The sequence below is a fragment of the Gracilinanus agilis genome, chromosome 2, assembly GCF_016433145.1.
Source record: "Gracilinanus agilis isolate LMUSP501 chromosome 2, AgileGrace, whole genome shotgun sequence".
Taxonomy (NCBI): Eukaryota; Metazoa; Chordata; class Mammalia; order Didelphimorphia; family Didelphidae; genus Gracilinanus; species Gracilinanus agilis.
Window position 1 is genome coordinate 523,540,479 of NC_058131.1, and position 116,283 is coordinate 523,656,761.

The window sequence follows — 116,283 nt, forward strand, 5'->3', positions numbered from 1 at the left end:
AGACAGGCATATACACACACTGTGGTCACCCCCTACCCCAGGTCAGAAACAGCACAAAGCCCTGGAGCATTTCCTTCCTTTCTTTCACAGTCGACCCCCCTTCTCTCTTTAACGCATCTCCCCCTCTTCCCCCGCCCCCCCACCAGGTAATGGTTCTGTCAGTGGGAGGAAAAAAAAGGTTAAGGTATGAATGAGGCTTCTCACTTTGGCGTTGAAGCGAGAACTGAAGCTTTGAACTGCCTGGGTGTAAAGAAAAGCATACTAGTAGTCAGGAAAAAGAGGGCATAATGTAGGGGACACCCTAACGTGGGGACCAGCTGTCCAAGCCTTATTCTGGGACCCTTGCCTGGTCAGCTGCACCCCCTGTGCCCTAGTCTTTGTCTCTTCCTCTGTGGCTTAGGGAAGTACCGAATCTTGGGACCTGTTGCCTAGCCAGGGCTAAGGATTTGTGTGCCCATTCCTTTCACCTTCTGTTGTGATTCTTCTCCTCACTCTGCCCACAGCTGAAGCAGAGGAAGTGAAGTAGATTTTCCTTTGATTCAGTCTGAGGGTTAAGGTGGGGTAGATACGGAGGGGTAAATATAGGGATCAAAGCCATGAAGAATCATTTCCTGGAAACCCAGGTATTGGGGTGGGGAGAAAAAGTGCAGGGCAAGAATGTTCCCTTTTTCCAAGGGCCCGGGCAGTCCTGTGCCTTGAACAGCAGCCAGCCCCTAGTTGAGAGCCCATCTCTTGCAAATAATTCCAGCCTGGCCCCTCCCAGTCAGAAAGTTAACTGCTGAGATTCAGCCTGGATTGTCCCAGTGTTCATTTCAGTTCCCCACAGCTCATTTTTCCCCCTGGTTAGCCCTCATTTTGTTCAAGATCCTCCCTAAAGCTTTCTCCTTTCACTTCAGGAGGGAATGTTTCATTATTTGAATTGAGAGCAAAGTTGCTGTCCAAAACTATCAGATCCCTGGGGTTGATGATTTCAGAGGAAATAAGTATGCTGGTTTAGCTTCTGGATGAGAAAGATTCCTCAAGGTTTGAACAGAAAGCTTTTTTCCCCCCTCCTCTTAGTTCCCACTATGGGGCATAGCTACACTTCCTAACCATTAGCTCTTGGAACCAAAAGGCCTGGGGTGCAGGGAGGCACTTCTAGGAGAATATTCTCCAGAATCTCTAGTAGTCTTTGTCTAATTTTCAAAGGTTTGCAGCTCTTAGATGGCATTCGATGGGTGCAGGTCTTTCCGAGGGGGTAGAGGGGAATGGTCTCCTTGTTCTGGCTGTGATCTGGACCATCTTCATTCTCAGAATATCAACTACCTTTTGCTCTTCACCTCACCCCATCTGCTTCTAGTACATGCCCTGTTTTCTGGCTCCTGTCCTTTCTCCTGCAGACAATTGGAACAACCAGATAGGACTGCCCAGTCTGTGGCATTGCTAGGCCTACCTCAGGGGCAGGGGTTCAGTCCAGTTCCTGGTAGCAGAGTAGATACAACCTTTTCTCTGAGGATTTCTTCCTTTGGCCTTCATCTGAAGGGGACTTGAGCAATGAGGCAGGAATGGGAAAGTGAGCAGAGAATTCCTGCACCCACTTTTAGTGTGTGTTGCATTGTTCTGTGTTTTATAAATGGTTCAGAAATTGAGAGAACTACAATTTTCAATCCCTTGTGTCAGTTTTGGAGTATAGGTCTAGAGACAGAAATAAGATCTGGCAGGTAATAACAATAATAGTTGGTGCTTATTATGACCATATTTTACAAAGAGATTTACATTCATTGTTTAATTTTTGTGAGATAAGCAGTGCAACTATTATTATCATGATTTAATAGGTGTGGAATATATGATTAGGTGATTTGCCCAAGGCCACACAACTAGTAAAGAGAGGAACTGGGACTTATTTCTGGCTTCAACTCCTGTGTTCTACTCCCTCTACTACAGTTGCCTAAAGAGTTCCTATCAGTCCCATTTGATCATTTCTCCTCTTCCTTAGGTGTGAGGAGTCGGACCAGGGACATTTCATCTCACTAGGATCCAGAAGTTAGAACCCAGATTTTGGTGGGGTTTTTGCTCTCTCTGTTTTGTTATTGTTTGGTACTTAGTAAAAGTATGTGTAGAAAAATCCTTAGACCCAAGATTCCAACTATATACCTCCTACCTTTCTGGGAGACCATCTCCCTTAATTTCTTTCAAGAGCTAAAATAGGAACAGCTGGGTTATTGAGTAGATAGAGAGCCAGGCCTGGAGTGGGGAGAATCTGGGTTCAAATCTGGCCTCCAATGCTAGCTGTGTAACCCTGAGCAAATTGCTTAATCTCCATTGCTTAGCCCTTATCATTATTTTGCCTTGGAGACAAAATTTAGTATTGATTCTAGGATAGAAGGTAGGGTTTTTTAAAAAAAAGTAAATAGAGCTAGGTTAAAGGGATCTAGAGACACTATCCCCCCAGTCAAAGAAAGAACTAACTGGAAGCTTTCTGAATCTTTCACCCCTCAGCCCAAGAATTTCATGTATCCTGGGGCCATTTTGAATGGAGGCTCCACTGGTGGCTTTCAGAAATAAGGTGATCTTAGGTAGACTGACTCTCTCAAGCCTATGCCATTATCTTTGCCTGGCCAATCTCAGAAAGGGGCTCTCCTGTGTGCTTGGCATCTTTCTGGGCCTTTCTTCTGCCTCCCTCTCTCAGTCCTGTAGGTTTCCTCCACCTGTTACTTTCTTGTTAGCTCCTAAAACAAGGTTGTGGCTATTATGCTATGATGGCTCAGGAGGCCTGGTTCTCTGCTTCTTGTGCCTGGAATTGTGGGGGCAGCTCAAGTCTCTCTCCTGCCTTTGCCTGAGTTGTGAGAATTAGAAATATTCCTTTGACCAGACTAAAAAGGTTAAGAGGGAATGTGTGTAGTGAGCATAGGGTCAGGACAGGACAGAGAGACCTATGTTCCTTAGAGCTCTTTCTCAGGCTGAGTTCTGTCCTTGGCTCTTGATAGAATCCCGAGATGTTTGGAAGGGCTGGCCCAAGGAATGCTTCCTGCTTGTGAGGCCCCGACAGCTTCAGGACCATCCATCTATAGCCCTTCTTCCTGTGAAAGAATATCACTCCCTGTAGCTGGCATGGAGAGACCATCCATCTGGGTGGGCTGGACTGGGCAGGTGGTAGTGCAGCAGGAGCTATTTATGTCATGGAAGCAAACGGGGCCCAACAATCTGGCCATGTGAAGGTGGGAGGCTGGGCACAGGTTTTGCCTCCAAGTTTGTCACTAACTCCAGAGCTAAGAAACCATTTCCTCCTCTTTCTTCCTCTTTACTCAGGCAATGAACAAGCATTTTGGCACTTCCTAGCTGTGTGACCCAGGGCAAGTCACTTAACCCCAATTGCCTAGCCCTAAGTGCTCTTCCCTCTTGGAACAGAAATTGATTGTAAGAAAGTAGGGTTAAAAGGAAAAATCACCAACCATTTATTAGGTGAACCAAGCCCTAGAGATTAAAGAAAGGGAAAAAGGCAAACCCTTAGTCCTATCCTCAAAAAAACTTACGTTCCAATAGAGGAGACAACACCTAAATGCAATGTGACTCTACTTAGTTACTCCATTTGGTTTCTTTCTTTTTTTTTTTTTTTTGGCAAAGACAGTGGAGTGTTTTGCCATTTCCTTTTCCAGCTCATTCAACAGATGAAGAAATGGAGGCAAACAGGGTTAAGTGACTTACCCAGGGTCACACAGCTAGTACGTGTCTGAGGCCAGATTTAAACTCAGGAACATGAATCTTCTAGACTCCAGACACAACACTATGCCACCTAGCTACCCAAATGTAACACATAGATAAATGCAAGATTTATACTGAGTAGATGAGGGTAATCTGAAAGGGGGAGGGGGGGAAGCATTAGTGGCTGAGGGTGGGAATGAAGTGGCCAGGAAAGGCTCCTACAGAATGTGGAATTTGAGTTATCTTGAAGGAAAGCAGGGAATGTAAGAGGCCTCAGAAGCCAGGGAATAGAACATTCCAGGCATGGAAATCATTCACCATTGCAAAGGAATGGAACCAGCGATAAAGTCTCCTGTGAGGAACAAGTGAGCCAGCAGAACTGGATTTTAGAGTATGTACAGGGTAAAAAGAGTAAGTTACAAAGAGCTTTAAATACCAAAAAGGACTTTATATTTATATATATTTATGTTTGATCCTGGAGGTAATAGGGAGCCATTGGAACACATTGAGCAGGGGAGGGACATGGACAGATCTATACATTAAAAAAAAATCAGCTTGGTCTCCACCAAGGCTGGATTGAAGTATGGAGAGGCAAACAGACAGGATACCTGTTGCAATGATCCAGGTGAAAAAGCTGAGATAGTCCAGATTTGTCTGGTAGAAATAACAAGATTTGGTAATGGATTGGATGTGTGTCATGAGTGAGAGTGGGTCAAGGATGACTCAGATTGTGAGCCTCAGACCTTATCCAGCAAGGCACCGGAACCAGACAAGATTCAGCAAAAAGGAGATAATGGATTATAGGGAGGTGGCGATGATTAGATAAAGTTTAGGAAGTCGACTCATCTTGGTGCAAGGGATAGTTAGAGAGTAAGAGCTGGGTGTAGGGAATAGAGCCACAGGACCAGGGATTTCATTGGAAAAGGCAATTGTTGGGTTAAGGGAGCACCCTCTGCCTTCGGTGGCTTTAGTTTCTGAGGGCACCGCCAGTATGTGGCAGTGCCAGGAAGGACTTGAAGCAGACTGGTCCTCTCTGTGACCTCATACTTTTTTAAAGTATAACAGCTGCAAACCTTTGAAAATTAGACAAAGACTACTAGAGATTCTGGAGAATATTCTCCTAGAAGTGCCTCCCTCCACCCCAGGCCTTTTGGTTCCAAGATACTAGGTATTCTCAGATACTGAGTGTAAGTGCACAGATATTAATCAGCAGGTTTTCAGGGACCCTGTGCTAGGCCCTAGGAGAACGGGAAATACATAAGCATAAGAAGAAGGTTCCTGCCCTCAAGAGGCATTTGGTCTAAAACCTTCCACCTTTTCCATTTGGCTTGGCCCCTCCCTTGTGAGAGCTACTCAGTAGCCCAGGTCTCTTCTCTAGACACAAACAGGAAGGGGTATTAGAGAAAGAGAAAAGTGTAAGAGGGCAGATAGGTAGCACAGTGGGTAGGGAGCCAGGCCTGGAGTTGGGAGAACCTGGGTTCAGTTCTAGAGTCAGGGGCAGCTAAGTGGCTCTGTAGATAGAGCATCAGACCTAGAATTGGAAGGTTCAAATCTGGCCTTCCTTCCTAGCTGTATGACCCATGGCGAGTCACTTGATCCTAGTTACTCCTCTTCTACCTTGGAACCAATATTTAAATATAGATTCTAAGACAGAAGGTAAAAAAAAAAATTTTTTTTCTGGGGTTGGGGAGGGTCTGGCCATAAATACTTCCTAGCTGTGTGACCCTGGGCAAGTCACTTAACCCCAACTGCTTAGCCCTTACTGCTCTTCTGTCTTGAAACCGATACTTAAATATAGATTCAAAGACAGGTGGAGGTTTAAAAAAAAATCTGACCATAGACACTTCCTAGCTGTGTGATGATGGGCAGGTCACAACCCCAGTTGCCTGGCCTTTGCTGCCCTTCTGTCTTAGAACTGATGCCAAGACAGAAAGTCAGGGTTTAAAAAAATAAAAAAAAAAAAATTTAAAAAAGAGGAAGAAATTTAGTTTAGAGGGAAGATTATGGGGCTGGGGTGTAAGAATAGGGGAGGCTTCCCAAGAAAAGCATTACTTTCTTGGGTCCATTCCTGTTGCCAGCTGGATATGCCTTGACCATCCAGCCCTGCTCCATCTCTCCATCTCTCCATCCCTTCCCCCCATTCTCATATACTCTAGAGGGCTGGAAGGAATCTGCTGCCAGGCTGCTGGCTAACTACACAATGACACCTCAACCCTGGAGTTATGCCAGCCAGGAGCCAGGAACAGCTGGGATATTGCAGGCTTTGTTGTGGTTGGGAAGGGGCTAGATGAGCTGAGACAGCTTGGTCCAGGGACAGTCTTTAAGGGATACCACCTCCCTCCCAACATTAGCAGCTTTAGCAAAGCAACAGTGACAAATAGGTCCTCACCCTACAAGGTTATATGCCATAGTAGATAGGGGGCTAGACTTGAGTCAGGAAGATTTGAGATCAAATTCTTCCCCTGCTACTAACATTGGGCAAATCATATAACCTACCTAAGACTCAAGTTTTTTTGTCTTTAAGACAGGGGGATGGGTGAAGCTAGGTAACACAGCGGATAGAACACCAATACTGGAGAGGGGAAGTCCTCTGTTCAAAACTGACTTCAAATATTCCTAGCAATGTGACCTTGGACAAGTCACTTAACCCCAGTCGCCTAGCACTTACCATTGTTCTGCCTCGGAACTGATACTTTATGTCCATTCTAAGACAAGGTAAGAGTTTAAAAAAAAAAAATAGAGGGATGGATTCAATGGCTTCTCAGCTTCCTTCTGGTTCTAAATCTTAAGATTCTGTAGACACTGAGCCAATGCTCCCCAACCCTACTCACCAGTCTCCCTCTGGCTAGAGTCTAAAGGAGCTTGAAATTTAATTGTAACACTACCAATTCCTTCAGGTATTGGTAGGCTCCCGGATAAAGCAAATTCCACATCTGGGATAGTATGTATGCCTGGAATGTCTTTAGAACTCTGGAAAAGCAGACTATCCCCATTTTACAGATGAAGAAACTGAGGTTTAAAGAGATTGAGGCACTTTTCTCCATGGAAAGTTAGGTGGTGTAGTAGAGTGCCAGACACTGACTAGTTATATGACCCTGGGCATATCACCTCACCTTGGTTTGCCTTAGTTTCCTCATCTATAAAATGAACTGGAGAAGGAAATGACAAATCACTTCAGTATCTTTGCCAAGAAAACCCCAAATGGGTTTTTGAAGAGTCTGACACGACTGAACGACGCCACATTTTTCTGCCAGGAGTGTGAATGAAGTGGGAAATGGCAGCCCATAGAATTTAGGAGCTCAGTCCCAACACACATCGTATCATTTGTCCTTCTCCTCCCCCTCTCCACACATATACTCTTAATTAGCTGATCCCCACAATTACTGAGGGAAATAAGTAAAGATCCCTATTTTACTGTTGTGTTGACCGAGCCTAGAATGGTTAAGTGATCCTGGGCAAATCACTCCAGAAAGTATAATCAAAGGCATCCGAGGCGATCCATTTTTTCCTGTCTAGTTCTAAGCTCTGATTCTATGATCTCTGCCTTTCAGCTCACCTTGGGTTCCTGCCCCACAGAGTCATGAATGATGAAGAACTGCCTCCAAACCCCAACTAAGCAGCAAATGACCACAAAATCACGAGTGGGACTCTATTGGTCTTGCTCACCTAGACAGTGTGATGAGTTCTTAGAGCTGAAATGGACCACAGAGGCCACTGAGTCTGACTGCTCATTTTACAGATAAGAAAACTGAGAAAATTTTTAAAAATTTATATCTTTTTATATTAAAAAACCTTTTATATCTAGTTGTTCAGTTGTTTTTCAGTCATTCAGCTCTTCATAACTCCTTTTGGGTTTTTCTTAACAAAGATTCTAGAGTGGTTTGCCATTTCCTTCCCCAACTCATTTTACAGATAAGGAAACTGAGGCAAACAAGAGTGAATGACTTGCCCAAGGTCACATAGTTGGAGTCTGAGCTTGGACTTTAAATCAGAGCTCCTTGATTCCAGGGCTGGGACTCTGTCCATTGTGCCACCTACCCACCCTATTCTTTACCTAAGGGTGACTAAAAGAATCAGATGGAATTACTAAAAGGCAGCAGTACCCAGGACTAGTGAGATGACTACAGTAATGTTGTTATAATTTGTCCTGCCAACATCAAAGCAGGAGCAGTTTTGTTAGGAATACATGGAATGGGTTAAGTAGATCAATTTCCCAAGAATAAAATGGCTGAATAGAAGTTTGACTGAAAAAATTGCAGGTTAGTGGCCCCCAAACTCACTGTGAGTCTGGAAGGTAACATGGCAACTCAAAAAACTTTTGAGATTCTTGGCTGCTTTGAGAAGGGCAGAGTATCAAGTTTAGGAAGGCAGAGGCACAGTGCCTGGCACATAGTAGACGCTTAATAAATATTGTTTGGTTGAGAGGAACTTCTATACATTGCCTTGGTAGGATTATACCGGTAATGTGGTTCAGTGTCCCAAAAGTCTCAGTGCAGTTTTAAGTGTTAATAGCTTAAGCTATTTCTGTTATGCTGGCATGGGTAGCCATTATAGCGAAAGTTATTAAGGCTTAAAAACTGCACTAAAACTTTTGGGGAAATTTGTCTTCAGTTTTAGGAGGGGCATTGATAAACTAACATTAAGATCTGAGGAAGGGTAATCTAGGTGGCTCAGTGGATTAAGAGCCAGACCTAAAGATGGGGGTGGGGGGAGGTCCTAGATTCAAATCTAGCCTCATATACTTCCTAGCTGTGTGACCTTGGGCAAGTCATTTTACTCCCGTTGCCTAGCCCTTTACCACTCTTTTGCCTTAGAAACAATTGATTCCAAGACTTAAGGTAAGGGTTTAAAAAAAAACAAAAATAGAGAAAAGCCATCTGGCTGGTAAGGAGACTCACATTCTGTGACTTTGAGTGGAAGGACTTGGAGAGGCAGCCTGACCCAGTGGATAAGGGCATTGGACTCTGAAGTCATAACTATCTGGATTCAAATCCAGTGCTTAGCACAGTGCCTGGCATTTCATAGTGCTTGTTGTATGTTGGTCAGTCATTTCAGACTCTTGGTGATTCCATTTCTTGGCAGAGATACTGGGATGGTTTGTCATTTTCTTCTCTAGCTTATTTTATAGATGAGAAAACTAAGGCAAATAGAGTTAAGTGACTTACCCAGGGTCACACAGCTAGGAAGTATCTGAGGCTAGATTTGAACTCAAGTCTTTCTGACTCCTATCCTGGCACTCTTAGCCAGTTCACTACCCAACTATCTTTAATAGAGCTTGGAGTAGGAACTTAAATGCTTGTTTCCCTCTTCCCTTATCTGTAAAAGGAGAGGTTAGGCTCCATGGCCTCTAAGCTCCCTTTTGGCTTTAGCTTTGTGATTTTAGGTTTACCTATGGAAGCAAATGCTTGGAGGTGGGGTGGGGGAACATTTTGATTGTCTTCAACTATTTGAAGAGTCCTAGAGAGATGAGGGCATTAAATTAAACCCTTAGTTGAGGAGGGTAATAAAGCCTTGTTCTACTTGGCCCTGGAGGATAGAAACAGGACTAATGACCAGCACTGAGGAGAGTGTAAGCAATGAGGAGGAAGATATCAGATTAATACCAGGATCAACTTCTTGACAGCTAAATCTGTCCCAAAATGGATGAGGCCTGATCAGTGGTAATGAGTTCCCAGTGACTATTGTCAAGGGAATTCATGCTTCACGTGTAAACTGGACTAGATAAAGTCTGTTATTCCTTTCCAACTCGGAGATTTTGTGATTCCGGGATCTGGGAAGAGGTTTTCATAGCCAAGTAAAGACAATGGATGTAGGAACCTAAAGAGAGGGTGGGGGCTGGCAGTTATGGTTTCTTCTGCCTCAGTTTTCAGCAGGAGGGCAGTAAGGAAACGAAGTCAATAGAGAGCTGGACTTAGCCTCAAGAAGATTGGATTTTGATTCCTGCCACAGACTTACTAGATGTGTGACCCTGAGGAAGCCACTTAATCTTTTTGAGCCTCGCTTTCCTCATCTATTAAGCTCAAGATAATAACAGTACTTACCCCAAAGGAGTAATTTGAGATGATTATTTGAGATAGCATACAAAGCAGTTTGCAAATCTTTTTTTTTAAATCTTTACTTTTTGTCTTAGAATCATATCAGATTCCAAGCCACCCCTACTTTGCAAATCTTAAAGCACTCTATAAATGCCATCTATTATTTTTATGGCCCGAAGGCTAGACAATTGAGGTTGAGTGACTTGTCTAGGGTCACATAGCTAAGAAGTGTCTGAGGCCAGATTTGAACCTAGGAACTACTTATGAAGGTGCCTGCTAGTCCCTGAGTAAAATTAAAACATGAAGAATTTTTTTTTAAAAAGAGCCTGGCGGTATTCACTGAGCCACCTAGCTGCCCTTACTTCGCAAATCTTAAAAGCATTGTATAAATGCCAGCCATTGTTATGGCAGGAGGCAGGGCATATTCAAGCTCCATGGGCAGAGATAGATGGAGGCACAGTGAGGGATAAGTATAGGGAAAGTCCCACAGGTAGGACAGGTCAGGTATGTATGCTATGCCAGCTTGGGCAGCAAACATTCCTTGCTCCTGCTGGTTCCTTCTCTATGGGCGGGATCTTGTGGAGTGTCCCAACCCAGGGATGGGGGCAGCAACTTCCAGAAGCAGGGTGTGGGAGCTGGGAACGGAACAGTAGAGTCATTGAGGTAGCCGCCACTCTGTCACCTGTGCTGCCTACAGGCACTGAGGTCTGGAGCTGAGGCTGTAGAAACCCACACTGCCACTCCGGGAGCGGTCGTGGCTGTGGGCACCAGCCCAGGATGGCATATAGGTAGGAGGAGAATAGAGTGCCAAGGCTTAGGAGCAGAAGTCCAGTGTTTCCCTTTCATCTAGAACCCCCAACAGTAGCAGAGCAAACAAGGGGTTGGCTGTGTGATGGATGGAAGGGAGGCTGTTGAAAGCATGATAATGTTTATTTTTTAAGTTAAATTAAAATTTTAATTAACAAGCACTTCTTTTCTCCCTCACGCAGCCCTTTCCGCTCCCCCCCCCCAGTTTAAAAAGAAACAAAATAAAACCTCTATAACAGATATACATAATTTAAGTAAAACAAACTGACATTGTTGATGCCCAATGATACAATTCTTATTCTGTATCTATCACCTCTCTCTGTCAGGAGATGGACAAGCCATAGTTCATCATGGTTCGTATGGAAAACCATGGTTAGAGATTGCTTTGATCAGAGTGCTTAAGTCTTTTAAAGTTGTTTGCTTTTACAGTGTTGTTATTATTGTATAAATTCTGCTCCTTAACTCTGCATCAGTTCAGACAAGTCTTCCCTGGTTTCTCTGAAACTGTTCTTTTCATCATTTCTTCTGCCTCAACTATATTCCATTACTTTCATATATCATAATTCATTTAGCTATACCCCAATTGGGAATCCCTTTGGTTTCCATTTCTTTGCTGATCATACAAGAGCTACTAGAAATATTTTTGTACATATAGATCCCTTTCCTCTTTGATCTCTTTGGGTCTAGTAGAAATATTAATGGGTCAGGAAGATGCAAAGTTGAGGAACATTTGAGCCATAGTTCAGGTTACTTTGCAGAATGGTTGTACACACCATAATGTTTAGGAAGAGGTATTAGAGACCCTAGAGGCAGTTAGATGGCTTAGTGGATAGAGTATTGGACCTGGAGTCAGGAAGATCTAAGTTTAAATCCAGCTATATGAATCTGGGCAAGTCACTTAACCTGTTTGCTTTAATCCACTGGAGAAGAATGTAATGACAAACCACCCTAGTATCTTTGCCAGGAAAACCCCACTTACAGGATGGTCCATGAGGTCATGAAGAGTTGAACACAACTGATCGATTCAACAATTGGGGAACCAACAGAGGGATTGAAATCTTATTCTAAGAATGGGGATTTTAGAACTGGAAAGAACTTTAAAAAATCATCCAGTACAGAGAGCATCTAGGTGGCTCAGCAAATTGAGAATTAGGCCTAGATATAGGAGGTCCTAGGTTCAAATCTGGCCTCAAGATACTTCCTACCCTTGGCAAGTTATTTAACCCCCATTGCTTAACTCTTACTGCTCTTTGCCTTGGAACGAAAAACAAAGTATTGATTCTAAAACAGAAGGTAAAGATTTTTCTAAAACATCATCCAGTATAGCCTTCATCTTAACAGATCAAGAAACTGAGGCCCAAGGAATGAGGTGACTTTCTCAAAGCACTCCTCCTATAAAATGGGACAGAGCCAAGATTTTGAGCCAGGTCTTTATAGACTCCAAAACTGGCATTTTTTTCACTATTCCACAGTTCTGCTTGGTCCCACTTCCAAACCCACTGAAAATTTAGAATAGGTTAAATGAGACTCCAGCTTTCAGAGTAACAATAATAACAACTTGTATAAAGCTTTAAGGTTTGCAAAGTTCTTTCTATAAACTATCTCATTTGAGTAAAGAAGAATTAAATTGCTCACATTCCATGTCTTATATACATTTGAAATTAGAAGTTCTCTTCAAGAGAGAAATCCCTGTCTGACACACTGGGATTCTCATTCATTCTCCCTTTTGCCTCCTCTTCCTCCTCTTCCTCCTCATCATCATCACACAACTGACATTTGTATACTTCATAATAATATGTGCCAGGCACTTCATAATTATTATCTTATTTGACCCTCATAACTCCACTGGGAAGTAGATGCTCTTATTCCCATTTTGCAGATGAGGAAACTGAGGCAAAGGGAGTTTTAAGTGACTTGCCTAGAGTAACACAACTAGTAAGCATCTGAAGTTGGATTCTTTTTGACCCCAGCATTGGACTTTCTACCACCCCACCTAGCAATCTATTAGTAGAAGACCCTCCTAAAGGACTTGCCTGGACTTTTGTAGCATTTTCCTAATGGGTTTTAATGCCTCTATTTTCTTTTTAACCCATTCAATCCCTCTTTCATGTACTTGCTGCTGCCAGACTTCTTGTGTTTTTGTTTTTGTTTTTTAGAAGGTTTTGTCTTCTGAACCATCGTCATTTTTCAGCCTCCAAATTTCTTTGGTTCCCTAATATTTACCAAGTAACGGTCCTACTCTGTCTGGCATTCAAGGCCCCTCACAATCTGGCTCCACCCTACCTTCACAGTCTTATTTCTTATTACACTCCTTTACATGTTTTATGCTTCTACCAAGCCAAATTGCTTTACTAAACCTATCCTGTACTTTCTCACGTCCCTAATCTTTGCTTGTGTGGTTCTCTATACCTGAAATGCTTTCTTTTCCCTTTTTTGCCTATTGGAATCCTAAACTCCTTTGAAGCCAAATGTAAATGTCATGAAGCTTTAAGCCCCAGTGCTAACTCCTCAGTCAGAAAACTTGGTAATGCGCTTTTCCACTATTCCCCAGACTTCATATAATTCTTTATCTATGTCTGCATCATAGTTATTTGTGTTTATATAATCTCTACCTAATTGACCATAAACTCAATGAGAGCAGGGATGATCCTATTTAAAAAAATATATATCTTTCCAAGGTTTAACTCTGAGCTCTTCACTATCAGCTCTTAATTAAAGGGCGAGGGATACAAATTAAGTTGGAATCCTGAATCATTTATTTGGTTATTGTTTGTTGAGTACCTACTACGTACAAAACACAATAGGACCAAAGCATCTCAGTGGTCCTTATGCTATTGAAAAATTATTTTTTATTGATTTCATTAAATATTTCCCAATTATGTGGAAAACCATTTAAACATTCAGTTAAAAATTTTTTTGAGTTCCAAATTATCTCCCTCCCTTACTCCTTAAGAAGCCAAGCAATAGGATATCAATAATACATGGGAAGGGGGGCAGGTGGGTGGTTTAGTGGATTGAGAGCCAGGCCTAGAGATGAGAGGTCCTGGGTTCAAATCTGGGCTCAGACACTTCCTAGCTGCGTGTCCCTGGGCAAGTCACTTAACCTCCTTGTCTAGCCCTTACTGCTCTTCTGCTTTAGAACCAATACACATTATTGATTCTAAGACAGAAGGTAAGGGTTTAAAAAAATAATAATACATGGAAAGTCCTTCAAAATATTTACATATTAGCCATGTTGCAATAGAAAACACACAAAAAAGGCAAGAAAAATAAAGACTCCCCGCCCCAACTCCAAAGTATGCTTCCACCAGGCTTTTCAGTTCTCTCTCTCCCTGGAGGTGGATAGCATTTTTCATTGTGAGTCCATTGGAATTGCCTTGGATCATTGCCTTGATCAGAGGACCTAAGGCTTTCACAGTTGATCATTCTTACAGTATTGTTGTTACTAGGTACTGTGTTCTCCTGGTATTGCTCTCATCGGCCCTTATCTTACTGACAATAGGGACTGTTTCCTGGGTAGGTAGGTGGCTTCTCCTGGAGGAGAAGAATGAGGAGGCATGACTCAGTCTGAGCTTGTAGGGGAAATTTGCCTTTATTATTAATTTCGTAAGCAAAGAGTAATTCAGTGCAGACAGAGATGAGAGGGAAATAAAGAAATGCAAGGGACTAAAATTGGTGTAAATGGAACAAAACAAGTTGTTGGGCTCATAGTGTCTGTGCTGGAAGGGGTCCTTAGCAGTTATCTCATTTAACCTCTCTATTTTTTTTAAACCCTTAATTTCTACCTTAGTAATAACTCTTGAGATGGAAAGGCAAAGGCTAGGCATTTGGGATTAAGTGACTTGCCCAGGGTCACACAGCTAGGAAGTGTATGAAATCAAATTCAAACCCAGGTCCTCCATACTCCAGGCCTGGCACTCTATTCATGGTGCCACCTGCCTGTTCCCCCAATATTGTACAGAGAAGGAAACTTAAGCCTAGAAAAGTAACTGATTTGCCAGAGTTCATATAGGTACTAAGTAACAAAGTCGGAATTTGAACCCAGCTCATTTGATTCTTAAATTTAGTTCTCTCTAGGAAACTGAAACAAGGAATTATGGCTACTGAACTGGCCTGTCTTGTGGCATAGAATGCTTCAGCACCGAAGGGAGCTTCATAAGGGAGGGTCATGGAAGTCTAGGAACCAAGAGGAGGTATCCAAATTAGAGAGAAATGTGCTTATTAAAATTGAGAGATTTTCTCCGTCTCTTGCCAGCTAAGGGCTCTTTGTGAGAGGCCAAGAGGAAAGAGAGCCACCCAAATCCCAGCTCCTATGCTCAGGTGTAATTTGAGTCACACCCAAAGCCTCTGACCCAGCTGGATCATGAAGCCCTGATCTGTCCAAGACACAAACCCACTGCTGGCCTTGGGCCTCAATTCTGGTGAAAAGTGAATGGAGCCGCTCACATTCCCTCAGGCCCCTCGAAGCTGCTTCCTGTCTTGCTTTGTTCCCCTCCCATCCCACTCCCCTCTTTCCCGTGTAGCTTGTTGGTATTGGCAGCCCCTGGGTGGGATGGGTGCTTTTGTCTACCTCCCACCGGCCCCCGGGAGCAGGGTTGGGTGCGACTGCTCCCTCGGCTTCTCCAGCCCTGTGCCCTGCTCTCAGAAAGGCTCCATTGTCCTCCAGACTGCACCCTGCTGCCCGCCTCTCCCTGGGGCTCCTGGGAGGAGAACATCAAGTATCTCCCAAGTTGGGTGATGGGGCCAGCAGGGATTTTAAAAGCACATTGTTGAGAAGTTCAAGAAAAGGTGGCATTGTGGGTCATGTTTGTAGGGGACAGAAAGGGATGATGTGGGCAAAGGACCTTGGGAGATTCAAGTCAGTAGAGAGGAAGGGAAAGAGGGGTGAGTGTAACAAGCTCGATTCTTCTTTTATCTATTATAACCTACCCCTAATCCTTACCTTCCCTGTACCTGGGGCCAATGCCCTCTGCTTCCAGAGCCAGGTCCCTTAGTTCATTATTTACTTGACTAATATTTGTTGAGCACTCAGAAGAGCCCTGGAACAACTTTCCACCAATGTACTCCAAACCCTGAACTAGAGTTTCTTCTTGCTTCAGTATCAATGCCAATGGGCAGCTGGATGGCACAGTAGATAGAGTGCCAAGGCTGGGTCAGGAAGACGTGAGTTCAAATGTGGCCTCAGATACTCACTCGCTGTGTGTGACCCTCTGGGCAAGTTACTTAACCCTATTGGCCTCAGTTTCCTCACCTGTAAAACAAGCTAGAAAAGGAAAAGCAAACTACTCTAGCATCTTTGCTAAGAAAATCCCAGAAGGGGTCACAAAGAGTCAGATATGACTGAGAACAACTGAACAATAATAAGAACCAATGCTAATAGGCTAAATCCCATCTCCCTTCTCCCTGTCCAAATACTGAGAAATATTGACTGGTACTTATTCTCAGGTCACTCAGTTAATTTTTCTTTCTTTCTTTCTTTTTTTTTAACTTCTACCAATTATGAAATTAAAGGACCCAAGGGTTCAGAGCTTAAGTTACTAAAGTTATTGTAAAGAATTTTACAAATTTCTGCCATTGAATACTGTCACCTTCTATCTTGTGTTCTTTGGCCAAACTCCCACTTTATCTTTTCTTCTGTCCTTCGGGAGTCCTTCCAACTTGGTAGTTGAGGCAAAGCTAGGCAAGTGACATCCACTCCATTTGTGAAGATAATCAGTGGATTCCAGCGTATGCTGGAGCCAGGTTGAAGTGGCTCTGAGCTGTTTGTTAAACTTCCAGTGTGAGCATTTATATTTTAGAAATTGGGAAATCCTGAAATGTATTGATCTGTTGATTATTCAGACCTAACAAAATATTGGAGAAAATGTTAATAATGCAGATTAAACTTGTGTGTCCTGGGAACATTTCGTTTTTCTTTGGAGAACCTATGGTTAAACATTTATCAGCACACTGTTTGGAGCTCTCATAAAGTGAAATAAACTGTTAGGCATTCAACATGTTAAAAAAATGTTTATTGAACACTTATTATGGGAGATACTAAGGCAAACTGGAAAGCAGTTCCTGTCCTCAAAGAGGTTACAGTCTACTTATATTTCTATACCTCTATCATTTTTTCCTGATTTCCTGACTTCTCAGGGTTTGGTTTTCTTAAACTCTTACCTTCAGTCTTAGAATTGATACTATCAGTTCTAAGGCAAAAGAGTGAAGGATTCTAGCTGGGAAATGTCTAAAGCCAGATTTGAACAAAGGACCTCCTGTCTCTAGGCCTGGCTTTATTCACTGAGCCACTGAGCTGCCCCTTCCTTAAGAGTTCTTATCCTTTTGTTGTGTCGTGGACCCCTGGCAGTCCTGGGAAGTCTGTGGATCCCTTCTCAGAACAATGTTATTAAATGTATAAAATAAAATACTTAGGATTACAAAGAAAAATAGTTGTACTGGAAAAAGTTATTAAAATATTTTTAAAACATTAATGAACTCTGGGTTTAAGAACCTCTGCTTTATTTTTTCCTCTTTTATATACAAAAACATTTTTAATTATTAAGTATTTATTCTTCCTTTTTACCTTGCCCCTAAAAAAAAAAGTACAACCCTTGTAAAAAGAAATATAGTCAAGCGAAATCAAGTTCCATGTTGGCCATGTCCAGAAAGGGATGGAGAGTATTCTTCATCAGTAGTCTTGAGGTTGATAACTGCATTTGATCAGAGGTTTTTTTTTTTAAACCCTTACCTTCCGTCTTGGAGTCAATACTGTGTGGTAAGGGTGGGCAATGGGGGTCAAGTGACATGCCCAGGGTCACACAGCTGGGAAGTGTCTAAGATTAGATTTGAACCTAGGACTGTCTCTAAGCCTGGCTCTCAATTCACTGAGTTACCCAGCTGCCCCCTTGATCAGAGTTCTTAAATCTTTTGAAAACTGCTAATTTTTTAAATTTTGCATTATGTTACATCCCAAAAATCTTAATTCAATAAAAAAAATACCTTACCTTTCTTAACAGTACTGAGTATTAATTTTAAGGCAGAAGAGTGGTAAGGGCTAGGCAATTGAGGTTAAGTGACTTGCCCAGAGTCACACAGCTAGAAAGTGTCAGGCCATATTTGAACCCAGGACCTCCTGTCTAGACCCAGGGTTCTATCCATTGTGCTACGTGGCCACCCTTTAGTGGAGTTTTTTTTTGTTTTGTTTTGTTTTGTTTTTTAACCCTTGTACTTCGGTGTATTGTCTCATAGGTGGAAGATTGGTAAGGGTGGACAATGGGGGTCAAGTGACTTGCCCAGGGTCACACAGCTGGGAAGTGGCTGAGGCCGGGTTTGAACCTAGGACCTCCTGTCTCTAGGCCTGACTCTCACTCCACTGAGCTACCCAGCTGCCCCCCTTAGTGGAGTTTTAAACTACTGAGTCTCCCACTTTAGGGAGAAAAAAGTGATTCTTTCTGGACCTTGATTTTCTAATCTATAAAATAGGAACAATCATATTTATCCCACTCATCTCACAGGGTTTTGTGAGGAAAGCCATCAGGCACCATGTGAATGCGAGAGAAGGTGGTATTGAAGGGAAATTTTTTTTTCTCTCAAAATTTACTTCCAGGGCCTTATCATGTTGTGGGGGATGACCTCAGACGTCCCAAGGCCTGCTATCAAAACATAAGAACCTACTACAGTAGAAAGGCTTTAAATACAGGCCCAGTGACAGCCTGGGGAGGCTCCTCCATAGCAGAAGGTTGGAGACCAAGTGATAGATGGATTTAGCTATAGCAGTTCCTGTAACAGTTTGCTAAGTAAGACATGGTCGGGGGAGCAGGGAGTGTGTGGGGAGCAATTAGAAGTACTGAAAGAGAAAATCCGTATCTTCCTCAGGGCCTAAGATACTGGTGGACTCTAGGACAAACATGGAACTCGTGGACAGTTCTTGGGAGTGAGTTTCTCAGTCATACACTCCCTTATTAAAGCAGCAGAGGGCAGAGCTTTGCCACTGGGGATTGGAGCAGAACTAAGGGCAAGGAAGCTACTCGATGGTATGTGTTGGGTCTTGGCCTCGGTGAGCCTTGGGCTCCTTTTGACAAGTGGTTACAAGCAGTCTTGCCTCTGCCTACACCCCATCGAGATCCAAAACCATTTCCTGGCCAGTTAGTTATGCCCTGGCTCTAGGCTTTGATGGAGTGGGGGAAACAGACAGGAACAATGACAGGAAAGACACTTGGCTCAGGCTACAGCATGGTATTATTCACCTACTGCCTGGGGGCCAAGAGCTTAATGAAAGAAAAGCATTTATTAAATGCTTCCCTGATAAATGCCAATTGCCCTGCTAAGCCATGGGGACAAACAAAAAAGACAGTCCCTGTTCTCAAGAAGCTCACATTCTTATTTGGGAAGGACAAGGCATATAGGAGCTGAAGGGCCATTGGAAAGTTCCCAAGGGTTCAGCTACAGGCCAGATGGCACTGAGGTTCCTAGCCCCATTGGAGTGGCCCACCACTATTTGGGAAAGCGGTGGAGGGAGTGGGAGTTTAATGGCACCATGGCCTTCATTTAATCCAGGTACAGAGACTACCTATAATTCTGAGGGTAGAGTAGGACCTGGAGCAGCTTCCCAGACTGGAGGGACCAATATCCTAAAAGTGTGGGTCTTTGTGGGGAGGAAACAAGAAGTTGGGATCGTAGATTTGGAACTGCAAGGGCTTGCAGAGGGCCTCAAGTCCCCCTTCTGGTTTTATAGATGAAACTGAAATCCAGAAAATTCTAGTAGTCAGTTCAAGGTCAGGCAGGATTTCCATTGACTCAGTGCTCCAGGGCTCTTTCTGCTCTACTGCAGTGCCTTAAAGATGTTTAGGTGGTTGTCTAAAGCAGGAGTTCTTGAGCTTTTTGGTGTCATGAACTCCTCTTGGCAGTCTTGTGAAGCCTGCGGACCCTTTCTCAGAATCGTGTTTTATGAAACATAATTTAAAGACAAGATCATGGACCTTAGGTTAAGAACCCTTGGTAAAGGGTCTGCATAGGCTCTCTTCAAGGCTGCTTTTATTCATCTCTTTATTCTCATTCTCCTTCCCTCCAATACCCTCCTTCCCCCCCTGCAGCTGGCAATCTTAGAAGACTATGCTGACCCTTTTGATGCTCAAGAAACAGGTGAGAGCCCAGTGGTGCCAGCGGGCCCGACAGAGAAGATGCCGGAGAATGATGGCTACATGGAGCCCTATGAGGCTCAGAAGATGATGGCTGGTGAGCATCCAGGGAAGGAAGAGCAGTACAAGTCAGGCAATAGATTAGAGAGACTGAGTTTTCCTAGTTCCTAACACTATGAGTCTGTACTTTTTCACTTGTCTCCTTTATTCCTGCATTATGCAGTACTAAAGAATCATAGCATCCAGAGCTAGAAGGAGCCTTCAAGATTACTTTGCCTCATGCCCTCCCACATTACAGATGAGAAAAATAAAGAACAAATATGCCAAGCGATTCACACAGTACTTAGTTCCTGTCATGTAGTAGGCACTTAATAAATATTTATTGATTCACTTGCCCACTTACACAGGTCATTAGTGGCAGTGCCTCCTTTTGAACCCAGGTGCTAGAATTATAAGGGATACAGAAGAAATGTAGGACATGATCATGGCCCTAAGCTTTTTTGAAGGGGAAACGTGATTTACACCATCAGAGATCATGCAAGATAGGCCATAACCAAGTGCTAGATGTGCATAGTACTGAGAAATATTGGTCTGGCCTTTGGGGATATTCATAGTTGCTCGGAGTGCAGAAGGAAGTAGGCAAAGACGATTAAAGAGATATCGAAAAAGCCATTAGAGAGTTAGAAGAATCAATACAAGTGGAGTTCTGAGGGCTGAAAAGCCAGGATGGTAGAATACATAGAGGACAGCTGACTTTGATGCCAGGAAGACCTGGGTTCAAATTCTGCCTATGACACATACTGGCTGTGTGACTCTGGACTGTGCCACTTAACCTCCTAGTGCTCTGGGTGACTCTAGGACTGTTGTCCTGAAGCAGTGTTTCAGTTGTGGCTTGTTCTTCAGGACTCCATTGGGGGTTTTCTCAGCAAAGATACTAGAAGGATTTGCCATTTCCTTCCCTAGTTCATTTTTACAGATGAGGAAATTGAGGCGAAACAGGCAAATAAGGGACTTGCCAAAGGTCACAGAGAGCTAGTCAGTGTCTGAAAGTACAGTTGAACTCAGGAAGATGTCTCCCTGACTCCAGGCCTGACACTATTCACTGCTCTACCTAGCTGTCCCTACTCTCTAAGACTAGAAGGTGCCAGCCAACCTGCACAAGGAGAGAGCTTCTCCTTAACTGGGAGTTCCCTTGGCCAGTGAAATCACAGGTCCAGTTCCTCGTCTCCCATCTTTGTAAAGACAAATCTTCATGAAGAGAGAGTGAGCACTAGTGCTAAATGCAACAAGAATGGGGTTCTCTGGTTGTGAGTGACAATGGTCCTACCTTACAACCCAGGAAAATGGGGATGGAGATGGAACTCTCACACAGGTCCTCATGCTGGACAATCCCAGGTCCTATCTCACTAGCCAGCCCTTTCTTCTCTAGGCTCCCCCTTCTTTGTATCTCCTGTTGTCCATGTGTGGGAAGTACATAGCTGTGGGGGTTCTATACCAACCCCAACTCCGTTTCCTTGCTGAGGAAGGCTCTGTTGGCTCCTTTGGCATAGTGGCTGGTCCCTTAAGACCCAGAAGCTGCTTCAGGTCCTACCTTATGCTCAGAAGTACAGATAGCCTCTGTACCTAAATTAAATGAATCAGGGTACCATTAAGCTCCCATTTCCTCATCCATCATCCTTTCCCAAATCATGGTGGATAGAGCCTGGAATCAGTATAGACATGAGTTCAAATTCAGATTTAGACACTTATTAGCAATATGATCCTAGACAAGTAACAACATCTGCCTCTGTTTCCTCACCTGTAAAATGGGAATAATAATAGCACCCTATCTCCCAAGGTTGTAAGGATTAAATGAGATAATTGCACAGTGCTTAGCATATAGTAAGTGCTATATAAGTGTTAGCCATTATTATTGTTGTAATTATTGCTTAGATTAACTGCCAGAGGGGAGGCTCTGAGCTGGCTAGGGCTTGAAGTTCCTTTCTTTTCCTCTTACTCTTTTCCTCTTACTCCTTACTTACTGCCTCATCCTGGCAGAGATCCGAGGCTCCAAGGAAGCAGCTGCCAAGCCCCTGCCCTTGTATGATACACCCTATGAACCAGCGGAGGAAGGGCTCAGCCCAGAGGGGGAGGGGGCTGGTCGGCCCCGGGAGTCCCGTCTACCTGAGGATGATGAGAGACCCCCAGAGGAGTATGACCAGCCCTGGGAGTGGAAGAAGGAGAGGATCTCCAAGGCCTTTGCTGGTGAGTCTCTGAGACAGGAAAGGGCTGGCCTGGGAGGGAAGCCTCGTGGGTGCTCTGCTAGAAAGGGGACCTCTGGAGCCTCAGTTACTACTTCACCCAAGGGTGGAGGTGCAGAGAGCAGGATGCCACCATATAGGGGGAGGCAGAACCATCTTCTATTACCCTGGGACCAGTGTTCCAGAGAGTGACTGTTGGGCACCTCTGGGCATTGGGAGGTCCTTTCATGCCACTTTGTTTTAGCATCTGGACTTTTTAAAAAATTGTTATATCAAAAGCACTCCTCAGTCCCTCGTGCACGTCAGGTGCACCACTTGAAGTGGGCAGGGTAGACTGAGTGGTATGGGAGTGGAGGGAGTCAGGAGGCCAAAGGCGCTGGGCTCTGGAGAGAGTAACAGGGAAAGCAAACAAAGTACATGTTTGTTGAATCCAGAGTGTGTGGAGTAATGGGCCGGAAGGGGTTGAGTGGGTGCAGGGTGGGGAGGAAATAAGCAGGTTATTAGGAGACGTGTGGTGGAATTTATTCTCAAGTTTTTCTGCAGACCCTTGCTTATCCATCTGGTATGAGGAAGATCACTGAGGGGAAAGCTGGTAGTTATGTTGACCCTATTCGGTTGAAAGTGTTTGGGTCCCAAAGGTGCCCTCCCTTCTGAGTGACCCTGGAGTCTATCTTAGAAAGGGGGAAGTGGGGAGGGAAGAGGTCCTGAGGAGGGAAAGGAATAGACAACACACTCTAACTCTTGAATTTAGGAACTAAATGCAAAGCTTTTAAGTTCTGTTAGCCGGCAGCCACCCTTTCTGCCTTCTTCCTCTCTGCCCCTCCCCAGGCCCAAAGGGAATGGGTTCAGCCCCCTTCTTTCTCCTTTCTCCTTCCCAGGGATGAGCCCTTGGCTAGACTGAGAAACCACAGGTTTCTCATTTGCTTCCTAGGAGCCCAAGTGTATGTACAGCTGAGGATGGGCCTGTTTATCTCCTGAAGTCTCCTTGGAGAATCAATACTGTTTGTATTGCTTAATGGGAAAATCTATGCTCGTCATTAGGAAACCTCGTTAGCAACCCCGTGGCCGCCAGTGGCATCACTCCTCTAATTGGCGATGCTCTGGATCTAGGGGGAAGTTAAATTTTAATAATGCATCTCTCCCCAAGTCTAGCTATTATTGACAGGCTGAAACTAGGCTACCCAACCCCATTCTTTGGAGTTAAGTGTGGCGGGGAGGGAGAACAGGGATTGCAAAGAGAGGAAGAGGGATTATAAAAGCCTTTGAGAGGGCAGGGGGACTACTTTCTCTCCTCATTCCTCTCACTTGTCCATGAATTTTTTTCTTTCTAAACAACTATCAGAATAGATAGCTCTTCCTCCAGACCTGACTTTCTCTACCCTCTCCTGATGCCGGTCCCTTCACAGCCCCAAGCAGTAGGGTAGGGAAGAGAGAGGGAAATGTAGGCTGGCAAAAAAGACCCCCATCTTGCCTCTTCCCTGACCCTCCAGCTGAACTGACCAGGTCAACCACTGAAGTCCAGAGGCTTGTACCAGTGCTGCTTCCCAGTCAACCAGCCTCCCTTTCTGTCAATGAGGCCATTCTGAGGATCCCCCTGTCTCTGTGCCCACATCCTCTGGTTCTTTCCCCCTCAGCCCTCTCTGTGCATTCTTTTCATCAGGCTCTCCTGTTCTCTGGGTTTCCATGTCTCAACCTCTATTTCTCTGTCTCTGTCTGCTTCTGTATTCCTACTTCTGCCTCTGCTCCAGTTGATATTAAGGTCATCAAAGACCTACCTTGGCCACCGCCTGTGGGACAGCTGGACAGCAGCCCTTCCCTCCCTGATGGGGATGGGGACATCTCTGCTCTGGTCTCACCCCTCCTCCCTGAACCCAGCCTGGAAGACAGCAGTGGTGGGTTGTGAGACTGGGGGAATACTGGGAAGGGTGGGCCTTCCATAGGCTGTCACAGGGTGACAGTATCCTCTCTTTTCTCTGGGCTCTGACACTCCTTCCTTCAGAAGAGCATATGGGATGGGGGAAGGGAGGAGGGAAGTATATAACAGAAGGGAACCATGTGTTGAAAAGAGGTATAGAGGATGAAGAGGGAATCTCCCTTCTTCCACACAGTTAGAAATGTTTTGGTTGAGAGGAAAGATCCTAAATTCTTCCCTCTTGGGTGGACGGGCAGGTCTCTATGTTGTGGCCCAGGGCCAGCTAGCAGGGCTTTGTAGTGCTCTGAGGGAACCCAAGGCACAAGCCCTCACTCCTTCTCCAAATATATCTAACTCCTTTTCCCCACCCAACTCATTTGTTTGGGCTACAGATTGTCCTCTACTTATAAATCTTCCTTTGAAATCCATACACTTCTTCTGGGAAACAGGAGGGGCTGATACATGAAGTCCCTACCAATTTGTGAATGAATTTATCCAGTTAAATTGTCAGGAAAGAATCTATCCAAGCCTTCCCTATAGTGACTGGAGGGACCCGTTGCAGGAATTCTTAGTCTGGGTCCTATGAACTTGCTTTTTAAATATTCGGATAACTATATTATATAATTGGTCTCCTTGGTAATCCTATGGCTTTTATGCATTTAAAACTATTATTCTGCAAAGGACTCTGTCCCTTGCCTGCCAAAGGGGACCCTGATACAGAAAATGTTACGGCCCCTTTCTCTAAACTAAGGACAGTGGCATTGGCGGCATTTGCTGAAAGGAGGCTAAAAAAAGGCCAAAGGGGAAATGGGAAATACCCTCGGCTGGTCTGGACACTCACTTAAGTGTCTACCTGCATGAACAGGACCACATCTTGTGAGAATACCTGCACATATTTCTGAGGGCTGAAGTACACGCCAGTGTGGCTCCGGCTACACAGCATACATACGTATGTGTACACTGGATAACCTCAGCCGTCAGGCTTGCCCCGATCTGGGACAAGAGAGAACAGACAGATAGCAGAGGCAGCTGGAGCCGCTTAGAGGGAGGCAGGAAGGAGGGCCCCCACCTCAAGACACTGAAGAAAGTGATTTCAGTCCGTTAGGGGAAAGGAGGGAGGGCAGGCAGGCAAACAGAGGCTCTGGGCAGGATTAGCCTGTCAGGATGGCACTGAAGGGAATCTAGTAATTGTTCCAAGATCGATAAGTCATTTCTGGAGAGTGGCTTGGCAGGGTGATGTGGGGAACGGTAATGAACTCTGAGAAGGGGAGAGAAACAATATTATCAGCACTGAAGTCACCCTTAGGGGGATGGAATAGAGAAGGCTGCCTGGACACCCTAGAGGGAAAAGCTTAAGTGGTTTCTTGTGTTCCTCTTCTCTCCTTTCCAATCTTCCCTTCCCCCTATCCACACCACTTCCTCCACCTGACATTGTCATTGGGGGCCCTGCATGGAAAAATACCATCAAATTCTGGAAGGGGGTTAAGCTACTTTCTCCATGTCACATCTAAACAAACTGAGGCAAGCAGGGAAGCAATTTCCTCAGGGGTTTTCAGTGAACTGGTAGAGAGACCATGGGGGCCCCCTGGCTTGCATGAGGTTCCTTGCATGTCCTTTGGTGTCCCTATACTGCCTGTGGGAGGGCTAAGGGATAGGAGATACTGCCCGTATCCATCCAGACCTGGGTATAGCCAACTCCTGTAATAGGCTTTCCATCTTCTCCACAGCCCAGTTTGAAGGGTCCGAGAACTGCTTGTCACCCAGCAGGGAAGAGAAGGGTCGGCCCCTTCCTCGGCTTCCTGGACCGAACTCCAAGACAGCGAAGCCCCTGAGCATCGAGCCCAGCAGCCCCCTGGGGGAGTGGACAGACCCAGCCCTGCCTCTGGAAAACCAGGTGTGAGTGTCTGTGTCCCATTGGGGCTCCCTCCCACCATCACCCTCACCTCCTGCTGAGGCCAGAGCCTCTTGGACTTCAGTACTTATCCCTCTTCCTATCCCCTGCAATGGGAGGCCTCCCCATGGTCCCGGAGAACAGGCCTACGCCTGCAGGGAATGGCCTGGGAGGGGGCATCCTGAGTGGGTGCTGCCCCCAGATTGCTACTGCCAGAAGGAGACAAGCAGAGATGCCCTCCTTCCTTCTCCCCCTCAGTTGGTACCATGGGGCCATCAGCCGAACGGATGCCGAGAACCTGCTGAGGCTATGCAAGGAAGCCAGCTATTTGGTGCGAAACAGTGAGACCAGCAAGAATGACTTCTCCCTCTCCCTCAAGTAAGTAAAGGTGGGTGGGAGCTGATTGGTAGGGTGATGGGAGGGGAGCCCAACATGTTTAAGGAAAGAGCAGCTCTGACATATTGAGGGCAGGAAAGGTCTCTAAATCCATACCCAGGCCAGGTTTGGGGTGTATCCTTCACCCCTATAAATCTAGAAGGTGAAGCACAAGGCAATGTCCTTGGGGCTAAAGAAGGGACCCTAATTCACTCAGGAAAAAGGAATAGTTGGGTGCCACTTAAAAACTAGGAGATAAAGCCTAGAAGAGGCCCAAGGTGAGCAACCCACCTTTTGGGGTTCCCTCATCATAATGAGGAGAGAAAAGACCTTAAGCTCTGATCTAGTCACTGAAGGGAGGCATCTAGGGCTGAGGAAGAGCAGGACCTCCAATAGCCTGGCAGAACCTTTACTCCAGGAGAGATTGCCAAACACTGTCAGAAAGGAAGATGGCACTCCCCATGTCACCATTATATAAGCATCACGTTAGGAAAAGCTGCCCAGGATGGATCACTTACCAGTCCTATCCATTGCCTTCCTTCACCCACTCCCCAACCCTGACTACTCCAGTAGACACCCCCTCCCCCCCACATATACGCTATCAGTAAATACAAGACACGAAAACTCCTATCTACAAAATATATGTGATCATTCGTTTTAGTGTTCACCCCAAGATTACACTGGTAGAATCACTGAAACCTGAGCTGGGAAGGATCATCATTGGTTCCCAGAGAGAGCATTGGAAGGGAAAGTCTTCTAGTCTAACCCCCTCATTGGACACTGGAGGAAACTGACCCAGAGAGATATGGGTTCGAGTGTGAATGCTGCCACTTCCTTATCAAGGCCCTGACAGATCTGGGCTGGCCACCCAACCCAGTGCGGCTGACACAACCGAGACGCTAAACTTAGGCAGATGTGGCTGCCCAGGGCTGTCCCTGCTGCTCTGTTGGCACTGGGAGGGGTGGGGGTAGAGAGAGGGCATTTCTGGGAGTTAAAGGCTGGAGGCAGGAGAGGGCTGGCTGGAGGCTACCTGCTGTTGGTAGTAGTGGGGCTGCTGATCTGACCCTTAGAGCATCTGTCCAACAGAGCTTCATTTGCATATAAATGGGCTTCTCTGAAATATAATTATGGTTTCCCTTCTCTCCATAATGGAAGGGCCTTTGCTGGTAATTAAACAGCTTCCTTCCAGAGCCATTCCCAGCCCCTGCCTAGGGGCCTAGTGGCGCCCTTGGCCTGGTTCCCTGAGGAGAAAGTAGACTGGGTAGGGCTAGGTCATTTATATGGTAATAGTCCCTTGAGGTTTTCTCCCTGGGGCTCCATCTACTTTCCCTTTTATTTGCTTTTCTACTCTGAGAAGGAGTCTTACTGTAGAGAGGAGAGAAACTGAGACCCAGGGGAAGTCCTGGGTCATTCACTACATCAGTAGGTGAGCCCAGATTCCTGGCTCTGTCCAGGGCACCAGCCACAAGACTGTGCTCTCTGGTCACTCCAGATGTTGAGGGAAGCTCAGATCAGGGGCACCCCAGTGGAATTAATCCAGGCCCTGGGAAAGGGGTGATTCTGCCTTGTAAAGCTATTGCCTATAGGTCACAGTATTTGGTCCTTGGGACAGAGGCAAGTGTTTAGTTCTGTCTCATTTCCAGTCTTTCATATACCTCGTCCTTCTACCCTCTCACTGGCCTCCTTCCTAATTCCTTATTTTCTTCTGGGTCTCCTCCTTTGGAGTCCGATCCCGGTCATTATGTTCTTCAAACCAGCAGATGAATGACCACCACCTACTTAGTCCAGAAGGCTCCCAGGGCAGCAGACAGACAGTGCACTTGACTTGCTGCCAGCAAAAGCTTCAGGCTACAGTAAAAGAAATGGGATTGGGGATTGCTCATCAAGGCTTGCAGGGAATTTGTTTTTTCCCTCCATCTTACTCTCCCTTTTCCTTAATCTCTCTTTCCCTCTCTCTCCAAAGAAGTTTAGTTGGGGCCTAAAGAGAAGCCACTCCACACTGAGTTTTGCATACAGGGGATGGAATAGGAAGGTGGCATTCTTCAGGCCAAGGAGGGGGTGAGGAAGCATGATTAGAATCAAGGCATTCAATAGGCCCTTGCACCCATGGGGCTTTAAGGAAAGGGAAGACCTTGAAGGAGTAGGAAACCTGAAGAATCCAGGGGGCAGAACTGTGGTGGGGAATTGGGGTGTGGATGAAATTACTTTTTCCCAATTCCATTCTCTAAATCCACTAAACCTACCAAGGAGGGTCTAGTGTGCATATTCATGGCAATGGGTGGAGTGAGATATCTTTACCCCTTCCCCTCTAACTAGCCCCCGCCATTATCTAGCACCTGAAATAAGGCTGTTTTGTGGGGCAGGCCAAATTCAAGTGGGAGTTGAAAACAAACTCCAGTGTGGGGTCTTAGACTTTAGCATCTTTGCTCTTCCTGGTGACTCATTTCAGGTCATTTGGGTCAGGAGTGCTCAGGCTGTCTAGACCTACAAGGGCTCTTCGAGGGGATTAGGGTAGGGGCCCCTTGGATTCTCCCTGCCTGTTTCCTAGACTGGGGCCAGGATTCTGGGGCAGCAACGGAGTATGTCTTCTATGCTGGGAGAAGTCGCTGCAGCCTTGAGAAGCGGCGGGACCACTCGAGTGAGGTGGGGGGGGGGGGGGGGAGGGAGGATGGCCAGAGGCTCTGGGGAGGTTCTCTGCCCTGCTTGGCCAGAGAGTGGGAGGGTGAGGGAGGAGCTATCTGAGGACATGGACAGGCCTGAGCAGCTGCGGAGGAGGGAGGGTTAGTATGCTCTAGAGGAGGTGGGGAGAGCAATAGTTGGGAGTACTATAAAGCTAGGGAAAGGAGGGGGAGGGTGCAGTGCAGCAACTCCCCCAAAGCTCAGGCTTTTCAGGGAGACCTAGCTATTTCTGACTTCCTCCCAGATATTAGGGTTTAGCTGTCTCATCTGATTGCAGCCCAAAAGAGGGTGCCAGCTCTTAAGAGACACAAATGAGCAGCTTAAGCATTCTCCCCGCCTGCCACCACTCCCAGCCAAAAACCATGTGTTTGTTTTTTTTTTTTTTCCTGTTCTCTCAAAGCTGTTGTAAGCACAGGTCAGGACAGAGGAAGTTTGGCTCTCTGATGGCCATGTTGGGGGACCCAGTCTTTGTTGCATGCAGTCACCCTACAACCACCCACCCTGCATATCCTGCTGTCCCACCACACACTTTCAAATAGTGATCACAGCTGGACTTCTTCCCGTTCATACTCTAGGCACTCCTCCTCCCCATCTTTCTTTGACCCCTGTGTATACAGCAGCTCACTCCATGACCAAAGGTCTCTTCCCCTCTTTTCCTTCTCCATGTTTCCCCCTTCCTCATTGTCCCCTGAGACAGGGGAGATGAGGACTAGCAGCTTCCTCTGATAGCTATGGGGCAGGAGGAAGGCCTGGCCAGTTACACTAGGGTTTACTGAGCTCTCCTCCCCTCTTCCCAGGAGCAGCCAGGGCTTCATGCACATGAAACTTTCTCGGACCAAGGAGCACAAGTACGTGCTGGGCCAGAACAGCCCGCCCTTCAGCAGCGTGCCGGAGATCGTACACCATTACGCCAGCCGGAAGCTGCCCATCAAGGGGGCTGAGCACATGTCTCTGCTCTACCCTGTGGCCATCCGGACTCTGTAAGGCTGGAGGATCAGCAGCCATCACTGTCCCAGGGCTGAAAAGTAGCCCCCACCTATGATCACTTCCAGTCCCTCTGGCTACCCCCTCCAACCAGCTGTTGAACTATGGCTTCTTCCAGGGAGAGAAGTATCAGCCAGAACCTATGTGGCCCCTAGGGACTCCTCTCTTCCCCTTGGTCCCCTCCCATTCCATTTTTCCCCAGAGGTGGAGAGGAAAGCTTCTTTAATTTATTCTAAAAGGGAAAGTCACTGGGTTTTGTGGGTAGGGGAGATGTCCCTGAGAGAAGAGTATATGCCTTGGGGCAATGAGCATTTGGGGATGGGGCATCCTTCCCTTTCTAAGGTCTTCTGGAGCCAGAAGCCCCTCCATCTCCTGGTGCCAGAATAATTTTGACCTGAGAGGTGGTGAGATCCCTCTGTGGCACCCTCCTAATGCTTCAGGAGGTCCAGGATGAACAACTCCACCACCTTTTCCAAGACTGGAACCTGAATGGCAAGGAGGGCCTGAGGCCTCAGCCCTGGTGTTTGGGGTCTTTTAAGGGTGAGCCCAGGGCAGGTTTCCAGACCAATAAGTGGCCATCTCCTTCATCTTCAACTCGACCTCCTCTCAACAATCATCTCCATCCTCAGACTAAGAAGGTTCCTTGTCGGGAGGGAAAGAGGGAAGCTAAAAGGAGGGACTTGGGGTCTGGTGATGCCAGTCCTTGGGAATTGGGGAGATAGGGAGAATTTGAGGGAACCAAGGGAGCTGGTTCTGCCAGTTGTCCAGTGGCTGAGCGCCAGTATCAATAACTGTCTCCCCCCCCCTCCATTGTCTGCCCCCCACTTTCCAGACAGATGACTCTGGGGGAGAAGAGACGTGGTGCTGGGGGGTGGGAGGGGATCCGCAAGCAGTGAAGCTCGAACAGATTCTGTTGATAAATCAGTTTCATAGCCGACACTGAACGGCTGTGAAAAGCACTTTCCTAAGCATCAAGTTCTTTTTCTTTGACTAGATGTCAAAACATTACCCTCTCGCAGCCCCCACCCCGCACTGGGGTCCGGGAGGCGTCTGGCAGCGGCAGCGGCGCCACGCGCCCGTCCCCCCTCCCCCTTCCCTGCTCTCCCCTCTCCGCTGCCTGCGCCTCCCAACGCTGCGCGTAAGAGCAAGACTCCCCTAGGAGCGCGTTCAATTTCCTGCCAGGAATCATTTGTTAAGGAGGAGGGGGAGCTGGGGAGAGAGACAAAGAGCCGGAGACAGACACGCAGCTCTGGAGAGGGAGGGAGGGAGGGAGGGAGAATGGGAGGGTGGGCACACGGGAGGGGAAAGGAAGGAGACCTTGACACGCGAAAAGCTGAGCACCAGGGGGAGGGGGAAATCCGGTCCCGGGCTGGGGAGCGGGGGTGGGGGCCGCCGGGACCGGACGGGGAGGTTGGTCTCCTTTGCTTTCCAGTGGGCGGCTGGGAAGCCTGGTTTGCTTCTCTTTCGCATTTCTGTCCTGGCTGCTCCTTGGGGATCAACCATATCATCGTGCAGTCGCAGGGAAGACGGAGTTGGGGGGCAGAAGCCAGTGCCCGAGTCAGCGGGCAAAGCCGGGTCTGGAGCTCTCCCCCTGGCCAACGGCCGCATCCTCAAGCGCGCAGATCCTGCCCGCCCAGCTTCGGGAAGAGGAGGCGGGGGGAGGGGTGTGCGCGGAAAGGAATGCTCCAGCGCGCCCTCCCTGCCCCCTGCTGGCGGCCGCCTCTAACTGCGAGTGCGAGAGGACTTTGGGTCCTGGTCAGAGATGGGTTCAGCCTCTTTTTTTCTTTGACTCAAGAGGACTTTTAAGAGCTAAGAGAGACCTCAGAGATTACCCACTCTAGGGGTTCTTGGGGTTGTGTATACATTTTAGCGGGGAAAGAATCACATCCTGATTTTCATAATCACTAACTGAAATTTAGCATTTTCAATTATTTAAAAATATTCCAAGGAGTCCTTAAGGCTTAATCCAACTGCCAAAGAGGTTGGGGACAGGAAAAGGTGAAAGACCCCTGATCTAGTCCAACTCTTTCATTTAGAGATGAAAGGAAGCCCAGAGGGAGAATTGGACATGCTCCCTGTCATAGTTATTAGCTCCTCGGATATTAGCCAGACCAGATCTCCCAGCCCACAACCTGGTATGAAGAAAGAAGTGAGACACATAACTGGCAGCAACTACAGAGTTGGCTGAGAAATAACCATTAGGTCACTGAGTGAGTGATACCTACCACCAAGTCTGCCCCAGCCCATCATAACACTACTCCCCCCCCCCCCAACAACCAGGAGAGTACCGATCACTCCAAGGACCAATGGCCAAGTAAGGCAGAAGTTCTCTGGTGGATCTTACAGGAGCTGTGGGTGCTCTACACCAGACTCTCCTCCAATTCTGAAAAGCCCACAGAAACCCTGGGAAATTCTCCATGAGACCTCTTGATCTAGTCTATCAGACCCGCTGCATCCTGAACCAACCTGCTGTTTGTTCTTAACTAGAGCAGCTTTGAGGTGGATGAAGGCTCTCCTTGTGTCTTCCAAGACAAAGCCCAAACATTTCTTTTTCTGTCTGTCTCATATAGGTCTCTCTCCCAAGGCCCCAAAGAACCCCTTGAATAAATGGCACCTAAGGAGACCTTAACTTTCTATTTTAAAATTCTTATCTTCAGGGGCAGCTGGGTGGCTCAGTGGATTGAGAGTCAGGCCTAGAAATAGGAAGGTCTTAGGTTCAAATCTGGCCATAGATACTTCCTAGTTGTGTGACCCTGGGCAAGTCACTTAACCCCCATTGCCTAGGCCTTACACTCTTCTGCCTTGGAGCCAATACACAGTATTTGATCCTAAGATGGAAAGTAAGGGTTTAAAAAAATTCTTACTTTCTGTCTTAGTATGAATTCTAAGAAGAATGGCAAGGGGTAGGCAATCAGAGTTAAAATTACTTGCCCAGAGTCACACAGCTAGAAAGGGTCTGAGACCAGATTTGAACCCAGGTTCTCCTGATGCTCTATCCACTATGCCAGTTAGCTGTCCTGAAGCCTTAACTTTTAATGGATTTGGGATAATTGTATTTCTTTTCTGATAGAGGTTTTGGGTCATCAGAGGTGATGTCTAGTAAATGCTGAAGAGGACCGGATAAGAAACTTCCTCATGGGAAAACCTTTATTCTTTTCCTTAGCTCTGTCCCAGGTGGGAATAGTGACAAATTGGGATTGGTGTTGGGCCCTGGGCTCCCTGGGCACAGCCTGGCTAAGATGTCAGCCCTGCCCAGTTTTGGAGGGTCCTGACGCAAGCATTGGCAGAGTCAGTGTTTTTAGGTTCAACTGGCAAGAGGGCAGAATTAAGAAACCCCAGAAATAAGGACAGGAAAAATTATTTATTTGCATACAACAGTAAATGGATGGAATGAGAATATTCCAGCTGGAACAAGGAGGCAGGTAACCACAATGAATGGAAGAGAGGATCAGGAAGCCCCCAGCCCAAGTTCTATGAAAGAATAAAACAGGGGCTATTTAAAAACTTAGGAAACGAGACTGTACAGTTGGACTAGGATCCTGAGGAAAGGCTAAGTGAGGTCAGAAGGGAGAGTGTGCAAATCCAAGGAAAGGTAAAAGGTTAAGTGGTCCCACTCTTGCCACCCTTCCCTACTCATCCATTGTTCCTCAGCCACACTGACCCAATAGCAGCGTCTGAGGGGGCTAATATCTAGCATCTCAATAGCATTTTAAGGTTCGTGAAGCAACTCACATATGCTTTATTGCTTACGTGGAGTGGGGGGAACTCAAAAGATGCCAGCATCTGTACCCTAGGAATGCTCCCACTCCCCACGACAGGGAATAGCACAGAAACAGGTTACAAAGGAGAGGATGACTTTTTCCTCCCTCTTCTCTTTTCCCAAAAAGTAGTAGTTTCCCTCCACCACAGCCCCTGGGGTTTGTGTGTTATTCGCCCCATACCCATCGTGGTGCCAGGCCAGGGGACTGGGGCATAACCTGGGTTCTCAGGTGTGACCAGAATCACTTGAGAGACTTCAGTGGGCAAAAGAGGAGCTTGGGCTGGGCGGAGGAAGGAGCAGTTGTCTGAGCTCCAGCTCAGCAGAGGTAGGCAGTGAGAGACCCTCTATCGAGCCTCAGAAATTCTCATAATGATGGGAGAAGTGAGTCCCGTCCTGTCGGTTGATGAGCTGACAGGCCTTCTCTACATTTTTGGTCATGCCAGGGGGACCGCAGCTGAATACCCCAATTTTCCGAACCTGAGGAGAGGAGGAAGGGGAAAGGCCAAAGGGAAAGGTTAAGGTTCTGGCCTGGCACAGCCTGAGCAGTGATGGGGGAGGGAGTTGGGAACCAAGTCTGGGATGGGGGAATCAGTGCCAAGATGGAAAAGAGCCTGGGAGAGGTCCCTAAAAGGCATCAAGGGGGAATATATAACCAGTGGCCAGTCAAGGAGTGACAGAGCTGGGGTTAGAATCCAAGGTCTTTTAGAATTCCATTTAAAAAAAATTTAATTTAATTTAGCAAGTATTGATTAAGCACTCAGGCCATAGGAATTCAAAGTCATAAATGAAAAGAGCTGGCCTGTTTGCCACTCTCCATACATAATATTCCATCTCCCTCCATTCATTTGCAATAGCCTGGCCCCGGGCCTGGAATGCACTTCCTCAGAATCCCCGTCTTCGATTAAGGCTTAGCACAGGTGTTGCCTCCTACAGGAAGCCTTTTCCCATTCTCCTATTGGTACTGTTCCCTAATTACTTTGTATTTCTTTTGTATCTGATTCATATTTGTGTGTCTATGTACATGTTGACCCCTTCCTCCAGTAGAATGTTGGCTTTTTCAGGAGAGGGATTATTTCAAATTATTTTAAAACCCTTTCTGTCTTAGAATCAATACTAAGTATCAGTTCCAAGAGAGAAGAAAACAAAGGGCTAGGCAATAGGGGTTAAGTGACTTGCCCAGGGTCACACACCTGAGGCCAAATTTGAATTCAGGTTTTCCTTGCTCTCAATCCACTAAGCCATCTAGCTGCCAGGTACCTCAAATGTTATTAACCCCTTTTTGCAAGAGGAGGAGGAGGAAGAAGGCACAGAAAATTAAAATGACTTCCCCGTGGTCCCTGACTAAATTCCGCCATTATGCTATGAAAGGCAGCTTGCTGAAGAGAGTAGAGAGCTGGCCTCAGAGCCAGGAAAACTGAGTTCAGATCCTGCTTAGGACACATGATGGCTGTGGGAGCCTGGGCAAGTCATTTAAAGGTGACCCTTGGACACTTTCCAAGTGTATCCTGAATTTGATTAAAATGTAATTGGGAAATATTTAACAAAATAAAATGCTAAAACAAAGGTAATGTTACATTTTAAAATGAAGTCAACATGTGGCTGTAAGGATTCTTATGTATTAGATTAAAGGCTCATTTCTGTTTGAGTCTGACACCACCACCCTGGGCAACTCTGAAAAATTAGAAGTTTCAGAAAAGGTACTAACCTGCCCTGGTAGCAGGGATTTCCTTACATGGGAGTTCCCCAATACCAATGAAATCACAGGTGTCATCCTTATCTACTACGCTCCCTGCAGGGCATCATAGCCTTCTACTCCATCTCCCAACGTGGTACCTAATGCTCTCCATTCTCTTCCCAAACTCCTGGATCCTAGGACCTCAGTGACAACTTATTTTATCTGTCAGAGACGTCAAGGGAACTTAGTGCAGGACTCCTAATGGGTCACAGGAGGAGGCTTAAGGGTTTGGGTACTTACCTGTGGGTGGACCTCCTGCAGGGAGCTGAAGAAGGGGCCAAAGGGTGGGCGGCCAAAGTGGGTGATGGAGCGCAGGCCAGTGAAGAGGCTCCGGTTCAGCACCTTCTGGAAGTGTCGCTCACAGATATACTAAGAGAAAGAAGGAAAAGAGGAAGGAAGGGAAAGGAAGGAAGGAAAGGAGGGGAGAGAAAGGAAGAAGGAAGGATTTATTAAGTGCCTATTATGTGCCAGGTACTAGTTCAAGTGCTTTTCAAATATTATCTCAGTTGATCCTCTCAACAACCCTGGGAGGTAGGTGCTATTATTATCCCCATTTTATAGTTGAGGAAACTGAGGCAAACAAAGGTTAAGTGACTTGCCCTGGGGTCACACAGCTCATAAGTGTCGCGGAGACCAGATTTGAACTCAAGTATTCCTGCCTCTAGGCCCAGAACAAGCTACCTGTAAAAATGGGGCCAGGGATGAAGTAGAGGCTAATAGGTAGATTACCCACTGGGAGAGGGGTGATGAATGGAACTAGGAAAGAGAGCAGGTCATGGCCAATCAAATATGACCTCCTCTCCCAGCTCCTGGCCAGTTCTTACCAACATAGTGGTCCTGAGATCAAACTTCTCAGCCAGCTGAGTGATGTAGATGTGCACAGACACCAGATCCTGCCGGTCATTCTCCTCCACCTCCCGGATGATGTCTGCCAGCCACTCAAACTGCTTTTGAGTCCTTGTTACCCAGATGAAATAGATCTAAGGACACGAGCTTACAGTCAGCACTCCTAAATCCACAGTCTTCACTCTCAAGGAACCTCAAAACCTGAAAGGTCCCCCCTCCCTCTGTACACTCCCTGCCCTCACAGACACCAGGGACACCTCTCTACCTCATCATATTGGTCCTTTCCATATTATCCAACAAGGATGGTGTCCCAGATTAGGGGAGCTTCTGGCCAAAGGACATGGCTGTGACCAGAAACTGGGGGCATAGGCAGGAAGAAGGAAGCTTGAGAAAGATCTTGGCCTCTGATGAGAAGTCCCAAGCCCCTTTCAGACAGACTGAGTGCATGGAGAAGTGGGACATAAGGCAGACTTTGTGGGGTATCTGAAATTGTTAACCCAGGAATGGAAGGATAAGGAGTCTTTGGAGTGGCTACTCCGGGGTGTGATGAGGGAATTCTGAGATATGGGGAATATCTGGTAAGAATTCTTTATATCTGATACTATTGGAGATTCTCTCTTTTTTTAAACACCTACCTTCCATCTTAGAATCAATACTGTGTATTGGTTCCAAAGCAGAAGAGTGGTAAGATCTAGGTAATTGGTTTAAATGACCTGCCCAGGGTCACACAGCTAGGAAATCTCTGAGTTCAGATTTGAACCCAGGACCTCCCGCCTCTAGGCCTGGCTCTCTATTCACTGAGCCACCTAGCTGCCCCAGCCCAGGGACTGTTAACCAGAAATATATGAAGCTTGGGTTTTTTAAAAGTATTTTAACAATATAGCAACATAATTGAATAGAAATATAACCATGTTAATAGAATTGGTTTTCTTTGGAATCCTATTCATATATTATATATTTTAAAATGTTATTCTGAGCAGGGATGCATAGGCTTTTCTAGACTGCCAAAGGGGTCCGTGGCACAAAAAAGAATAAATGTCTCTACTGAGAAAGGGATGAATCTAGGACCTTAGAGGCCTGCTCCCCCCCTTCTCTACTGTGGCAAGTTCAGGTCTATCTGCCTAGAGAGGCAGATTGCCTCCTCCGTGGAAAATGACTTAAGCATCCTTGAGAAAAGCTTGCGCCCTATAGCTGTAGAGGATAGGGATGGTTTAGGGCTGATCTCAAAGATGAGAGGGAGCAAAAGTGGGTTCAAATGCCCATACTAGGCTTAAGTGAGAGCTCTCCTATATACAGACCTTGCTCAATTCGCCACCCCCCCACCACACCCCCGCCAAGAGAGAATCAGCAGACACCCCACCACCTGACATTTCAATGCTCAACTAGGGGGAAATGCTGAGGATGGGGGTTATGGGGAACTAGGAGGGGAAGAAAAAGAAATGGCTTACTAGAGGAGGAGAATTCACAAAGCTAGTTCTCTGTCATCTGCAGATTGCTGTCTGGGTAATGGGCTGTGCCTCTGCCTGACACATTCCTACCCCAATGATTCACTCTACTGAGCCTAGGGAGGCAAGCAGGGGCCTGCCACTCAGGTGCTAGGCAGGGGCACAAGGGCAGCTGGGGCTCTTGTATCAATGGAGCCCATGTAGCCTAAACTGGCTACATGGACCAAGGACTGTGCCCTCCTTTGCCTCCCCAACCTCCCCAAAGAATTCTGCCCAGTCTCCCTGGATTTCCTGCCTCTACTCCTCCCCAATCGCCTCCAATTCCAAAAGAAAGAGTTTTGCTGTGCTCCATCTCTGCTTCTCCTCCCCCATGCCCAGGGCTGGGAGATGCTCCAGGGGACTGCTCTGTTAGGGGGATCCACCCTCCCCATCCAATCCAACCCCTGATGGGAGAGAATCTCAGAGACCTAAGAATGCAGGGGAAATCATAGAATCTCTCAACTAGAAGTGGCCAGTTTGTCCAACCAGCAAGTGGGTTGTTTCCAAGGAAGCCAGATCCTTATTGGGTCCACCCTAATTAGCAAGAAGATTTTCCTTATGTCAAGGCCAAATCCCTTACACTTCCTAGTTCTGCCTTCAGGAACCAAGGAAGGCAAGCGACCTTCCCCTTCCCAAAGACGGTCCTTCAAATATGTGAAAACAGCCATCATGTACTCCTTGGATTCTCTGCTCTGGGACAACTAATCCTCACATGACATTTTATTCAATTCTCTAACTCTCCTGGCTACCCTCTTCTGAATGGTAACGTCCAGTTGTTTCAGTCATGTCCAGTTCTCTGTGACTCTATTTGGAGTTTTCTTGACAGAGATCCTGGAGAGGTTTGCCATGCCCTTCTTCAACTCATTTTACAGAGGAAGAAACTGGCAGAGTTAAGGGACTTGGCTAGGGTCACATAGCTAGTTAAGTGTCTGAGGCCAGATTTGAACTTGGGAAGATGAGCTCTATCCACTGTGCCATCTAGCTGCCCTGATTCTTGTTTAGACCTTTTAGTTATGCCTTTGACTCTTTGGGACTCTGTGGACCATACCCAGCCATGGGATTTTCTTGGCAAGAATACTAGAGAGGTTTGTAATTTCCTTCTCTGGTGGATTTTTTTGTCAGGCAATCAGAGATTACGTGATTTATCCAGGACCACACAGCTAGTGTGTGTGTGTGTGTGTGTGTGTGTGTGTGTGTGTGTGTGTGTGTGTTCTCGAGGCNGTGTGTGTGTGTGTGTGTGTGTGTGTGTGTGTGTGTGTGTGTGTGTGTGTTTTCTCGAGGCTTCATTTAAACTTGGTTCTTTCTGGAGCCACCTAGCTGTCTTGTTTACTAGTAAATAAACATGTTTTGAGGGCCTGCTATGTGCCTGACTAAGCGCTGGGGATAGCAAGAAAGGCTGAAGTCATCCCCTGCTCTCAAGCAAAGTCTAATGAGAGAGACAATGAGCAAATCATTATGTACAAATAAAATGTCTAAAGAATCATTTGGAGAAAATCAACAGAAAGAAGGCATTAGCATTAAGGGGGATCAGGAAAGGCTTCTGGTGCAAAGGATTTGAAGGAAGCCAGGAAAGCCTGGAGGAGACATGAGAAGGGAGAGAATTCCATCTTTAAGGAATATAATAACCAGAGAAAAATGTCCAGAATCTAGAGATGGAAAAGCAAGGATAGAATTCACTCCAGAATTATCTTGAGTGCAGAGTATTCCATCCTACAACTTGTCTATATATTTTCTAAAATGTGGTGCCCAGAATTAAACTCAGTACTTCAGATGAACTAAACAGCTCAGTGGATGGAATGCTGGGTCTGAAGTTAGGAAGACCTTTGTGCAAATCCAGCCTCAGACACTTAGTAGTTGTGGGATCTAGGGCAAGTTGTTTAACCCCTGTCTCAGTTTCCTCATCTGTAAAATGGAAGTAATTATAGCATTTCTCTCACATGGTTATTGTGGGAATCAAATGGACAAACATGAACTTGGCAAATCTTAAAGAGCTTTATTTGTTGCTGTTGTTTAGTTGTTTTTCAATCATGTTCAACTCTTTGTGACTCCATTTAGGGTTTTCTTGGCAAAGATTTTATAGTGGTTTACCGTTTCCTTTTCCAGATCATTTTATAAGTGAGGAAACTGAGGCAGGCAATGTTAAATAATTTGTCCGGGACACAGAGATAGGACATGTTGGAGATCAGATTTGAATTTAGATCTTCCTGACTCCAGGCCCAGCACCCTATCCACGGAGCTGCCCCGCTGCCCAAAGAGCTAGATAAATGCTGGCTATTATTCCTGTGAGCTCCTTGAGAGTAGACTGTTTTTTGCTTCTTTGCCTCTGTAGCACTTAGCACGGTGCCTGACATATCAGAGAGGCTTAATAAATGCTTGTTGCCTTGACTTTATTGGGGCATTGTAGAATATGACGATTCCTCTTTTAGTCTGGACACCACGCTTCCCTGAGTGTTGGGCTTAGGGTCAGGAAGTTTCCTCCCCGGACACGCAATGGCTGTGTGACTTTGGCTGGGTACAGCAGCCCCCGGAGGGATTTGCTATGGTCACTGTTCTTTTTCCTCAGAGCTGGGGCCTGGGAGAGGAACTCTCACCTTTTTACAGGGCATTTGGCAGCTTACTGATGACTTGAAGACGAGGTCTTTGAGGATAGAGGCAAAGGGGGTAACCCCAATGCCTCCACCCACCAGCACAGACACCTCAAACTTGTGCCACTCTTGGTGACCTTCTCCAAATGGCCCATCTAGGTATAACTGTCATAAGGGAAGAAGAGAGAAAGTATTAGTCTGACCACTCAGCCTTGTACTGCGTCTGACACAAGGTAATGGGACAAGGAGATTATGGGTAGGGAATTACCAAGCCTTTCACCACTCTGAGTGCACAGTGTGTCAGGGGGATTCTTAGGGTTCCTAGAGTTATGGACCCTGCATCGAGGTTGGAGGGATCCTTTGGGGAATCTCTTTCGAGTCCAAAAAAGAGATTCTGGGGTATTTGCAAAGTACCTTAGGGTATTTGATGCTGCTGGTGCCTGGTGTAGGTGAATAGATCTCTCTGAGCCGGGTAGTCCAGGGTCCCACAGCCCTGATGTGCAGGCTGAGTGTGTCTTCGTGGGGTGCCGAGGTGAGTGTGAAGGGATGGTATTCTGTGGTCCCCAGAGCTAGGCAGGCTATACGGACCCACTGCCCTGACTTATACTCAAAGCCCTGGGGCCGCTGGAATCGAAGGTGAGTCACGCCTGGGGACAAAGGAGACAGCCAAGGCAGCCTCAGACATAATTACACCTACAGCTTCCAGGAAGCCTCCACCTGCAGTCCCAGCCCTGCTCTACCTGCTGGGACCACATTACACGCCTCCACTCGCCAAGTTCCATTCCCTCCCTAGGGATGGGAGTAAGGGAGGGGAATTGGATTAGACAACTCTAGGGTAGCCAGAAACCACAGTGTGGGAGACCCCAATGATGCCTCTGTCCAAGGAATGAACTGTGGCTAGGATTTCTCATTTCCCACTTCTTTATCATGATATGAGATGTTCTGGGGTTTGGGGGCAGAAAAGGACACAGGAAGGACTTTGTGTCACAATAAGGGCTTCCCCCCGGGCCATTCTTGCCTTGCTAAGGATGCCCTAAAAGATCGGATGCTAATTGTCCCAGCATTTCTGTCATGGTATTTAGGAGAGGTCAGATAATGGGTGCTTAGCAGATAGTGGGTGCATAATAAATGCTTCTTGACTGATTGGAGGTATCTTGAATAGAAATGTGTGGTAGTGAGATGTGAGTGGCTCACAGGGTCATATATTTAGAATTGGAAAGGGCCTTAGAAGCCCTTAATTTGATAGATGAGGAAATGGAGGCCCCAGAGAACTTACATATCTTGCCCAGGATCAGACAGCTACTAAATGTCTGAGGCCAGATTCAAACCTTGGGCTTCCTGACGCTGAGTCTAGCATTCTACATATCCCACCATGCTACTGTGAGAGGAGAGAAAATGGATGAAGCTAGGAAGAGGACATCTGTACAGCTGGGTCCTGGGTCTTTCCCCCTCATATTAACATTGTGGTGTATTGGAGGGCTGTCCATGATAGTTGAGGGGTTGAGGCTTGTGTTACTTCAGAACCCACCTGGAGAGAGAGAGCTAGGTGGAAAAGTGGATAGAGCACTGGGTTTGGAATCAGAAAGACTCATCTTCCTGAGTTCCAATCTGGCCCCGGATGCTTGGTAGCCATATGACCCAGGGCAAGTCATTTAACTTTGTTTGCTTCAGTTTCTTTATCTGTATGATAAGCTGGAGAAGGAAATGGCAAACCATTCCAGTATCTTTGCCAGGAAGAGTTGGACACAACGGAAAAAGTCCAGACAGAATTGTAGGAGCAAGTGAGGCTGTAGGAGTATGGGATCATAGATCCAAGAGCAAGGAAGGGCTAGTTCAGTCCTTTCATCTTATAGAGGAGAAACTGAGATCCAGGGGAGTTTAAATGACTTGGCTAAGGTTGCCCAGAGAGAAAGCAGCAGAATTAGCAATTAAATGGAAGGCCTCAGGACTAATGAGCTCTACACTCACTCTGGCTACATATGGTAAGCTCCAGCCTAGAGTTCCCTGTCTGAAAGGAGGAAGTTCAGCTTGCTCTTGACTTCTTGTCCCTAGAAAAGAATATCTAGGTAGCATAGGTCTGGAGTCAGGAGGACCTGGGTTCAAATTTGACCTTAGCTAATTCCTAGCTGTGTTACCCTAGGCAAGTCACTTCCAATTGCCTAGCTCTTACTGTTCTTCTGTCTTAGAACTGATACTAGACAGAAGGTAAGGGTTAAAAAAGCAAAAAAGGGGGAACTGGGAATGTAACACACTCCCTGTTGAGGGACTCAACTTGGAGTCTATGAATTTAGTGTAAAGTTTTCTTGATAACTGTATTTCGCTATGGTTGATTTCCTTTGTCTTTTATGCATACATTTAAAAATATTATCGTGAGAAAGGTTGCAAAGGTTTCCCCAGAATGCCAAAGGGATCCTTGATAGAGTTCAGAGCCCTGATCTGTTGGGAACGTATATACATGCCAGTTAGGAAAGGCTCATTGAGCCAGGGATCTTGGAATCATCCATGGCCTCTCTGAGGGTAACTCTCCCTTCTAGTTTTCTCCTATCCTACCCCTTTCCCCTAGACCCATGGCTGAGGCTTGGCAGAACATCCTAGGCATTTAGGGGGGGGCTTGTGGATTCTCAGTTCCTGAACATGACCAAGGAAGATGACCAGATAGCCCAGACACCTTAGCATCTGAGTCCAATCTGCTCTGACCTTGATGATAGGATTAATGTTCCCCATACCTGAGGGCAGCAGTTCAGCCTTCACCACACTGATTTCCACCTTCTTTCGGCTCAGGCTCACCAGTTTGTCCCCACCATAGATAAGAGCGGGGGCCAAGAAGAATAAATGGAATCGAGGCAACTGGATGAGGGCAAAACTGCCATGAATAATGAGCTGAAAAGACAGAGCTAGTTAGTACAGTGCACATCCAGGGATACCCTTCCCCATTCACCACAAAGGTCAAGGTTTGTTCTAAACCTTTGCCTCCCATAAACCTGGGTCCCAGATGTCCAACTCGAAAACTGAGCAGATGACATACTTCTCAGGGAATTGGAATAAATCACATTTAGTGATTACAGGACCCGGATGTCAGAAGTTAGCCTCTAAAGGCTGGATGACCATGTTAGCAAAGAGATTATAAGAGAAATCTCTGACTTCCTAAGCCAACTGAGATGGATGAAATAATTTTTTAACCCTTATCTTTCATCTTAGAATCAATATTGTGTATTGGTTTTAAGGCAGAAGAGTGGTAAGGGTTAGGCAATGGGGTTAAGTGACTTGCCCAGGATCACACAGCTAGGACGTGTATGAGGACAGATTTGAACCCAGGAGCTCCTGTCTCTAAGCCTGGATCTCTCCATCCACTGAGCTACCCAGATGCCCCCAGGATGAGATCCTTTTTAGAATGCAGTGAAGGAAGTTCCACAACCTCCTCTTTTAGAAAACTGAGAGCAACTCTTCACCACATTTCTATCTTTTTTTTTTTTTTGAACCCTTTCCTTCTGTCTTAGTAGCAATTCTAAGACGAGAAGTGCTAGGAAATTTGGGTTGTGACTTGCCCAGAGTTACACAGCTAGGAAGTGTCTGGGGCTAGATTTGAACCCAGGTCCTCCTGACTCTAGGCCTGGAGCTTTATCCAACTTAGCTGTCCCTTTTCACTATTTTCCATAAAACAACTTGGAATCTTAATAATGGAAGAAACTTTAGAAACCATTTGTCTACCCATCGTTCCTCCTCTTCCATTAAAGGAATCCCATCCACAAATTTCTTGTTACACTTGGTCATTCAGCCTCTGCTAACCTTTAAGCATCCATCAAGTGGTCCTGATATTGTTTCCTCTAGATTCTGTCCGATTCCCGCCATCTTTCTTTTCTTTTTTTTTTTTTAACTTAAAATTTTTTTTTCAATTGCATGTAGAAAAATTTTTTGACAATTGTTTTCTGACATTTTGTAATTCAGATTCTCTCCATCCCTCTCTCCCCACCTCCTCCAGGCGGTAAATAGTCTGCTACAAGCAATACCAGTGCTTTCATTAAATTAAATACATATTTCCATATTCCTCATGCTGTGACAGAAGGCATATATCACACATACAATAAAAAACTCATGAAAGAAATAAAGTGGAAGATAGTGTGTTTTGATCTGCAGTCAGACTTCTTTGGCTGTGGGTAGCATTTGTTATCATGAGTCTCTTGGTGTTATCTTGGGACCATGTCTTGCAAATAATAGTTTAGTTCCCATCGACTTTCATCATCGGGCTTTTCAAACCAATCATATCTACCACAAGCCTCTATTTCTCCATCATTCCTTTCTCTTACTATCCTCTTGTAGTCCAGCTTCAGTCCCTGCCCACTCTATTGAAACTGGTCTCTCAAAGGACATCAATGACTTTTCCTTTCCTTTCCTTTCCTTTCCTTTCCCTTCCCTTTCCTTTCCTTTCCTCTCCTTTCTTCTCCTCTTCTCTCCTCTCCTCTTTTCTTTTCTTTTCTGAAACTCTTACTTTCTGCCTTAGAATCAATACTGTGTATTGGTTCCAAGGCAGAAGAGCGTTAAGGGCTAAGCAATGGTGGTTAAGTGACTTACCCAGGGTCACAATGACCTTTTCTGGTGAGCATATACAAGGACCTTCCTCCCCACCCCAATCTTATCAATTTCGACCTTTCTATAGCAATTGGCCCTAGTTAATCCTTTAGACATTTTATATTTATATTTTATTATTATACACAACACATGTTTAATATTTTTTTTTTATCCTGGGACTCCATTCTAGGAGCATAGGGCCACAGCCAGTAGGCAATGGGTCGCTCAAGGTCACCCAGCTGGGAAGTGTCTGAGCCCGGATTTGAACCTAGGACCTTTCATCTCTAGGCCTGGCTCTCAATCCACTGAGCTACCCAGCTGCCCCTACTTTAGGTTGCAGTTTCTTTAGCAGATGTAGTTTTTACATCTGTAGTTTTTACATAATATAAACATACTATAATATTAAATGTGTTATATATTTATACTTTATAATAATTTATTTAAATTCTAAAACAAGAATTGCAAAAGATAGACATATTTTCATAGGGTAAAGGCTCTATTAAACCTTTTTTTGCCTAGAACTGTGCTAAGTGCTGAATTGAGTTAAGCACTCAAAAAATACCGGTTAAATTGAATTGAAAGGCTCTCTTCTACCACTGCCTTTTATTCTTCTTTTCTTCAGTTATTCCCAAATCTCTTAACCTTTCCTCACAAAACTAATTTAAAACCTCTCAAAAGCTCTGTGAATTCTCTCCATTTTCCCCATATACCTCCTTTATAAAGCATTCAACCAGCACTGAATAAAATGAGAGACCGACTTTATGCTTTCATTGATGCACTCAATCTTATGCTGACTTTTTTCTTTAAACCACAGGGCTTTATTGAAGATTCATTGTCACCATGACACCCAGATTGTTTACTGCTCTATTAACTCCCAGTCTTCTCTTGTCTCCTGACATTGAGGTTTTCTGGTCCACTCCTGGTCTCTTCCTCTGTACCCAAATCCTTTAATTGCCACCTTGACAATGCTACTGAAACACCCTATTTGCATCAAGGGATCTCCAAATCCAAGAGCTATATCTGAGCTTAGTGGGAGATTCTCTGGTCCTACGTAGCCCAAAGTGAAGAACAGAAGGGATTAGGAGGAAGATTTCAGAGCAGTTGAGCCTAGAGTGGTCTAGAAAAGTATCCTGGAATGTCACTGGTCTCCTGTCTCCTTGGACCAAGCAAAAGAAATGACTGATTCTCAGGGAAGCCCATAACTCAGAGGTAAATCAGAAGAGAAGGAAGGCTCTTGATCTCAGGGAGTTGGCTTTTTTCACACTAGGGTACTGGGTCAGGGAGCACCCATTATCTCACATTTTTCTGGGTGTCCCATACATATCACAGTTGCTGATCTATTCCAAAGAATTTAGAAAATCACTTCCCACTCCTTGCAGAGACATAGCTGGAAAGAGGCCAAGGTTCCACCCATTGCTGAGAAGGTAGAGATGAAGTTAGTAGACACAATTTCTTTTTAAAAAAAATTTAAAACCTTTACCTTCTGTCTTAGAATCAATACTAAATATCGATTCTAAGGAAGAAGAGCAATCCAGGACTGGTGCTCTATCCACTGTGCTACCTAATGGCCCCTAACTATTTCCATCCTTGGATAGATTTAATTAACGGGGAAAATGTCCAAAAATCAAGCATAAAACACCCTCTTTGGGATTTCCACTTAATGATTACATTTCTGACTTCTAGGGCCAAAAAAACCAAGTTTAATTCTTCTATAAGACAGCTTGCAGATAGCTCTACTTTTCTAATTCTCCTTAAAAACACACACATACACAAAACTCCTACCTTCTGTCTTGGAATCAATAGTAAGTATCGGTTCCAAGGCAGAAGGGCCGTCAAGGCTAGGAAATTGGAGTTAAGTGACTTGCCCAGGGTCACACAGCAAGGAAGTGTCCCAGGACTGTGCCATTTAGCTACCTCTCTGTTTCTCCTTTCCTCCAAGCTAAGTTCTTTAACTCCAAGCTCACTTCTCCCCAGGCCTTTCCACTGATCCTCAGAAGGGTCTTGAGGTCCTTCTCTATCTTGGTCGTTCTACTCTGGATACTCTCCAGCTTAGCAATGTCCTTCCTACAATATGGCTCCAGAATCCAACACAATACTCCATAGGGGCCTGAATAGGACAGAAAACAGCAGGACCTTTTCTTCCATATTTAGGGAAACTGTGCTTAATGTAGCTTAGAAGATCATAGTTGTAGAGAGGACAATAAGAGAGTCTAGAATTGTTGGATGCTAATAACCAGGTCTTAAAATGGGGTGGGATGAGAATTACAAGGGCTTAAAAACTTAAAATAGGGGCAACGAGAGATCCAGGCCTGGATCCAAGAAGTTCTGGCTTCAAATCTGGCCTCAGATATTTCCTAGCAGTGTGACCCTGGGCAAGTCCCTTAGCCTTGGCTGCCTAGCCTTTGTCTCTTCTATCTTAGAATCAATACTTAGTATTGATTCTAAGGCAGAAAGTAAGGGTTTAAAAAAAACAAAACAAGTCAACCACAAGGGACTAGTGATGAAAAGTGCTATTTACACTCATAGAAGGAACTGTCAGAGGATGAATGTAGATCAAACCATGCCACCATTTCTCATACTATTTCCTTCATGAGTTTTTTCTTACATGTGCGACACATATGTCTTCTTTCACAACATGAGGAATTGGGAAATTTGTATTCCACGACAACACTGAAATAAATAACACTGAAATAATATATTAGATTGTTTGCTGCCTGGTGATGGCAGAGGGGAGGGAAGGAGAGAATTTGGATTTCAAAAGGTCAGAAAGCAATTGTTCAAAAATTACTTCTACATGTTGTTGAAAAAATCATGAAAGGAATGAGTTGGTTTAAAAAAAGACAGAGTATAGTTTCTGATTGAGACTTATACTACAAGGAGTAATTTTTATGAAAATGGTAAAATAGATGGACTCACCCAGATCTGAGACCAAAAACATTGGAAAGAAACAATGAAAATCAGTTCAGAAACGAAATGGCTAACAACCTGACTCTTTCTTCTTCTTTGAGAAAAGAAGATGGGGGCAGCTAGGTAGCACAGTGGATAGAGCTCCAGGCCTGGAGTTGGGAGCACTTGGGTTCAAATCTGACCTCATTGTGTGACCCTGAGCAAGTCACTCAATTCCAATTGCCTAGCCCTAGCTTTTCTTATGCCTTAGAATTAATACTATTATAGAAGATAAGAGCTAAATTAAAAGAAAGAGAGAGAAAGCGAAAGGAGGTAAGAAGATATGAAAAGAATGAGGAAAGGGGGAGAATAAGGGAAAAGAAAATAAGAATAGAGGAGAGAAGAGAATGGAAAATAAGAATAGAGGAGAGAAGGGAAGAAGACAAATGAAAAAAGATGGAGGGAAGGAGAGGAGAGGAAAATGGAAGACAGGAGACAGGATGAGAAGAAACTGGAAGAAAGGAAAGGAGAATGAGAAAGAGGAAAAAGGAAAGGAGGGTGAGAGACAGGAAAGAGGAGAAGAGAATGCATAAGAACAAAGGAGAATGGGGGAAGAAGAAGAGGAAGAAGTAGGGCAGGGATGATAATGGAGAAGAAAATGGAAGGAAGGAAAATGGAGAGAAAGAAAAGGAAAATGGAGGGAAGGAAACGAGAATGGAAAATAGAAGAATGAATGAGAAGAGTGGTATAGGGACAAAGTTTCTGGGGAGAGGAGGAGGGACACATAGAAGAGGACAAGATGGGTGGAGTTATATAATATTTTTTATTGGCAATCTGTGCAATGGAATTCTAAGCAAGCTCATTAACTTTCCAAGTTCATAATACTTAGAGGGGTGGGGTTACTAACACCCTGAAAGTCAAAAACAGAAACAAGGTGACCTTGGCACATTTAAAAAAATATTAGTCCAAAAGAGGATAATGTTCCAATAAGGAAGAGATAGATGCAAGGTAGTCTACACAGAGAGACAAACCAAACCACTTAAGAAGAGGGAAGATTGAGATGGGAAAGAAAATTAAGCAGGGTATTGTAGGACCCCAAGTTGAACATGGATCTATAGTATAGAGCTGTTATTGACATTTCTAGTAGAACAGAAAAGTTCTTCTCATCAGAATCAGACTATGAGATAGTCAATTTTTGTTTTAAAAGGGATGTGGGAGGGGGCAGCTAGGTAGCACAGTAGATAGAGTTCCAGATCTGGAGTTGGGAAGACCTGGGTTCAAATTTGATCTCTGACACTTCCTAGCTGTGTGACCTTGGGCAGGTCATTTAACTCCAGGTCCCTAGCTCTTGCTGCTCTTCTCTCTTAGAACTTAGATACTAAGAGGACAAGGTTTAAAAAAGTGTTGGGTTTTTTTAAGGATGTGGGATGTCAGAATGAGTAGGCAACTGGACTATGAGTCTGGATAACCTAGGTTCAAGTCTTAGCCTTGACACATACTTGTTGTATGAACCTAGATAATTACAGATCTGTCATAAATGTCCAAAAATTTTTCTATAGCACCTCTTTTTGTAGCGGCAAAGGATTGGAAACTAAGTGGAAGCCCATTAATAGGGAGATGGATGAAAAATTATGGTATATGAATACAATGGAATACTCTTTTGCTATAAGAAATGAATAAAGGAATGAATTCAGAGAAATTTGAGAAGACTTGTATGAACTGATGCAGAGTGAAAAGAGCAGAACCATGAAAACAACTTATATAATAACTACATCATAAAGATAATCTGAAAGACTTAAGAATTCTAATCATTAGGAGGCATCTAGGTAGCTTAGTGGACTGTGAGCTAGGCCCAGAAATGGGAAGTCCTGGGTTCAAATGTGGTCTCAGATACTTCCTAGCTGTGTGACCCTGTGCAAGTCACTTAACTCCCACTGCCTAACACCTTACCACTCTTTTCTCTTAGAATCAATATTGATTCTAAGATGCAAGGTAAAGGTTTTAAAAAAAAAAGAATTCTAATTCTTGTAATGACCAGCCACAATTTTAGAGGACCAATGTGGAAGCCTCTATACATCTTCTGATAGAGAGGTAGTAGATGTAAAATAAGACATATAATTTTGGAACTGGTCAATGTGGGAATTTATTTTTCTTGACTATGTGTATTTGTTGTAAGGGTTTGTTTTTTCTTTTAACATTAGGAATAGAGTGGGAGGAGGAGAAAAATAAATATTTAGTAATTAAAAGTAAAATAAAATTTAAAATGCACAAACTTAGGTCTGGACAAAAACAAATCGAGAAACTATAGAACACTGAAGTGATCAATGAATCTCTTCCTTCTTTAATTCCTGGGGTTACTGCCCAGCTCCCAGCAACTATGAGCTGCCCTTACCAGGATGTAGAGCAAAATGTAGAGGTGGTGGGTCAGCCAGAAGCCTCGGAAGCTTCGCCGGCGGAAGTGGTGGGAAGCAAAGACATACATGATGGCCAGGACCATGAGCAGCATAACTCCTGTTAAGCCTAAAGAGCAGGAACAAGGGGGAAAGGAGCAGAGAAAATGAACTGGAGCAGGTGAGAAGAGCAAGGATGAGTTGAAAGCACAAACAGGGTCCCCTTCCCCGCTCCATACCCTGAGGCAACAGAAGCAGCCCAGAGTTTCTCTCCCAAGGTTCAGTTTTCCTCCTCATCTTCAGCAGAGCTCAAAGACCTTCTATCATCAACACCAGCACGTTTGACCTGGTTGCCACGACAACATCACTCTTCCTGCCACAGTTAATCCTTGTTTACTGCCACAGCTAACCATGTCATCGGCACTATCATTGTCCTTAGTTAATGGTCACCATCCCTGTAACTGTCACCGCCTTCCACCTGCCATCCTAACTTCTAAGTACCAGAGAGACTAGAGCACTATTTTTTTAAAGCCCTTATCTTCTGTCTCAGTATCAGTTCTAAGAAAGATGGGTGGCAAGGGCTAGGCAATGAGGGTTAAGTGACTTGCCCAGGGTCACACAGCTAGGAAGTGTTTGAGGTCAAATTTAAACCCAGGTCCTCCTAGCTCTGGCACTCTATCCATTGTGCTACCTGGCTGCTCCTAGAACTCTTTCCAATGTGAAAGACCCATCGTCTCGTATTGGGATGGCTTGGATCTGGGCTTTGGATCTTGGGCACTAGAATCTAGCATGTACGGACTCAGAGTCCAGAGCCCAGATTCTATAAACCCCAGATCATTTTGCAAAATGTAAAGCCCTATACAAATATAAGGTATTAAGAGACAATGTCCACTTTCCACTTTCTAGCTGTGTGGCTCAGCTCTGGGCAAGTCACTAACCATCATTTTGCCTAGCCTTTGACAAATGGATACTAAGACAGAAGATAAGGGTTGAGAAAGGGAGAGAGAGAAGGGGAGGGAGGAAGAGAGAAAGAGAGAGAAACAGACAGACAGACACAGAGACAGAGAGAAGGAGAGGGGGAGATAGAGACAGAGACAGACAGACAGAGAGGGAGAGACAGAGACAGAGAGAGGAAGAGGGGATGACAGAGAGGCAGAGACAGAGAGAGGGAGAGACAGAGACAGACAGAGGGAGAGGGAGAGGGAAAGACAGAGAGACAGAGACAGAGAGAGACAGAGAGAATATGATATAGGAGCTAAAGAGTTGATCTTTGAGACAAGAAAACTTAGGTTTGGGCCTGGCCTCTGATACAATCTGGCTATGAGATTTTGGGCAAGTCAGTCTGTGAGACTCTTCTTGTCCTTGGAAATTCTCTAAGACAGTAAGTTGCAGAGAAAGTCTATATTCATTGGTAAAAGGAGTTTCCTAACCAGCAACTCACTATACAAAAGAAATCACAAGTTTGGTCACTGTTCCCCACCCCGTACCCCCCAATAAGGTAACCTTATGATTAGCAGCAATACCTTTTCCTGTACCTCAATTACTTCAGGACATTCTAGTGACCATAACTCATGAAGAACATAAGAGAAGGAGGCAGCTAGGTAGCTCAGTGGATTAAGAGCCAGATCTAGAGATTAGAAGTCCTGGGTTCAAACCTGACCTCAGATACTTCCTAGCTGTGTGGCCCTGGGCAAGTCAATTGCCTAGCCTTTACTGCTGTTCTGTCTTGGAACCAATACGCAATACTGATTCTAAGACGGAGGGTAAGGGTTTATTTTAAAACAACGACAAACCTAACGGAGATAGAAAAGATTCAGGGGAAAGTACTTAAAATAAGTAGAAATAAAGGACAGACTGCAAAGAGAATGGAATGGCAAACTCAGAAGATTAAAGCCTAAAAACATCCTGATGACCTGGAGAAAGGGTCCATAGATTCATCCTCTAAGTCCCAGAACTGTGAAATTAGGATGTAGGATGGAAGTTCTTTGTGGGCAAGAATTGCTTTGCTTTGAATCTGTTCCCTGAGTGCATGGTGCCCAGCACACTTGGCCCAGAAGTGTGACACCATCAAAGTACAGGATCTCCCAGGGAAGCTTGTTGTTGCTCAGTCATTTTTCAGTCATGTCTAACCCTTTGTAGTGCCATTTGGGTTTTCTTGGCAAAGACACTGGAGTGATTTGCCATTTCCCTCTCCAGCTCATTTGACAGATGAGGAAACTTAGGCAAACTAAGTTAAGTGACTCTGACTTCATTGTTATAAGGAGATCCCAGGAAAGAATCTCCCTCAACCAGTGAGCAACTGTTTTAGAGTCTTAGAGAGTTGCCTGGGGACACAGAGAACTTAAGTGATTTGCCCAGTATCTCCCAGCCAATGTGATCATAGTGTCAATGGCAGGAATCCAGGTCTTTTGATTCCAAGTCTGGTATTATGCTGTATGGCATCAGTTTGCACACAGGAGATGCTCATGAGTAGTTGCTGAATTGAATTAAATTAAGAGGCACCCATTAGAGTTTGAAGAAACTAGTTTTAGGGGAGAAAATGAATGAATGAGAAAACATTTATTAAGTGTTTACTATGTGCCAGGAACTGTGCTAATTGTTAGGGATACAAAAACAAGAAAAAAAAGGGCACTATTACATGATGGGGTGGCAAATTTTTTAACCTGTCACCCCAAGAGATGATAGGCTAAAAATAAGAAAAAGTTCAAGAAGGTTTTAGGGAACCTAGGTGGCCCGATGAGTCAGGGAGATTCTTCTTCCTGAGTTCAAATCCAGCCTCAGACACTTACTAAGCTGTGTGACCCTGGGGAAGTCACTTGACTGTTTGCCTCAGTTTCATCATCTGTCAAATGAGCTGGAGAAGGAAATGGCAAAGCATTCTGGTATCTTGCCAAGAAAACCCCAAATGGAGTCACAAAGAGTTGGACCTAACTGAAACAACTGAACAACAACAAGAAAAAATTTTAGAAACATTGATGGATGATAGATTTGCAACAGGCAAAACATTGATGGATGATAGATTTGCAACAGGCAACCAATTCGATCAACAATGATTATAACAGGGTCTGTAAGGTAGCTCAGTGGATAGAGAGACAGTTCTGGAGACAGAAGATCTGGCTTCAAATCTGGCCTCAGACATCTCCTAATTAGCCACTTACCCCTAACTGCCTTGCTCTTACTGCTCTTCTGCCTTGGAACTGTTTTTTTTTTTTTTTTTTTTTTTTTTATCCTGGGACTCCATTCTAGGAGCATAGGGCCACAACCAGTAGGCAATGGGTCGCTCAGGGTCACCCAGCTGGGAACAACCAGTAGGCAATGGGTCGCTCAGGGTCACCCAGCTGGGAAGTGTCTGAGCCCAGATTTGAACCTAGGACCTTTCGTCTCTAGGCCTGGCTCTCAATCCACTGAGCTAGCCCAGCTGCCCCTACTTTAGGTTGCAGTTTCTTTAGCAGTTGTAGTTTTTACAGGGTGGGGTTGCTAGCCCCACGCCCAACCCTCCTCCTTTTTCATCCGGGCTAGGGACCATCCTTAGCCCAGGAGTGGTAAGGGTGGGCGATAGGGGTCAAGTGACTTGCCCAAGGTCACACAGCTGGAAGTGTCCGAGGCCGGACTTGAACCTAGGACCTCCAGTCTCTAGGCCTGGCTCTCAATCCACTGAGCCACCCAGCTGCCTTGGAACTGATACCTACTATCAATTCTAAGACAGAAGGCAAGGGTTTAAAAAGGGGGAGCAGCTGGGTGGCTCAGTGAATTGAGAGCCAGGCTCAGAAATGGGAGGTCCTGGGTTCAAATCTGGCCTCAGACACTTCCCTTGGGTCGCTCAGTCATAGACAGGATAGAGATGTAATATAAACCACTCTTTGGTTTATAGGGGCTTCAGCATTTCCACAACCCAGAAAAAGGACAGGGTTTCTGGAAGGTCCCTACTAAAAGAAAAAAGGATTTCCATTTCTCACAGTGGGAAAAATAAAGGCACAGTATGTATGGGACCTTGGTCAGTGTTTCACAAATACAAGATCACAACACAGACACTTCCAGGGTCCCCAGACAAACTACAACCAACTCTCTTCCTTCCTTCCATCCTTCCTCCCTTTTTCCCTTTCTCCCTTTTCTCTCCCTTTCNTATGTATGGGACCTTGGTCAGTGTTTCACAAATACAAGATCACAACACAGACACTTCCAGGGTCCCCAGACACACTACAACCAACTCTCTTCCTTCCTTCCATCCTTCCTCCCTTTTTCCCTTTCTCCCTTTTCTCTCCCTTTCTTTTCTTTTCCTCCCTCCCTCCCTTCCTTCCTCTCTTTTCTTCTTCCTTCCTTCCTTCCTTCCTTCCTTCCTTCCTTCCTTCCTTCCTTCCTTCCTCTCTTTTCTTCTTCCTTTCCAGTCTTCTTTCCTTCCTTTCTTCCCTTACCTTCTTAAAATACATACTAAGTAGCAGTTCCAAGGCAAAAGAGCAGAAAGGGCTAGGTAATCAGAGTTAAGTGACTTGCCCAGGATCACACAGCTAGGAAGTATCTATAGAACCTTTTCTAACACAATAGCAATGGGTACCAGAGCTCAGGACCCAAAACTTTAGCATGCAGCCTAGATCCAGAGTCTATATCTCAGATTATGAAGTCAATTAGTCCATATGCATTTTTTAAGCACCTGCTATGAATCAGGCACTGTGTTAAGTGCTAAGATTACAAAGAAAGGTAAAACATAGATCCTCCTCTCAAGAAGTTTAGAGTCTAATGGGGGGGAGACAACGTGTGTTGGAACTCAACATCCAGATCCTAGAGCTTAGAACCTCAGGTCCCTAGCCCAAATCCAGAGTTTATAATCTAGAGCCTGGAACCCATTATATAGGCACAGGATCTTGAACCTAGAACCCAAGATCCAGGCTCAACATCTCAAGGCAGCAGAACATAAAGTCCAGATTCTAGAGTCTAAAACCTAGAGCCCAGACCTATAACAATGGGTCTAATCATGTAAGGAAAGAAAAGTTCTCACCTGGGACTGTCTGGAAGAACCACCAATAGTATTTCTGAGGTAATTCAGACCTGTCAGGAAAGAAAGAGCTACTAGGGAGGCAAGAATTTATTAATCCTCCCAACCTCCAGTCTCCAAAGACCCCCATCTCTGCCCTCTTGCCCTGTTGTCCTCTCCTGTCTAGCCCCCAACAGCACCTGGGAGCAAAAAGGATCAGCAGAGCTGAGTCAGGTTCTACAAAACTATTATCCCTCCCCTAAATCAAAAGCCTCCCTGAGCCTTTCTATACCTTAGAGGCCCAATTGATACCTTAGTCTACCCCCATTTATGCCCAAGGGAGCCTATACTCACCCATCATCCTGGAAGAACCCAGGGAAGAGACAGGACAGGACACTGAGCGGGCTGACAGAGAACAAGTAGACATTGACCACGTGGCCCATACTATGTAGGACTGAGGAAGAGAGAAACAGCTAAGGTCATAGAACATCAAAACCAGTCCCTTCTCTAGCCCAAGGGGAAAGGAACCCAGCCCAAAGTGGGAGAGGGCTTGACTAAGAATCTTGGGGAGGGGAAGGTAGGTGGTATGGTGGATAAAGGCCTCAAGTTGGGAGGGCCTAGGTTCAAATTTGGCCTCAGATGCTTCCTAGCTGTGTGATCCTGGGTGAGTCACTCAACTCTGTTTGCCTAGCCCTGTTCCTTCTGTTTTAGAGTTGATACTAAGACAGAAAATAAGGGCTTAAAAAATCTTGGCGGCCCAGTCCTCTGACTCCTGATTAAGAGAGTCAAGGAGAGTCCTTCAATTCTATCTCTCCCACGTAGGGGTCCCAGAAATGGAAATTCCACCATTAGAGATATATTCCTTTGGGTTCATGATGCTGTTTTAAAGCTAAAATTCTGGGAGCCAATACACTAAACCCATTCGTACCAAACTTAGTGCCTTAGTAGAAGGCAAGGCTCCCCTCCTCATTGGCACTGGGTACTGGAAGGGACATTGAGTGAGGGTAGATGAACAAGGAATATAAAAGGAAGAGAAAGAATCTAATCCTGCTTTTATTTTCTTCACAATTTTTGTTGAATTTCTATCTGTCACTAAAGCCCAACTCTAATACCACCATCTCTTGGAGGAGGAGCTTCTGATCTCTCCAATCAGAAATGATTCCTTGAGGGCAGCTAGGTAGCTAGATACAGAGCCAGGCCTGGAGATGGGAAGATCTGGGTTCAAATCAGATACTTCCTAGCTGTGTGATCCTGGGCAAGTCCCCATGCCTCATCCTTATTGCTCTTCTGCCTCAGAATCAATACCTAGTATCAATTTTAAGACAGAAGGTAAGGATTAAAAAAAAAAAAGAAATGCTTCCTCTTTCCCTATACTCTATCCCACATGCCTCTTCGTTTGCACCTTACTAAGTACCTCAAAGATCAGCAACTGGGTGAGGAGGGCGGATTATCATCACTAAAGTAAAGCACAATCTTCAATAACTTCCAGAAAGAGTTTTCAAGAATGGCTATCACAGAGCCTTAGCTCTAGATCTGAGAAGGAACTCAGAAGCCAACTAATTCCAACCCTTTCATTTCATAGAGAAAGAAACGATGTCTTAGATAAGTGCATCTAGTTAGCCCACAGGAGAGAGAGCTTCATCCTGAGTTCAAATCTAGATTCAGATGCTTACTAGCAGTGGGATCCTGGGCAAGTCCCTTAACTGTGTTTGCCTTAGTTTCCTCATCTGCAAAATAAGCTGGAGAAGAAAATGGCAAACCACTCCAAGAAAACTCCAAATGGTAGGTATGGGATTTGGGGTTTTGGTTTTATAAGATTACTCACTTATAAAAATGAATAATATGGAAATAGGTTTTGAGTGATCACACATGTACAACCCAGTGGAATTGCTTGTCAACTCCCAGAAGGGAGAGGGAAGAGGGGAGGGAGACAACAGGAATCATGTAAGTTTGGAAAACTTGCGTGCAAATTTGTTACCGGAATAAAATACAGAAAAAAATTATTGGAAAAAAAAAGAAAGGAAGAAAATTCCAAACGGGATCGAGAAGAGTTGGACAGGACTGAAAAACAACTGAACAAGAAGTCCATGGGACTCCTTGTGCATCGCTTCATGGTCCCTATTTCTATTAAGAGTTTGACGAGAATGATCTACACTATGCCTTATCTTTTGTCTTAGAACTGATACTTCAAAGCAGAAGAGTGGTAGTGACTTTCCCAGGGTCATACTGCTAAGAAGTGTCTGAGATTGGATTTGAACCCAGGACCTCCCATCCTGAGACCTGACTCTCTATCTACTGAGCTACCTAGTTGTCCCAACATGGTAGGAATTTAATAAATGTTTTTTAAAATGGTTGCTCCAAACTGATCAGGCTAGCCCTGACCTCTGATCACCCCAAATGACCATGGCATAGAATTTAGAGCTAGATCTTAAATCATTTAGTCCAAGCCTCTCATTTTCCAGATGAGGAAATTGAGGCCCCAAGAGATGAAATAATTTGGTCAAGGTCATATCCGGTAGTAAGTGGCAGTACTGGGATTTGAACCCACATCTTTTAGTTCCAAATTTAGGCCTTTTTCTATTGTACCATACATCAAGTGAGGTCATAAATAAGCATTCACCAATTACCTACTATTTGTCAGAAAGTGTATCAAGCAAACAAGATTTAAATGGATATGAAGCTTGTACTCAATGCAGGTAGGAAAGAAGGAATGACAAACAGGAAAAAAGGAAGAGGGAGAGCAGATCCAGGTTAGTAAATATATCCCTGGCTCTGGTTTTGCCACTTATGACCTACATGACCCTAGACAAGTCATTTTCCCTCTGTAGGCTGACACAGTTTCCTCATTGTAAAATGAAATGACTGGATTAGATAGCCTCTTGGGTTCCTTCCAACTACTTCTATCCTCTTATAAAAGAGCAGATCTGGGGGATCTGGGGCTGAGTCAGTTTCATCCAAGGCAGACCGGAGGAGGGACCTCCCTGTCCAGGGCTGTCACTCCCAGCAGCCCCAGACCCCCCAGGCCAGGCCAGGCCAGGAGGTTGTCCCTTATTCCCTTTCTTGGTCAGGGTCTTGTGAGAGAATGGCTTTTAGGAAGTGAGACTGGAGGGGAAGGGAGGATAAGCAGGAGCTGTTCTCTTGGTTCTGTGGTCCTGGGACCTTCCAGAGACTGACCCGTGAGCACAATGGCTGTAGCAGCAATGATTCGGTGGAAGTCCACTGCAGCATCAAAGGGCACAAAGCGGTTGAGGAAGGTCTCCCGTAGGAAGGTGATGAGGTTTCGGCACATGGTGAGCAGGATGTAGGAGAACATGAAGGAGATGCTGGCTGCTGTTCCTCGGGACAGGATGATGCCCACCCGGGTGGTGTCTGTGATGCTCTTGTGGTGGGCCGCAAAGGCGTAGACTAAGGAGGTGAGAGTCGGGGGAGGTAGACTCATTAGAGCCAAGTTGTTGCAGGAAAAGCCCTAATTTGGCCTGTTTCAGCCCCAGGGTCTGTCACTTACAACACACCCACCTTCTTCACAGGTCACTCAGACAAGACCCCTCTGCCATGACTGTCAGAGGACAAGATTCAAAGTCAGAGCTACAACTAATGTGGGGCAGAAGATGCCTTGTCCCAGGGCAACACCATGGGGTGGTGGGGAGCTCTGCTTTGTCTCCAGGACCAGGGATTTCTTTACCAGCCCATAACTATCTCACAGAGCACTGGCACAACCAGTTCACACTCTCAGAGTCCCATCATCGTGGTGCCCTGCCTCAGGGGTCCACCATTCTCAACACCCACACAGGGGAAGGGCCAGACTCATCGGGGATGAATCACTCCATCTCCCCATGTACCCAAGGTTGGACTATGCTCTGAGCCACAGCAGCCTAGGTGGAGTCACTGTTAGTTGTGGCTCTACTCATTGAAGACCCCAACAGTTGTCACTCACAGTAGGCCCTCTCCAGAAAAAGTCCACCAGTGATGAAGTAGAAGACAGCGGCACAGCCGATGTGCCTACGGTAGTTCTCAATGAACCGTTTGAATTGCTGGACAGTCTGATGCCAACGACTTCGTTGCAGTTTCTCCCGGCGTGCTTCCGTGAAGGGACGGGGCTGGAACGATGTCAGCCTGTAGGACAAAGTGATTGAGTTCTTGACTCCCAGGTACCCTCAAGTCTAGTTGCACTGGTCATTTGGGGCACCCCAAAATGGATCCTGGGGAGCATCTCAGTGCTGGTGGGTACCAGGAAGGGGGCAGGAGAATAACAGCAGAAATGATTCTCATGTAAATGTATCAGAAGAGGACAAACAGATGTACACTCTAAGTACTGGTGAGCAACCTAAGAATGTTTTGCAAACTGGTCCTGGGAATAAAAAGTAAAGAGGATGGGTATTTGCAAAAGGTCAGCTTCTCCCTCCCCCCACCCCCACCAGATGGACAATAAAACATAGATTTAGGGCTGGAAGGGGTATTAGAAGCCATCAAGTGTGACCTACTCATTCTGTAGATTAGGAAACTGAGGAACAGAGAAGTTAAGTGATTCACCTAGAGTCACACAGCTAGTAAGTATCTGAGGCAGCGATCAAATCTGCATCTTTCTGACTCCAAGTTCAATGCTCCATCCACTGTACTATGCTGCCCCTTATGACAGGAAATCCCTTCTTTTCTCTTCATTCCTGCCCCAACCTTTAGGAGTACTCTGTCCTCACTCATTCCATCATTATGTGTACCCACCTCTGTAGGGCTAGAAGGAAGGAATGGGACATACTTTTTGCCAAACCTCTTTCGGACCTCCTGGGGTGGGTCTGTATCCTCCGGGCACTTGAATCTCTGCATTGTCGCCTCATCAGCTAGATCACTAGGGAGATATTCAAAGATTTGAAAAGGAAACAGGATTGGAGGAGACCCGCAAATAATGACCCAAATTTCAAGGGACCCTTCCCAACTGTTCAGGATTCTAAGTTCTAAGTGAAGGGGCAGAGGCAGGAGAATAATAGGGGTCCAAAACAAAGCCACCAGGACCCTTTTGATTCTCAGCTGTTCCTATGACTGAGCCATAGTCTTATGACATAGTCATATGACAGTCATAACTAGCAGGTCTACCAGACTTCTGCCCTATGGCACATTCAGTGGGCCTTTTTTTCTACTGGGGGTGGGTGGAAGCTTTCTTCCCATAATGATCACAGTGCTATACCTCATGGGCCTAAATTAGCCCACCAACTCCCAGAGAACCATGATTGTGGTGCCCATCTCTAAGGGACTACCCTTCTCTCACTTCCATCCCCTATGCATCTCTACCCAAGGTCATATTATCCTCTGCATTTTCACCTCTTCCTTCCTTCTCTCCCCTCTCCCATGTGGATTTTCTCTAGACACTAGAATTCTTAGTTATTGCTCTGTAGACTTCAGATCTAAGAATACAGGGTAAAGGGCTATACCCTCAGCTCCTGGGAAAAGGTAGATGTTTCCCCTAAACCAAGCTATAATCTCATCACAGAATTAGTAGTCCCTACCTTCTAGAGAAAAGCATTCGATGCCCCAAGTCCTTCTCTTTGCCCCCACCCCACAAACTACAGATATCATTCCTAGGCTATTCTTACCACATTTTATCCTGGCTGATGAAGGAGACTCGTCGGCATAGTTCTTTAACGACTTCAGGAACCTCAACACCTACAAATCCAGAAGAGAGCAAGTGAGCAGTGAAATATCTGACCTCCAACCCTGGAAGCAAGAAAGAAAACTGGCCCTGGGCCTCTTCTAGATACATGGAATTCTCCTTGGCTCTCTGAGGGAGCATGGATTCACCTACTTTCAATCCCTAGGTAGGTTCCACTTAAATCTATTATCCAAAGATCTTCCTCCAATGGTAGTCTTAGCAGGGAATAGTCAGTGCACTAACATACATCGAACTATCCCTTGCCTGCATCTTCCTGACTCCATGTTCCCAAACAGCCTGCAAAGACTATTTTTTTAAAACCCTTCCCTTCCCTCTTAGAATCAATACTCTGTATTGGTTCTAAGGCAGCAGAGTGGTAAGGGCTAGGCAATGGAGGTTAAGTGACTTGCCCAGAGTCACACAACTAAGAAGTGTCTTGAGGTCATATCTGAACCTAGGACCTCCCATCTCTAGGCCTGGTTCTCCATCCACTGAGCCACCCAGTTGCCCCCATCCTGCAAAGACTATTTTTCACACCCTGCCACTTCTCTGTATTCCTAGCTCTCCTTTCAGCACAATTTCTCTGCCCCATGAGGCAGAGGAAAAAGAAATGGTTCTAGAGTCAGAAAAATAGGGATCAAATCTCACCTCTAATAATTGCTATCAGAGTGACCTTGGACAAGTCACAACTCCCTGAGGCCTCAGTTTCCTCCATTTCCTGACTCCAAGCATTTTTACTGGCCATCTGTCACCCAACCCCTATGCCTAGAATGCTCTTCCTTCTCATCTCTGCCTTCTAACTTCTCTGGTTTCCTTCAAAGCCTTTCCCAATCCTTTTTAATCTCTGTGCCTTCCCTCTGAGACTATCCCTAATTTATCCTGTGTGTATATCTTGTTTGCATGTTGCCTCTCCCTTTAGACTGGGAGTTGTTTGAAAGGAGGGACTGTTTTTAGTTTTTATTCATATGTTCAGCACTTAGCACAATGCCTAGCATATAGCAGATGCTTCATAAACCCTAGCTGACTGACCAATAATCCCTGACATTTTTTTCTTTTTGTTTTGTTTTCTGTCTTAGTGACAACTCTAAGACAGAAGGGCAAGGGCTAGGTAATTAGGATTAAATAACTTGCCCAGAGTCACACAGCTAGGAAGTATCTGAATCCAGATTTGAACCCAGGTCCTGACCACAGTCTGGTACTCTATCCACTGTGCTAACTAGCTGTCTCCCCGACACTATTCTATGAATGAGCTTAATTGCTCAGCAATTAATAAATTCTCTTCCTGTAAGTGGAAACTGTTTATTATCATTCTGTGACTATAACATTTGTGATATTTCTAAGATAAGATTCTGCACACGTAGGCTTCCTGAAGGTAGGGATTCTCTCATTTTTGTCTGTCAGCTAGTACAGTATCAGACACTCCTGGGACACCCAGTATGAATGTGAGCTATTATTTTATTGTTAATTTCTGTCTGAGGACACTTGGTTAAGAGTAATCTATCTCAGTGTAGCATTAGAGATTCTCCCCAAGACTTCCTTTTGCCCTTGCAAATACCTCTGTACCCTTATCCTAGAGATCCCTATGGATCTCAATAAGTTGGCTAATTAATTGGAAGGCTGCTACTATTTGGTGGGCAGCTAATGATTAATGAGTCATACAAAGAGAGTATCAGAGGGGCAACTAGGTGGCTTAGTGGATAGGGCACCAGAGAAGTCTTGGGTGCAAATCTGGCCTTAGATACTTCCTAGTTGTGTGACCCTAGGCAAGTTACTGAACCCCAATTGCCTAGCCTTTACCACTTTTCTGCCTTGGAACTGATACTTAGTATGTATTCTAAGACAGAAGGTAAGGGTTTAGAAAAAAGTTTTACAAACCACTTTCCTCACAATCCTGGAAAGTAGATGGGTAATGTGAGCATCTGAATCGCCCTCATTTTATAGATGAGGAAACTGAGACACAAAGAGGCAAGGTGACTTATCCAAAGTCTCACCAGTACCATTCAAACCCAGCTCTCCTGATTCTAAGCCTAATGCTTGTGCCACTATATCACACAGGTAGTCTTCCCCTTTTAAACTGAGTGAGCTGAATTATTTATTAATTATTGGGTATATGAAATTATAGGCCAATGCCTTTATAGTTGTTTTATTGGTTTTTTTCTTAATGTCCTAATAAAGTTTCTTTGGGGAAAAGAATGTTTTAATTGAAGGGACCGGTCTACACCCAGCTCTAAAGAACTAGGGGAAGCTGAGAAGCTCTTCAAGTCAGCAACAGTAATAAATGTAGTTATGCTTTCTTTGGCAGCACATTACTGAAAACTGGAATGATACAGAGAAGATTAGCACGGCCTCAGGAGCAGGGAGGTGTGTGAGTTGCCTGAGTGTCAGACCCAGGGATGAGAAATCCTGAGTTCAAATGTGACCTCAGACACTTCCTAGCTGTGTGACCCTGGGCAAATCATTTAACTGCCATTGCCTATCCTTTACCGCTCTTCTGCCTTGGGACCAACACAGTATTGGTTCTAAGATGGAAGGTAAAGGTTTAAACAAAAAAAAAAGATTAGCATGGCCCCTGCACAATGATGACCTTCAAATTCATTAAGTGTTCCATGTTTTAAAATAATAATAATAATAAATGCAGCTCCTCTTAGATGAGGGGTTCTTAACCTGGGGTTCATACACTCCTTAGGGGTCTATTGATAGAGTTCATAGTGGGTGTGTGAACTTGGATGGGGAAAAATTACACCTATATTTTTACTAACTCTTAACTGAAATTTAGCACTTCCTTCAATCATTAATATAAGTAACAAATATTATTTTGAGAAAGGCTCTATAGCAGAGATGGTGAACCTTTTAGAGATGGACTGCTAGGCCCCGCCCCCCCAACTGAGTGCTGTGCCTCTCCCCACACTGCATGCTGGGTGTACCTTACCCCACCCACACAGGGGAGGGAGAAAGTGCTCCCATTGGGCTGCTGAGCAAAGGGGCAGGTGAAGTGAGGAATGTCCTCAGCCAGTGTAGAGATGGGGAGGGGAGGGACTGGAGTGCACTGCTCCCCTCCAGCTCTGCCACCTGTGAGCTGCCCGCCTTCTCCTTTGTGTGCTCCCATTGGGCTGCTGGGTAGAGGGGCAGAGGATGTGAAAAAATGTTGTCAGGCATGGTGGAGAGGGAGAGGGGAGCAGCTCTACCCGAGTCCCTCTGCCTTTCTAGTAACCAACTCTGGGGGGTAGGGGAGTGGACAGGGAGGGTAACTGAGTGCCCACAGAGAGCACTCTGTGTGCCACCTTTGGCACCCATGCCATAGGTTTGCCATCACTAGTCTATAGGTCTCACCAGACTGCCAAAAGGGACCATGACACACACACAAAAATTAAGAACCCCAACCCCAGATAGGTCTTGAGGGGCTGAGTCTAATTCCCAAGGTTCAGCAGTGATAGTGCTTCTCCTTTCTTCTGAAATATTCCCTCACATCTTCCTCAGCTATATTTATATTTTAAAGATCCTAAGGAAAGAGACTCAAAGGAATAAATCTCTAATAGGAGGTCAGGCACACTGGCTGGCATAAATCTAGGGAGCAGCATAGCCTAACTGATGTCCTTTAAATCCCACTGGCAGGCAACCATCTACTCACCTTACATGTTAAGGCCGACTCTACATTCCTATTCTGTATCTTATCCTTTCCCTCCTAAGCTCTCAAATCAGGCTTGAATAGGTTCTTATAAATTTCTGGACTTTAAACACTTAGATTCAAAACTAAAGACAATAATCTTTCTTATATCCAATCTGATCATGTCACTCTTCTGCTCAAACATCTTCAATGGCTCCTCTTTCCTCCAGAGAAAGTTCAAACTCTTTAGCCTGGAATTTGATGATTTTCACACCTGATACTACCATATGCTTTTAGGCATCTCAATCTACTCTATTCTATGCACTCTATGCTCTCTTCATACTGGATTATTCATCTCCTCTAAACACAAACGCAATTGTGCCATTCCTGTTATCTTTGCTTGAGATGCTTGAACCCTACACTTCAAACAACCTCTTTCCTCCTCTTATTTATCTGTGAATTTCTATCCTTCCTTTAAAACACCCTTTAAATGTTATTGCTTCCACGAAAGCCCCCTCTTGATAATGATCTTCACTCTTAGAATTTAGGTAGACATTTCTTCTCACCTCTCTAATGTATTTGTTATATTTATGTATGATTGTTAGACTCTAAGCTCCATGGAGGCAGAGACAATGCTTTAGATAAACTTTGTATCTCACCATATAGCACAGTGCTTTGCAACACAGTTTAGACTTCTTAGTGTTTATCATATTGTATTATATTGATCTCCATCCTAGAAGATGGTGAGTCAGGCAGCAAACTAAAGGACACATAGGAATGGATAACTGTTTCAGAGAGGGGGAGCGATACAGATTGGATGTAAGTCATAGGCTCATATGCATAGTGGTCTGGTCTGCTCCAATAGAGATAAACTTCTAGGATTGAGGACAGAACCAGGTATGGGAAAGAAGGGAAGAGGAGAGTTAGGGGCCAAATGGCATAGTGGATTGAGTGCCAGGCTTAGAGTCAGGAAGATTCCTTTCTCCTGAGTTCAAATCTGGCCTCAGATATTTACTAGCTGCATGATCCTGGGCAAGTCACATAACCCTGTTTGCCTCCATTTCCTCAGCTATAAAATGAAATTGACAAGGAAATGACAAACCACTCCAGTACCTTTGGCAAGAAAACCCCTAACCTAGACATGTATTAGCTGTGTGACCCTGGGCAAGTCACAAAACCCTGTTTGGCTCAGTTTCCTTATCTGTAAAATGAGCTGGAAATGGCAAACCATTCCAATATCTTTACCAAAAAGCCCCAAATGGAGTCACAAATTGTCAGATACAACTGAAAAACAGTTAAACAACTGCAGCATTGTATGATACATGCTCATAAACTTGGAGGAAAAAAAAAACCAAGCTAAGCCTAAAATACTAGTAAAGAAGGCTCCTCTGATTAAAAAATAAATAAATAAAACTGGCTTCTTCCCTTCTTACCTATACCTGGTTCTGCTTTTGGTCCCGGAAGTTGGTGCCTACTACAATAGACTCCTAAGTTTGGGCCTTTGACCTAGGTCCAATCTATTCTCTCATTCATTCCTAGGTATCCTTCAAACTGCTGCTTAACTCTCTGTCTTCCAGGATGGAGGTTAAAATCGCAATATCCGATACTTCCAGTGCTTAATCAGTCCCCCAAATTGCCAGAATCATAGGATTTAGAGCAGGAAAAGACCTCCGGTTTCATTAAATCCAATGCCCCCATTTTACAAAGAAACTGAGGGGCAGGAGGGTCCCATAGCGAATGAGTGACAACCCAGGATTCAAACTCAAGTCTTTTGATTGTAGGTCTAGAATATTTGCTTTCCATTGGGCCGGGTTTCCCAGATAATTCTGTTCTCACTCCACCAGTTGTCTGTGTCTCTGACTCTCCCGCCCCTTCCCTCCACCAGCATTATGGTATGGATTGTCCAAACACTCATAATTCTGGGAGAGGCTGGGTTTAGCCTCAACATGTTTCCAGCAGGACTCTGAGCCCAGAAGCCACCAAAATGTGACTAAGTCCAGACAAGCTCACAGATCTTCTCTCCATACGGACACCATCTAGCTGACCTCTACTCTTAGTGCTCCTTTCCAGAGTTCTGGCAGGTCTCTGTTGGGAGGAACAACAGAAATGTGGTTTCCCATCACAGCCTCCAACCTTAGGGCCCAAGCCGGAGGAGGTGATAGGATGGGGGTGGAACTTATACAGAGCACCTCCAAGTCTTCTCTGGCTTGGGGGGTGTGGTTGCAAAGAGAGAAGACGCTGTCCCCCATGTTCCCCACCCTTGCCCCAAGCCAGATGATGGACCTCGCATACAGAGTTGTATAAAACAGAATACTATTCTGTAGTTTAGGCCACTCCTCTCCCTTTCAGTCTGTCTCCTCCCATCCCAGAAATCCACCTTTAATGCAGAGTTGAGTGAAGCGGAGCTCGCTGTCGTGGTCCCTCAGCATGAAGTGGAAGTCCTCCCAGGTCAGCTCTTCCTTGTCTTGGAAGCCAGATTCTCGGAACATGGACTCCACCACCTCAGCCAGCTGGGCTTTGGATAGGCAGTTGTTGGAGATCTCAATGAAGGACCTGAACTCAGAACCAGAAATAGAGAATCAGGTCTAGGGCAGTGAGACCCTGGTAGGGAACAGGCAAAACTAAGGAGTCCTGAGTTCCAGGTCTCCTCCCACAAAGTCTCAGGACCCTGTTTGAGTGCCAACCTCTGCCAAAAACAATAGAGAAAGAGGGCAATAGTCTAACCTCCTCCCCCTTCACATTACCTGTATCCTCCCCAACTCTCAGAGTTGAGCCCCTCCACCCCTTTTTCTCCCCCCTCCCTCTTCCCTCTCTCTGTCACCCTTCCCTCCCTCTTGGCAGCTGTCACGGTGCTGACCTAAGCATCCTGATGAACTCCTCCTTGGAAATGAGCCCGTTGCCATCAAAGTCGTACATCCGGAACATGAGACGGGACTTCTCCTCGGGGGAGCCTGGGCAGAGGACAGTCCCCATGCTCCCGATCACTTTCCAGAGGAAAACCTCCCATGATCCCCTTACCTAGATAAGCTCATGAGCCATTCTGGAGGAATTTCAGCTTTAAAGAGATCTCACAGCAGCAGAGATCACAATCATGGCAAGAAACTGGGTTCTAGGTACGTCATTGTTAGAATAATGCCAGTAGCACCTATTTCTATAGTGCCTGAACATTCAGTGTTTCCTTCACAAGACTTCTTGGGTAAAGATGAAATTGTGCCTATTTTCAATGACTTTTCCACAGAAAGTAAATTTCAAAGCCAGAACAACTAACTGACTCTAAGTCCAAGGCTTTCTCTATTAAACATATCTCCTGGCACCATATTTCAACTCCCAGGCCCCTTAGTCCCTACTCTGCCATGGCTGGAGTCTCTCTCTCAGGTACTTCCCTGCTGTGATCCCATCTCCAACACCAAGCATCCCCTACCATCACCCTGCACAGCTCCCCTTCTAGCTCAAGTCCCCCAAAGTCACGTCCTCCCTAGTGAGCTTCGTCATTCCTTCTTCTACCAGCCTAGCCTAGATGGACAACATCCTCACTCTTCCCCTACCTTTCATGAAGACCACCAGGATGTCTAAGAACTCCCGGAAGGATAGGTAACCATTGCCATCTTTGTCGGCCAGAGAGAACATGGACTCTACAAACATGGCCTGAGGCTTGAGGCCAAGGGACTCTGCAAACTCTGCCCTGCTCAGCTCACAGGCCAGAGCCTCTCGCACTTTCTGAGATGAGTCCAAGGGCAGACTCCCTGCATCTGCCTGGTCAATGTCCAGCACCTGCAGTTGGATAATGAGAGACATAAGAAGTGGGTCAGGAAGCATATCTGGGTTGAAGACCTGAGAGTCTAGAAAAGAAATGGGCTTAAGAGATCTGGGGAATTCTAGTCACAGGCTCTCTTCAGCAATCCAAGAGCCAGGAGCCCTTGGAGGATAACAAAGGCAGATGGGGAAGACTAAAGTTATAGGAAGTAGGGGAGTTATTGGTTTCCCTTTAATAGCTAATCCTAGTCTCAAACTATCTTTCCAGCCTTACTCTATGTTACATTCCCTTCTGACGTTGTGAGATCCATCCAAACTAGCCTTCCACATGACATTACAAATCCCATCTCCCTGCCTTTTGCATCAGCTGTTCTCCATGCCTGGAATATACTTTCTTCATCTGCACCTCATATAATCCCTCTGTTCCCTTTAGGATACTTCTCCAGTACCTTCTTCTATATAAAAGTCTTTCCTGATCTTCCCTGCCCTCCCTCCCTCCATATTTAACAACTTCATATATATTCTCTTTATATTTAATCTGTTTAACATTTCTACTTGTTGTTTCCTCCCCTTAGGATGGAAACTTCTTGAGATTAGAGACTGTTTCATTCTTTATATTCATATCCCCAGTGTCCACTAGCACAGTTCCTGACCCAGGGTAGGTACTTACTAATGTTTGTTGGGGCAGCTAGGTAGCACTGTGGATAGAGCACCAGGCTTAGAGTTGGGAGGACTGGGGTTCAAATCTGGCCTCAGACATCTCCTGGCTGTGTGACCCTGGGTAAGTCATTTCACTCCAACTATCTAGCTTGCTGCTCCTCAGCCTTAGAATCAATACTTAGAACCTTAGTATTGATTCTAAGACAAGAAGGAAAGACTTAAAATAAAAATTAATGCTAGTTGGTTGACTGATTAAGCAAGTTACCTAAAATCACTGAGCCCCTGAAGGCAGCTAGGTCTTTCAGTGGATTGATAGCCAGGCATAGAGATGGAAGGTCTTGGGTTCAAATCTTGCCTAAGACACTTCCTAGCTTTGTGTCTTTGGGCAAGTCACTTAACCCCCATTGCCTAGTCCTTACCGCTCTTCAGCCTTGGAACCAACACTTAGTATTGATTCTAAGTTGGAAGATAAGGGTTTAAAAAAAAAAGATCAGCATCCCTATTCTTCATCTATAAAAAGAAGTGGTTGCACTAGATGGGCTATTAGATCCCTTCCACCTCTAAATCTAGGGTTCTATAATGAATTTAATTCAGTAAACATTTATTCAGTGCTTACTATGTGCTAGGGCAGCTAGGTAGCACAGTAAATAGAGTGCTAAGCCTAGAGTTAGGAAGAATCCTCTCCCTGAATTAAAAATCCAGCCTCAGACACTTACTATGTGACCCTGGGCAAGTCACTTAACCCCATTTGCTTCAGTTTCCTCATCAGTAAAATGAGCCAGAGAAGGAAATGGCAAACTACTACAGTACCTCTGCCAAGAAAACCCCAAATGGGGTCATGGAAAGTCAGACCCAACTGAAACAATTGAACAACAACAACACAGATATTAGAGAATATTAAACAATCCTTTACACAGTACAGGATATGCCACCACTAAAAGGCAATATCTGCTTTCCTGTTCATATGAAAGAGGGGAAAAAAGGGTGCCCCCAGGGTCTTTGATTACTACTCTCTTTTCTCCCATAAGCAAGGAGCACAGCAAAGGGGCAAAGAGCTTTTCATATCCTGACTCCATCTGAATTCCAGGGCAGCTGCAGAGATGGTGCCTGGGCCTCTAGGAGAGAGTTAGCCCAGCTGAGCTTTGCAAAATGAGAGGATCATGGGAACCCAAAGCCAGTGCCTAGAAGGTGATGAGACTAGTGTCAGAGAAGGACCACTGCAATTTTTTCTATATGAAGTTAGAAGAAAAAGTGACAAGAACTCATCTGAAATCTCAGAGGAATTTCCTTTGAAATATAACTTATGTCTGTTTAGAAGCAATATTCCCCTCGAATCCACCTAGCAATCTGTTTGGGTTTTTTTGTCACACTAATGCACTTATAACCTAATTACTCAGGGTGTCCCAAAGGTCTCAGTGCAATTTAAAGCTATTACAGTTCTTGGAATACTCTGTATATGTGTTAGCTTTCATAAATAGGAAAGTGCTTTGAAAGTAAAGAAATATATATATTATGAGGCTGCTAGGTGGTATAATGGACAGAGAACTGGACCTGAAGCCAGAAAGCCGTTTAGTTATTTCAATCTTGTCTGACTCTCTGTGACCCAATTTGGGGTTTTGTTGGTAAAAATACTGGTGTAGTTTGCTATTTCCTTCTCCAGCTCATTTTACAGATGAGGAAACTGAGGCAAATAGAGTAAAGTGACTGGGCAAAGATACTGAAGTGGTTCCCCATTTCCTTTTCCAGCTCATTTTACAGGTGAAAAAACCAAGGCAAACAGAGTAAAATGACTTGCCCAGGGTTACACAGTTAGTAAGTGTCTGAAGCCAGATCCAAATCTAATGAGTCTTCATCTACTGCACCACCCAACTGCCTCAAATTCAAATCTGACCTGAGACATTCACAGAGGAGACATGTCACCTATGACATGAGGATGGCAGTTACCTGAGTTATCTCCCTAGTTTTATCCACAAAGTCATCGCTGGGTGAAGGAAGTTCCCCCGAACTAAGGGAAACCTAATTCTTGGCATATTTGCATGTGGTTATTGTTAATATAAGACAACGTGCCAATTATGAGATCTCCAATTTGGCCCAAACCTCCCTGTTCAGCCTTATCTTCCACAGCTAGCCTAGATGAATCCTCTGCTCCGGGCAGACATCTGTTCCTTCATCCCCAGACATGCCCTGCCCCACCCTGCCTCTGCCACTTGGCTCACACTCTTTGCCTTTATCGAGGCTTCCTTCTCGGCTTCTCTCCTCCAAGTCACATCCTACCTGTCCTTGAAGGCCCAGATCATGCCCATCTTTTTCATGCTGTCTTCCTTAACAATAATAAAAATAATGATAGCTAGAATTTACATAGTGCAGTAAGGTTTACAAAGGTCTTTACAAGTATCTAATTTTATCCTCACCACAATTCTGGGAGATTAGGTGCTATGATTATCCTTTTTTTACAGATGAGGAACCTGAGAAATAGATTGGTTAAGTGACTTTCCTTGGACCACATAGCTAGGGAGAGTCCGAGACAGGATTCAAAGTCAGGTTCTCCTGATGCCAAGTCCTGTATTCCCAACATTATTCTACCTAGCTACTCAACAGCATACCCCAAAGTGATCTCTCCATCTAAATTCCCAAAGCTCCTTTAGCCCATCTAGTCACTAGGTCATTGGCTCACAAGACTTAGAGCTGTAGGGACCTTACAAATCACATGAATACTGCTTGTGGATAAGTTATCTTTTCATGTGTATATGTTGTTGTTCAGTTGTGTCTAACATTTTATGACCCATTTAGGGTTTTCTTGGCAAAGATACTAGTGTGGTTTGTCATTTCCTTCTCCAGCTCATTTTACAGATGAGGAAACTGAGGCAAACAGGGTTAAGTGACTTGTCCAGGGTCACACAGCTAGTAGACGTCTAAGGTTGCATCTGAACTCAAGGCTTCCCGATTACAGGCCCAGGGCTCTATCTACTACACCACTTAGCTGCCCCTGTATATACTGCTTCTCTGCAATTAGAATGTAAGTTAGTTGAGGGCAGGTACTGTATTTCTTATCCCTCATAGTACTGGGAGCTGGAGACACTGTGGGGTTGAGAAAGAGAGGGAGAAAGAGGAAGAGGGAGAGGGGAGAGGGAGACAGAGAGAGAGGTGGGGGAGAGGGAGAAAAGGAGAGAGAGGAAGAGACAGAGACAGAGAGAGACAGAGACAGAGAGAGGGAGAGACAGAGAGAAAAGGAGAGAGGGATAAAGAGAGAAGGAGAGAGAAAGAGAGAGGGGGGAGAGAAAGAGAGAGAGGAGGAGAGAAAGAGAGAATGAGGGAAAGGGAGAGAGAAGGGGAGAAAAAGGAGGAGGGAAGGAAGGGAGAGAAGGGAAGGGAAGAAGACAAAGAGGAGAAGGAAAGAGAAAGAGGGGGAAGACAGAAAGACACCTTAGAGCGAAGTCTTGAAGGAAGTCAATCAAAAAGGCAGGGAGGAAGATAACAAGAGAAGGAGAGAGAAAGACACAGACACAGACACACAGACACTGAGAGAGACAGACAGAAACAGAAGAATCAGAGACAGAGAGGGATAGAGAGGCAGAAACAAAGACAGACAGACAGACAAACACATACACACAGACAGGCAGAGAGGGAGAGAGGGGTCGTCCAAGGATGGGGTTGTGCATGAGGATAAGTTTGGAGATGTAAAGATTCTTGTGAATCCCCAGGCTTATTTCAGAACACCAGGAAATGGCTGCGACAGTTTTGGTTGAGTGGAAGTTTATAGACCAGGCTGAGAACAAGGATTGGTGATCAAGGAAGCATGGAAGGAAGGGTATGATTAGAGATTGAGCTTTATGTTTAGAGATTAAGTGAGAAGAAGTTGTTTCACTTGTATGTCAGTTTCAGGAGCTGGATGGAGAAGTGATTTCTGGGTAAGAGTGATTCAGAGGATAGATGGTGGAGAGTGCAAGTGTGAGTAAGCAGATGCGTGTTAGGGCAAGGGTAAAGCAGAAAACCCCAGATGTACATCAGTGCCAGAGTGAAAGAAAATCCATATGACCTTGGTCCTAGTGCCATCATCCCCACACGCAATCACACATCAGAAGCAGAACTTTGAAGAAAAGCACATATGTGAATCAAGAGATTTCTGAGATCTGTGGCAAGTAGTCAGTGGTGACAAGAATCAAGCCCTTCATCAAGATGGTAGCATATTGGAGGACAGAATGGAAACCAAACAACTAGGGAGAACAAAGGGAATCAGACAGCAAGAAGGAGGGCAGGTGGGTTAAAAAGAGATAAAACATAAATGGAGCCTATTCATAAGTTTATAGATCTAGAGACAGAAGGGAACTTAGAGGTCGTCTAGTCCAACCCTTTCATTTTACATATGAAGAAACTGGGAACCAAGTTGGATATAACTTGTCCAGGTCCAGGCAGATAATTTTAGAGGCACAAGATCCTCAAATTATGGAGTCAGTACTCCTTCTTCTGTACCATATTTTTTTCTCCTCCCAACTTGGACATCTAAGAAAAGTATTCACAAAGACTGAGGTGGGTAGTCAAAGAATGTAACTTGGAAAAGAAGTGCAAAGAAGGGGTTAACATTTTTCTTCAAAGAGGTTCTTTAACTTTTAATGTAAGGCAGAGCAAGAGATGACACAGATGATTCTCAGAAGAGCCTGGGCATAGCTTCAATAAAATAAATGGGACACTGACTCTGAATTTGTAGGAATTGCTCTAGGGCTCAGGGGAAGGAGCAACAAACTCCACCTGGGGTTGAGAAGTAAAGAACAAAGACTCATCATGGGCACTGGAGTTAGGCTGAGTTCATCTCTGGGAGGTGCCTGAAGTACATTTTTCAGCCAGTTTCTAACTAAGGGTGGGGTTTGGTCATTAAAATAATTAATGAAGTAACTATGAATCAAAGTTGGTCAGGTAACCTTCTTCGGGGTATGCCAACTCTGGACAAAATCCCTTGGAGTTTTTTCCTCTTTGGTAAAATGGGGATAATATGGGGATACTTATTTCCATAAATAATTCCATTTTGTTTCTATAAAATGAGAAAGATGTCTGGTAAACTTGAAAACGGTATATAAACATGAGACAGAATGCCAACTAGAGTGAAGAGAATGCTGGACTTGGAATCAGGAAGATCTGGGTTTGAAGCCCACCTAAGACCAGCTAACTGACCCTGGGAAAATCACTTCAATTCTCTGGGCCTCAGTTTTCCCATCTAGAGTCATAGAAACTACTTCACAGGTTTGCTGTGAGACTCAGATAAGGTAGACTATATATACTGCTTTCCAAATAATAGAAATGTCATTTTATTGTTATAACAAAAGATTTATAATTTAGTTTAATGTTATCTGAACACACAATGCATGTGTGAAGGTGAACATGTTATGTACTGAGAAAGATGGGGAAGGAGGGAACTCAGTCTGGTCTTAAAAGGATAGTAGAAGCCAGATTGGTCCTAAAGGGCATGGAGAAGGAGAAGGAAAAGAAAAGGAAGCTAGAGGGAAGAAGGGAAGGAATTGGCCCCTTCCTGGCCTCCAACAACCACACTTTCCTACACTGCCTGTCTTCACTCTAGTGCAAACCGGGGTAGATGGGAAGAGGTTGTGTGTGACTGAAGTAGACTTGGGCAGACCCTTTTGGAAAAAAATCAGCTCCATGCAGACATTTGGATAAGCCACTTAATCTTCAAAAGCCTCAGTTTTTTCATTTTTTGGACTACATAGCCTCTAAGGTCCTGTCACATTCTGGATCTATGATCCTATTACCATGGTGGTAGCAGTCTTTCATAACTGGCTAGAATTATCAGAGCATTCTCATACTCATTTTCCTCATTTAGCCCTTTCTGGGGCAGCCAAGTGGTACAGTAGATAGAGCACTAAGACCAGAGTCAGAAACACTTCCTGAGTTCAAATCTGACCTCAGATACTTACTAGCTATGTGACCCTGGCCAAGTCACTTAACCCTGTTTGCTTCCATTTTCTTATCTGTAAAATAAGCTGGAGAAAAAAATACATCTTTGCCGAGAAGACCCCAAATGGGACCATAAATGAGTCAGATACAATTGAATCTACTGAACAACAATGAACAAAGAGCCTTGTTTACAGGCTGGATACATGTTAGCATCCTCATTTTAATGATAAGGGACACAGAGAGGTTAGGTTAGGATCAAGATCCCGAGAAAAATCAATGATGAGCCTAGCCTAGAACTCAGATCTTTTAAATCTAATTCAGTCACCCTATGACCCCACTCACATCTATATCTATATCTATATCTATATCTATATCTATATCTATATCTATATCATCTATATCTATATCTATCTATCTATATGTGTGTGTGTATGTGTGTATATATATATATATATACACATATATGTATATATATATAAACCCTCACTCTACAATCAGACTGCCCCATACAACACCTGGGAGAAGAGATGTCTGAAGAAGGTCTCCAAGATGTGGCTTCGACGCTTTCTCGTCACAGCTGCCCTCATCATTTCTTGTTCTCGGAGCTCCCACTCCTGGAAACTCAGCCCACTGTTCTTCAGGGTCTCTTGAAGGCTCTGAACAAAAGCTTGCCGATTCTCCTCCAGGTTAAAAAGCAACAGCTAAGGGTAGGAAGAGGTCACAAAAAGGAGTCAGTGTGGTTCACTCAATTCCCACAATTAATCACGTGTTGTCCTAATCCCCTCAATTTCTCACAAGAATGGAGGACAAAGAGAGAAGAGTTTGAGGATAGTTGGATTTGCTGCTCTAAGCTTCTGACTCAGCCTCCCACCAAATAGTTCCAAACTCAATGGGATCTCAAATAATGTGGGGTTGGCTATCTGTGGGCAGGTCTTAGGACCTCCAGCTGAGGATCTCCTTAGAAAAAGAACACCCAGAAAAGAAACAATTGTCAGAAGGTATTGAATAAAATCATAAGGGAGACCTTCTGAGCCCTGAGGCTAGATAGAAGGCTTTGACCTAAATGGGGGTTGATGATGAAGGATTACTAACAATCCTGTGATTTAGTGATAATTAGAGTAACTTTGTGCAGGGTAACTCAATGAAGTGTGCTAGCCCTGGCCAAGTCACTTAACATTCCTTTATAGGGCACAAGATGAAAAGTGGGAATAGTGGTAAAAAAAGAGAAATGTACCAGGTCATACTCCTTGGGAATCTTAAGCAGAAGTGCTCGTCGGCCCCGGTTGTTGGACTGGATCAAGTTCATCTTCTGGGAGTCCCGGAACTGGATGACCCGGAGTAGTGAGAGTCGGCCACACAGGACTTGAAGCTGCCCAGGCTGGAGGTTCAGGAGCACAGGTCGGCAGGGCTCTTTCCTGCCCTGCCACTCAATGGCTGGCAGATGGACAGACACAGAGAGAAAGAGTCAGGCAGAAGAATCATTAGGGATATATGATGATTTCTTAGCTAAAGAGGAGCCTAATGGAAAGCTAGGGTCAAGGTCCAGAATCAAGGATTCTGCCAGTACAAGATTTGCTCCCTATTTTTCTCAGGTCCTTAGGAGATGCTCCTCCCCTCCCTACCAAACTCTGCTTTATAATTGGACATAGACTGACTATAATCACAAAGAGGATAGGAGTTCTAAGGCCAAGGGTCACAAAGAAAGGATTTCCAAGAGTTATGGGAGTCACATTTTTTCAGAGAAGAATAACTTAATAGCATTGTAGAGTCAGGGTGGGGATGGACTAAATGACCTTGATAGTTAATCATAATGACAATAACAATTTATATAGTGCTTACCACATGTTGGGCACTGTATTAAGGGTTTTACAAATATCATTTGTTCTTCACAACAACCTTGGGAGATAGATACTATTCTTATCTCCATTTTACATTTAAAGAAAAAGAAGGGAAAAAAAAGAAATAAAGGCAGACAGAGAGAAAGAAATTTGCCCAAAGTCACATAGATAGTAAGTCTCTGAGGTCACATTTGAACTCATAGCATCTCATTTGATCTTCGCAACAACCCTGGGAGATGGGTATTATTATTATTTCCATTTTGCAGTTGAGAAAATCAAGACAGAGGGAAACTGACTTACCCAAGGTCACAAAGTAAGGAGAGGGTAAGTTGGATTGAACTCTGGCCATCAAACTCCAAATCCAGCACTCCTACCTGATCACACTGTCTCTTTTCCCAATCCAGGTGGGGCCATATGATTTCTTGTTGTTGTTGTTGTTTGCTTGTGTCTAACTCTTTGTGACCCCATTTAGGGTTTTCTTGGGAAAGATCCTAGAGTGGTTTGCCATTTCCTTTTCCAGTTCATCTTATAGATGAGGAAAGTTGGGCAAACAGGGTTAGGTGACTTGCTCAGGGTCACACAGCTAATAAGTGTCTAAGGCCAGATTTGAACTCAGGAAGATGAGTCTTCTTGACTCTAGGTCAAGAGCTCTATCTACTGTCTATCTATCTACAGTCTCTCTTATCTATGGCCATCTAGCTGCCCAGGGATCACATGGTAGCCCTTAAATAAACCCTGGAGAGTTCTACTATTGCAGACCATTAGGAGGAGAGTTTTCAGGAGTGGGAGTTCTGAGAGGGTAGTTTGGGTGATATTCTGTGAGAGATTTAGCATCAAAATGTTTGTTTTCAGGCTGCCATTGTTCTCTTTGTACTCCCTCAGAAAAGGGGGACTACAACAATAGAGAATGTAAGCTCTTTGAAGGCAGGGACTTTTTTTTTTCCATTTTTGTCTTTGAATCCCCAGTGCCTAGTACAGTGGCTGATATATAGGAGGTGCTCAATAAACGCTTATTTAATTGAAATAAATACAGGGTGACAGGCAAATCACTTCTAAAAGGCCTGCTGGTTTTCTAACCCTGGTCTCCTTCATCTAGATAAGCAGAAGATGTTTGGGAACAAGAGATTGCCATCTCTTCTTCTGGGCAAGTCAGAAAGTAGCTGGTAGGATGGCATTGCAGCTCTGATTTTGAAGCACCCTGCTTTCTTTCCTTCTGAACCCTTTATCTTCCCTCACCTCCACCTCCACATACCAACCCCAGGCCTACCTTCCACACCCTCCACGAATTTCTCAGACATGATGCTGTGTCTCTCCTGAGCCTGAAGCCTCTTGAAATTCCTTCTCCGGAGTCGAGCAACAATCCAGGCACTCAGCAGGCTGACTGGAGGAAGATGCAAGGAAAGGAGGGAGCTCAGGTGTTGAGTAAAGGATGGAGGAAAAAGGAGTTAGTAGAAGGAAGTAATGAGGATTTTAGAGGAAAAGAATGAGCACAAGATATAGGAAAAGTCTCTGGAGGCAAGGATGGGAAGTGAGATCAGAGGACAGACTGTTTTTGTCTCATTCTTCAACTGCTCCCCTGTTCCTCTATCTCTTTAGGCCACGATTCAGCAGAAAGACTTCTTCAGTTCTACCTTAATATTTCAAGCCCTTGAAATCTGGCCCTCCTAGGGACTCCTCCTCCAACTTGGGCTGCTTGGACCCTCCCCACCCCACCCCCATTAGGGCTGATTTTGGACCAAACTCTGAAAAGGATCAAAGTAAGGATTTGCTTTTTGCAAAGCCCACTATCTCCCCAAGACCAGCTTGATCTGATTCCACACTCCCCTGGCTTTTAGGGCTGGGGCCATCAGAAGTATCCTCTATTGACCCAAGGCCAGGATTCCACAGAATTGTCCCCTGTAACCCATGGATGGCTGTTACACCAGACCAGCTCACTGGAGAAAGGAATGATAGTAAGGCTTCGACCATGGATGGCTATCTCCCAAGACAGTTCAAGGGAAAAGGAAGTAGGGAGGGGGATAATAATAATAATGACAATAATAATAATATAATAACAACATTTATTTGTTGTTGTTGTTTTTTAAGGTTAATGAAGTTTTTCACATTTGAAAGGAAGAACACAAGCATTTATTAAGTTCTTACTATGTGCCAGGCATTTTGCTAATCACTTTACAAATAGTCTATCATTTGATCCTTGACAACAATTCTGGGAGGTAGGTGCTACTACCCCCATTTTACATTTGAGGAAAAGGAGACAGACAAAGGTTAAATGACTAGTAAATCACATAGCTAATAAGTGTCAGAGGCTAGATTTAGATTTGAACTCAGGTATTCCTGACTCCAGGCTAAGTCTAACAACAACAACAACAACAATAATAAACTAAAATTTATAGAGTGCTTATAATGTGCCAGCCACTGTATTAAGCACTTTACAGTTATTATCTCATTTGATCCTTGCAATAATTCTGGAGGTAGGTGCTATTATTATCTCCACTTTACAGGTAGGGTAACTGAGACAGAAAGCGATTAAGTGATATGTCCAAGGTTACATATCAAATATGTGTCTGAGGTAGGATTCCAAGTCAGGTCTTCCTGAACCCAAGCCCAGAGCTAGAAACACTATAAGAGGCTGAATGCCTTGGGAAATGGTAGTAGTAGAGGAGGAGGGAAAGTCATGTCTCAGAAGAAGAGCAAAACCAGCTGGCCACGGGAGGGGGCAGGAGCTATCAGTGTTATATCTTGAGTGGCTGATTAATAATTAGAGCTTAGATGAAGAAATGCCAACAAAAATGTTTTCTCCCAGATCTAATAAGGCTGGGTGTGTAGGCGGGTGGGAAAGAGTTTGAATTTTAATGACTAGTTAAGTGAGGGAGGCCTTCATGTGTCACATCAAGGGTGAAACTAGAAACAAGGACAGCAAACGAGATTGATTCCCATTTTTGTTGAGCTCCAGAGGGCATTAATTATGACCCGTTGGGTGCCATAGTCTCCCTGGGTACTGAAACTGCCCCTAATTCTTAGGCACAGATGGGGAAGAATAGAATAAATTACAAAATGTTAAAAGTAAAAGGGAGTGGCAGCTAGGTGGCTCAGTGACTAGAGTGCCAGGTTTGGAGATGGAAGGGTGTGAGTTCAAATCTAGCCTCAGATACTTCCTACCTGGGTAAGTCACTTAATGCCCACTGCCCAGCCCTTACCATTCTTCTGCCCTGGAACTAATACTTAGTATTGATTCTAAGACAAAAGGTAAAGTTGTTGTTTTTTTTTTTAAGTGAAAGGGAGCTGAGAAATCATCTATTCTACCTTCTTCACTTTATAAATGCTAAATGAGACCCAGAAAGGTAACGTGTGTGTGTGTGTGTGTGTGTGTGTGTGTGTTTAAGATTAGAACTCAGGTCCCATACCTTCTGGTCTCATCCAGCCTCCTTCACTACTATGAGGTATAGTGAAAAGAGAAGAGGGCTGAATCAAAAACTGTTGGCTTCTGAAAAGCTCTGGTTTCCTTACTTACTTCCCTATTCACAGGTGAATGTGGAAAAATCATTTAGATTCTCTGAACCTCCATTTTCACATCCTTAAAATGGAGCCTGTGTCCCTGCCTGCTTACCTGGAGTGTCACGAGCACCCAATGAAATAGGATGGGTGAAAAATGCTTTATTTCCATTATTCCTTCCCACTGCTTACCTCGTTCCTCGGTCTCTGACCTGCCCAACCATGGGGAGACTGGAGAACATCCAGTACCCTAGCTACATTGTGGTTGAAGAACAGGAAAACCTATAACCCCAGGAATGTATCGCTGGACTTGTCTGGAGGAGCTAGGGGAACATCTTTCATGCCCCACCCCAAGCCTTGCCCTGTTTTGGGCTCGCTGACTATGGAGCTATGCCAGGTGAGAGTCTTTGGACTTAGGTAGTTCTTGGGGAGGGGGATATGCACGGCTTAGGACAGAATACCAGCCTTCAGTGGGTATAGGAAGACTCTATGGGCCATGTCTGCAGAGAGAGAATCAGACTAAACTCAAGAGTGATCTGGGGTTCCATGCCCACTTGCCAAGGTCCCTGGGGGGTAAACGCCAACCTCTGGGGATGGGGTTATATTTTGGAGGGAGCTGGTGTCCTGAGAAGGGGCACCCCTTCTGAGTATCAAATACTCTCTATTCCCTTTCTCCTTTTATCCTTCCATTTTCTGTCTTGTTGCTTTTCCCCAGAGGAAGGAAGGAAGTGTCCAGTGTGCATTCCGCACCAGCCTGAATTGCCTCTTATTCACAATAAATCCTCCCGAGTCCCCATCCAGACCCATGTTGCCCAGAGCAGGACCTCCTTACCCAATGGGAAGCAGCAGAGGGCCCCAATTGTGATACCGAATCCAAAGCCACTGCCTTTGAAATAATCCAGCACCACCAGGGGCACACAGCTGGGCAGCTCTTCAGCGGTGATCTGCCCAGGTTGTGGGCAGGGGTCTCCTAGTAGGACGGAGAGATGAGTGTCAGGAGCCAGCAGGCAAGATCATAGGATCATAGGTTTAGAGAAGAGGCCATTTAGTCCATTTCCTTTCATTTTCCAGATGGAGAAAAGGAGCTTGGGAGTGATTTGTCCCAAGGTCACACAAGTAAGGAGTGGCAGAGCTGTATTGGAGCAAGCTTGAATTGGCTCCGAAGAGCTGATTGTTAAATTTTGGGGGTGAGCATTTATATCTCCAAAATCACTAGTGCTCCAAATCAGGGATTAATTTGTTGTTTTGCAGATTGTCTAAACTTAATGAAAATAAAGGAGAAAAATTTAATAATGCAGATGACACTTTTTTTAAGACCCTTTACTTCTGTGTATTGGCTCCTAGGTGGAAGAGTGGTAAGGGTGGGCAATGGGGGTCAAGTGACTTGCCCAGGGTCACACAGCTGGGAAGTGTCTGAGGTCAGATTTGAACCTAGGACCTCCCGTCTCTAGGCCTGACTCTCAATCCACTGAGCTACCCAGCTGCCCCCACAGATGACACTTTAAAATGGGTCATGTAACTTTGGAAAACTTATGTGTAAATTTGTTATTAGAATAAAGTAAAGATAATAGTTTTAAAAATAAAACAAAACACATCAATAAAGCCTTAAAAAACCCTAAAATAAATAAATAAAATGGGTCATGGGACAGCTAGGTGGCTAGTACACAGGGTGCCAAGCCTGGAGAAAAGAAATCTTGGCTTCAAATGTGACCTTAGAGACTTCCTAGTTGTGTGATCCTGGGCAAGTCACTTAACCCCAATTGCCTAGCTCTTACCGAATTTCTGCCTTGGAACCAATACTTGGTTTTGATTCTAAGGATTCTAAGGAAGGTAAGGGTTATTTTTTTTTAATGTATTATGTATGTAGTTCCTCTCCATCACCTCTGGAGAGCTGGTTGTTAAACATTTACCAACACATCTTTAATGAGACCCCTCCCCACCCATATACCATCTGACTCCAAAGCCAATGCTCTTCCCACCATATCACACTTTGGCCTCTTCTTTGGGATTTCAGAGGTGGAAGTACCCTGTTCCTTGAGTTTTCTTTAAACTGTCCAGTCAATAGAGTTAGAAGATGTAAGGGGAGTCCCATGGAGCAAGAGTGGCTGCCCCTTTGAGAGCCTAGGAAGAGTAGGTTTGAGAGACCAGGAGCGTAAAGCAAACATGGTCCTGGAGGGCAGGGAGAGGTGCAGCAGAGGCTCTAACTTTAGGTGAGAGCCAAATTGATCCAGATATTTTCACACACACACACACACACACACACACACACACACACACACACACACACACACACCCCTCTACTGGCTATACTCATTTGGTTGGGTTCTCTCCCTGCTTTTGACATTCCTAAGTCCCATGTTGGCTTCTAGTTTTGGTCCCTCTGAATGTAGTCTTATCCTCTAGAGAAGTCATACTCCCTAGGTATTTCCTCTTTTCCCCAGGTGAGTTGGGAAAATCCTAGGATTACTGAGCTAAAGCTGGAAGGGACCTTAAAACCAATTAGTCCAACTTCATTATTTTGTAGAGAAGGGAACTGAGGTACAGGGAGGAAACTGAGATATCATGATTCCAAAAAAAATATCACCCAAATAGAAGGCAGCTGAGTGGCTCAGTGGATTGAGAGCCAGGCCTAGAGACGGAGGTCCTGGGTTCAAATCTGACCTCAGACACTTCCTAGCTATGTGACCCTGGGCAAGTCACTTAATCCCCATTGCCTAGCCCTTACTCTTATGCTTTGGAACCAATACACAGTATTGATTCTAAGACAAAAGGTAAGGGTTTTTTTAAAAATCACATAAGTAAAAAGTATAAAAGTCAGGATTTGAACTCTCATCTTTTGGATCCAATGCCCTTTAGACCATACCACAGAACTGGTTGCTGCCAAGGGCAGGACCAATGTCTCTCCTATATCCATATTTCACTTTCAAGTTTCACTGAGCCAAATCCACTGGGAGAGGGAAACAAGGGAAGAGGGACAGAATTTCATGCTGGCTTATCTCGTTGGCCATTCTCCACAAGCCCCTTACCCTCTCCCCACAGTCACTTACCCTCTTTCCAGACAAAGACTTCGGGTTGCAGGGCACTCAGGCCCACGTTGGTGACATCAACCAACACATCACGGAAGGAGGTCTTTCGGATGTTGGCCACCTCTTCCTTGGAGAACAAACTGGGAGATGAATGGGGAGAGAAATGTTGAATCGGGATTGAATGAGAAGAAGGCAGCCTGATGATACCTTTAAAACCCAAGAGCAAAAGTGGAAAGGAGGTAGGACAGTAGATGGGAGAATGGAAAAAGCAGGAGAAAGGAAGGGAATGCAATAAGGCTGATGCCCAGGGTTCAAGGTGAGGGGTTCATGGGGAAGAGCCTCTGGGATTCACAGTAGACATGAGGCTCTGCTGGTGAGTGGGGTCTGAGGCCCAGTTCTAAAGGTAAGTGTCAGAAGAAACTAGAGCTAGAGCCCATAGTCAAGACCAAGATTGGGGATTGGCGTTCCAGGCCAAGTCTCACCCATTCTTTGTGTTTTCAAACCAGTATCGGTCTCCATCTCGAAGTCGCATAAACTGATCAAGGATGATGGCAGTGAAGAGAGGTCCAGGATCCCCTCGACACTCCAGGAGCCCCCCAGGAAGCAGTTCCAGACGAGACAAGTCATGGTGGTACATGGATTCTGTTGCTTCCAGGACCTGGGGCCATATTGGAGATAAGAATGAATAGTGGATCAGGATATTGGCCCCATGTGGAAATAGGTGAACCCCCAAACTCCACACCCAACCATTCTCCCAGGGCCCTAGAGCAAGGAAGAGGGAATTCACCTTATCTGGAGAAATAGGCCCTTGTATGACATCAGGAACCCTGACATACAGGGCAGAGCACCCTGCCTGCCTGGGAACCCTCTGTATGGTGTTGAAAAAGAAATCGCTGGAGCTGCTTACTCCTAGTGTCTGCTCCACTCACTGGGTCTCCCAAGCCCTCCCTTGGTTTTCCCACTCCCCTTTTCTCCTCCCCAGTCTCCACCTCATTCTCACAATGTCATTCCTTTGAGCAAGTTCAGGGTTGATATCTTGCCACCGGTCGACTGGGGCTAAGCCCATGGCCACCCTAGCCTGGTTGTAAGAAGGCAGACCCAGGTCCCGTCCTCGTTGTAGCCAGCTTGCCGAGTAGTCGGTACGAGAGAACTTCAGTGGCCCCGGCCAGAAATCTGGAAATGAGATAGTTCCTGGATCAAACCCCAACTAGGTTCTAGCCCCAGTCCATGCCCCAGATTCTAAACTCCCCAGTTCTCAAACCTGCTAATTAACTCCAACAGAGCTCTCTCTACTCTTAGACTCAGTTTCCGGCCCTCAGGTCTCTCTCTTTAGTCCCAATTCATGATTCCCCTACCAGAAGAGATGACGATGGCCACAGGAACATTCATTAGTTCGATTTTGTTGGGAAAACCAGGGAGAATAGGGACTTTGCCTCAGTAGTACCTTTCTGAGGCTGGGTTACCACCCCAAGGCAATCTAGGCCTGAGATTCTTGGGGGGAAAGGAAAAGGGGTGAAGGGATGGCACCCAGGGAAATCAGCTTACCTCGAAGGTCCTCCACTACCACATGATCCTCCCTCTCAGCAATCTGGGACGTCATGCCCAAAAGCAGCGCGTCCACACCTCTGGCACTATGCAGGTTTGGATTCTTGGAAGAAGAGAGGGGAAAAAAAGGGAATTAGATGATGGGGCTGGAGCCTGGATAACCATATTCTATCTGACTACCTTGGCCCTGCTGTTCCATGCCTCAGGAAGAGAAGACTCCCCCTGCTCCTGATGGGTTCTTTGGAGAAAGGAGGCCCTGCTCCACCCCAGGCATCAGTTTTCCCATACAGCCAAGCCTTCTCTCAGAGGTTTCCTTTGAACTCCTGTTGTTCCAAACGGGCAGGCCAGCCCTCCCCTGCAAGCTCTTTTCACAGCCAAGATTTGTAACAGCTGGCCAAAAGCCAGGGCTATTGAGTATCAGGTAGAGATAGCAAGAAGGGAATGTTCCTACGATGAATGTCCTTTACAGCTTTGTTCTTGGGAGGCAGCACAGTGTAGCAGCAAGGGCCACAGGCCAGGAGGCTACCTTTTTGTTTTTTAAACCCTTATCTTCCATCTTACTATCAATACTATGAATTGGCTCTAAAGCAGAAGAGTGGTAAGGGCTAGGCAATGGGGGTTAAGTGCCTTGCTCAGGGTCACACACTTAGGAAGTGTCTGAGTCTGGATTTGAACACAGGACACTGCCTCCCCCTTTCCCTCCTCCCCCCCCCCCCCCCCTCTCCAGGCCTGGTCTTCAGTCCATTGATTCACCTAGCTGCCTGAGAGACTAAGGTCTAACACTAACTGTAAGGCCAAAGATCAGAAGACCAAGGTTCTGATTCTGGGTTTGTCGTTAACTGTGTGATCTTGGACAAGTCTCTTAACCTCTTTTGGCCTCAGTTTCCTCTTCTAACAACAGAACTTCTAAAACTTGCTGAGCAAACCTCACTAGGAAACTGGGATGAGGAACAAATGGAATGATATATACAAAAATTGTAGCTTTTTTTTTAAGCCTCTGCCTTCCATCTAATGATATTATAGTATCATTATATATATGTATATGTGTATGTATATAAAATGATATTAAGTATTAGTTCCAAGGCAGAAGAATGGTAAAGGCCAGGCAATTGGGGTTGAACGACTGGTCCAGAGTCATACAGGTAGGAAGCGTCTGAAGCCATATTTGAACCCAGGACCTGGTCTCCAGACCTGACTCTCTATCCACTGAGCCATTGTACTGCCCCAGAAAATTATATCTTTTCAAAGTATGGACATGGTGGGGGGGGCAGAAGGTCACTCTGGGTCACCTAAAGAATGAGTATCAGGAGCTTCTGCAGCCAGAAGCCACACTGTCTATGTGAACTTGGGCAAGGCTTCAAATAATATATACTAATTTAATACAACAGACAAACAAAATGTTGACAAAAATTTCCTCAGCTGTAGAATGAAGAGATTGGTTACTTCTAGCACCAAGTCCAAGTCTATGATCCTATGATCCTTCTCTTCTTTGGGCACAATTGGGCAGAAAAACAAGGAAACATTGAGGCATAGAATGGAAAAGAGAATAGGGAAGAGTCAGAAGAGGAACACTGGGCTTAGAATGCAGACCAGAGTCTTACTAAGTGGTGAGAGGAGAGGCAGTTTGGGGTCGTTGATAGAGAACTGGCCTTGGAACCTTGGAGTCAAGAAGAACTCAATACAAATACTGTGAGACGTTAGCTGTGTGACTCTAGATAAGTCATTTTACCTTCTTACTGTCCAAGGCAACCCTCCAAGACCCTAAGCTACGGAGAAGATGCTGTCTTGTATTGATAAAAAGAACACAATGGGAACTCACCACAGCAATGAAATCACAGGTCTAGTCAGTTAAAAAAGGTTGTGTGAATGGTCAAGAATAAGGATGCTGAAGAGAGGTCATGGGACTCTCCAGGAATCTCTCAAGGAGCATTGAGAATTAGGGAATGGCTAATCCCACTTCTCAGTGGAATGGAGTTGGGTTGGGATCATTCTAGACTGCCTCCCCTTTTCTAAACATGACGTATTAGCCACTCATTCTCAATCATCCAGCCTCTTCATTTTCCAATAGCAGACCCCAATGCTGCCTCTCCCAATGATACCTTGCCCTCAGCACACACTCATCTCCCCAGCCATAATAATATTCCTTTACCTCTCGATTCCAGTAGCTGTTGCAGACCCTGAGAGCTGGGAAGACTCCTGACTTCCCATTGGTGATCTCCTGGAAATGGCAGCTGGAATTTCTAAAATACGGGTAGGAGGAGGAATGCTTTTACCACAGAGGTCTTCCAAGCTGATGGTCCCCTGCTCTTACCTCTCAGGAGAAGAGAGAAGATAACTCTTTTTTTTTAAACCCTTAACTTCTGTGTATTGGCTACTAGGTGGAAGAGAGGTAAGGGTGGGCAATGGGGGTCAAGTGACTTGCCCAGGGTCACACAGCTAAGAAGTGTCTGAGGCTAGATTTGAACCTAGGACCTCCCGTCTCTAGGCCTGACTCTCAATCCACTGAGCTATCCAGCTGCCCCCGAGAAGATAACTCTTATCCTGAAGAGACTGCCCCTAGGAAGCATCCCACAACTGCTACCCTCAAACTTCAATCTCTTGTCATTGTTGCTTAGAAGAAGTAGAGGGACCAGGAGTTGATAATTGGGAAGCTGAGGCCTCCATGTAAATGCTACTTTCCATCTTCCATTTCCACCCTTCTCTCTGTTTTCCTCTCACTCTGCCCTTTCTCTGCCTTTTTTACCTCTTTCTTTGTATTACGAGTGCTTAGAACATAAAAGAAAACTTTTTTAAGCCTTTACTTTCTGTCTTAGAATCAGTACTAAATACTGGTTCCAAGGCAGAGGAGAGGTAAGGGCGAGGCAATCGAGGTTAAGGGACTTGCCCAGGGTCACACAGCTAGGAAGTGTCTGAGGCCACATTCAAACCCAGGACCTCCCATCTCCAGGCCTGGCTCTCTATCGATTGAGCCACCTAGCTATCCCTCATCGTAAGCATTTAATAACTGCTTGTTAACTGACTGAATATCTCTCTTCATTATATGCCTCTCCCATCCCAGCCTTTCCCTTCACCTCATGTAGACACCAGGAGGCACCATAGTGGAGAAGAATTGTTTGGAGGCTGCCAGGAATTCAGGGGAGATGCTGGGATCCAGGAATGACCGATAGCCTGAAAAGGGGAGTAGGAGGCAATATGACACTGGGCTCATGATTCCCTCCAGGTATTGTCCGTCCCCAACTAGCTTCAGCCTCAGTCCATGCTCCCTCCTTCAAGCTTACTGGTTGTTAACTCTCCCCTGCTTTATCTCACCTCCATACTCCGGGGTCTTTTTCTGTAGGAAACTGGGCAGCCACTCATACAGAACGATGTTCTAAAAGAAGGAGAAAGATGAAAGGGATTTATGGGAAATGGAGGGAGGGAAGTGTAAAAGTGGTTTTCATTTCTTTGCTCTGCATTCCCAGTACCTAGAACAATGTTTTGTATATAGTAAATGTGTAGATGACTTATTTTAAATTAAGTGATTTACTTAGTAAATGCTTTTTTAAATTGCATCAAGTATTTTGGATTTTTAAAATAAAATTTATTTTTAATGAATGAAAATGGATTTTTCTCTCCCATTTCCCAAAAAAATCTTATAACAACTATTCATAAGCAAGCAAAACAATTTTTTATGATGGCTATGCCAAAAAAAAAGTCTCAATATGCATCCTTAGCCTACTGCCTCTTTGGCAGAAGGTGGAGGTGAGGACCAGAGAGGAGAAAGGAGATAGCAAAGGGGCAAAGAAAGGAGTGGGACATTATCCGAGGGAAACTTTTGAGAAAGCCTTGCTGGTAAAGTAGAGGAGTCCTTGGCAAAGGACTCCTACCTTTGTTTATAATCTGTTCTCTATGAGTTTAGACAATATCTTATATTCATATAGGATTTCCCATTTTATATAGTTCAAAATATTAAACTAGTCTACCATAAGAAACTGTGAAAGGGATGGTTTCAGAGAAATCTAGGAAAATTTGTATGAACTGATTCATTCTGGGGAGGTATGGCCAGTGTAGAAAGTTGTTTTGTTGGCTTATGTATAATTAATACAAAAGTGTTTTTTTTAATTGAGGGATATGGAAGGGAGAAAGAAATCTATTTTTTTTATTAAAAAATTTTATTTAAAAAATAAAACAACCCTAAGTATTCAATTCAACCTAATAAGCATTTACTAAGCAACTTCTATTTACATGAGGTACTGTTTTAGACACTGGGAATGCAGAGCTAAAAAATGAAAACAAGCCTCTGCACTTGAGAAACTTATAGCTTATTAGCAAAGGAAAGACAAAGGCATTTATGGGGCAATTAGGTGGCACAGGGTATAGCGTGCCACGGCTGGAGTCAGAAGGATCTGGGTTCCAATCTGACCCCAGAGTCTTCATAGCTATGTGCCCCTGGGCAAGTCACTTAACCCCAACTGGCTAGCCTTTGCTCTTCTGTCTTAGAATTTACTAAGACAGAAAGTAATTTTTTTAATTTTTAAAATTATTTTTAAAGCCATTTATTGAGTACCTACTATGTGCCAAGCACTTTATAAATATTATATCATTTGATCCTTACAAGAAGACTGGAAGGCAAATGCTATTATTATACTCATTTCACAGTTAAGGAAACCTGGGTCAGTCAGAGATTTCTTAATCTTAATCTCTGACTTGCACAGGTCCCACAACTAGTAAATATCTGAGGAAAAATTTGAATTCAGGTCTTCCTGACTCCAAGTCCAGCAGTCTATCCATTGTGTTACCTACCTACCTCTGGAGAATACACTATGCAAACAGATAAGTAAATGTAACACAGTTTGAGAAAACATTAAAAACATTAAATAGGAGAAAACATTAAAAACAAGGAGAGGGGAAAGAAAGAAATTAGCATTTAAAAGGCTGCCTATTATGTAGCAGTCCCTTTATAAAAATCTCATTTCATGTTCATAACAGAGGTAAATACTATTTCTATTTTATAGTTACAGAAGTTGAATGACTTGCCCAGGGTCACATAGTAAGTATCTGAGGCCAAGGTCTATCCTAACTCCAGGCTGAGCAATCTATTTATTGTCCTACCTAGCAGCCTCTGGGAAGTCAGGAAAGACTTTTCATAGAAAATTGCTCCTGAGCTAAGCCTTAAAGGAAACAAAGGATTCTTTTTTCTCTTTTTTTTTAAAATTCAAAGATATTTTATTTTCCCAATCACATGTGATAATACTTTTCAACATATTTTCCAAAATTATAAGACCCAATCTGTCTCCCTCCCATCCCTTCCCCAGCTTGGAAATTTGTAAGCAATTTGATCTGGGTCATGCATGTAGTATCATGAAGCAAAGGGTTCTAAAAGGCAGAGATGAGAAAGGAGTGAGATGAGAAGCCTACATGGGAGGTAGCCTTTGTAAAGGTAAAGAAGTGGAAGAGGGGATGCTGAGTTTGGGGAAGGGCAAATAGGTCCATTTGTCTGGCAGAGAAGGAAGTAAGAAAGAAATCTGTCTGCAAGGGCTAGAGCCAACTTGTTTCGGGCTTTGAATGAAAAACTAATAAATCTGAATTTTATCCTAGAGAAAAAAAATGAGGAAGTCACGATTCTTGAGCAAGGGGGGTAACAAGGGCAGATCTGCACTTTATAAAGGTTACTTTTGGCAGTTGTGTGGAGAATGAATTGGCAAAAGGAGAGCATGGAAACATGGAGACTGTTGAGGAGGCTACTGCAAAAAATATAAGCAAGAGGTAGTAAAGACACAAACTAGTTCGCTTGTCACATGAATGGAGAGTAGCTAGAATGGACAAGACTTTGCAACTGATTGAGAATGAAGGATTCAAGAGAAATGAGAGTCAAAGATGACTATGAATTTGTGAACCAGGTACCTAAAAGGATGGGGCTGTTCACCATAGAAATAGGGAAGTACAGCAGAGTGCCAGTTTGAGTGGGGAATATAATGGATATTTTCATATACATTCAGAGAAGGATGTGGTTCAAGACGCTTTCTTGCAATGGTAAATGTTGGAGGGGATATAGGAAAATTGGGACACTAATGCACTATTGGTGGAGTTGTGAACCGATTCAACTATTCTGATTTTGGAACTATGCACAAGTATCTAAAAAAACTGCATATTCTTTGATCCAGCAATATCACTACTAGGTTTGCATTCCAAAGGAAAAAAAGAGGAAAAGATCCATTTGTACAAAAATATCTATAGCAGCTTTTTTTTTTTTAAACCTTTACCTTCCGTCTTGGAGTCAATACTGTGTACTGGCTCCAAGGCAGAAGAGTGCTAAGGGTAGGCAATGGGGGTCAAGTGACTTGCCCAGGGTCACACAGCTGGGAAATGTCTGAGATCAGATTTGAACCGTCTCTAGACCTGGCTCTCAATCCACTGAGCTACCCAGCTGCCCCCAGCTCTTTCTGAAGTAGCAAAGAATTGAAAAATTTTTCCAATTTTTCATAGAAGGTAGCTCCTGAGCTAAGCCTTAAAGGAAGCAAAGGATTCTTTTTTCTTTTTCTTTCTTTTTAAATTCAAAGACATTTTATTTTCCCAATCACATGTTATAATACTTTTCAACATATTTTCCAAAATTATAAGATCCAATCTGACTTAAAGTCCATCAATTGGGAAATGGCTGAAGAAGATATGGTATATGATTATAATGAAATATTATTGTACTATAAGAAATAATGAACAGGAGGATTTCAGAAAAAAAACCTGGAAAATCTTACATGAACTGATGCAGAGTGAAATGAGCAGAACCGTGCACATTGTACACAGTAACAGTATTGATTGATGTTATTGATGATGAACAACTATGAAGGACTTAGCTATTCTTAGAAATACAGTGACCTGAGATAATCCTAAAGGACTCATGATGAAAACTACTATCTGCCTCCAGAAAAAGAATTGACGGAATCTGAATACAGATAGAAGCATATGATATTTTATTTTCTTTCTTCATTTTTTTGTTCGAGTAGTCTCTTACACAAAATGACTAATATAGGAAGATGCTTTACATGACTGCACATGTAAAATCTATTACAGATTGAATACTGTCTCAGGGAGGGGAGAAGAGAGAGAGGGAAGGCTAGAATTTGGAACTGAAAAATTATTTAATGAATGTTAAAAATTGTTTTCACAAATAATTAGTGAAAAATAAAATATTATTTTAAAAATATTTTTTTTAAAAAAGATTCTCCTGCATTCAGAGGAAGAACTGCAGGAGAGGAAACATAGAAGATAAACAATTGCTTGAACGCATGGGTTGGGGTGGACATGATTGGGGATGTGGACTCGAAACTACCACACCAATCCAACTATCAACAATTTGGAAATAGGTCTTGATTGATGACACGTGTTACAACCAGTGGAAATGCACGTCGGCCATGGGTGGGGGGAGAGTGGGGGGTGAAGGGGAAAGTAGGGGCATGAAGCATGTAAACATGTTAAAAATGAATATTAAAAAATGTTTAAAAGAAAAAAAAGAAAAAAAAGACTCTCCTGGTAGGACCTGACCTAAGATGGGACTGGAAGTGTCTCTACTCTAAAAAGTAAGGCCACAAGTGGGTTTCTGGATCCCAGAATCTTAGAGATGCATGGGAAATTAATGCCCATTTTAACTTTCCCCCTCACTTTATGAATGGGGAAATTTAGATCAGAAGAAAAACTTGTTGAAGTTATATGACCAGTTGGGAGAGTGTAAGGGCTCCATTCTTAGAATGTCAGTTCTTAAAATTCCCAAACCAGTGTTCTTTCCAATTCATCTACCACAATTACACAGAAGGATATGGCCCCTGGGCTGACCTGGTAGGTAGCGATGACCCTCTTTCGGGCATGCTGGAACAGCTCCTCATCTCCCCAGGTTGGGTGCTTCTGGGCCAGCCTCTTAGCCCACAGATTGTGGTATCGGAACCAAAGGAGGCCCAGAGCCTGTAGAAATGGGTTTTGGTTCCCCCTCTCAGCCCCAAAGGCTGCAACCAACAGGAAGGAAAGAAGATATTAATTGAGGTACTGATCTCCAATTCTCATTTGACTCCCTCCAACCATCATTAACTTCAAGATTCAAATGAACTCATAGTCTCTTACTAACCTACCCTTCCCTTAAACCTTTTCTTAAACATTTTCTATCTTACCCCTCCAGATACCTGGAGACCTCACCATATAGCCCTCGGGGGCCACGTTGCCCAGTGGAAGGATCTGGTGCTGTCCACATGAGGAAAGGTCCTTGAGTATCCCTGGGGAAAGCAGGATCTGGCCCTGATGCCAATTCACCACCAGAGAAGCTTCTCAGGGCATCACTCCAGGAGTGAGAAGAGCCATAGATGGCACTGCCATCCAGCCAGCCAGTTACCTCATTCGTCTAGGAATCAAGTGACAGTTATAAGAGAAAGCAAAGTATTGGCTGGCAATAGCCAAGTTCATAGATCAAGTACTCACCTGGGGACACCACAGTCATCCTCCCTGCCTCACTCTTGCCCAACGGGAGACCTCCAGTGATAACCCCCTGCCTTTTCACCCCTCCCCATCACTATTATAGTAGCCTGATGAGCTTTGGAGACTGACTAGATGGCCATCAGGGAAAAAAGAGGGTATTAGTGATAGCTACTCCAACCCCCCTCCTCCTAGTTCTAAATTGGTCCCCACTTCTCATCTCACCTGGCCTCGGGGGTTGCTAGGACTCTGTCCAGTTTCTGGGTCCCATTGGCTTCTCTGGAATGGGAGGACCACATCTCCCTTATCACTGGGGTCAAACACTGGGTCCCCAGCTGGGATACGGATATTCAGGAACTCAGTAGGACAGCCTGCCCGCTCCACACTCACCACCTCTGAGAGTACATGGTACCCTGGAGACAGGGAAGATGGTCAGTGGAGGAAGAAGAATAAAGGCTTTACTGGTTGATACTCTATACACTTGGGCCCCATTCAGAGGCACCTTCCTGTAGTGGATAGAGCACTGTACTTAAAGCCTGAAAGATGTAGGTTCAATTCCCATCCCAAATATTTACTTTGTGATGATTTAATTTCTCTGAGCCTCGATTTGCTCATCTATAAAATGGCAGCATCTACCGTACAAGTTTGTTTGGAGGATCAGATGAGATGATATATTTGAAGTGCTTTGCAGACTTTAAATTATTATCCTACCCAACTCTCTCTTGGAACTTCTGAAAACTCACCTCCCTAAGACAGACAGTCTTCAGCCCAGGCCCCCACCTCCTTTGCCCTGCAGCCCAATCTCTGCTGTGTCCATACTGTTGTCATTTCCAGTTTGGCCTTCTCCTTGGCAACCAGGGAGGTACCCAGTGAGTTTGCCCAGACAGGTGGGTTGGCAACACCCGTTCCAACATGCCAGCTGAGAGCCTGCCCAGGAAGGGCCTGCCCAACCTCAGCAGCAAATGCAGTTGGGTGAAGAGAGAAGGGCATCCTTGCTTGTGGGCATGTGAGCAAAAGAATAGCTTGGTTGGGTTGAGCCCAAGAAGGGCACCAGAGTGGGTGCTTTGTCTTCTTACAGATCAAGGCTGATAATCTGTACTTCAGTTTCTTCTTTTTAAAAATGAGGTCGTTGATTTATATCCCCCATATTTGAGACAAAGTCTTGCACATAGTTGGTGGTTGATTAATGTTGAAATGAATTAAATTGAATCTGTTAGGTCATAGAATCATAGATTCAAACAAAGGATCTAGTCACAGGATTATAGATTTAGACTTGGAAGGAATCTTAGAGGCCAAGTCCAACTTCTTCATTTTACAGATAAGGAAACTGAGGCTGAGAAAAAAGATGCAGCTTGATTGGGGTCATAGATCTACAATAAGTGTTTGAAGCAGGATTCAAACTTAGGTCTTCTTGACTTCAGCTCCAGATCTCTGCCCACTGGATCACCTGGCTGCTTCTCAACTCTAACTCCTTCATTTTACAGATAAGGGAACTGATGCCCAGAAAGGTACAATCAGTAGATCTAATAATAATTTATTAAGTCCCATTCTTTCCTTAGGTTCTTCCCTCAGCTTCCTTAGATGGCCATAATCCCCGACCTGGACCTAAAGAGCGACAGGGACCCAGATTCATGCTGATTTTTAGTTGCTGAATGAAACTCTTTCCTTTCCCAGAATTTTAGCCAAATTATATGGGAAAGTCTCTCCTTTGGCTCCCACCTACATCCACAAGAATCTACAATTCCCAGGCAGGCTGAAGAGCTGATGATCTGATTCCTTTTTTTGTCTTTTCCCCCATCCCACATCTATCCCCCAGCTAGCAGAACTCAGCTGCTCTCCCTTCTTATCTCCTTCCACTTACTATATCTCCTTAGGTCTTCAATCTTCTTCTATTCTCCTCCCCCAATAGCCTTCTTTCCTTTCAACTTTACACCAGTTCCTTTTTACACCCCCATCCCACTTGAGTCTCACCAAAGAAGACTGCGAGTACTGTTCGGTTTCGAAAAGAGGGCTTTCCTGATGGACCCTGCATGGCAGCATTGCTGAGATTTCGAGGATTGGGCAGATGTGGCTCCTCCAAAGGCTGGAACACACCATCTGCGTAAGTGGCAGGAACCAGCCGACGTAGCCGGGAGCCTGGAAGGATAAAAAGAATTCGGTCAATCGAATGCCCAAGTTTGCCCTTTACCATGACTCCTTCCAAGGGACTCCCATACAGATTCTAAGATTGTAGACATATAGCTGAAAGGTGCCCCAGAAGCCAACAAATCTAACTCTCTTATTTTACAGATGAGAAAACTGAGGCAAAGGAAGGTAAGTAACTTGTCCAGGATCAGAGCTAGTTAGTGTCTGTTGGGATTTGAACCCAGGTCTTCCTAACTCCACTTTCTTATCCACTATCCCAAACTGCCTCTTAAGGAAAGACCCCCCCTCCACCTTCAAGCCCCCCTCCCAATCTCTGTCTTTTCTTCCCCACCTTCGTCCATCTTCAGTCCTTTTTGCTCCTTTCTTACTCCCTCCCAATTCCTACTATTCATTCCACTTTTCCCTCCAGTCCCCATAAACCCCTCTATTCTGATCAGGGTTGGCCCCGGGGATTCTGTCTCAGACTACTTCCCACCTACCTTTGCTGCCCCATCTGTGCTCTGCAAGATTGTTGTACCAGCCATCGAATCGCTGTACCTCCCAGGAAATGGAGCTTTGAGCACCTGCAAAAAGACAGGCATGTAGTGGGGGGAGTCTGCTTAGGAAAGGATAACAATGGCAAGTAGAAGCTGGACACTAATCCAAGCAGGGAACCTCAAGTTGTCAAATAAATGGAAAGTACGTAAAAAAGAGAAAGCCTATGCTGGGGATTCTTAACCTTTTTTGGGTCCTGAACCCTTCTGACAGTCTGGAGGGGTCAATGGATTCCTTCTGAGAATAACAACGACTATTAATTCAGATTCTTCACTGGAAGGACAAATACTGAAGCTGAAGCTTAAACACTTTGGCCACATTATGAGGAGGCAAGAGTCATCGGAGAAAAAACCCCCTGCTGTTGGGAAAGACTGAAGCCAACAGAGAAGGATGAGATGGATAGATAGTGTCATGGAAACAATGAACACAGACTTGGATAGATTTTGAGAGATAGTGGAAGGTAGAAGGGTCTGGTGTGCTATGGTCCATGGGGTTCTAAAGAGTTGGACAAACAACTGAACAACAATAAATATAGTTCATTAAAGTTTACAGAGAACTTAAAAAATATTATCTCATTTTATTCTCCTAGCAGTCCTGAAAGGTATTATTATTCCCATTTTACAAATGAGAAAACTGAGGTACACAGAGAGTAAGGCACTTGGTCAGGGTCAGAACTAGTAAGTTTCTAAAGCCAGAATTGAGCTCAGGGTCTTCCTTGAGAATCTTGGACTTTAGCCTGTGCCCCACCTAGATGCCTTTATATTTTTAAATGCATAAAATAAAATACACTGAATTTCAAAGACAAACTATATTGAAAGTCATCAATTTTTTAAATTCAAAGACCCCAGGTTAAGAACCCTGGGCCTACAGGGATACCCAAATCAATACCTCTGTTTAGAGTCTGCTGGGTGCCTAGGGCAAGGAACAGAGAGTCCTGGCAAGGAATCCCTAAAAGTCAGAGAGGAATTGTTAACCAAAAAGGGAAAATCAGGATACCAAGAAGTCTGCTGAGGGCAGCAGAGATGGAAGGAAAAGGGGAGGAAAAGGCTAGAGAAAAGAATACAGAGAAAGAGGATATATATAGAGAGAAATATAAGGACTGAGGAGCAGAGAAGGGAGACTGAAAGAAATTCAACACATAACAATTCAAGTCTTAACAGTACCAGAATCACTTAATGCACCTCCCTCCCCAAATAATATCAGAAAGCTACAGGTTGAACTGATTTTAAACTTAAAAAGAGAAGCAGGTTGCCCATAATAAAGACCTACAGTTTCAAGTAGAACTTCTGTTTTACAATGTATATAGAAGTGCTCAATTTATGTTTCCATTCAGAATAAAAATAAAAAACCACTAAGAAAAAAAAGGGAGGAATATTAGGAAGAAGATCCCAGCTCCACCCCAAAGGGGAGAGAGGAAATGTCACCTCCTTATAACCTCAAACCTCCTCATAGGGGTGTCATCGGGTGGGGTCAGGGTTGGTTCTCACAGATTTGGCCTGGGGCAGGGATGGGAGTCAGAGAGACCATGGCATTCGTAGCCTCTTCTTACCCTGACTCTCCTCCCAGCTCCTGGGGGGGATTGGGGGAATCTGAACTGATGATACTGATGACTTCACCCTCAAAATCCTCACCTAGCACCCCACTTCCCCTAAAATTCTTAACAACCCTCCCCAGGAACTTGTATCTCCCGGGTCCCACAAAACTGCTCTCTAAAACCTGGTAGAAGGGAGAGAGGAGAGTAAGAGGCAAAAGGGTTAGCTTCTTGGCTAGTAGGAGATGAGTTTAAAAGCCTAGGACAAAGAATGGGAATGCCAAACAGAAGGTAGAATTGGCCTTTGCCCAGACTCCTCACCCCAAATCATGAGACCATAGAAATGGAATTCAGCAGCTCATCTACCTGGAAACGGGAGAGGAATGAGCCTTTATGAGCAGGTGCCTCCTTTTTGACTCTTGGCAACAATTTCCCTCCTCTCTGCCTCACCCCCCAGCCCATTCATCTCTGCCACACGCTCACCAAGCATAAGTATGGGGTGCATTAGGGCAACATGGGACATGACTCACTCTCTGGAGTCTGAATAAAATTCTGAGCCATCGATTTAGGAATTAAGAGATGCAGATCAGGGTGGTGACAGAGCAAGACCAAGGAAGAGGGGAAGAGAAAAAAAAAGCATGGGAAAGAAAGAGCAAAAAAATCAAGATCAAAAAGAGGGATAGAGGGGGTTAAGATGGCTGCAGAGTAGAAGCAGAGTGCTTTTACTCTCCTCACTACCGACCACCAGGATACCTCCAAAGGACAAAACAACCAAATCTAGATGAAAGAAGGGACCCCACAATAGGGTGCAGTATTGAAGTACCAGAGTCAGAGTGAGTGGAGGTGCAAAATCTAGCTTCTTGGCAGCTAACTGGCACCACTGGGAGCTTGTCCCTGAGAGCAGCAAGACTTGAGCCCCCAGGAGGCTGGAGAGCTCAGACCTTGGGTGTGGGAGTGGGGCTGAGAGAGGCAGCAGACAGTGGAAGCAGCTCAGCTCGCTGAGACTCAGGTGAAAACCTCAGGTGGAGGAGCAAGCGTGGGCCAATTTCCGGGCTCTGGGCAGCCAACTAGGACCATGTGGACTTGACCTGAAAACAGCTAGACCAGAGACCTCAGGAGGCTGGGGAGCGCAGACCTTGGGCACAGGAGTGAGGCTGAGAGGGGCCAAGGACAGCAGAGGCCTAGCAGACAGTGGAAGCCAAGAGACTCTCAAAGTAGCCTCAGGCAAAAACTGCTCCTTAGCTCTATACAGAGAGTTGGTTTGCCTTACTCAGACTTCTGGCTGAGAAAGCATAATGATGCCAAGCAAGGCCCAAGAAATAAACGCCAAAAAGACCAAGAAAAAAGCTCTGACACTTGATAACTTCTGCACAGAAAAAACCCCCAGAAAACAGAGGAGGACAAACAAAGACATCTAAACCTTCCTAAAAAAATGAAAATTGGTCACAAGCTCTTGAAGAGTTCAAATCTGAGATCATGAGGAAAGATGGAAGAGATCTGGCAAGAAAAGTGGGAAATAGTTCGAAAAGAAAATAACAGTTTAAAAGGCAGAATTTCACAATTAGAAATTGACTCCAAGAGGGAAAGTAAGGGTTTAAAAAAAAAGAGGGATAGAGGCAGTGATGATCCTAGGAGTCTGTGAGTCCCCAAGCATTTACTAATTAAGGACTTACTCTGAGGCTTACACACTTACTATGTGTGTTTGTATTTTGTCATTTTTCAGTCATGTTTGACTCTTTATAACTCCCATTTGGGGTTTTCTTGGCAAAGATACTGGAGTGGTTTGCCATTTCCTTCTCCAGCTCAATTATAGATGAAGAAACTGAGGCAAACAGAGTTAAGTGACTTGCTCAGGGTTATATAACTAATGAGTATCTGAGGTCAAACTTGAACTCATATCTTCCTGATTCTGGGTCCAGCACTGTGCCACCTAGCTGTTAATATTTTTAATAATAATTAATATTAGCAATGTTTTTTATAATATTAGTTATATATTTATCATTAATGGTTATTATCATTAATATTTTGATGTATCATATTATTGGCATATTTAATATAACTAAATTATGTTAAATGTCTACATATATAGAGAAACTTTATATTTGATCCTAGAGGTATTAGGATTGAGTCATTAGAGCTTATTCAGTAGTTGAGTGAACACAGATAGACCTACAACTTAGAAGAATCACCTTGGCAACTGAATGAAGGCTAAAGGGGAGTAAAGGAAGATGAAGCTGAGAGGCTTTAAAACAGTCCAAATGGGAAGGGATGAGAGCCTGAACTAACATATAAAGCCCAAACTGGCTACGTAAGTAGAGAGAAGGGGACATATTGGAGAGATGCCGTGAAGGAAGAAACAACATGATTCTGGAGTGGGTGGGTTATGTGAAGTGAGTTAGAGTGGAGATTTAAGGATGATGCCAAAGTTGAAAGCCTAGATGGCAGGGAGGGTGGTGGTGCCCTCTTTAATGATAGAAAAATTAGGAGAAGAGAGGGCTTCAGGGAGAAGATAATGAGTTCTGTTTTTTGGCACTCTGAGTTTCACATACCTGTATAATATCTAATTCAAGATGTCCAAAAGGCAGTTGGTGATATAAGACTGGAGCTCAGGAGAGAGATTAAGGCTGGGTATCCAGATCTGGACATGAAAAGGGTTGTTGAGCTCATGGAAATTGATGAGATTAGCAAGTAAGATAATATAGAAGAAAAAGAGAAATGGTCCCAGGACAGAGTCTTATGGGGAGCACCTACAGCTAATGGTCTTGTAATCAATGAAGATCCAGTAAAGAAAACTGTAAAGGAGCAGTCAAACAAGGAGGAGAAAAGTCAGGAGAGAGTGGTGAGGACCTAGGCAGGAAATATCCAAGGATACTGGAGGAGGTGATCAATGTTGTCAAATGCTACTCTTTTGCTCTTGTGTCATTTCAGTTGGGTCTGACTCTTCATGACCCCATTTTGGGGTTTTCTTGGTACAGATGCTGGAGTGGTTTGAAATTTCTTTCTCTGGCTCATTTTATAGAAAAGGAACTGAGGCAAACAGGGTTAAGCAACTTGCCCAGGGTCCCAGATTTGAACTCATTAAGATGAGTCAAATGCTACAGAAAGGTGAAAAAGGATAAGAACTGAGAAAAAGCCATTGCATTTTGGCAATCAATAGCATTAGTTTCCTTATTAGTTACTTTAGAGAGGGCAGTTGCAGCTGGATGATGAGACAGATGCTAGATGGCAGAGAATTTATTTTTTTTATTTTTTTTTTAACCCTTACCTTCCCTCTTGGAGTCAATACTGTGTATTGACTCCAAGGCAGAAGAGTGGTAAGGGTAGGCAATGGGGGTCAAGTGACTTGCCCAGGGTCATGCAGCTGGGAAGTGTCTGAGGTCAGATTTGAACCATCTCTAGACCTGGCTCTCAATCCACTGAGCTACCCAGCTCCCCCCCTCCCCCCCCCACACACACAATGGCAGAGAATTTAGAAGAGAGAAGAGAGGAAGTAGAAGCACCTGGTAGAGATGGCCTTATGGCCTTCTCAAGGAAGTTAGCTGAAAAAGTGAGGAGAGACATAGGACAATAGCTTAAAGGTATAGTAGGATGGAGTGAAGCTTTTTTAAAGGATGGGGAGATGTGGGCAGGTTCTTCATTAGTAGAGAAGATGCCAATAGAGAGGGAGAGACTGAAGATTAGGGAGATTGGGAATTAGAATAGGCATAATCTAGCAGGGAAGACAGGAGTCAATAGGCTCAAGAGTGCATGTAGAGGGATTGGCCTTAGCAAGTAAAGCCTCTTCTTCATGTGTGACAGGAATGAGAGAGGAGGTGATATAGGAAGACATGAGACTGACGTGAGAGGAGGAGGAGAGAAGAGGGAGCTACCAAAAAATACTCTCAATGTTTGTTTCGATATAGTATGTGTGGCAAAATCCTATCCCTCTACCACTGATGAAAAAAAAAACCACAAAAATCTTTTATTCTTAAACACTTCCCTGCGTATATCCAATAAACTTCCTTCCATTCCAATTTTTCCTGCCCTTTTAAGTCAGAAATTCCTTTCTTGTGTCTAACCTAATCCCTTTTTGTAGCCGCTTATGTCCACTGCCTCTCATTCTGTCTATAGAGATAGAAATTACCCATTTACCGTCTTCAGTTTAATAACACTCCAAAGATTTGAAGACAACTATTCAGCCTTTCTTCAGATGTTTATCTTCTAGGCTAAACAATTCTAGTTCCTCTAAGTTTACTTCCATTTTTTTTTCTGTGTGTGTGTGTGGCCTGTTTTTTATATATAGCTGCCTCCCCTCTGTTCTCCATATTTCAGAAAGTGGGTAAGACTAGTAAAGAGTTTAACAAGGTTAGAGTGTAGCACTCTGATGTCCCAATAAATTAAACTTCTGTCAATCATTTTTTAACACCGATTTGCCTTCAGTTTTTAGGTCACTCTGGCCCTTTCCTTCCTTGACCTACTAGTGCTAGTCATTCTAGTCCTATCAGAAGTCAGAATCAGATTCTAGAAGCAAAGGAAAGATGAAAGGAAGAAGAACATAAAGTTTTCAGGGTGAAGGTGGAATAGATTGGGAAGGATGAAGGAGACAAAATGGGCAAAGCTATTGGAGCATCCTCAGGCTGGAAAAAAGGGGTGAGAACCTGGGATTCCAGAATACTCTCAACTCGGAGGTCCTGGATTATATCCCTATTAGGATTTGTATGAATTTATAAGAACAAGAGTTATTCCTCTAACGGAGAAGGATATGAACAGACAGTTATTGAAAAGAAATACAAGCTATTGTAATCATATGAAAAATGTTCCCAATAAAAATAATGAGAAATGCAAATAAAAACAATTCTGAGGTTTCACCGTGTAGCCAGCAGATTGGCAAAGATGACTAAAGAGTAAATGTGAGAGTAGCTAGGTATTTCAGTGGACAGAGAGCCAGGCCTGGAGATGGGAGGTCCTGGGTTCAAATCTGGTCTCAGACACTTCCCAGCTGTGTGACCCTGGGCAAGTCACTTGACCCCCATTGCCTACCCTTACCACTCTTCTTACACAGTATTGACTCCAAGAGGGAAGGTAAGGATTTAAAAAAAATACCTAGGAATATACCAACCAAAAAAAAACATGGCAACTATAAGAACACAACTACAAAACACTTTTCACACAAATAAGGTCAGACCTAAACAACTAGAAAAACATTAATTGGTCATGAAAAGGCTGAGGCAATATAATAAAAATGACAATCCTACCTTAATTAATTTGCTTATTCAGTGCCAGACCAATCAAATTCTCCGAAATTATTTCATTGAGTAAGAAAAAATAATAACAAAATTCATCTGGAGGAATAAAAGGCCAGGAATATCAATGGAATTAATGAAAAAAATGTGAAGGAAGGATGACTACTCATACCAGATCTCAAACAATACTATGAAGCGGTAGTCATCAAAGCAGTCTGGTACTTGCAAAGAAATGGAGTAGTGGTAAAGAGGTGACAGACAACAGATTGAAAATAAGGCATATACTTTCAGACATGACCAATTTGTTAGTTTGGCTTGTTTGACTGTATTTGTCAAAATAATGAGTTCTGGCAGGGAAGAGGAGAAAGCTATTGAAAAGTGATAGTGATGTTAAAAAATGAAAAGACATTTTTCTATCTGTGACTCAGTTTGTTCTTCTCTCAAATGGAGTTGATAATCATGTCTACCCTATCAGCTTCACAAGAGAGCTGTGAGAATCAAATAATAATGAGTAGGAAATAATTTTTAAATATTAAAAATATATTAAAAAAGGAAACATCTTAAACATTTTCGGTTCCCTGCTCCTCTCCAACTTAGTATGCTACTCACCTTCACAACCCCATAGGGCAGCCAGGAGTGTCCATGCCAGTGCTAACTTCCAGCTCATGATGCAGATTATAGCAGGGTCAAGATCCTGGGAGACCCCACACTGGGGACCTTTGAAAGAGAAAGAGCAGAAAAGATCGAAGGACATAGACAATTCCAGGGCTTTCCAGACACAAGTAACTCCAAGGGAGCTAGGGATAAAGCCACCCTGATCATCAGGAAAAAACTGACTGAAGGGATCTCATTTATGGTTGGGATTAATTGGAAAATCCTGCACTTGGTCTGTTCTCTTCATAATAAACTCTTGTGAAGTCAGTGAGTCAATAAACTTTTATTAAGTGCACTGTGCTAAGGCTGAGGATATGAAGAAAGGCAAAAGGCAGTCCCTTCACTTGAGATGCTCACAATCTAATTGGGGTGACAATATGCAAACAACTGTGTACAAACTACATACGGTTTAAATAGGAAATAACTAACAGAGAGAAGACACTAGGATTGAGAGAAAGAAAGAAAAGAGTAGAAATCAAGGAACTTGGGTTCTAGTCCTAGCTTTTACTATTAATGGTGTGTGACAGTTTTCTATTTGTGTCTCGGTATATCCAGCCTATTGACTTTACAAGGGTGCTCAATAATAATGAGTGATAAATTGCTTTTTAAAAAATCTTTGCCTTCTGTCTTAAAAGAGGTATTCCATTCCAAGAAGAGTGGTAAAGGCTAGGCAACAGGGATTAAGTGACTTGCCCAGGGTCACACAGCTAGGAAGTGTCTGAGGCCACCTTTGAACCCAGGACCTCCTACCGCCAGGCCTGGCTCTCTATCCACAGAGTCACTTTGCTGCTCCAAGTTCAAAGTCATTTTGAAAAGTTAAATACAAGTTTAAGGGATGACAACTACAATGATAATGATGATAAATGACATTTTCGTTTGGATGTCCCTTAGACATCTCAAACAGTATGTCCAAAATAAAAACTCACTTCCCCCCAAACCAATCCCTTCTCCAAACTTCTGTATTTCTGTTCAATGGAGTTAATTCTATCAGGTTGATCACAGAAGTTTATAAATTCAGTCACTTTTTTCTCTAGATGTTAATTATATCTCTAGATATCCATATTTAATCAGTTGCCAAAGAGCATCCTTCATATGGGTCCCCTTCCCTCAACTCATAATGGTTCTACCCTACTTCAGTTCCTCACCACCTCTTCCCTGGACTATTGCAATAATTTATTTATTGGTCTCCAGGTTGCCCATTTCTCTGCTCTCTAATTTATCTTCCATAGAGATGTCAAATTGTTAATACTAAATCACAGCATTGACCATGATACTCTCCTACTCAACAAACATCCATACATCCCATTCTTCATGATTAATAATTCCAATATTGTTAATTTTTTATTATTATTATTCCAATTGCTTCTAGGATAATCCTCAACCTGGCGCACATCCTCCATAATCTGCACTCAAGATAAGGGTGACCTATGAAGGATTATATACTAGACAATAGTATAGGACAGTGGGGACATGCTAAGTTTCCCACAGAGATACTATTTTCCAAGATATTATGTCTCTTCAAGATCCCTGCTTCCTGTACTCAAAAGGAAGCCCTCTCCATCCCAAGGTACTCAGTACCTCAAGATACTGTGATGGGGGGTGGGGGCAGCTAGGTGGTTCAGTAGATAGAGTACCAGGCCTGGAGAAGGGAGGTCCAGGGTTCAAATGTGGCCTCAGATACTTCCTAGCTGTGTGACCCTGGATAGGTCACTTAATCTCAACTGCCTAGCCTTCCAGCTCTTTTGCCTTGGAACCAGTGTCCATTCTAAGAGTTATTATTATTATTACTTTTTTTAAAAAAGGACGTTTGTGGGCTGGATCTTCACTAAGATTGAAGTAGAATATAAGCACCTTCTCTACAGTCTACAAAATTAAAAGAAAAATTGAAGTCTGTGCTAAGATGGTCTGTCAAAGTCTAAGGATTCCAGGATGTTCTGATGGGAGTGGCCCTGAGTTTGAGGTAGCCCCAACTCTGAACCTTGGATCTATTAGTGCTGTCCCTACTGAACAAAGCTACCAAGACCCAAGCCCACACCTGGTATCTCCAGCATCCCCTATGCCCCCAAATACTTAGGGGTGGAAAGGAAAGAGAATAATGAAGGGATCTTTTCTGACTGAGAGGAGAGGGCCCTGTAGAATTGGAAATGGAGAAAGGAGAAGGTCTATGGGTCCCGTTTTTTAAGCCTGGGAGACCTAGAATGAGAGTGAAATCCCTGAGCCAGGGTCTGAAGCTGGAAATCCACCATTGCCCTCCAGAAACGTAACTGAAGAGGGGTTACTCATCACTCAAGGGGCCCCAGAGAGCCCCCCACCCCCACCCCGGAGTCAGGCCCCCTTCACCGTGCTAAGAACACCCCGGGAGAAATCCTTCCCCTCATCTGACCTGAGAGCTACTCTCTTCCCCGGCCTCCAGAGTGCAGCGTGGCTCCAGCTGGCCGTCCAGTCCCAGATTCTACTCCCCGCTCGGTTTCTGAGCCCGGGCAGGGCGGAGTTGAGGGGAATAAGAGTGGAAGGCGCGGCCCAGACTCCAGGGCGCGGTGGGGCGGGCTCTAGGAGCTGAACCCCACTGGGAGGAGCAGAAAGGACTGGAGAGGAGCGGAGGGGTGCATAGAGGAAGAGGTGAGACGTCTCTGGGTCCGGGCTAGTATCCACGCCGCGGGAAAAGCTGGGGCTGAGGTCACATCAGGTTTGGGGTGAAGGAATGAGGCGGGTGGCAGAGTACCCACTTCCTTTGGGGCACCTTGAATAAGGGACGGAGGAATCTGCTCTTTGGCGGCTTCTCAGTGGCGAAAGGGTAGGGGGACCTGAGGGCAAGGATCCGGATGAAAAGGGATTCCATCCCCACCCCCATTTCCCACTAGTCTCTAGACAGTAGTCCCCAGACCATACCCAGCTAGATCAATCCATGCCTTAAAATAGGGGGAAATAAGAAAAGCTGCCACCACCACCTTCTTCCCTGCACCAAGTAGGACGTAGCTAAAGTAGAACTTCTTAAAATCTAGAAGTCATTTGTGCCATTCTTTGAGTACTAGTCTCTCCCACACTCCACTGCGAGGTTCTGTGTGATCTCCCCAAGAGGTCCCTATGATATCTCTGGAGATCAACATTCTCACCACCGGTGCGACTGGACTGTATTCAATCTAAGGTTAGAGGGAGTGGGGGAACCGCGCTGGGAGGTGGTGAGATGAAGGAGACAGTTCCAGGAAAGGGCATGAGAGGAAGAGGGTCTCAGAGACTGGCCACTGAACTTGAGAACACTAGATGTGACCACAGCTGTAGTCTGGGGCCAAACGGAGAGGCATGAGAGAGAAGTTGAGGGCTGCTGTTTCTGCCTGGACTCCCACCCTCCAGCCCACTAGACTCCAGTGCAGCCCATCAGGTGGGCTGGAATGGAAAGAGCCTCACATTGTGGGAAGGGCTCAGGACCTCAGGCTCTTTCAACCCAGCCCTAGTTTTGGTGAGTCTGGAGAATGGGGAAGAGGGAAGGTTCTGAACCCTGGTTCTTGCTTCTAAGTGTGAGAGAGAGGAGAGGATGAGACAAGAGGAGGAGAGAGGATCAGCAAGGACCCGAATGATGATAGTTAGGGAATCTAGACGGCAGACACACTCAGGGGTGTCTGGTACAGCTACTTAATGCAGAATTTAGTGTTACTGGGAAATCAGAAAGTTAGGGGACACACAATTCTAAGTAAATGGATAAGAACTTTCAAGTAGATGTGAAGAAGACCTCAGAAAGGAACAATGACCCCCAAATTCCCCAATGTGATACCTAATCTAATAGTCAGGCTTATGACGGCTTTTTAGAAAAATATTTGACCCAAGCAGTGGATTCTGAAAAAGAAAATGTGGAAATTTAAATCTTTTATTTACTTAAAAGAAATTGGTGCTAACTGATGGAAGCTACTGTCTCTGGTGGAAATTTTTTTTGGTAAGGGAGCTGACCTGCTAGTCTGGTTTGAGAATGGGTGGAGCTCAAGCTATCTGGAAAGGCAAGGGGATAGATGGGGGGGGGGCCGAAGTGGAGAAGGAGGGGAAGAGAACAGTCTGGAGACTTGTCAAGAGATAACCTACATTGGAAGAGGCTCCTACATCCTTAGTTCTCTTGGTTCTATTCCTTTTGGCTACCCACTGTCTCTGCTCCAGTTCTGTGAATCTCCCAGGGTTTGGTGGGTCATATAGTGGATGTCACACTTGCCACTGTAACTGCCCAGTAGGGTCCTCCCTGATACTGATTTAATTACACAACCATGTATTAAACCCATACAATATGGAAGGCATTATGCTCTAGGAGTCCAGGACAATTGCCTTCCAAGCTTTTTTGGTTCTGTACCTCTATCAGTTTAGAAAAATAAAAATAAAAACTTTTGGACATACCTCCACAATATACATTATTCTGGAAGTCTAGTGCAATTTTACACTACAAAAAGCTTCAGATTTCACTGAGACCTTAGGAACATCCTGTATGTATATTTAAGTACATATAGACATGTATTATTGTATGATTTACATTGTACAGCCCTAATACAAAAGGGGTGGGGGTCCTTTTACTTCCCGTGTAACTACAAAGCCCACTCTTAAGAGTAAGCTTACCAAAGGCACAAGATGATCTAAGGGACACAGGGTGGGTATGTCAGAAAGGGTGGAGAAGGGAATATTCGTAATGGCATGTGTGCAGCTTCTGCTATAGGTGCCCCAATAATTGTTTAAAGTATAACTGCCCCAAGGGGAAATAGGGGAGAGGTTGAGAACTTGCACAAAAAAAGGGGGGTGAAGAAGAGGGAAGTAGACAATGTTAAGGAATAACGTGTGAAAGGAGGAATGGTTAGGGTGGAAATAAGGGTGGTGGAGTTCAGTTCACCTACCCAATCTTCAGTTGATTAATAAAAAAAAATGCCTCTTTGGGCCATTCTAGGACTTCCTCTTTAGAAACCTCTGCTCTAGCTCACGCTGTTGGGTTTTGGTTCCTTCTAGGAAGCATCTTGGTATAGTGTAAAGAGCACCACAGGAGGACCTGGGTTTAAATCTGGCCTCAGATACTTCCCAGCTGTATGACTCTGGGCAGGTCACTTAATCCCAATTGTCTAGCCCTTGCTGCTCTTCTGACTTAGAATCAATACTTAATATTGATTCTAAGACAGAAGGTAAAGGTTACCAAAAAAAAGAAAGAATACAGGCCTTGAAATACAGGACCTAGGTTTACATCCCATCCCTCAAAATTCCTACTTTTGTAACATTGGGCAATTGTGTCATTTCAACTCTTTGGACCTCAGTTTCCATATCTGTAAAATGATGGGGTGGGGCTCTGAGAGATTTCTTAGATCCAGGATAGGGAATGGACTGTTGATTTAATTTATATAGGGAACTCCCAGGCAAGGAAACTCCCTCTATCAGTAGAGGATTGGATCTTCTCTGCAATTTTCTGTCTTAGACTTACACACTATCATGCAGCCAGTACATGCAGCACACACTATAACATGCTTTCTTTCGTATGTGTGTGTGTGTGTGTGTTTATTTGTATTTTGGTGTAGAAGAGGAATAACAAAATAATTTCGTATTTTTTTCTTCATATAGTTTATTCTCTGAAAAATTCCTAAGATAAAATTGAGCAGGTTAAGGGTAATTGTTGCAAAAGTAAAATTTTATGAAAAATGAGGCATAACTTCAGGCCTGAATCTTTTTTCTTTTTTAACATTAAAAAAGATTTTGAGCTCCAAATTCTTTCTCTCTCTCTGTCTCTGTCTCTGTCTCTCTCCCTTCCTCACTCACAGATTTTACTCTGATAGAGATTTTACATGTGTAATCAAATTTCCTACTACTTAAGAGATTTTCAGAAATAACTATCTTTTAAGGAAAAACAAAGTCGAGTATTCAAACCAGTACAGCAAAAGTTTATTAAGGGTAGGCAATAAGGAATAAAAGATGAACCACATTCTCTATCCTCTGGAAATTGACCTTCTAGTGGGTACACAGAGCACACCAGCACTGCTTTCTGATCCAAACCTAACAGAAGTCTGGCCAAGTTTGGTTTGACAGACATAGCTTAATTCTGTTCCTTCTCTCCGTCCTCATCTCCTTAACTCTTTCCCCCCAAATTTTTAAAAACAAACAAAAAAACTCACTTTCTATCTTAGAATCTATACCAGGGGTCGGCAACGTATGACTCTTTTGAGGGCCAGATATGGCTCTTTCTGCAGGAGCCATAAAGTCAATTTTTTTTTCAGGTGCTGTTACAGGAGTGCGCACTGTAAGCACTGTACGGCTCTCATGAAATTACATTTTAAAAAATGTGGCATTTATGGCTCTCATGGCCAAAAAGATTTCTGACCTCTGATCTATACAAAGTATTGGTTCGAAGGCAGAATGACAGTAAGGGCTAAGCAAATTGGAGTCAACTGCCTTGCCCAGGATCACACAGCTAGGAAGTATCTAAGACCAGATTTGAACCCAAGTCCTCCAGTCTCCCAGCCTCACTATCAAGCCCCTGAGCCACTTAGCTGCTCTCAAAACCCTTTTTAATCTAGGTTCACTTTCAATCTCCTTTGTTCCCTTCCCTCTAGGGAAGGGCCTGAAGTAGAGCTAGGTCTCTAAACAGGAAGAAAAGGGAATAAATATTAAGAACCTACTATGTGCTAGATGGAATGCTAAGCACTTTGTAAAATCTCATTTTATCTTTTTTTTTTTTTTTAAGCCCTTACCTTCTATTGATTTGTGTGCCACTCTTCATCTGAGGAACAAACTACCTCTTTACCTACACATTCAGAGCAACCCCCCAAAGAAACTTTGAATAGTTGCAGAATGTTAGACTGGAGAGGACCTTAGAGATCAATTCACATCTTAGTCTCTGAATTTATAGATGAAAAGACTGAGAAAGGGATGAAGTGGTTTCTCCAGGGTCATACAGCTAGTCATGAGTTCAAATCCAGCCTCAGACACTTAATAACTGTGACTCTAGACAAGTCATTTAATCTTATTCGCCTCAGTTTCCTCATCTGTCAAATGAGCTAGAAAAGGCAATGATAAACCACTCCAGTATCTTTGCCAAGAAAAAAAAAATTCTAAATGGGGTCAGGAAGAGTCAGACAAGACTGACACAACCCAGCAACAACTATATGAGGAAAAAGGTGGGATGGATGAGATGGGCACTAAGTTTCCATATAGGTCTAAGATTCCAAGACCCAGAAACCTACTCCTTTCTCACAAAGCACAAGAACACTTTGTAGAGGAGGGGCATTTCCAATCCTGTCTGAAATGACTGAGTAACAATTGAATCTCACTCATATTTACACGTGAACTGGTCTGACGTTCTCTAGAGTCTAAACCATAACCATCCCCTTCCCTGAACCATTCTCCATTTGTAGAAACTGCAATAGATACTAATTGTACACTTAACTGTGTGCTGGGCTACCGAATTGGAAGAAGATGCCTAGGCATTTGTGTAACCCTTTGTGTGAGAAGCTTAGCATTTGGGGAGAAGAGAGGCCCCCTGGCGGTCTTGTAGTCAGTGACAACATTAAGGAAGACCCAAGAATTCCAAAAGACATTGGAGTTTCCAAACTGGCTTGGTTAGTCCTCTAATCAATCCCTGTTTAGTCAGAGTCTCTGTGTCACGCTGTTTCTATATGTGCCCGTATTTTATGTGAACATGGACGGCTTCTATATTTGCATATTTTATCTCTGTTTTCTGTCTGATTTTATACACATAACTGTTTAAGGTTGTGTTTTTCCTTCTATTAATATCTATTTTTAAAATTATTTTATTTTTTCAACTAGCAAGCATTTGTTTTCTCTCCCTCCCACCAACCCTTTCCAACTGAAAAGAAGGAAAAAGAAAATGCTTATAACAAATATTCATAGAGAAGCAAAATAAATTGCTACATTATCCATGTCCAGAAATGTTTGCCTCATTCTACATCTTCAATCTATCACTTATCTACTAAGAGGCGCTTAGCAAAGAGCATCAAGTCCTTTGCAATTGGGGCGGGCCATTACATTGATTAGGAACTTAAGTCTTGAATGTCTGTTATTGGATGTGCCTAATTGAACAATGTTCAATTATTGTTTCAGTCATGTCCAATACTTTATAACTCTATTTTGGGGTTTTCTTGGCAAAGATACTAGAGTAATTTGTCACTTCTTCAGCTCATTTTATTTTATTCTTTAAATTTCATTTATTTATTTGGTTTTTACATTAAAATTCTTAGATATCTCTTACTGTCCCTCTCATCCCTGCACTAGAGAAGGCATCATTTATCAAAAAGATGTATGTATATATATAAAAATTATAGATGAGGCACTGAGGCAAACAGGGTTAAGCACCTTGGCCAGGATCACACAGTGTCTGAGGCCAGATTTGAACTCATGAAGAGGAGTCTTCTTAATTCTAAGCCTAGTGCTCTCTCAGCTATGCCACCTATCTCCACATATGTCTTTAAGAATGTGTTTGTGTATTTTTCCAAATCCTTGTGGCAAGTCCAGGGAGACGGTGGATAAATTGAATAGAGATTGGTCCATCTGGGATTAAGGAGAATAGTGGCCCCATTTTCTGTGAAACCAGAAAGAGAAGCCAAGAGTAGACAGAGAGAAGAAAGGGTAGGGTCTAAAAAAGATGATCAAGAATAGGAGAAGTGGCCAGTGAGACAAAAAGAAGGGAAGATTCCGGGCAGATGGGGAAAATGAAGACAGAAAATAGGAGAATCAATTTAGAGCCAGAAAAAATCTCAGAAGGCATGGAGTCTAGGGCCATGGTAGTGAACCCAAGCCCTAGCATAGTTTGCCAGAGTTCATTACTAGAAAACCAGAGGGATGTGGGCCTTTCCCCTCTTCACATATTACCTGCCCCTCTAAGAGGTTCACTGTCACTGGTCTAGGGGCAGCCAGCTGGCTTAGCAGACAGAGTACTAGGATTGGAGACAGGAGATCTTGAGTTCAAATCTGGCCTCAGATACCTTCTAGGTGTTAGACCCTGGGCAAATCACTTAACCTCAGTTGTCTAGCCTATAATGCTCTTCTACCTTAGAATTAATACTTAGTATGGATTCTAAGACAGAAGGTAAGGGTTTTTTTAATTAAAAAAGTAAAGAAAGCTTTGAGTCTAACCTCATTTCAAAGATGAGGAAAATGAGGGCTAAAGGAGTTGGTGATTTGCCAAAGATTATACATCTAGTTAGTTGCAAAGCTAAAACTAGAACTCAAGCTTCTTGATTCCTGTTCAAAACTTTCTCCTCCCCCCTTTAAACCCTTACTTTTTGTCTTAGGGACAACTCTAAGACAGAAGGGCAAGGGCTAGGTTAAGAAGGTTAAATGACTTGCCCAGGGTCACATAGTGTTATGGTTTGAATATAACAATAGCTAGGAAGTGTCTGAGGTCAGATTTGAAACCAGGTCCTCCTAGCTCCATATCTGGCACTCTATACACTGAATCACTTCTCTTCCCCTTGATACTCTAAAAATAGGTGACAGTATTTCAGTAAAAAGAATGCTGGAGGGGCAGCTGGGTGGCTCAGTGGATTGAGAGTCAGGCCTAGAGACAAGAGGTCCTGGGTTCAAATCCGGCCTCAGACACTTCCCAGTTGTGTGACCCTGGGCAAGTCACTTGATCCCCATTGCCCACCCTTACCACTCTTCCACCTAGGAGCCAATACACAGAAGTTAAGGGTTTAAAAAAAAAGAATTCTGGTTTAGAATCGATAGAAGATGGATTCATATCTCAGCTCTGCAACTACCTGTATGATGTTGGACAAGTCATTTGACTTCTCTGGGCCTCAATTTCCCCTTTTGTATAGTAAGAAAGTTGTACTGTACTTGATGACTTTTCAGGTCCAATCTTGGGCTAACCATGATGCCATGACAGGAGATATCATGCAGTAGGCATTCATTCCTTATGCTCAGCATTAGAAACTTAAAATAAAACAAAAAATTGCCTCTGCCCTTAAGGAACCTTTAGGCCAGTGGTTCCCAAACTTTTTTGGCCTACTGCCTCCTTTCCAGAAAAAATATTACTTAGCCCCCTGGAAATTAATTTTAAAAAATTTTAATAGCAATTAATAGGAAAGATAAATGCACCTGTGGCCATCACCACCTCCCTGGATCACTGCAGCACCCACCGGGGGGTGGTGGCGCCCACTTTGGGAATCACTGCTTTAGACGGATGTGCAAGGACATTTGAGAGGAGGAAAAAGGGAGAACAGGAAAGTCTGCCAGTAGGAAATGGCACCTAAATTGAATCTTGAAGGAACCTAAGAACCTAATATGTGGAGCTGAGAAGGGATTGTGCTGCAGGCATAGGGGATTGTCTGTACAAAGACACAGAGGAAACAAATGAAATGATGAGTGTGAGGAAGAGTTATTAATCCAGATTGTTTGGAGAGTAGAGTTCATACAAGGGAGTAGTATGGAATAAGGCTGGGAATGTAAGAAGGAGCTCATATATATTACTATATTAGAGGGCTTTATTCCTTCCCCTTTCCCCCCACCAATAACATATAAAAACAATTTATAGCATTCTTTTTTTGATTTCCAAATTCCCTTCCTTCCCCCTAACCACCTATCCTCGCCATCCTCCTCCAGGTGGTAAACAATCTGATATAGATCTTACTTGTGGAATCATGTAAAACATTTTCCCATGTTAATCATCTTATGGAAGAAAACTCAAACAACAAAATGAAGGAAGTGAAATATTGTATGTTTTGATCTGCATTCAGAAGCCATCACTTCTTTCTCTAGAGGCAGATGGCATTTTTTTATCTTGCGTCTCTTGGGATTGTCTCAAGTCACTGTATTGCTGAGAATAGCTAAGACATTCATGATTGATCATTTTACGATATTCCTGTTACTGATGCAGAGGGCTTTAAACAATAGCCTATGGAGTTTGTATTTTATCCCACCGGCAGTTGGCAACCCCTCAAGGCTTTGGAGCCAATGGTCAGCCACTTGGAGCCATGTTCTTCCTTGTGCCTTAAAGAGAGTACTTTGGCAGCTGCGTTGAAGTTATGTTGGAGAAGAGAGAGACTAGACTCACAGGAAATCAGTTAGGAGATTGTTATAGGAATCTAATTGAGGAATGATGAGAGTCTGAACTCAGGTGGTGATTGAATAGAGAAGAGAGAGAACAGATGCAAGAGGGATTGAATTGGAAGTTTTTGGCAGCTGAAAGTGATGGGAGTGGTGGTTGCTATTGACCCCATTTGAGTTTTTCTTGGCAAAGATACTGGAGTGGTTTGCCATGCCCTTCTCCAACTCATTTTACAAATGAGGAAACTGAGGCAAACAGCGTTAAAGTATCTTGCCTGGGATCACACAACTAGGAAGTATCTTAAGCCAGATTTGAATGATGAGTTTTCCCAATTTGAAAGATGAATCTTCCTTGACTTCAGGCCTGGCACTCAGAGGTACCCATATTTCAATTAGGAGTTGCCCATATTTCAGCCTCAATGTTACTTGTAATAGAAAGCACCTTCATAGTAAATATTGTTTTTTCCATCAACTTTTTGCCTGTGTAATTGGGACAGGAAACATATAAAAGTGGGGTTGGGATCATGTCTTGAGTCCATAGCCCCAAAACCGTAGATGATAACACAAAGTCCCAGGTGGTAAAAGCACTAATTTGGGGGACCTGAAGGTTATCCTATAGTATCCTACTTAGTATCAATTCTTTCTTTTTATCTTCGAATCGCTACTGTGTATTGGTTACAAGGCAGAAGTTCGATAAGGGCTAGGCAGTGGGGGTTAAGTGACTTGCTCAGGGTCACACAGCCCCAAAATTTCTGAGGCCAGATTTGAACCCAGGACCCCCGTCTCTAAATCCACTGAACCACCTAGCAGCCCCTATTTAGTACCAATTCTAAGACAGAAGATACAACTTTAAAAATATATATATATATTGAAAGATGTCAAAGAAAGCAATGATCCCTTAGATGCCAATTACATAACCAGTGGGGAAGAGAAATAATCTAATGTTGGTGAGACGGGGATGAGAAGCTGGGGTTGGGGCACTAATCTGTGACCCTGTACTGTTACAGCAGCCTGCCTCCTGACCCAACACCAAGATGTCGGCCCTTGGACACACATTCCCCTTCTATGCTGGCCCCAAACCCACCTTCCCCATGGACACCACTTCAGCAGTCATTATCACAGTCTTCTTAACTCTACTGGTCACTTTCATCAGCATCCTGCCTGGTATCCGGGGCAAGATGGTAAGAGATATGCTCCAGCCTTGGCATAACCCAGCCTGAAGAAACCCATGCTCCAAGAAAACTCCCATCCCAGCCCCAAATCTAACTTCAACCTTAGGGAAACCCCAGACTAACTAAGGTGATCTAGCCCTGGGAGATTCCATCTCAGAGTGATTCCAATTCTAGAGAGACCCAATTCCCAATTCAGGGGGAGACCTTAAAATATTGTTCTTTAGAGTGGAATGGGGAGGGAAGAAGGGATCTGATTACTGACCTCATCCCATAATTCAGAGGCTGTTTTGGCTGCTTCGGGTGGTGACCAGCCTATTCATTGGAGCAGCCACCCTGGGTGAGTATAGATGAAGTGAAACCAAATGCCCATCCCTGAAAATGTGACCTTCTATTTCCCCAAATTTTCCCTACCCCCACTTCATTCCTCTCCTTGAAACTATGTTTGAGAAACATCTAACAGCCAGGTACAGTGGTGGCATATGCCCATTGCCAGGGAAACTGAGGCTGGTGAATCATTTGAGCTTGGGGAAATTCTGAACTACAGTAGGGAAAAGCTGATCTAGTGTCCCAACTAAATCGGCACAATATGGTAATCTCTCTCTCTCTCTCTCTCTCTCTCTCTCTCTCTCTCTCTCTCTCTCAACTCTTAATTTCTGTCTTAGAATCGATAATAAGTATTGATTCTAAGGTAGAAGAACAGTAAGGACTAGGCAGTGGGGGTTAAGTGACTTTTGAGGGTCACACAACTAGGAAGTGTCTGAGGCCACATTTGAACTCAGGACCTCCTTTTTTAGGTCCCCTACCTACCCCAAATATGGTGATCTCTTGAGAATAGGAGTTCACCAGACTATCTAAAAAAGAGCAAACTGACTCAACTGGGAAACAGAGCTTCCTAGTCCAACAGTAGTAGGACAGGACCTGTGAGGGACTGCTAAACTGCTAGCCTAGGCAAGATAGGAAGACCAAGTCTAAAATTCTCTCTCCTTCCCTCTCTTTCTCTCTTCCTCTCTCTCTCCCTCTCTTCTCCTCCTTCTCCTTTTCCTCCTCCTCCTTCTCCTTCTTGTTCTCCTCCTCTTCCTTCTTTTCTCTCTTCCCTCTCTCCTCTCTCCTCTCTCCTCTCTCCTCTCTCCTCTCTCCCCTCTCCCCTTCCCTTCCCTTCTCTTCTCTTCTCTTCC

General features: G+C 44.3%; 2 protein-coding genes and 1 non-coding gene across 4 annotated transcripts; 2 read left to right on the top strand and 1 right to left on the bottom strand.

The window, feature by feature from the left end:
• The first annotated feature begins 19,622 nt into the window (after window positions 1–19,622).
• Window positions 19,623–30,686, top strand: SHF (Src homology 2 domain containing F). 2 transcript variants are annotated; one of them, XM_044662165.1, is made up of 5 exons: window positions 19,623–19,736; window positions 21,677–21,883; window positions 25,519–25,687; window positions 25,941–26,060; window positions 29,534–30,686. In XM_044662165.1, exons 1-5 carry the CDS (start codon window positions 19,682–19,684, stop codon window positions 29,718–29,720), a joined length of 738 nt encoding a protein of 245 aa, XP_044518100.1. In that variant the 5' UTR covers window positions 19,623–19,681; the 3' UTR covers window positions 29,721–30,686. The 2 variants fall into 2 exon arrangements, with proteins under 2 accessions (XP_044518100.1, XP_044518099.1); XM_044662164.1 differs by lacking the exons at window positions 25,519–25,687; window positions 25,941–26,060 and adding an exon at window positions 23,628–23,771 and having other exon boundaries at window positions 19,641–19,736; window positions 29,534–29,631.
• A 2,953-nt stretch (window positions 30,687–33,639) lies between these two features.
• On the bottom strand, window positions 33,640–102,939 carry DUOX1 (dual oxidase 1). The gene is made up of 33 exons (XM_044662166.1): window positions 102,882–102,939; window positions 95,465–95,548; window positions 94,812–94,976; window positions 93,066–93,253; window positions 92,568–92,769; window positions 92,214–92,380; window positions 87,714–87,774; window positions 87,476–87,572; window positions 86,554–86,644; window positions 84,405–84,507; window positions 83,860–84,032; window positions 83,342–83,517; window positions 82,881–82,999; window positions 80,666–80,803; window positions 77,609–77,722; window positions 75,738–75,937; window positions 75,019–75,204; window positions 67,732–67,957; window positions 67,044–67,137; window positions 66,564–66,739; window positions 60,527–60,596; window positions 59,695–59,784; window positions 58,876–59,054; window positions 58,116–58,346; window positions 55,296–55,395; window positions 54,966–55,015; window positions 49,975–50,102; window positions 42,857–43,010; window positions 40,545–40,777; window positions 40,137–40,295; window positions 36,040–36,195; window positions 35,456–35,584; window positions 33,640–33,957 (listed from the first exon to the last, which is right to left on the bottom strand). The coding sequence occupies exons 1-33, from the start codon at window positions 102,937–102,939 to the stop codon at window positions 33,835–33,837; spliced, it is 4,620 nt and encodes a 1,539-aa protein (XP_044518101.1). The 3' UTR covers window positions 33,640–33,834.
• LOC123238419 lies at window positions 63,093–63,196 on the top strand. Its single transcript, XR_006505598.1, has one exon. It is a non-coding gene; the product is annotated as a U6 spliceosomal RNA (small nuclear RNA).
• Window positions 102,940–116,283: the final 13,344 nt, after the last annotated feature.

Excerpts from the sequence above, each read along its gene's own strand:
- DUOX1 (XM_044662166.1), bottom strand. The coding sequence starts at position 102,939 with ATGAGCTGGAAGTTAGCACTGGCATGGACACTCCTGGCTGCCCTATGG. Across the intron at positions 77,723-80,665 it reads CCTCTGCTGCTTCCCATTGG|TCAGCCTGCTGAGTGCCTGG; the intron begins GTAAGGAGGTCC and ends ATCTTCCTCCAG. Across the intron at positions 59,055-59,694 it reads CGAAAGAGGTTTGGCAAAAA|GCTGACATCGTTCCAGCCCC; the intron begins GTATGTCCCATT and ends TTTGTCCTACAG.
- SHF (XM_044662165.1), top strand. The coding sequence starts at position 19,682 with ATGCCGGAGAATGATGGCTACATGGAGCCCTATGAGGCTCAGAAGATG. Across the intron at positions 21,884-25,518 it reads GATCTCCAAGGCCTTTGCTG|CCCAGTTTGAAGGGTCCGAG; the intron begins GTGAGTCTCTGA and ends TCTTCTCCACAG. Across the intron at positions 26,061-29,533 it reads GACTTCTCCCTCTCCCTCAA|GAGCAGCCAGGGCTTCATGC; the intron begins GTAAGTAAAGGT and ends CCCTCTTCCCAG.